Source organism: Mesoplodon bidens, assembly GCF_964165515.1.
Source record: "Mesoplodon bidens genome assembly, chromosome: X".
Classification (NCBI taxonomy): Eukaryota; Metazoa; Chordata; class Mammalia; order Artiodactyla; family Ziphiidae; genus Mesoplodon; species Mesoplodon bidens.
In genome coordinates, this window is record NC_138163.1 from 69,440,137 (window position 1) to 69,584,315 (window position 144,179).

Genomic DNA, 144,179 nt, shown 5'->3' on the forward strand with positions numbered 1-144,179 from the left:
TGGCTAGCCACCTTGATGATATTCTCTTCCTCTCCAGAATGGTGGTGGTGTGCTGGGTTCTATGGTATATATACACACTAGGAAGATGTCCCTTTGCTGAAGACACCCTCAGTGAGTATTCTAGAGTTCCGTGGTGCTGAAATATCTTGCAGGGAAAATCCTGGTGGTTAAGTAGGCCTTATGATTGTAATTTCAAGTAGTGATAAATATAAGGCTGAGCATATTTAATCTCATTATATCAGGTAAGGCACCTCTCAGGACTTGCAACTCCCTTAACACCTAGATATTAAAAAGGCAATCAAACTCAGTGTTTCCTAAGGCACAAATCAAGTCAGGGTACATTCCTTTGTAAAAATGTGAAACAATAAATATAAGTGCTAAAATGCAAAGCGTTTCTGGAATGGTTAGATTTTTCTTGACCAAATCTCCCATGTACAGACAGCAATTTAATCATTTAGACAAATCTTCCTCAATTTAAATTAGAAAGCCACACGAGGCCTGGAGGAAGATAAACAGGTCCACAAATTAGAGAGTGTTGTTTAGAAGGAAGCCTCATAGCAATCTCCCTTAACTGCAATTACTAGCTGGGTTTTGCAAAGAATGCAGATTTATTTGTGAAAACTAATGTGTCCTTAGGCTAATACCCCTTATTTTGGTCTGGGACTCTGGAATAATAATACTCATGCTTGTAATTACCTTTGCTAAGCTTAAGAACCATGGGAAAGCCACTTTCATGTGACGTTTGTGACCTTTTTTCTGCAGTAAGTTTTGGCATGGGCATGTCTTTGTTTGACTATTTACAGTTCAAGTGAATTTCCAAGACTGTGGATTTGGAAGCTCTAGCCCTGAAATTCCACATTCCTGCTCTTTCCAGACTTCCTTAGCCTACAGGGCAGCCTAGTAGCTATCTCCATAACAAAGCAGGGCCTCTCCCAGCAGGTAAACCTACGCAGTGATTCTGCCCCTCAGGGGCGTGGCAGTATTATTTCCTGGAGCAATCTCACGGGGTGGTTCCACTTTGCATTTGCACTCAACTACTTTGCTGCTTCCTCTGTAGCTGCCAGACCTGCTTCTGCTGTTGCTCAGGTAACTCCTCCCATCTCTCTCTGGCACCACTATAGGCAGAGGTGGTTGATAAAAGTCTTCTAACGTGTGCCTGCCTGCCTGCTTTCCTATCCCTTTCTTTCATGCTCTCTCTCTGTTTGTTCCTTAGGGAGAGCATCTGGGGAGTACCTTGCTGACCACTGAGAAGATGATGAGCTCAAACTATTGGAGTGAGATGAGCAGCAGCAGCTGTGGGACTCAGCAGTCCCCAGAAGTGCTGCAGTGCCAGCCCAAGCATTACCACTGCTACCATCAGTCAAGCCAAGCCCAGCAGCCTCCAGAAAAAAATGTAGTGTATGAGCGAGTGAGGACCTACAGTGGGCCCATGAACAAGGTGGTTGAGGCCTTGGACTCCATCGGCTCACAGGAAGTGTTCTCCCCTCTCAAAACTGCCTCCTCCTACCAAAGCTTTCTTTGGAGCGACCGTTCCCAGGTACCACAAAGACAGCTATGCCAGAAAGGGGAAATCTTTGTTGCCTTTGTTTGCTTTTGAACCTCATTTCTTTTCTTTCTGCTTCTCTGGCTCTGTTCTACAGGATATTATCTCTTGGATTGCAGCTCTATATGCAATGTACGGTCACCCAAATTCCATCTCTTGGCTGTTCTTTCATTTACTAGTTCTTGTAGCCATTTGTTTATCAGTTCCAGTGATTTTCATAATCTAACTAGAGCATAGGATGGTTCATTTTTTGTTGAATTAGATTGGAATATATGAACTGAGGTATTCTTTTGCTCCTACCACAAAGCAATCCTCAACTTGAATATCGTCATTTTTAGAAAATAGGTTCCCACTGATTCATTTCATATCAAAAGTAAACAGTATTTTTTTTGTATCAAATATGGTGGTGCAGGGACAATGGCATGTATGGAGTGACGAGCAATTATTTGTGTTTAGCAAATAGTATGCTACTCCAGGATAAGTGATAGGAACAATGTCTATTTGAATTGTCATATGTGTTTCATCTTTTGAAAATGATGCATTGGTTCTTGTACAGTCATGGTGGATAATTTATGAATATTAGTAGAATGAATATTGAAAGAGTGAATATAAGATTGAGGAAAGCAAGATGTAAGCAATTGTTACATGAAAGCTAAAAATGGTGTAAGTCTAAGACACCCTTTAAAATGAAACAAATTTGTTTTTAAAGGGGTTAGTTTAGCATCAGTATCTGTTAATAATCTTGCCAATGAATATGAAAAAAACACTGTAAGACAATATAAAATGAACAGCTCTATGTCTGTTTTCATCTTTGACTCTCTTTATATTAAATTTGCATGTCTTTAAACTTTCTGAAAACTTCCATCCAAACTGAAATTATGCTTCAAGATACAAGTAGTACTGTGAAAAGCTCAAAAAGCAACTATCAGGATGATATCTTATGTCGCATTGTTATGCTGATCTGGAATAATATGGATTATTTTTCCCCAAACAATAATTTTAATTAGGATATGAAGCAACATTTCTAAAGTATGTAATGAAACTATTTTAAAAATAAGTTTTTAAAGATATAGGTAACCCAACAACTACAAAGGCCACAATTTTCCTGTTTTATTTCACTCCTAGCTTAATTTGAGGGAAAAATATGAAGAAAAACCCAGTATTCACTGTCAGTAATTTCCTATTTGAGAAAAACTCCACCTGCATTGAAGTCAAAGGGAAGAAAAATAAAAGGTCAAGATGACTAGTTTGTGATAATAATAATGCAAATGTACATTCCAGTATTCAGTGATGTTAATGAACAACAAAGTGGGTGTCACCTATGTTCCTGAGTAACCCCAAAACAATGGGGAAGTTGAAACAACAGTTACCATTATCATATGAATGCTAAAATCACCCTATCTTGGGTAGTTATTTAAATACATTAACCTCTTTTCTTATCAACTTCCTAGTAAAAGAAAAATAAATAGATAAAAATTAAAAAAGCTGAAATTTGGCAAATTATAAACATTGACCACAGAACAAATTTTAGGGTCACACTTTATTGTATACTCCATAGTTCAACTTTCCTTTTTAATATTCCTGGGACCAGGCTGGTTGAGTTTTTTACGAGACTCACCTTTCTACTTGACATTTGCTAAGTGATCCTCACAAAACTAGCTCCGTCCTGAAATGTTGTTCCCCAAAGGAGTTTATAAAGAGCCTTAGGAACAGAAAGTGTGGCCGCAGAAACAGGGAAAAGAAATTGGAATGGAGGTTGTTGTGAAGTCTGAAGTGATTTATAATTGAAAAGAAAGAAAAGGGCTGGGTGAGGAAGAGAGAGGTGAACTTCTAGATATGTGGTAAAGAAAAAAAATAAGACTCTTCATTCTCTTAGTGAAATAAGAAAGAAAATTTGACTATAAAATTTCAAACTGAGTTCGATATCAAAGGGCATTCATAAATCCACTAAAAGATAATTTGGCAAGAAAGCTTTTAGATAGCTGCCACAAAGAATGTGACGAGGGAACTATTATTCCGTTATTTTATTTCTTCCTGTTTAGTGGCAGGATGGCATTGTATAAAGTAAGACCTAAAATTGATCTGAAATTACCTTTATGTTAACGAAGTGGGTAAGATGTGGTGGCAGCTTTATTATATATCATGCCAAGCACAAGCAAGCAGTACACATTACTTAAAACACTTTTTGTTTTATGCTTTAAAATTCTCTCCTTAATATGCCATGTTTCAATGACATTTTGAGTTGGTATATAGCAATTATTCTGATGCTAAAGTTTGTGACCTGGCAGCTAGGAAGATAAGTGTTATAATCAATTGTTGGTTATCATGAATTCAATTAAAATTTTACTTGAATTTTTTTTAGCATTTTTGTGTTTGGATGATAGTAAAAGAATTCCTAAGATTAAACAATCATATAATTGCCAGTAGTAAAATATGTTCCCTTTGAGAAACCAAAATTGATATCACTCTGCTTTGCTTCCTGAATCTTGATTTTCGCTTATGTAGTAGACATTTTAGGTTTAACCAAATGCTTTTTGCAGCACTTTAGTATTTTCTATTTCTGGCTTTTTGGCCCACATTTTTCCTTTCTTGTGCACTAAAGTAGTGTTTATAGACATAAACATATTTTAAATTTCTCCAGATATAATGTTGCTTTGCTTCTTGTCTAAAATTGATCGGATATATTTTATGATTCCCTCAGTTATTATTTTGTCTGACTGATAAAGTTTTTCTCAGAGAAAACTGACTATAGAAACCAGGTATGGTGAAATTGTCTAAATTGGTGGTAGAATTAAAATTACTAAGTTTATCCATATGAACAGGAAAAATCAAAAGCAGGTGTAATCAAGGTCATATGTGCATTTTAGAACTGAATATAGTCTTGTAAATAAATGGAATTCTAGAAACTACATAAAACTAAAGAAAACAAAAACCTTATGGCTCAACCTTTTAAAAGGCTTAAATATTAAACAACCATCGTTAACTCAGAATGAAACACTGCCTCAAATAAACAGCATTGATGCTAATATGTATTGGACATATGTATTTCTCTTCCATTAATTTTAGCTTTTTACGAAGTTCAAGATATTTTCCATGTATACAGAGGAGTTCTGTTGTGAGAGAGATAAATTGATCAAAATAAAATATTTTTAATACCAGTCATTCATTGAACACATATTTATTAAGTGCCTATTATGTAAGAAGCACCATGATTATCTGGATAAATACCATTTGCTTATCCAGGGAAAGTCCATATTGAGGACAGATATATATGACCTGGTCTGTAGGTGTCCTATATGTTTATATTTCATTTTAAAATATAATTTTGTGCTTTAGCCATCAATGTTTTATTGAATAAAATATTTTGGTGCAAGAAGGGATCTCTTAAAGATTGTGTTTTATGGATTACCATTTTTTTTTAATTTGAAACTTGCAACCAAATTTAGCTCCAGAAAGCAGCCCAGGGGAGAATGTGAGTGAGTTTATGAGTGGCCTCTGCTCTCAATAATTACCCAGCTTGGGCTTTTCTTTGTTTACATGACTTTTTTCCTTTTTCTTTGGTTACAGAGATAGTGGATAGTTCCCTTACTGTGCCAAGATTTCTATACACTATCAGAAAATTTTCCTGTTCTGTGGGGATGGGTGTGTTGCTTTGAAAAATTGTTGTTCAAAGGAGTGGTCAATAAAGTGAATGCTTATTCAGGGAAGTACATTGCCTGAGAAAGCAATGAGGTTATAGGATAAAGAGGCCCAGTTTTCAGCTTTGGTCATCCCTTTTGTGCTTACAATTAAATGAAGCTATAGAAATTGAGTGCAACTAATTGCTGGGTGAAAATACCCTTGCCAATTGTCTCTTGTTTAAAGGAGGTCTGATAAATTGCTAGGCCTGTTTTGAGTCAATGGCACTCACGAGCTATCATTGTGTGTGTGTGTGTGTGTGTGTGTGTGTGTGTGTGTGAGTGTGAGTGTGAGAGAGAGAGAGAGAAGGTGGTGGGGTCAAAGGGGAGGGAGGTGAACTTTTCCTTTAACTGTTGTGATCCAAATTTTATTTCTTGACAATTCTTGGTAAAATAACTGCAAGTTTCACATGCTCTTAAACCCTACTTAAAAGTGAAAACCTTTCTAAACAAGTATATTTGAGCTAACTTTTTCTTCACAACAACAGTTATCTTAATAGCCATCCTTATTTGGCTTCCAATGGAACATATGTACTTTCAGTTTTTAAAGACAAAAAGCATGCACTGCAAAGTGACTGTATACTTTATTTTCTCTCCTAATTGCCTTCAAGAAAGGAAATAATCCAGGAATGGGTCTCTTAAATGAGAGATTTTCCTTGGAGGAAAGGGATGAGTGGAAGGAGTTCTATACTATTACATTCTATTGCTTTCTTTACATGAGAACAGAATCACAGATTTTATCCTAAATTAAGGAAGTGTTTGTTTCACATAAACAGAGGTCATTATAATTTACATGTTTCTTCCTGTACAAAGTTCAGAACAGCATCTCAACAATAACCTAAGGCAAGTGTTTAACCATATTACTGTCTTTGACACGTTCTAACAAAAGCATCTCCCAAACTATTCCGAAAATTTATTTAAATGGCCTATTTAAATGGACGTTTGCCTTGGCAAATTCTGTCAGCATAAATGTCAGGTGGTTTTTAAAGATACTGCCTCTTTTGAAACTATTCAGCCTAGCCTTTTCCTAAGTCACTATTATTACTTTCAGTGATTCTCATAGTCATTAAAACTGACAGGAGCATATACAAGGCTCCCATGGTTTTCCTTCTTGGAACATTATATTATGTATTAGTTTTAAAGTAAAGTTTTAAAATTCAAATTAGACAACATGAAAGAGTGCCATGTTTATTTCAACAAGATTCCAAATATTTAAAGAACAAAGTCCTGTACTATGCATGTAATCTGTTCTATTACCTAATTCTCGTTCCCAGCAGTCTTGCTGTCTCTCCTTTACATATTGCACCAAGGTCTTGAACTCTTTGATCAGAGCTATCAATAGGAAAATGAAAGCCAATAGGTATTGACTGAAAATGTTCATATTACATAGAGCCTAAAGATCAGTCACAGAGAACACTGTATGGAGAAAATACCCATCCAAATGAATCTATGTGTAGTGTCCCAGGGAGAGCTACAAATAATAAATGTGCATTGATGAGGTAGACTTGGGGAGAACTGAACTATGAAACAATCAAGTGTAGTGGCTAATAGTGTAAGCTTAGATTTTAAACTTCTTTGGTTTAATTGCTGGTTCAGGGACTTGCTAGCTATATGCTTCAGTTGCCTCATCTATAAAATGGGGTGATAATAACACCTAAGTCATAGGATTGTTATTAGAGTCAAATGCGATAATATATGGTGAAAAATACACAGCACAGTGCCAGACACATAGTAAGTGTTAATGTTGTATTACCCAGAATAAATGACTTGATGTCTCATGACCTTATGTCCTCATTTGTAAAGTGGGGACAGTAATACCTTCCTTCAGAGTTGTAGTGAGTACTGAGATAACATGTGAAAGTGTCCAGCACAGAGTTAGTACTGGATAATTCTTCCTGTTTGTATTATTGATTTATAAAAATATAGCCAACAAAAACCATTAGCTGAACAAACTATGGTAATAAACTAAGTGAATAGACTATAAAGTAAGGGTTCCTTTGACACTGGGAAGATTAGGTAAACATATATTCTTGAAAGGCTTATTAGGGCTCTACTAGCTAAGAAAGACTAATGAGGAAAAGCATTAAAGCAATTTTCTAAAACATGATGTATGATCAAAAGACTGGAGCAGCAGGAATGTATTTATAATGTTTACTGGCATAAATATCCTTTAGAAAGAGTAATTTGGAAGTTCCCATGCTCTTAGAGTCTTTGAACTTGAACCTCAATATTTGAAATGAAGTTTTTTTAGTGTGTGTTTTTTTTCTTTTTCCTTTTTAAAATGTAGTGATGCTGACATTAAAGGTTGCTTGCAGTCTGCCCCTTACCTAATGCTTCCTCTAGAGCTACACTTCCAGTAGGGTAGTATGTGGTTATTTACATTTATATTTAAATTAATCCAAATCCAATAAAACTAATTATTCAGTTCCTCAGTTGCAATAGCCACATTTTAGGTGCTCAACAGCCACATGTGGCTAGTGACTACTGTACTGTACAGCACAGATACAGGGCATTTCCACCACTGCAGAGAGTTCTACTGGACACTACAGATCTATATATTCAAGCTACTCATTTAAGTATAGAACTACCTCTAAGATCATCACAATTCAAAGAAATTCATGGTGGTGCAAATGTGCGATCAAAGGACTGCCAAAGTACATGACCAGCTTTAACGGACACATAGAAATGAAACAAAAAATGAAGCCACAAACTTTCAAAGTATAAGTTTAGAATGACAATTTCAGTAGAAGAAGAATTAAATTAATAAAACTTTTTAAAAAGAGCTGAATGAAATATTTTTATGTATGTATGCAGATATAGTCATCCTTTGCTATCTGAGGAGGATTGGTACTTGGACCCCTGCTCCGGATACCAAAATCCACAGTTGCTCAAGTATCTTATATAACCTATGCATATCCTTCCCTGTATTTTAAATCATCTTTAGATTTGTAAATACAGTGTAAATACTATATAAATAGTTGCCCGAGCACACCAAATTCAAGTTTTGCTTTTTGAAACTTTCCAGATTTTTTTTTTATATTTTCAATCCTTCATTGGTTGAATTTGCAGATTCAGAACATGTGGATACGGATGGGTGACTGTATCTATCCTTTACATAATTTCTCCAGAATGTTACTTTTTGAAGGAGTAAATATTTAAATAGAGGAAAAAGATGAAATAACCCCCCTCAATCAAAATGCACCTTCCTTTCTTTTAGCACATGATCTGGGTTTCGTAGCCTCTCTGGAACTGCCTATGTCCCTTAAGCTACTGAATTAATTTTAAACTTTAGTAAGTAAAGTTCAAATATCATTCCCATTTTTACTGATGAGGTAACAAAGGCACAGGAGTGTTATGTAACTTGCTCAAGTTCATGCAGCTAGTATGTGGTAGAACGGGGGTTTAAATCTAAGCAGTCTAGTTCTAGGTCTATGCTTGTAACTACCATGCTATACTGGATATTCCTGATCTATACATTTGACTCTTATTTACGTCATACAGTCTCTGATATCTGATTCCTATACCCCAACTATGATTTAGGTTAAACCAAGGTATGAACAATTATCTCAAGTGATGTTGTAAAATTATCCCAGAAAAGTAGACTGATTTTAATCCACTCTGATCTTAAAATTTGTAATGCCACATGCACTTTATAAGAGGAGGAGGAGGAGAAAAAGGGAAAGAGAAGGGTGAGGAGGAGAAGGAGAAGGAGAAGGAAAAAGGTGGGGAGGAAGAGGAAGAGACAAGAGGGCTGCTACAACTTTCCCAAAGTAGATAATGACTTTAGTCATCGTGGGAAAAACAGCCTTGGATTGCATACTAAGCCTAAATCCACTAATTATAAACAAAATTATTTTTCAACAAAACTCTACCTAAAGAATGTTGCCAACAGGCAATATTTATGTATTTAGCAAATATGAGCCACAGGAGTAAACGACTCAATACTAGGCTGAATATGTGATCAGAAAAAGTAGGGCCTTCCTGCAAAATCAAAGGGCTTAAATGATATGAGAATTAAATAAAAATTCAATGTTTTATTGAGTTTAGAGTTCTGTATGTACACTCTGTAAATATATCATGCTGTCTACTTTAAAAACAAAACCTTATTGAATTTGTAGAAGTTTAAAATATTTAATCAGGGCTATTCTCTCACAAGGTCAGTTATGGGAGGATTTCTTGTTTTCAGGCACCAAAAATTTACTTTTGATAGTAGATAATAAAAAGAGTCAAATATCTAGCCTCCTATTATGAGAATTAGTCAAATCTAACAGTAGAATTTTGTTCCACAACTTGAAGAACAGAAAATATAATGAGGCAGGCTATAGGTGTGGGAAAGTATAGTGATTAAGGGCATGAGTTCTGGATTTAGTGATTAAGTAGCATCATGCTACTTGAGTTGGAATCCCAACACCTTAGTATTAGCTGTGTGATATTCAGCTAGCTACTTAACCTATCTTTGTCTAACTTTACTCATATGTAAAATGGGGTTATTATAGTAGTATCTTTCTGATGGCAGTTTTTCTGAATGTTAACTAAGATGATCTATGTAACATTTGGTATAGAAAGCTCTTAATAGGTGTTAGTTGTCATTATCATCTTAATCAAAGGAAAACAAGACTGACAAATTTGAAGGATTTGAAATTGTCTTTTCTGTATGGAAAAATAAGCTGGGAGTAACCTCTCATATTCACAGAATGTCGAAAATAGAATGGGGCTTAAAGATCCTCCAATCCACACTTACACATACCCACATCCAGTTTCTCACATGAGGAAACAAGCTCAGGAAGATTGCATGAGTTGTTCATTATCATAGCTGGCTGGTGGTATAGTGGTATAACTAGAAGTAGAACCTAGGGCTCTGGACTTCAAGCACAGGACTCTTTCCACTATATTATGATAGTCACCACCACCCCTTCCACAGCCTTCAATTATTTTGTTATAAGGAACATGGGGCTATGGCATAGAGGGCGTAAGTACAAAAGATGTAACTATTCATTAGATTTAATGATTTCAACATGAAGGGTTTAGGGAAGCTCTGTACAGATGAGTGACACTGAAAATTAAACATTGATGTAGGTTATCAAGAGATAGATTTAGATTTCTATTCCTGAGATGCCTTTAAAACTAAGACATCCTCTTCATTCATCCACTCATTCATTCACAAACATTTTTGATCACTTCTTGTAGAATAGGCAATGGCTACTTGTGGGATGACTTGCTGCAATCCTGCCTAGAGCTAGATGCCACTGAAAGTAACTTCCATCATCAAGACAATGTTCATTTTGGACCTTTACTCACACTACTTACCTAATTCCATAGACTTTCAGGGGAAAAGGGTTTTCTTTAGCAAGTTTTTCTGAAATTAACACACCTTATATTCAGATAAGTTTTTTCCCACCTTATGATAAGTCTAATACTGCTGCAATTTAAACTCATGCTGGTCACTGCCATATGTCTTAATCTCTTTGACCCATATTAAGCTACCACCTTAATATTTTACTTTTTGAAATCATTCCATTTGTCCTTCATTTTCATAAGGTTTGTATGGGAAAAGCCACATTTGCCTAGATCAATTCTAATAATGAAGGCTCAGAACAATTAAGAAAAGCATAATTTGTGGAATTAATGTACCAGCTTTCCAAATATAAGAAGATTGAATGATTTCTTCATTTTAGCACTAGACTAGTCTTTGTGCAAATATACCAATTTGCCTTTTGAATATCTGCTATCTTGGCATCTGAGTAAAGTAACTGCCTATCAATATATACCCTAAATATGTAAGATACATATACTCACACACATATATATATATTTGTGTATGTGTGTGTATTCCTACTTGGGTTAATTTCAGCAAGTTTATAAAACTCCTCAGTATACTCTTTCATACTAAAAGCTATTCCACATATCTAGTTAAGTTTCATTCTGTTTAATTTGCTGATGTCATCAGATTTGAATAGGGTAAAGGGAAGGGGAAAGAACTACCATCTATAGAATCAGGTACCAGGCAGTGTGCACTAACTATATTCTTAAAATAACCCTAGTATTACTAGCCACAGCCTAAAAAGGCTAAAAGTTTTCATAAAAGCATCTTTCACACATGAGTAATTTTACACTTTGCTGATGGATGTGGAATTGGCATAGCCATTTGAGAAATCAATTGGGCAGTATGTGTTAAAATGAATAATGCACATACTCTGTACCCTAGTAATTCCACTTTGTGGGATTCTAGAGGAATACTCACATTGCACAAGGATGCTGTTTGCATCATAGTGGAAACCTGGAAACAATTTAAAAAGATAGATAAGTAAACTATCATACAAACATTATGGAACACTATAATTTAAAATAATGTATTAAGACATTAATCTATAATATGAGATATTGTTAGGCTTACATTGCAGAATAATAAAAGCAGTAAATATTATTTATACATATATGTATAAATATGGGTAAGAGATTTGAATGAAGGGAGGATGGTTAAGGGAAGATCTTTGACTTTATAAATTTTTATGTTAGAGTGTATTCATGCACTATTGCATAACTAAAAAGCACCTGTTTTTTCTTTCTGAACTTATTCCTGTTGGATCTGTGGGCCAAATCCACTTGCACTTGGTTGTATTTGTAACCATTTTCCTAAACTGAAGTACACGTACCTTTTTGGTCTAAAGTCTTTAATTCTGTGCATTTGTCTGAGCAATTATCCTCAGCTACCAGCAGGAAATCTGGGAACCTATTCAAAGTCTGCCTAGAAACTTTAAGCTTGCAGTATTGCTGTTGATGTAACAGAGGGAGGAAGGACGAAAATGTTACAAGTTGAACCAAAAGGAAAACCACAGCGTGCAGAACATTCAGCAGTCTGAGTAAATGCACAGTCCTGTTTTAAGAACAGCACGTTACACCTACATTATAGCTATACTTCGGTATGAGTCTGTCAGTGTTTCCCTTGTATGTCTGTGATTCTGACTTTTAATACCTCCTTGATCTGAAGAAAGCATTATTTTTATCATTTTAGGAATATATCCTGGAGTTGTGTCAATTGGTTGTAAATTATAGTAATGTATGAAGAAATTGAGTAATGCTGTCAACTCTGTTCACACTGATAAAGTTATGCAATTTGCTGATCTAGGAAAAATGTAAAGAATTCCAGCATAATTGATAGAGTGAACATTTTATCTAAACATTATCAAAAATCATACTCTCATCTTTATGGGTCATTCTTTAACCTCAGAACCTACTCTTTGAAATTAAACTAGAAGCAGATCACACAAAGCATAAATAAAAATTAGCTTGAAGTAATCTAAGAACAGTAGTCTTAGTTGAGTTTTCACAGGTAGTTTCCTATATTGGTTTCAGATTTTTTTACATTTAATTTTTTTGTTTGTTAAACTTTAAATCTGGTTAATTGCAGACATACAATAACATCAGGGGATACATCAGCCGAGTTCTCAAAAAAGCAATAAAAGGGATGCAAACTAAAAGTGCAAGAAGTATGTGTTGTTATGAAAGCATTCTAGAAATTATTTTTCATTACATTACTTGCAATGCTGACAAAGGAATTGGTAATGTGCTCTTTGGAAAGATAGACATCATCTAAGAAAGCACTAAATAACGTTCTTATTTCTGACAAATTGGGTTATTATAAAAATAAAGGAAATTATAATACCTTAAGAACCTAAGACATTTAAATGACACTGCTCAGTAATAGTTTCTGAACCCCCTTTTGTTTCTATCAATAGGAACTTCATTCTCCAACTCTGAAAATATCTACTTGTGCCCCAAACACTCTACATATAACCCCAAATACTGAACAGGTAAAATAAGATATGGATTAGATTAGATTACTTGCTTTTTGTGTAAACCTTGCTTGTACGTTTAAGTGATCTTTAGTCCCTCATAAAGCTTTATACATTCACAAAAATTCAGGAACATAAAACTGGAAAGGAGAGCCTTAGATATGAAAGTCAGCTCAGCCCATTATAGGAAAGTGAAGCAAGTGCTGTGAATTGAGTTTTTTCAATTTCATTGTCTACTCAATCTGATTGCTTTTGTTTGAGTGCAGTTTATTTTTCACCAAGGATCTCTCACTGATTATGTATATTTTAAGGGTCCTTGATCTGAGCAGAAATGAAGTACCTAGATCTTGGATTGATTGAGGACATGGCTTTGTGAGTGATAATACTGTAGAGTTATATCCAGAGAGAATAACTTACAGGGTTAGAACTAGCCCTTCTCCAAGGTACATGATTTGAAAGACACACAAGGTCAAGTTCCCTTAACCTTTGTGAGCTAATAATCCCACTTTTAAGATTATTTTTGAGTGTACAGATTATATCTCCAAAAGGTACCTGTAATAATAATTAAATACCATATTAACAAATATGTGTTTAATGATCTAGTCCCACATATTAAAAAGTAAATTCTGAGTAAATAAACCATATGACATTCTAAGTTTGTTAGTACACAGGAGGGGAGTATAAAGGCTGCAGGATTTGGAGGATAGGAGGGAGAAAGACACTGTTCTGAGAAAACATGCCTGCCCAGACTGAAGTGTCATGATGTGAACTTGAATAGTGAAGGGACAAATGGACAAAAGCTGGTCTCGAGACCTGGGGTACAGTGAGGAAAAGGTGACATTATGCAGAACAAGTAAGATTATCAAAGAAAAGTTTGCCTACCATGTCCCAATTCAGCCTGGCCTAGAGCTAGTTGTTAGAGTCATGCATTTATTCAGTGAACATTTGCCGAGTGCCAAGTATGTACCAAATATTGCACAAAGGTGAATTGGAACCAATCATTACTCCCAAAGAACTCAGACTAACATGGGTCGCAGACCTAACAAAACATAAGACAGTGGAATAAAGTTTACAACTGAGTTAAAAGTGGAGCCCCACAGGATGGACCACCAAGATAGGATTAGCTCAGAAAAGTAAGTCTACTTAAATCACAGAGCTGTTCACTACACTCAAATCCAGTCATAAAATTGCATTTACTGTTACTTTTCATGATAAAGGGCTCTATAATTAAGTTTGCTGTAAATTTTACTTCTGACAAAAAATGTTTTTTTCTACAAAATTTGGAAATACAAAAGAACATAAAGAAGAAAATATAAAATTCACTCATGACCTGCTCCCTACCCAGATATAGTACTCTTAGCATTTTGTTGTGTTTTCTTCCATTCAAATAAAAAAATAAGGGCTTCCCTGGTGGCGCAGTGGTTGAGAATCTGCCTGCCAATGCAGGGGACACGGGTTCGAGCCCTGGTCTGGGAAGATCCCACATGCCACGGAGCAACTAGGCCCGTGAGCCACAACTACTGAGCCTGCGCGTCTGGAGCCTCTGCTCCGCAACAAGAGAGGCCGCGATAGTGAGAGGCCTGCGCACCGCGATGAAGAGTGGCCCCCACTTGCCGCAACTAGAGAAAGCCCTCGCACAGAAACGAAGACCCAACACAGCCAAAAATAAATTAATGAAAAAAAAATAAGATCATACCATGTATGCAGTTTTATATCTTCATTCTCACTTAATCTTACATAATATTATGAACTTTTTAATGTAAATTTGTATTATCAAGATCATTATTTCAATGGCTACATACTTCAGCTTATGAATGATTATTTAATCTTTCCCCTCTCTACAGGAAAATGCTCCTCCTACTGTGCCCTCATCAGCTTTATTATTTTAACATTTTCCCAGTTAAAATATGGTATTCTTTTGTTATGTTTATTTGATTCTTAGTTTGTTTGAATATTTTTTGTTGTTTGTTAATCATTTGCTTTTTTTCTTTTCTGCTTTCATACCGTTTGCTCATTTTTCTATTAGTGTGAAGATTTTTTTTTTCTCACAGAGGTATAAAAACTCTCTTTATATTAATGATTTTCCATTAAAAATTTACAAATTACTTTGTTCTGTTGTTTTGTCTCCCTTTTAACATTATTTATGGCCCTCACCTGCCACCACACTAAAGATTTAAATGTTTAAGTGTACACACACACAGTTTTCTCTTTGCATCTCCTTTCATTTGTAAAATATAGTATGTCCTTTCCAAACAGAAGATCTGATTAATAAATATTAAGCTATATTTTCTTCTAATCATGTGGGGGTGTTTACAATGAAACAAATATTTTGAAACTCTCATCAAATACAGTTTGGAATGTGTGATGAATTACTATGTGATGAATATAATAGAAACACCTAGAATGGTGCTGAGCCCATAAACACACTCTTTCATGTATGTTTTTCAGACTGAAATTAACAAAAACATAAATTCATATATCATCATTTATGTAAATGGTTTTTAAAATTTCACTCTGAAAATTGCTCCCTATTATTCTGGCTGAAAGGTCACTAAATAACTATGATTATATGCAGCTTTTATCTTTCCTTCACAGGAACTCCATTCTCCAACAGTGAAAGTCACTACATATCCTCAGACCACTATCAGGCAATATGTAGTGCAAAATCCTGAACAGGTAAGCTATATCATGCAAACTCTTGTCCCAACCTAGTAATTCCTCAGAAGTTGATAGCTTAAACAAGAAGGGTGAGTCAGCTACTAGATTGCTAAAATCAGATTGTTGGAGTTCTTCCAGTTATAAAGTTACTTTCTGATCATTAATATTAACAAAGTCATCTTTAGCTCCAGACAACCATGTGCCTCAGAGATGCAACAGTTCCAAGTAACATGGAAATTCTTGGCTTATAAAGTCTTTCTGCTTCTATAGCACCACCCTTTGTGCACTTTGAACCAAAGAAAAAGGGGACAAAGTTCTTTCACAGGCTTCATATAAAACTATCACCTGTTGCATCAGCGGTTGGAGTCTTTAGTTTATTTAGATTTGCCATTGAGATATGGGCTAGGAAGAAGAAAATGAAAAGTCAAAAGTTCAAAAGTGTCTCCATGCCTTTGTTTCCTATGGTGTATGAACTTTTGTGCCTAGAAATGAGGTCTTTTGAAAATTACATTATTATATTTTCTACAAAGATATTTAAACTTATATTATACAAACTAGGATATTATTCTCTGACTCATTTTGAGGAGAAAATTAAGAAAAATATTTTTCCCACAGTAATAAGCCTTCCTCAACACACACACACACACACACACACACACACACACAGCCTTACTTTAACTGCAACAGGAGGTTCTTCAATGGGGTTATAAGGACAAAAGTTTCACATATAGAAACAGTGTGCCCCGGATAGTAATACCACAATTCTTTGCTTTTCTCTTTATTTTATTTTTCTACTACTGCAGGAAACAGTTCTCCTCTCTCTCAAAAATAAAATTGATCATTTGCTTCAGCTGTGGAAAACAAAGTGTTAAATTAGGGTAACACACTTGGCACTAGTCTAGTTGAGTGGGAAGTATATATTAATACTATTCTTCTGCTTGTATCTATCTCCCATCTTTCTTCTTTCTTTATTCATTTAAAAATTATCATCTCATGTCTCTTTAGCTAGAGAGGCTGTTGGTTGTGCACATGTGCGTGTGTGAACCTATGAGCTTACAGGCTCTGTGTTGGAGGGGGTGATTGTTTTGGACATTTCCTTGAATTTTCATACATCTATGTAAAAATCAAGAGAGAATGTGATTATAGTAAAGCAGCTGCTTGCTCCTTTTGCAGAATCAAGTGTTTAAGCAACAAATCTGAAAAATGTGTGTGGGAGAAGGGAGACATGAGGAAGGCCTCAGAGATGAGACTGTGCCTCTTTCTAAACTTGGCCAATCACTTTATGCTTTCCCTTTTTTCCTCTCACTCTCTTTTTCTTCCTTTCACAAATAAACTGGGGAATATGCATACTTGAATGCATATTACACTTGCCATCCCTGGCTCTCAAAGAATTAGTTCTAGATAGCACTTTTTTTTTGATGTGAGAAGTGTTGTGTTTGCCTAAGATATATCTGTGGAGAGATTTTAAATATCGAATTATTTGAATTCCAGCCTTCTTTGCAAGTGATTCTTATGTGACTTTGGATGCATTCTTATTCTTTAGGTAATGAGGAAATGGAAGAATTAATACTTATTGGATATATACTCCATGCTAGACAATTTACATATTTTATCCCATTTAGTTCTAAAAAAGTGAGAAAACAGCAGCACAGAGAAGTTGTCATTTATTCAGTGAATATTTTTCCCACAGGTTTAATGGGTTTAATTAGCTTACCCTTTCAGTTCCTATTTGCAGCACCCAATATACTTTGAAATACCAGACAGACCCATCAGTGGCCAACAGTAAAGTTCAGACCTCCAGAGTTTAAAAGTTCAGGTTCTCTGAGCATTCTGTGTTGCAATGACACTTGTCCAAAATTGGTACCTCCCTATAGTTGGGAGCACATTAAATGTACCAGTGAAAAAAGCTTTTTCCCCTTCAAGGGGAAGAAAGAAAATCACTTCTCAAAACCCAGCAGATCTAGCTGTGAGGTCTTTCCTCCTATTCCATCTCTTCAGGCTTGTTTTCCTTGCAGTGGAGCAAGAGAACAAATGTAATCTGAGTTACAAGAAAAAAGACAGTGATGGCTATAAAGGGAGTGACCAGGAGCAGCAGAGCCTCCTTTACCTCCCACATCCAATATATGTACTTCACAGAAAAACAAAAATAACAAGTCCACAAAATACAACAGCTAGAATTACAAAAACCCATTCATCCAAGGGTGGTGGAAGGCAGGAAGGGGAAGTGGGAAGATAAATGGCACAGGGAGAAATTCAAATCAGTCCAGGCATGGGGGCTGGCAAATGCTAGAAAAGAACTGCAGAAAAACCTGTGGTCCTTTCAGACTCACCTGTGTTTAAAATCCATACTGATGTCAGGAAGATTCTGCCTTACCTGCACCAGAGACAAAAATCCCGATTCCTGAAAATGGAAGAAGATTAGGACGTGGAGATAACCTTCCACCCCACAAATACATCTACATGTGGAACAACCCTTACAGAACACCTACTGAATGCTGGCAGAAGACCTCAGACCTCCTAAAAGGCAAGAAACTCCCCACGTACCTGGGTAGGGCAAAAGAAAAAACAGAGACAAAACAATAGGGATGGGACCTGCACCTCTGGGAGGGAGATGTGAATGAGGAAAGGTTTCCACACACTAGGAAGCCCCTTTGTGGGTGCAAACAAGGTGGCGGAGGGGGGAAGCTTCAGAGTCAAGGAGGAGAGTGCAGCAACAGGGGTGCAGAGGGCAAAGCAGAGAGATCCCTGCACACAGAATCGGTGCCGACCAGGACTCAGCAGCCCGAGAGGCTTGTCTGCTCACCCACCGGGGCAGGCGGGGGCTGCGAGCTGAGGCTTGGGCTTCGGAGGTCAGATCTCAGGGAGAGGATGGGGGTTGGCTGCGTGAACACAGCCTGAAGGGTACTAGTGCGCCACAGCTAGCGTGGAGGGAGTCCGGGAAAAAGTCTGGAGCTGCCAAAGAGTCAAGACACTTTTTCTTGCCTCTTTGTTTCATGGTGGGCTAAGAGAGGGGATTCAGAGCACTGCTTAATTGAGCTCCAGAGACAGGCGCAAACTGCGGCTATCAGTGCAGACCACAGAGATGGACATGGGACGTTAAGGCTTCTGCTGCAGCCACCAAGAAGCCTGAGTGCAAGCACAGGTCACTATCCACACCTCCCCTCCCAGGAGCCTGTGCAGCCTGCCACTGCCAGGATCCGGTGATCGAGGGACAACTTCTCCGGGGAAACACGCGGCACACTTCAGGCTGTTGCAATGTCATGCTGGCCTCTGCCACCGCAGGCTTGCCCCACATTCTCATACCCCTCCCTTCCCCTGCTTGTAAGAGGCAGAGCCCCCGAGAGAGCTGCTCCTTTAACCCCGTCCTGTCTGAGCGAAGAATAAACACCCTCAGGCGACCTACATGCAGAGGCGGGGCCAAATCCAAAGCTGAACCCCAGGAGCTGTGAGAACAAAGAAGAGAAAGGGAAATCTCTCCCAGCAGCCTCAGGAGCAGGGAATTAAATCTCCACCAGCAATGTGATGTACCCTGCATCTGTGGAATACCTGAATAGATAAAGAATCATCACAAATTGAGGAGGTGGTGCAAAGATATGTATATATTTTTCCCCTTTTTCTCTTTTTGTGAGTGTGTATATGTATGCTTATGTGTGTGATTTTGTCTGTATAGCTTTGCTTTTACCATTTGTCCTAGGGTTCTGTCTGTCTGTATTTTTTTTATTTTATTTATTTATTTTTTATTTTTTTGCGGTACGCGGGCCTCTCACTGTAGTGGCCTCTCCCGTTGTGGAGCACAGGCTCCAGACGCGCAGGCCCAGGGGCCATGGCTCATGGGCCCAGCTGCTCTGCGGCATGTGGGATCCTCCCGGACCGGGGCACGAACCCGTGTCCCCTGCATCGGCAGACAGACCCTGAACCACTGCGCCACCAGGGAAGCCCTGTCTGTCTGTTTTTGTATTTCTTTTTTTTTTTAGTATAGTTTTTAGCACTTGTTATCATTGGTGGATTTGCTTTTTGGTTTGGTTGCTCTCTTCTTTCTTTTTTATTTACATTTTTTAAAATAATTATTTTTAATAACTTTTATTTTATTTCATTTTATTTTATTTTATCTTTTTCTTTCTTTCTTTCTTTTTTTCTCCCTTTAATTCTGAGCTGTGTGGATAACAGGCTATTGGTGCTCGGGCCAGTCGTCAGGGCTGTGCCTCTGAGGTGGAAGAGCCAAGTTCAGGATATTGGTCCACCAGATACCATCCAGCTCCACATATGTCAAATGGCGAATATCTCCCAGAGATCTCCACCTCAACATCAATACCCAACTCCACTCAATGACCAGCAAGCTACAGTGCTGGTCTCCTTATGCCAAACAACTAGCAAGACAGGAACACAACATCACCCATTAGCAGAGAGGGTGCCTAAAATCATAATAAGGTCAGAAACACCCCAAAACTCACCACCAGACATGAACCTATCCATCACAAAGAAAAGATCCAGCCTCATCCACCAGAACACAGGCACTAGTCCCCTCCACCAGGAAGCCTACACTACCCACTGAACCAACCTTAGCCACTTAGGGTAGACACCAAAAACAACGGGAACTATGAACCTGCAGCCAGCGAAAAGGAGACTCCAAACACAGTAAGTTAAGCAAAATGAGAAGACAGAGAGACACACAGCAGATGACGGAGCAAGGCAAAAACAAACCAGACCAAACAAATGGAGAGGAAATGGGCAGTCTACCTTAAAAAGAATTCAGAATAATGATAGTAAAGATGATCCAAAATCTTGGAAATAGAATGCAGAAATTACAAGAAACATTTAACAAGGATCTAGAAGAAATAAAGAGCAAACAAACAATGATGAACAACACAATAAATGAAACTAAAAAATCTCTAGAAGGGATCAATAGCAGAATAACTGAGGCAGAAGCAGGGATAGGTGACCTGGAATATAAAAGAGTGGAATTAAATACTGCAGAGCAGAACAAACAAAAAAGAATGAAAAAAAATTGAGGACAGACTCAGAGACTTCTGGGACACCATTAAACGTGCTAACATGAGAATTATAGGGGTCTCAGAAGAAGAAGAGAAAAAGAAAGGGACTGAGAAAATATTTGAAGAGATTATAGTTGAAAACTTACCTAATATGGGACAGGAAATAGTCAAGTCCACGAAGCACAGAGTCCCATGCAGGATAAATCCAAGGAGAAAGATGCTAAGACACATATTAATCAAATTATCAAAAACTAAATACAAAGAAAAAGTATTAAAAGCAGCAAGAGAAAAACAAATAACATACAAGGGAATCCCCATAAGGTTAACAGCTGATATTTCAGCAGAAATTTGGCAAGCTAGAAGGGAGTGGCAGGACATATTTAAAGTGAGGAAAGGGAAAAATGTACAACCAAGACTACTCTACCCAGCAGGATTTGGTTCAGATTTGAAGGAGAAATTAAAAACTTTAAAAAGCAAAAGCTAAGAGAATTCAGCACCACCAAACCAGTGTTACAAGAAATGCTAAATGAAATTTTCTAGGCAGGAAACACAAGAGAAGGAAAATATCTACAATAATAATCCCAAAACAATTAAGAAAATAGTAATAGGAACATACATATTGATAATTACCTTAAATGTAAATGGATTAAATGCTCTAACCAAAAGACATAGACAGGCTGAATGGATACAAAAACAAGAGCCGTATATATGCTGTGTACAAAAGACCCACTATAGACCTGGGAACGCATACAGACTGAAAATGAGGGGATAGAAAAAGATATTCCAAGCAAATTGAAATCAAAAGAAAGCTGGAGTAATAATTCTCATATCAGAAAAAATAGACTTTAAAACAAATACTATTACAAGACAGAAAGAAGGACACTACATAATGATCAAGGGATGAATGAAGAAGAAGATATAAGAATTGTAAATATTTATGTACCCAACATAGGAGCACCCCAATACATAAGGCAAATACTAACAGCCATAAAGGGGGAAATCGACAGTAACACAATTATAGTAGGGGACTTTAAACACCACTTTCACCAATGGACAGATTGTCCAAAATAAATATAATTAAGGAAACACAAGCTTTTTTTTTTAAAATATTTTCTTTTTTTTTTTTTTTGACAGTTTTGCGTTATTTATTTATTTATTTATGGCTGTGTTGGGTCTTCATTTCTGTGCGGGGGCTTTCTCTAGTTGTGGCAAGCGGGGGCCACTCTTCATCATGGTGCGCGGGCCTCCCACCATTGCAGCCTGTCCCACTGCGGAGCACAGGCTCCAGACGCACAGGCTCAGTAGCCGTGGCTCACGGGCCCAGCTGCTCCACAGCATGTGGGATCCTCCTGGACCAGGGCTCAAACCCGTGTCCCCTGCACTTACAGGCAGACCCTCAACCACTGCACCACCAGGGAAGCCCGGAAACACAAGCTTTAAATGATACATTAAACAATATGAACTTCATTAATTTATAGAATGTTCCATCCAAAAACCACAGAATACACTTTCTTCTCAAGTGCTCACGGAACATTCTCCAGGATAGATCATAACTTGGGTCACAAATGAAGCCTTGGTAAATTTAAGAAAATTGATACCGTTTCAAGTATCTTTTCTGAGCACAACACTATGAGACTAGATATCAGTTACAGGAAAAAGTCTGTAAAAAAATACAAACACATGGAGGCTAAACAATACACTACTAAATAAGCAAGAGATCACTGAAGAAATCAAACAGGAAATCAAAACATACCTATAAACATATGACAATGAAAACATGATGAGCCAAAACTTATGGGATGCAGCAAATGCAGTTATAAGAGGGAAGTTTTTAACATTACAATCCTGTCTTAAGAAACAATAAACATCCCAAATAAACAACATAAACTTACACCTAAAACAATTATAGAAAGAAGAAAAAAACTCCAAATTTAGCAGATGGGAATAAATCAAAACAACTGGTTCTTTGAGTAGATAACCAAAATTGATAAACTATTAGCCAGACTCATCAAGAAAAAAAGGGAGAAGACTCAATTCAATAGAATTAGAAATGAAAAAGGAGAAGTAACAACTGACATTGCAGAAATACAGAGGATCATGAAAGGTTACTACAAGCAACTGTATTCCAATGAAATGGACAACCAGGAAGAAATTGATAAATTCTTATAAAGATATAACCCTCCAAGACTGAACCAGGAAGAAATGGAAAATATGATCAGAGCAATCACAAGTAATAAAATTGAAACTGTGATTAAAAATCTTCCAATAAACAAAAGCCCAGGACCAGATGGCTTCACAGGCGAATTCTATGAAACATTTAGAGAAGAGCTAACACCTATACTTCTCAAACTCTTCCAAAATACAGCAGAGGGATGGACACTCCCAAACTCATTCTATGAGGCCACCATCACCCTGATACCAAAACCAGACAAATATGTCACAAAGAAAGAAAACTACAGGCCAATGTCACTGATGAATATAGATGCAAAAATCCTCAACAAAATACTAGTAAACAGAATCCAACAGCACTTTAAATGGATCATACACCACGATCATCATATGCCATGATGAAGTGGGGTTTATCCCAGGAATGCAAGGAATATCAATATATGCCAATCAATCAATGTGATACACCATATTAACAAATTGAAGGAGAAAAATCATCTGATCATCTCAATAGATGCAGAGAAAGCTTTTGACAAAATTCAACACCCCTTTATGATAAAAACCCTCCAGAAAGTAGGCATAGAGGGAACTTTCCTCAACATAATAAAGGCCATATATATGACAAACACACAGTCAACATCATCCTTAATGGTGAAAAACTGAAACCATTTCCACTAAGATCAGGAACAAGACAAGGTTGCCCACTCTGACTACTATTATTCAACATAGGTTTGGAAGTTTTAGCCACAGCAATCAGAGAAGAAAAAGAAATAAAAGTAATCCAAATCAGAAAAGAAGAAGTAAAGCTGGCACTGTTTGCAGAAGACATGGTACTATACATGGAGAATCCTAAAGATGCTACCAGGAAACTACTGCAATTGATCAATGAATTTGATAAAGTAGCAGGATAAAAAATTAATGCACAGAAATCTCTTGCATTCCTATACCTTAATGATGAAAAATCGGAAAGGGAAATTAAGAAAACACTCCCATTTACCACAGCAAGAAAAAGAATAAAGTATTTACGAATAAACCTACCTAAGGAGACAAAAGACCTGTATTCAGAAAGTAAGACACTGATGAAAGAAATTAAACACAATACAAGCAGATGGAGAGATATATCATTTTCTTGGATTGGAAGATTCAACATTGTGAAAATGACTCTACTACCCAAAGCAATCTACAGATTCAATGTCATCCCTATCAAGCTACCAATGGCATTTTTCACAGAACTAGAACAAAAATTTTCACAATTTGTATGGAAACACAAAAGACCCCGGATAGCCAAAGCAATCTTGAGAAAGAGAAAGGGAGCTGGAGGAATCAGGCTCCATGACCTCACACTATACTACAAAGCTACAGCAATGAAGACAGTATGGTACTGGCACAAAAACAGAAATATAGATCAATAGAACAGGATAGAAAGCCCAGAGATAAACCCATGCACATATGGTCACTTTATCTTTTTTTCTTTTTTTTTAAATAAATTTATTTTATTTTATTTATTTATTGTTTCTGGCTACGTTGAGTCTTCATTGCTGCACAGGTTTTCTCTAGTTGCAGCGAACAGGGGCTACTCTTCGTTGCAGTGGGCAGGCTTCTCATTGAGGTGGATTCTCTTGTGGAGCACAGGCCCTACAGCTTGCGGGCTTCAGTAGTTGTGGCACATGGGCTCAGTAGTTGTGGTTTGTGGGTTCTAGAGCGCATGCTCAGTAGTTGTGGTGCATGGGCTTAGTTGCTCCGTGACATGTCAGATCTTCCCGGACTAGGACTCAAACCCATGTCTCCTGCATTGGCAGGCAGATTCTCAACCACTGTGCAAACAGGGAAGCCTGGTCACCTTATCTTTGATAAAGGAGGCAAGAATATACAGTGGAGAAATGACAGCCTCTTCAATAAGTGGTGCTGGGAAAACTGGACAGGTACATGTAAAAGTATGAAATTAGAACACTCTGTAACACCATATACAAAAATAAACTCAAAATGGATTAAAGCCCGAAATGTAAGGTCAGACACTATCAAACTCTTAGAGGAAAACAGAGGCAGAACACTCTATGACATAAATCACAGCAAGATCCTTTTGGACCCACCTCCTAGAGAAATGGAAATAAAAACAAAAATAAACAAATGGGACCTAATGAAATTTAAAAGCTTTTGCACAGCAAAGGAAATCATAAACAAGACCAAAAGACAACCCTCAGAATGGGAGAAAATATTTGCAAATGAAGCAACTGACGAAGGATTAATCTCCAAAGTTTACAAGCAGCTCATGCAGCTCAATATCAAAAAAACAAACAACCCAATCCAAAAATGGGCAGAAGACCTAAATAGACATTTCTCCAAAGAAGATATACAGACTGCCAACAAACACATGAAAGAATGCTCAACATCATTAATCATTAGAGAAATGCAAATCAAAACTACAATGAGGTATCATCTCACACTGGTCAGAATGGCCATCATCAAAAAATCTGGAAACAATAAATGCTGGAGAGGTTGTGGAGAAAAGGAAACCCTCTTGCACTGTTGGTGGGAATGTAAATTGATACAGCCACTATGGAGAACAGTATGGAGGTTCCTTAAAACACTGAAAAAATAGAACTACCATATGACCCAGCAATCCCACTCCTGGGCGTATACCCTGAGAAAACCATAATTCAAAAAGAGTCATGTACCAAAATATTCATTGCAGCTCTATTTACAATAGGCAGGATATGGAAACAACCTAAGTGTCCATCAACAGATGAATGGATAAAGAAGATGTGGCACATATATACAATTAAATATTACTCAGCCATAAAAAGAAAGAAAATTAAGTTATTTGTAGTGAGGTGGGTGGACCTAGAGTCTGTCATACAGAGTGAAGTAAGTCAGAAAGATAAAACAAATACCGTATCCTAACACATATATATGGAATCAAGAAAAAAAAAAGAAAAATTGTCATGAAGAACTTAGGGGCAGGACAGGAATAAAGACTCAGACCTACTAGAGAATGGACTTGAGGCCTCAGGGAGGGGGAATGGTAAGCTGAGACAAAGAGAGTGGCATCGACTTATATATGTTACCAAATATAAAATAGATAGCTAGTGGTAAGCAGCCGCATAGCACAGGGAGATCAGCTTGGTGCTTTGTGACCATCTAGAGGGTTCAATATGGAGGGTGGGAGGGAGGGAGATGCAAGATGGAAGAGATATGGGGATATATGTATATGTATAGCTGAGTCACTTTGTTATAAAGCAGAATTTAACACCGCATTGTAAAGCAATTATAGTCCAATAAAGATGTTAATCAAAAAATTCCCGATTTCTCAGAAAGAGGAGAATATACACAGGGCCCTTGGCAGAGTTGGTGTTGCCTTCCCTGGTGGGGGAGGTGAACAAGGAAAAGAGCTGCCATGGTGCCCCTCTAATCCCTCTCATCCTCTCTTGAAAGCAGTTGACTCAGTGGCCTGCAGCAGCTTTCAGTTTGGCATAACATGGGTGAGGTGAGGGGAACTTCTCTGCAGAAGTTGAGCTACTCAGGGCAGACTGCAGGTAGACTGTCTTGTGGAAAAATCTGTTGCTTAAGAAAACCACCAAGGAGAAGAGGTGCAATTGGAAAGGCACTGATAATGAATAAAGGAAAGAGAACAGAGAAGAGGGAGGCACTGATAATGTAGGAGGACTGCATTGCTGTGAGGAAAGACAAGGACAATCCAAATGCAAAGTAGTAAGGCCAATTCTTTCTATGTTTGGCAACTGCTGTTGAATTTTAGTTCCTTTATTGAACCAACGATATTCAAAGCAGTATAGTGAGTAGAGAAGAGACATGTGTAGGAGACTAACCAGCTGACCAACAAGATGGATGGGGAAGAGACTCATAAACATCCCCTGGAGGAGCAAAAGAGCCTGCAGCAAAAGGTTGAAGAGCATGTCAGCAATTATTTTGCTGAAACTAATGAATGGGTGAGCCTTCATCCTTGATACCTTGCATGCCAGACCAGCTATATCCTGAAACCCGATTGCGTTCACAACTTTGCTAAGCACAAACAGGGGGAGCACCCAAAGAGCGCTGAAAATTGATGTGAGGAAGAATTCTAGCCACAACCAAACATCCCCAGAAAGTGATGGTTCACCAAAATTTGGCCCACTGCTGACTGAAGCACAGGAATAAACACTCAGTAAAACGAGGAGACAACCAGAATACTCCACCATTCCAAGTGCAGCACTGAAAAATTGTACTAACAATATGTGATTCACTGTCTTGCTTCCTGTCTATACTCTGGGCTTTCCTCTGGGCCAGGACACTGCTTGCCCTTCTCTGACACTGCTCCTCTCTCTTTTGTTGACTTTGACCATCTAGCTTTGAGATGGTACAAATCCCCCAGATGGAGTATTTGATTCCCCTAGCAAGGTACTGTAGAAAAGTTTTGACACTGTCTGCCATCTCTTCACTGCCCAAACTATCAACTACATAAAGGAGAGAGAAATATCCACAAATCTTTCACCATGAAGGACCCAGCAGCTTTGCCCCTCTGTGCCCGGCTGCCCACTACCACCTATCAGTGAATTTTTATTGAAGCTCCCACCTATTCAGTGAATTTTATCGATTGCCCACTATGAACCAAAAATTACCCCAAGAACTGGGATAGAGCAGTGAACAAAACAAGGTCCCAACCTCCTTGGAACTGAGTTCTTAACTGACCCCAAACCATTCGGTTATAAAACAGCAGAGTTGGAACTGAAATTGAACAGTGAAGATATGGGAGAGGAACATTTGTGAATTAAGGACGATTGATGACGTAGGTGAATTAGGATCCAGATAGACGCCCACATACCACTTCTCTCCCCCATCCTTGCCAGCTAGAATGTAATCACAAAAGCAGAGAACTCAGAAGTATGTATGCAAGTACATAACATATTTGTAACACTGAGCCTGCCTCATTATGGTTGTGTTCAACTGCAAAGAAGTAAATAGTTTCTCAGGGAGAAGATGCAGCAGAGGGTTAAAGAAAAATTCTCATTTTAACTTTAACAGTTTCAGCTTTTAACTTTTTACATTATTGAGGGATAAAACAAATTTCAATCCCCATGCTTTGTAAACAAAAAATAACTGGTTTTGCAGAGCAGCTTGAAAATCCTGTCCAGATACATTTTATTTGTCTAAGTATATGGCTGTTTGTTTGTTCTTTTAAATTCCTTCAGGAGAAGATTCTGGCTAAATTACAATATTTATAATAATCTGAGCCTCCTAAATGGCAACTTTATCCTCTTTCACCTTCCAGTTTGTCTAATCTTTACTTCTTCTCCCCGTAATTAAACTGATTTTAATCCACTTATCTCATGATATCCTTCTAACTCTGTTCAGCCTTTTTATTTTTGGTTGCTCCTGATCTTCCTTATTTTCCATTTATTGTCATTTTAGTCAAGGGATTTATGCATTCTGGTATATAACATGACTCAGAAATGGGGAAATATTTTTACTCCATCAGTAGATATAATCCAATTTATATTAATCATTTTCATTAATTTTCCACTCACAGACTCCTACTTTGGGAAGGGCACTCTACAGCCTTCAAATTGGAAAATAAAAGGGAAAAAGCCATGGTTCCCGAACCAAAGGAGCTTATAGTTCCTCTCAGGAAGTGGAATAAGATATGTCCACAAACAGCTATGTAAAATATATGGTGAGGTTTATGATAGATGCCATAAGAGAAATACAGATGAAGTCTTACTGAAGTTCAGAGGCTGGAGCTAACATATTTGTTTGGGAAATCAGGAAAGGATTTATTGTTGTATTTAAGGAAATATTACAATGAACATTGTTATTGGTACCATTTTACTAATGTGGAAACAAAAGCTTAAATAAGGGTGACTTGCTTAGGTCTTCTGACTAAATGTGTCACTCTCTATCTTTTCTGACAGTTATTCTGGGGGTAATTTTAACAAGTTTTGATAACCTATATTGGATTTTGGGTTAAAAGAAGAAAAGTCAAATATGACTTAAGCTTTTCAGTTTGAGATACTGGCATCACGGTAGCCCAATTAAAAGGAGTAAGAAGTAGGGGAGAGGAGAAGCTGGTTTGGGAAAGGGGAAGACTGTGAGATCTGTTTGAACCAGTAGCCTTTGAGACACGTGGCAGGGAAGATGCCCAACAGGCAGTTAAAAAGTGACTTGAGGAAGGTCACATTTGTGATAAGGATATAGGAGTTATTCCTCTTAAAGTTATCTTTGTAGCTGTGGGAATGAGTGAGATCACTGAGGGGTAATGGAAGGGCTTGAGGTCAGAAACTAAAATGCTTACTCTAAAGGAATAGAAGGAAGGAACCATTTTCACAGGTAGAGGAGTGGTCAGAGAGGGATGTGAACACAGACTAACTGAAGCAAATAGAGAAAGGGGGTGGTCAACCATCTCAAATGGCCAAAGGACCAAGGAGGATGAGGTTTGAAAATAGAGTTTGACCATTAAGAAAGAAATGTTGATGTTTGAGAGAGCAGTTGTGGTATACATATGGAGGCAAAATCCGGATGCAAAAAGTTAATGGGTGACTGCATCAAGAAGTGGAGGAAATAAGTGAGGATTACTCTCCTAAAAAGGATATTAGTCAAAGGAGGAGAGGTGGGATAGTAGCACAGAATCTTGGAGATCTGAGAGATTTATAGACAGAGGGAAATAACTAGTAGTAAGGAAAATTTAAGATGTAGCAGAGAAAGGGAAGAAAGGGGACACAATTCTGGAAGAGTCTAGAGTGGATAGGATTCCAGGTACAGACAGAGAAGTGACTTCCAGATAAAAGAAGAGTATGTTATTCCATAATGAGTGGAACGAGCAGAAACTGAAGAGATTTTTGAGGTGGGGAGGAAAATGGAGGAATCTCATTGGACAGATTATATTGGTTTTCTCAGTAAATAGAAGGTGAAAGAACAAACATGAGCATGGGGCTTTGAGGAAAAAAATAAGATTTGTAACCATAGTTATAGAGAACTTGGTGAATACAAGTATGAGCATGAAAGTCGGAGGGCCTCTTAAAGTTGGATAACTTGAATTCGTACTGAGGCACATCAGCAAATGTTTTTTTTTTTTTTTTTTTTTTTTGAGGTACACGGGCCTCTCACTGTTGTGGCCTCTCCTGTTGCGGAGCACAGGCTCCAGACGTGCAGGCTCAGCGGCCATGGCTCATGGGCCCAGCCACTCCACGGCATGTGGGATCCTCCTGGACCGGGGCACGAACCCGTGTCCCCTGCATCAGCAGGCAGGCTCTCAACCACTGTGCCACCAGGGAAGTCCAGCAAATCTTTTTTTAAAAAATGTTCTCCAACAAGGTTTCATGGCCTGGGAACAGTAAAGTGGATGCTGGGGATTATGTACTTTGTTAGATGTGAGAACTACTCCCAGAGGTTCTAAAAGTAACAATGAAATTATAAGATCAGCCATCTTTGAAAACACCTGTTAATTTTTAGAGTGGGTCTGGCACCAATTCCAATGTACAGGTAGAAAAATAAAATAAGCTACCAAATAGTGAAACTGTTTAGCACTCATTTGTTAGAAATCTAAACCTTTTGACTAATTTTGCTGACCTGTTTTATGCAGAGTGATCTATTCATATTAATATTGGGTTTTACTTTCTTATAGATTTGGGGAAAATAATAGTTCCCTAAATTTAGAAGTTTTTCTTTCAGTAGATCATTTAAAATAAGTCCAACACACAGTTTAGGGAGAATTGATACTCTTAGCATCTAAGTCCTTTTCCTTCTTAAGAAATAATAATGGTTCAGCATTTAGAGTGAATTTTAGTTCATAGAGAAGAAAATTTCATGCTTTTGTTATTTTTTTCCCCTATTAGAAGATGCTTATATCCTTATATAAAAGTTAATATTGTCCCTTCTCATCCAATCATCTGTTCATTCACTATGGGGTATTCAAGATGAATAAAACCCCTGCCCTCAACAAGCTTACTTTTGTGTATTTTTAAACTCGATATCCTAGAAAAGTTCTAACAAGATTCTCATAAATTATTTTAAAACCAGTATTGATTTTAAATATTATATTACTGTATTATTCAAAACCAATGCCTTTTATACATTAATATGACAGATTAAAGGTACTTTAACATACATATTTTGCTTGGCATAAAGTAACCTGCATTACTATCCTTATGATAAAGGAACTGAGCCTCAGAGAAGGTAAATGACTACCTAAGTTTCCACAGCATGTAGGTGATAGAGGCAGAACTGACTACAGATTTTATTAACCCAGAAATTTTTTCTATTATACATATTTCCACTAATTTTAGTAGTGAAATCCAAAAGATTCGTAGTAGTTCAAATCCAATCTACTTTGTAATTCTCACCTGTTGACCTCCCTGAAGCGTTTATACCTTCACTCACCTTCCTATTGCTTCTTAAAAAATTCTCTTCTCTTGACTGTATGACATTTTCCTCTTATGATTCTCATGTCTGAAGATTTGTATTTCTGTCTTTGATCTTCATTTGCCTTTTCAGCAATTGCATGGTTTTAACCAGAACTTCTAAGCATATGATTCTGAAATCTAGAATAGCCATGAAATCCCCACTTAGTTCCAGATGTGTTCTCAACTGTGTGCTGTAAAAGAGTTCTTTTGCTAGTTATTTGCAATAAGTTAATACATTTTTAAGGGATTACTATGCACTATATACTTTGCTAAGTGTTATGAGGAATAAAAACATGAATCTGACCTAGATTCTTACCAGGAACACAGAAAACTCCATGTGTCTCCACTTTTACTGTTTTAGTTTTTGAGCCCATTTACCATATAGTAGATTCCTCAGGCTCAAGATCTTGGAGTCTTCTTTGAAAATTGCTGTCTTGATGATTTAGGATAATTTTCTAACTGGTCTCCTCATCTGTATTCTTTCCATTCCCCAATTAATCTTCCTGAAGTAGACTTATGTTCAAATCACAGCCCCATTTAAAAGCATTCAAAGGCATCTCACTGCTTGCAGAACCAAGCTCCATCTGCCAAGTATGACCCCTACATATAACTTTACACTTTTCCAACCTTGGTGTCTTGACTTTTTTCCTTCACTTCAAATACCATTTTCTTTCACCCCCTTATATTTAAAGCCCACCTTTACCTTCTCTTAAATGCTACCTGATCCAAGTAACCTACCCAAGCACTGCCAATGGAACTCGGTTTTTCTTCTTCTGAATTCCATCCCATAAGTTATTTCTCTGTACTTTTTATTGGCCCTTGCCTCTTTCTCCCTTGTATTATAGGTATTTGTGTTCATATATCATCTAGACTAAGGATTAGCAAACTTTTCCTGTAAAGGGCAATATAGTAAATATTTTAGGCTTTGTTGGCCACATGGGGTCTTGGTCTTCTTTCTTTTTACTTATAGTCCTTTAGAAATATAGGATCTTGGTCTTCCTTCTTTTTACTTACAATCCTTTAAAAATATAAATACAATTCTTAGCTTGAGAACATTACAAGTATAGGCTGCTGGCTATAGTTTGAACCCTGATCAATATTCAATGCTCCTAGTAATAATCTAACTTTGATTCATGCCTTATAATACTTAGCAAAGTATACTGTGCATAGTAAGCTCTTAAACATGTGTTACATGAATGTAAACATTTGTTACATGTATTACCAAAGAGGCTTTTTTTTTACAAAAACAAACACAAAATAGTTTCTAGGGGAATTTTTAAATATATATCCATCTTTAGATTTGATAAGTCATCAGCTAGTCAAAATGAATCACTTATATGTTTGTTTTACCAAAGTATTCCAGGAATATTAAGTTAAAGCATGCTTTATCCAAACTTGAGTACAAGAAGTGTATACTTTGGGTTCAAAAGTGTCTTGCCTCCTCAAAAACAAGTGTTTTAGTCCAGTTGTTCTAACAGTTTTTACAATAGCAGACTACAAAAATGCTATCATATTTTGTTGGTTTTGAAATGGTCCTAAGCACATTAACTGGTAATAGGTTTAGCCAATCCCCTTCTCTACTGTTCCCTTGCATTACAAAAATAAATGAATGCAATTTTTGGTTTGTAACAAAATAACCCTCACTCCCCCTATACAAGTGAAAAGTCATATGAAAACCAAAATAAAGGAGAGGAGTATAGTACACAGTACGTTTATTTTGGACTCCTGATCTGATTCTTATTAGCCCTTCCTGGTTTCTTTCAGATCTTGGATATGTCATCACCCATTATTTCATTGGTGACAACTTCTAAGCACTTGTATAATCCTACATCAATTTAGTTGATCATATGGAGATACAGTGGCTCTTAAAGCCTCTACTCTTCTCAGTATCCAAAACATACTTTGTACTAAGAGCCTTAGCTTTGATTGTAATCACAAGTAGGAATTGTACACTTCAAGGGAACCCAAATTGAGTTCCAAGAAAAAAAATATTTAATACAGTTCTACCTACTTTATGGCTCAGTGGTGCTGAATTATGTTTATTTTGCATTTCTCTAATAATACTTTGACATAGAAAGTAACCTGCCAGTGAACCCAGTTTAGATGAGGTTGACCTCATGCCCGTCTACCTCAGAGGAAACTTATCTTGCCTTAGGAACAGAAAAAAAAATATTCCCCACTTTTTTCCAATTTCCCCAAAACACTGTTAGGCTTAGTAAAATGTAGTGGGAGATACAGTTTGTTCTGTTTGAGAAAATGGACTATTTTTATTACTATATCCTTATATCTCTCAGAAACTTATTGGGATGTCATTCCACTTTCCTCCTAAAGTCTGTCACTGCCTCAGAGTTTATTGGAGAATGCATATTTGCTTAAGTTCAGATTCCTCTGAAAAGGTAACTTTCAAAGCAAAACTGTCTTTATAGGAACCACTGTCGCCATTCCTAAGAGGAGGCCATTTCTTTCCAGGAAATAATGTTATTTATGAAAAAACCATAAGAAAAGTGGAGAAGCTAAATACGGATCAGGTAAGTGAAATTTGTTTTAAGGCTTATTTTATAAGTGTATACTTTTGAATTATGAATATCTTAATAGAGCTAAAATGGCCTTCAATTGTCAAGTGCCAGGCAAGCTCACTATGTCATAATGATACCTCATTATATCTACAGCCCTTTGTATCATCCTTAACGCTTTCATTTCCATTTCCTCATTTGAAGCATTATTGTCCCCATTTTACTGAAAGGGAAACTAAAATAAAAATATATCCAGTCACGGGAAAAATTAAGAATCTGAACTTAATATAGATATCTCAATGCTTTGTATGTTTCTTTTAAATGAGGCTCACAAAAATCATAATTTAAAACATTGCAATTTTACCTTAATTCATTTAATATGAAGTGAATTTTTAAATAACACTATGTATGAACAGATCTGTAAAATACTGAATACTGTAAAAGGTCTAGAAAGCTAAAGCTTGAAGTCAGTTTTTGAAATTCCATTAAGCTTAATTGAGAGACCAAGTACAGAATACAAAACTGCAGCAGAGTGATGGTAATTCCATGGCATCTAGAGCTCCTCTCTCCCCCTGCCCTTCCGTCCTTTAAGCAGAGTTGTTACTGTAACCAGCAGAGGTTTCACATTGATCTCCTCAGTGGGTACAAGCATTCCCAGCCCAGACAAATCCTGGGATTTGTCTCTTGAACTACGACAATGTATTAGTTTCTTAGGGCTGTGGTAACAAAGTACCACAATCTGGGTGGCTTGAAACAACAAAAATTTATTGTCCCACAGTTCTAGAGGCCAAGACTATGAAATTGCCATGTTTAAAGGGCCATACCCCCTCTAGAGCCTCTATAGAAGGAACTCTTCCCTGCCTATCTCCTAGTTTCTGGTGGCCTCAAGTGTTCCTCAGGTTGTAGGTGCATAATTTTAATTTTCCGTTGTCACATAACACCCTCCCTCTGTGTCTTCACATGGTCTTCCCTCTGTGCATGTTTGTCTCTGTGTCCAAATTTCCTCTTTTTATGAGGACACCAGTCATGTTTGATTAGGACCCATCCTAATGACCTCATTTTAACTTGATTACCTCTGTAAAGACCCTGTTTCCAAATAAGTTCACATTCCGAAGTACTGGGAGTTAGGACTTCAATGAATCTTTTTTGGGGAGGCACAATTCAACCCAAAACAGGCAGTTAAATATTATCAAATGAATTTTGATCACAAAATCATTTTTCTCATATACAACTGAAACATTAAAATATACTAAAGTCTCTTTTTTTCATTTTTCTTGGCATGAGAACATGTCTTATTTTTATGAGCATTTATGGGTAGTTGTTACCCAATTCATAGGAACTAATACATTATTACTCATTTGATACCCAATAAAAATGAAAAAGAGTAAACTCTCAGAATCATAAATATCCAAATCTTTAAGGTTCTAGTCTGCTTGGAAAACTGTATATAGTATGAAGGGTTTAGTATAGTACATATTAAATACATATTTTCCAAAAGAACTGCAGAATATTTCTGGACATTATGATACCAAACAGAAAAATTTCTCGAAATATTTTAGTTCTTCAAAAGGCATTTTCCTCAAGCTACCAGATTATAATATCTGTCCTTTATCTAACTGGACAGCCAAAACAATGTCTGACACACTTTAAATAGGAAGGAATGTTTGAGACACATCATTTTATGCTGCTTCCAACTTCTTGTTTCAAAGAGAATAAACAGCCTTTCTAAATCTTGGCCCTAGAAGAAAATATTGAATATCCTGTACATTATTATTGCTATGCATCTGGAACAATTAAAGAAGAATTCCTTTAAGAGAACATTGCTGCTACTTACTGTTAACTAGAATATTTACTTTTACATGTCCACTTTTCTTATTAATGACTTAAATGATTTGGGAGTTTTGGAACTGCCATGGGAGGCTGCCCAAGGTAAAAGGAACCATGCATACAACTGCTTTGACCTAGTTGAGTTTCCTCAGTGACAGAAATACGGTAGGATGAGCTGGATAAAGCCAGAGTCTGGATGAACCTGCTTAATGTCATATGAGACTAATCCAAATAGGACTAGCTCTTAGGAGATGGGACCTGTCCAAAAAAAGAGGAATTTATAGTAGAAGAGTGGTAAAGTGGTGTCAGTTGCAAGATAATTATCCAATTCATATAAATTGTACTCTGTGTATTTTTTTCTTGTGCAAAAAAGATAAGATATATGGTAAATCAGAAATGTTTGATCTTTTGTACATTAAAAACTCAGCTTGTGGTATGCTTCAAAAGTATGAGAAATGTATGAATATCTTGCTTTGGAACAATAATTTTAGTAGTCAGGTGTGAGGAATGGAAACTGAAAACCTGCTAAGACTTTAATGGTACAAATGAGTGGTTCAGATGCCAAATAGGCTCAGGAAAACCACAAGACATCCCAGATGGAGAGACTGTCAGCATTCTATTCAACTGATGTGTTAATAAAGAAAGATGATTGAGAAATGGGTTTTGTTTTATTTATTGTCCTTTCAAAGTTTTTCCTAATCTGCTTTTTAAGGGACATTTTTTTTTTCAGGAAGAATTCTACTTCAGTAGTGTACAAGCTCCCCACTGGTGAAAGCTTTCTCTGACTATCACTCTGACTTTATCCTAATCTAGTGTATGAAGGTATTTTGTAACATAAAGGAACAGATGATAAATTCACCCCCAAAATTTGTACAAAATGTACTGATAGTACACAGTCAGGCTTCTAAACTGTAGAGCTCTTACTTAGTGCTAGCATATTTATAAAGTAGGTCATATTTGAAGAGAGCCTAGAGAAAATCATTCTATGAACTGATTCTATGACCTTTATTATCTATATGTCTACCAAGGCAATGTCTACTTGTAAAATGTGTTTCTTTATATATATATATTTTTTTTTCTTTCAAAAAATTTTTGTATACATGAAAAGATATTTGTATACATGTACAAATTTCAAAGCATAAAAAGTATAAAAAGGTATAAAAAGAGTGTGAAAAGAGAATAAAAATGTATATAGTGAAAAAACAGCTTCTCTATCTTGATCCTCTTCTCCCTCAGTTCTCCCTCCCAGAGGCAGTCAGTCTTAAAATGTTTTTTGCTCTATGCATGCATTTAAAAGCAGCTGTATGTATTTGTAAATACACATGTATGTACATTAAAATATTATACAAAAGGAGCATACTATATTCATTCTTATGCAGCTTGCTTTCTTCATTTAATATAGCTTGTTCCATATTAAATATGGAACAATAAAAATTGTTCCATATGAATATTCCAAATTAAACAATAAAAATTGTTCCATATAAAACTTTTAAAATTTGAAGTGCCTTACTTTATTAATATGTCACCTTTCCAACAGTCAAAAGGAAATAGAGCATTGAATTTATACTTTCAAAGTTAATTGTATGTGCATGAATGTAGCATTATGATTCAAATAGAGTATTTTTTTCTTTGAAAACTGGCTTTCAGGTGCCTGCTTTCAAAGTAGAATAATAACAAAATAATATAGAAAATTCAAACATACCTGAAATCCCGCAAATGGAAATAACCAGATATCTGTTTTTATTCTGTGCTCTACACTTACCAGAAAAAAACATGGTAAATAAGCAAGCAGATAACAAAGATTTAGTTTGAAAAGAAGTTCCAAAATATTTTGAAGACAGTACCAATTCAGTTTAATGTTCTGACAGAACTCTGAGCAAGAAATCATGAGTTCCAGTACCAATTTTGCCATTAATTATTTGTGTCATTATAAGTAAATCATCTTACTTCTCTGGACCTCATGGTTATTTCTTTTTTCACCTGCAGAATTAACGGGGTGGATGATGATTAAGTTGATGATGATGATGACAATGATAATATATGATAATAATAATAATAAATGTTAATTACCCACCTACTTTGTACTAAGCACTTAACAAACATTAGTTAATTTACTCTTCATAGCAACCCAGTGAGGTACATACTATCTCCACTTTTACACATGAGGAAACTGAAGCTTATAAAGGTTGCATATACAGTTTCTCAAGATCACAGAGTAAGTGGTAGAATCAGAGTTAGAATCCATGTTTTCTGAATCTGAAGGCTCAGTCACTGTTTTCCAATCTTTTTTCTTAATTTATGCTTGATTTTCACAAGCATAAGAACTTCACCTGCCCCTGCTGTGTTTCTACTATGCTTCCTGACATTGAAAATCACTACATTATATTATTTTCTAATTTATATCCATCAGCATCTTCAGTATTATTATGTAATTAGATCCTGAAGTGCCTGTTGAATCATCAAAGAAATACTAATATTAATATTCATTATAGTTTTAGTGTTAAGTATAACTGTAATATTAATTTAATCAGAACATGCAATTCTCTGGCCAACTTAGGTAAGTATTTGGATGTTTACAGCCACCTGGTTAAATAAAAATAGGGTTCAATACAATTTTTCCCAATGGAATAATTGGAAAAAATAATATATCACTTATTAAAACTATAAATCCTAGGGCTTGAATTATCTTGTGAAAGATTAAAGTGGATTCAGTTGGCTTTTCTTTTATTAGTTATTTTTATTCTGAGTGACTGTTTTTGGCATGAGTATGTGTTTTAGGAATGCTATCCTCAGGTTCAGTGCCATCATCACATTGTCCAACAGCCCCACATCTTCCACTCTCTACACTGTCAACAATCCCACTGTAGCCAGCAAATCCAAACCATCACAGGAAGTGATTCAATTTCTACAAACACTGGAATTGAACTGTGTCAAAGTCACTCAAACCATACACATGAGCACATAAGATTAATGAGCTGATTCCTTGTAAAACTGAAATAATCTCTTAAACCCTGCTCACACCACTGTATAGGTACCCACATTAAATTTTCAGCAAAATATTGAGGAGTTATACCATGAAGATTTATGTTTTATTATGGCATTTTTATATATATTTATTTTTTTAACATCTTTATTGGAGTATAATTGCTCTACAATATAGTGTTAGTTTCTGCTGTATAAAAAGTGAATCAGCTATATGCATACATATATCCCCATACCCCCTCCTTCTTGCGTCTCCCTCCCACCCTCCTTTTCCCATGCCTCTAGGTGGTCACAAAGAACCGAGCTGATCTCCGTGTACCATGCAACTGCTTCCCACTAGTTATTTATTTTACATTTGGTAGTGTATATATGTCAGTGCTACTCTCTCACTTCATCCCAGCTTAACCTTCCCCCTCCCCGTGTCCTCAAGTCATTTTCTACGACTGTGTCTTTATTCCTGTCCTGCCCCTAGGTTCATCAGAGCCATTTTTTTTTCTTTTTTTGCGGTATGCGGGCCTCTCACTGCTGTGGCCTCTCCCGTTGCAGAGCACAGGCTCCGGACGCGCAGGCTCCGCAGCCATGGCTCACGGGCCCAGCCGCTTCGTGCCATGTGAGATCTTCCCGGCCCGGGACACGAACCTGTGTCCCCTGCATCGGCAGGCGGACTCTCAATCACTGCGCCACCAGGGAAGCCCCGCCATTTTTTTTTTTTTTTTTTAGATTCCATATATATGTGTTAACATACGGTATTTGATTTTCTCTTTCTGACTTACTTCACTCTGTATGAAAGACTCTAGGTCCATCCACCTCACTACAAATAACTCAATTTTGTTTCTTTTTATGGCTAATATTCCATTATATATATGTGCCATATCTTCATTATCCATTCATCTGTTGATGGACACTTAGGTTGCGTCCATGTCCTGGCTATTGTAAATAGTGCTGCAATGAACTTGTGGTACATGACTATTTTTGAATTATGGTTTTCTCAGGGTATATGTATTATGGCATTTTTAAAACAAAATTTTCCATCTCTTCTCAGAAGACAAAATAATTTAGGTTTATTAATACATTAAATCTATGAGGGGAGTTAAGAACTGATCAATGAACACCTAATTTCTAGCTGATCCTCAGTTCTAAAATGGGTCCAACAATTGTACAGCATTAAATATTTTCATGAAGTATGATATTTAAGTGAATAATGAATTGGAAGTGGTATTGTCTAAGATGATTGCAATGGTCACATTTCACAAGCTGGTAATTGCTTTTTATATATTTTCTTTGAAAATACGACATATTAACTCAAGTCAGAATAGGCGTACATTTTATTATTTGTTACATCAACAAAATAGAAACTAAAACTTAGTTGCTAAGAAGAAATATCTTGGGATGCAATCATCAGTGACTAATTTATGTTCTGAATACTTTAGAATCATGTAAACCTCTGTTATACATGTGTTAAAAGAAAAAATATTGTCTTGTATCTTGGAAAAACTAACAATTATAACTGGAACTGTGGGGAATAAGCCACTGTTCGTATTTTTTCATATTTTTTTTCTAATAATAGCTTGCTCAGATTGACCTCTTTCATAGGCCACTCCTACAGAAAGACAAAAGAAAAAGAATAAGAAAAAAATAGAGGGTGCCTGGCCACATAAGAATATGATTGTTTTATATTAAATATGAATGAGATTATTTCTAAGGACTGAAACTTGAAATATACACTTTGGCCATATTGGTAAAAAAGAACCACAAAAAATTTAATATCCACGTTTTTCTAATCTAAAAAAGCCTAAAATTATCATGTATGGAAATACTGGCCTTTAGAATTACTCTGAAACGTGGTCCAGATGGTGTTGAATTTCTTAAATTGAATGGATTAGTAATAACCATTAGAAAGACATTTTATTAGGTTAAATCATTTGAAATTGTCATTTTTATAGGTCAAAGTTGATCAAAGAACAACAGTTTCATACAGTTCAATCTAATACTTCGCTATGCTTCAGTTTCTTCATCATAAAATAAAGATTCATCATCCATTTCTTACAGGGTTATTGTAAGAATAAATTATGTCTTGTATGTTAAGCACTTAACCATTGTTGAGTGCTGATGGTAAGTACTTAAATGGTAATTACTAGTTTTTAGCAGTAATTATTATTTGTATGCATTAAACCTTCATGCTAGGTACTATGAAAAATACAAACATGGGTAAGACATTGTCACATTTCTCTTAGGTGCTTGTTGTCTAATAGGGGAAAGTGGCAAACACATAAAACATTATACAAAGCAAAGCATCTGTTATAAAAGAGGATCATGCAGTGTGCTTTGGGAACAGAAGAGAGAAGAAATTAATTTCAGCTGGGAGATCTAGGAAAGCTTTGTTGAGGAGGAAGAGATTGTCCTGGGTTTTGAAGAGTGAGCAGAATTTCCAAATGTGGTACTGTGTTGTGTGGCATGGACATCCTAAGAACAGGGAATCACATGAAAAAAAGTCATATATTTGGGAAAGTACACTTTGGGTTTCAGGAATAGTGGTTTGGTTTGTATGGCAAGGAAGACATGGGATGAAGAGTACTAGAGTGTAGGGTTAAAATTATACCTTAAGGCCAGATCATGAGGTCCTTCCCACTGCAGGATCTTAGCTCCCTGACCAGGGATTGAACCCAGGCCCTCGTCAGTGAAAGCACAGAGTCCTGACCACTGGACCACCAGGGAATTCCCGAACGTTAAGTTTAAAATTTTGAACTTTATTTGGCAGGCAATGGAGAATGACTGAAGGTTATTGAGTAGGAAAATATTGGTAAGTATGATTTAGGAGGTTAATTCTAGAAGCTTTGTACAAGATAGATTGAAATATTGATTAGTTTTCTTCACACAATGATCAGATGAAGAAGGTATCATTGTTGCCTTTATTGTTCAAGAGAAGGAAACTAAGGTTCAGAGAAGTTAGGTTACTTGTGAAGGCTTGCATAGCTAGCATGTGGTAGAGCCAGGATTCATACATAGGTAGCCTGACTCCAGAGCTTATTGAGCGTTCCCTCTGGAAGTTGAGTCAGTAATATGGAGAGTCCTTGGTCAATAATGTAAACATGAATAGGACAGTGGATTAATAGTCTGCCACTGGGGAGATATTCATGCTGTAACAGAAAGTGGACTAGCTTCAGGGTAGGAAGACCAGGGTTCCAGTCCCAGCTATGTCCCTTCCAAGCTTTGTGTTCTTAATAAATACTAAATCTCTCAGAAATATCCTTATCCGTAAATTTTGGTAGTGATGTCTACCTCACAGGGTTGATGTAAAGACTAAATGAAAATATATGTTTGACATGCTTTATAAACTCTAAAGCCTACAACATGAAAAAATGCCACAGAGAAGAATTTGCAGAGAGATTATTAAAAGCTAAATATTTCAGTAGTCAAAGTGTAAAACTTAAACTAGGATAATGACAGTAGGAATGGAGTGAGGGACAATTATCAGAGATGGGAAAAATATCATAGGATTAAGAATCTTGTACAGTGACAATGGTAATGTTATATCATTCCATTAGCTTAGTGCAACTAATAATATATTTGACCAGACCAGATATTGTGTTTAGAAAATAGGCAGAGGTGGGTAACTAATATATTACTTTCTATTTTATTATTCATCTTTTAGCTTGAGATTCCGACTTTTAACTTTGTTAAAGGCTGGAGGCTTTTTGTATAGATACTTTTCTTCTGGCTTTCCAGTATTTTATGTGGATAAAGTTGAAGTGCTTCTGAAAATGGAATAGTGCCCTGGGAAGCTTAGAGCTGGTAATTTCCACCTGTGTGGATTACATAGGATTGGATCCATTTCTGGTCAAAGTAAGGATGAGTTAACCTGATTGTGCAGATCCCATGGACAAAGCAGGGCAGAGAATGAGTTGGCTCACCGAGGCTCCTTGGTGTTTACATGTGTCTTCCCCATGAGTGGAAGAGTCTCTGAAGAGTAATAGAGCAGATGTCAGTTAGACTTCTTTAAAACTAAAGGATGACCCATTTTTAGTTTGTGTTTAGAGTTAAATTGCAATTCAGAGGTAGTATAATAAGGTAGAAAGAACACAGACTTTCAATTCAATTATCTGAGTTTATAAAACCTGATTCTGCTGAGTTGCATGATCCTAGGTAATTGACTTTAACTGGACTGCACCTCAGTTTCCCCATCTATAAATGTGGGGAAGAATCACACTTAATGTGCAGTGTATCTACAATGGATTAAATGAGGTAAAATATGTAAAGTATCCAGCTTAGTGCCAAGCACATACTAGGTACACAAATGAATGTTTGATTCTCTGCCTTTTCCTCCCCCAACCCCAGTCCCCAAATCTTTCAAAGCATCAAAATAAAATAATTGGTTTCCATTGTAATGATATTCTTTTTTTTTTTTAGTTTCTGCTTTATAACAATGTGAATCAGTCATACATATACATCTGTTCCCACATCCCTTCCCTCATGCATCTCCCTCCCTCCCACCCTCCCCATCCATGATATTCTTTTTAAGATTTATTTATTATTTATTTCCTTATTTATTTTTGGCTGCTTCGGGTCTTAGTTGAGGCATGTGGGATCGTTGGTTGTGGCAAGAGGGCTTCTCTCTAGTTGTGCTGTGTGGGTTTTCTCTTCTCTAGTTGTGGCACACAGGCTTTCTAGTTGAAGCATGCGAGGTCAGTAGTTGTGGTGCGCGGGCTTCAGTTTTCTCTGCATGTGGGATCTTATTTCCCTGACCAGGGATTGAACCCATGTCCCCTGCATTGTAAGGCAGATTTTTTACCACAGCACCACCAGGGAAGTTCCTGTAATGATATTTTTAAATGAAACTAAATCACCTTTAAAGTGCTTTCCAAGAAGCAAAAGGCATTAAAATATTTTTGAAAATTAGATGTCCAAAAACCTGGCTTCAAAATATTTTTAATAAAACTAACTTATGTATGTTTTCCATGTTTCTCCTTAGAAAGATCATTATTTTGGTTTCAAATTCGAAACAGCACCAATCACATTTCCTTCCCCGAGGACATTAAGAATAACATGCTGTGATCATTTTCCTGCCATTAGCAAGGCACAGATAATTCCACATACGTTAGTGACAGGGAAAAGCTCAGCTGGACTCGTTTTACAAGTTGTTATACAGGTGGTGTTTATAAGAAAGACTCAAATAATTATTTATGTTACATGTACAACTCTTTTGCACTTGGCTTGAGGCTTCCAAGAAAACTTTGAATCATGGGAAGATGTCAAGGGAAGAGGCCTGCTCACTTGGATAGTGCTATTGCCAATGGAAAATTCTCCAACATGTGATACCTTTCTTCTGTCATTTGAAAATTTAATTTTTGTCAACATCAAGACAGCACAGATCTTAGTGTCAGGTGCTTTTTCTGGCAAGTACCCAGGAAGCTTGTTACAATGTTTATTTAACATAAGTCATTCACTAATGATGGAAACTCTGGGCTGCTTAGCTTAATAAACTCAGCATTTCTGCCTGTTCCCTCACTCAGTCACATGTGACTCCAGTCCTTCTCCATCTTTTTTTTTTTTTTTTTTTTTTTTGCGGTACACGGACCTCTCACTGTTGTGGCCTCTCCTGTTGCAGAGCACAGGCTCCAGACGCGCAGGCTCAGAGGCCATGGCTCACGGGCCTAGCCGCTCCGCGGCATGTGGGATCTTTCTGGACCGGGACACAAACCCGTGTCCCCTGCATCGGCAGGCGGACTCTCAACCACTGTGCCACCAGGGAAGCCCCCTTCTCCATCTTTATTGCCTTCTCCATCCCCACTATTGAAAATGAGTGTCTTTTGTGCAAAACTCTGTTCTCTGCTAGCCTTTCCCCAAATTTAATTGATATCTGTTTTGGACCAGTTTTTTTCTCCAACACCACCCTTATCTGTCTCCTGCTACCTCCTGCTCTTGTGCTCTTTTGAACTCTTGTTCTGTGGCAAACAATAATTGTTATTTATTTACTCTTTTAAAAATAATTTTTATTTTTATTTTTTTAATCAAAGTAATGCATATAGATAGCTTAAAAGGTCAAATATTATTAAATGGCATAAAACAAATAGCAAGTTCCTGTCCCAGCCCTTTCCATGCATGCCTGATGCCCAGATGAAACCATTTTCTGTTTTTTTTTTATCACAAATAAGAACTTTTATTTGTCAACATTAAAAGTCTGATTTTCAAACAGATTCTTGGACTGGTGGCTCACATCCATTAGCTCTTTCAACTTTAGCACCTGTCTCATCCCCAGCAGTTTCTCCAGAACTACTACCTTCACCATGTAGCTCCATGAGTTTTCCCAATTCAAACTTGGGCTCTTCAGCATTTTTACTTTTCTAACAAAGACATCATGGAGTGGATAAATAGATTGGCAGGCTTCTTCTATGTCTTTTCCAGTGCTGTCTGGAATCAACTGATTGACCACCTCTTTCAAGTCATTTGTCTGCACCTCTTGGGTCATGATTTCCATCATCTTCTTGCAGATCTGGCGGACCTGCTGGTGCTGGGCATAAGAGGTATTCTGAATCTGATTGTTGCATTTTTTAGTGAAACCCACAGAGAATAGATGAAGCAAATAATCATCAGTAGTCTTGACATCAACGTGAGCTTCAGTCATGGTCTGCCATTTTTTTTACCATGGAGCACATTTTGTCATGGGTAAAATCCATGCCATGGAAATTAGTCAGGCAGTTTTTACTCTGAACATCCTCAGTAATAAGCTTGAATTTTCTAAATGCAACTTCATCATTCTGCAGATCAACAAGGCCCACTTCAAAAACATGACCCTTGAGGCCATCAGATGAGATTTTGGTTCCTTGAGTTCTTGTGACTACTGTTTTCCCAATATTTCTTATATTGAACATAGCTGGTGCTTTCACATCATACCAATCTTTCTTAGAAAATGGGTCAACGACTTTCTTCTTGGCTCCCTTTTTACCACCTTTTGTAAGGCACTTGTTCTTGCCGACCGCCATGGTGCTGCTCAGAGAGCCAAAAGGGCGGAAGTTAGAGGCAACTATTTTCAACTCTTAGCTTTTTTTCTTCTTGTCTGTACTTCCATATAGCTAAATAATATGGATATACTTATGCTGCTATTTTTTGATTTATCAACGTTGTATATTATCTGTTGATAATTCTGGTACATAAGGATTTAGTTCTATTAATTATCCACCTACCTGTTTACATCCTTTTCATCATCTCAGTATAGTTAAATCCCCATATTTAGGGCTAAATCATTATTCACTGTTTATATTATTATTGCTATGAAAGTATTATTTACTGCTGAACTAATTTGTGTACTATTTTGCTGCTTTTATTAGTACAACTATTATCTGCTGGTGTTAATAATTCCCTAAATGTTTTCATTTGTTTGGTTTTCTATGTATCTATTGCTAATTATTTTCTCAGTACATTTTTTTTTCTAGTATGCGGGCCTCTCACTGTTGTGGCCTCTCCCCTTATGGAGCACAGGCTCCGGACGCGCAGGCTCAGCGGCCATGGCTCACGGGCCCAGCCGTTCCACGGCATGTGGGATCTTCCCAGACCGGGGCATGAACCCGTGTCCCCTGCATCAGCAGGCGGACTCTCAACCACTGCGCCACCAGGGAAGCCCTCTCAGTACAATTTTATACAGTCAAGTGTTCTGTTTTTTGTTGATCAACCATTTCCTATACACCTCTCCTCTTGGCTCATATTATCACTACTACTGACCTTCTAGTGACTCTCATCATCCTTCAACAGTTTCACTGGCAGGCTTACAATCTTCTCCCCACTTTCCCCTGACCCCTGCCCTGGAATCATCTATGAGAACTTCTCCACTCAAATGAGAGATCTTTCTCATGCTCTGTCCTCATGGTTCTTCATCACCCTTAATATCTTCATTTCTACTACATCTTCATAGACTTTGGCCACTCCTTGAACCTCCACATCACTTGAAACTGTTTCATCTGGAATTCTGAATCTCTCTTTCTCTTATCATCACTTTCTTACTTCATCTCCTACTCCCTAATTCCCATTGAGCCTCGCCCTCAACAAGCTCTCTAACCCTCAGTTCCAAACCAGGCTGGTGTCCCCTAACAATGCTCTTGCTAGAAACCCTAAAATTGTTACCTTCTCTGATTAGTTCTCACTTTGCTAATCCCTTACTTTGGATAGACTGCCATTCACTTTCTCTGCACCTAGATTTTGACTTTGTGTGCTAGAGAAAGTACGAAAACTAGGCCAATTCAGTCTAGTACAGATTATCTCTGTCTTGCTGGATTCCTTCTGTTGCTAGACAGTCCTTTTAGTTAATTCTGATTGACTTGCCACCCCGGTCCTCAGTATATAATCTTTATTTTTCCCTCTTCATACTCCAGGTCCCATTGCTGTTCTCTTACTCTCTGCAGGTAGCCTTCCCTTCTACCAAGAATAGGCAGTGGAACTCAGACTTTATTGTGTACCAGAATCAGTTGGCTGACCTGCTTAAATAGAGATTGCTGGGACTTGATAGTCTGCATTTCCAAGTTCACTCGTTATCCTAATGCTGCTTGTTCCAGGGACCACAATTTGAGTTCATTATGCGAACTCCTTCAACACCCTACTTCATTGAAAAATTTCTCTGTACTTTCAGTGAACTTTTGATTCTTCTGATCTTTGAGAATTAATAATCTAACCTTGTCTTCAAGGTGACTCCATTAGCAACTCTACCAATCAAATGACTTATGATCTCAATCATTTTTGTTGCCTTCACTTGCAAAATCCCTGAAGGAGGAAGGCATACTCACTGCTGCCATTTCCTCGTTACCCACACATTCCTTAACACTTTGAAAACCAGATTCTATTTTCAACATTCTCCTGAAACTGCTTTTATTGACCTCTAAGTTGCAAATTCCACTTCCTTTTTTGCTTCATTTTCATCTTATTCCAGTTCGAATAAGATGGAATAGTTGATAATGTTGATCCATTGTATTCTTGATATTCTTTCTTTCCATTATACTGTACTGCTGCTTCTAATTCTCCTCAGGCTCCTCTTCCCTCTTTCATCAGATCTTCCCCAAAAACCCATCCTTGGCCTTCTTCTCCTTTCTCTACCCCTTCTCCTTTGACTATATGGTGTAAAAGCTTGACTTCTATGACCTTTACATGATCACCTTACATAGACAACTTCCCTCCGAAGCTCTAATCCTTTTTTTTTTTTTTTTTTTTTTTTTTTTTGTGGTACGCAGGCCTCTCACTGCTGTGGCCCCTCCCGCCTCAGAGCACAGGCTCCGGACGCGCAGGCCCAGAGGCCATGGCTCACGGGATCAGCTGCTCCACGGCAAGCGGGATCCTCCAGGACTGGGGCATGAACCCACGTCCCCTGCATCGGCAGGAGGACTCCCAACCACTGCGCCACCAGGGAAGCCCTAATCCATAATTTTTAATGGACCAGTTGATGTCTTTACTTGGCTGTTCCACAGTCACCTCCAACTGACCATATACCAGCTTTTCATTCTATGCCCTCCATTTCTATTAATGATATCTTCAGTGCCCTAATCACCAGACTTAAAATTTAGCATTACTTTTTACTTTCCCTCTCATTTGCCACCTCACACCTAATCAGTTGTCATAGTCTGAAGAATCTTCCTACATAAAACCACTCTCATATAGCTGAAAGTTGGATTTCCTTCCTATAACTCTTTTATCACTTTTGTTGTTGTTGTCATCACAGCTAAAGTTTATTACAGTAATATAGCCAGTGGGGGGCTGAACCCTGGGGAGGAGACACCCACTCCACAGGAGTCAGCAGTAGCTTTGGGGGCCCTCCCTGGCTGTGGGGAGGGTGCACCACACTGGCAGGGAATGGAGAGCAGAAGAAGGGCCCGTGGTTTCCTTTGCCCAGCAGCCTTGCTGCTCTACAGGGACTAATGTAGTACATAGAGCACATTTAAAATGGGGCCAGCATGGGAGATAAAACCATTATCCACCCTGTAATAAATAGTTTAAAAAAGTTACCCCTGTGTCGGACTGCCCAGGCAAGGCAGCACGTGCCCAGAATCGAGCCATGATGCATGAGGGTGTCCAGGGTCTCGACTTGCCTCCTGGGCGTGGTCTGGGGTCAGGGTGACTGTACCGGCCACCAGCCACTGCCAGTCCCCCTGGGTCCGCAGGCCAGTCCTTGGCCCCTCAGGCAGGCACTGGGTCAGTGGTCAGTGGTGGGTGGCCAGGCTTTCTCTAGGTCAACCTGCATGGCTTGTGGGAGCCACTCGCAGTACTCGGCCAGCAGGTATTTAGGGTTTTTTCTCCAAGCAGCTGCAAGGCGTCTCACAGTTGGCTTTCTCAGCAACAAGGGCTCTCAGGAGACTCTGCCCTGGGCTGCAGTCTAACCCACGTCTTCAGCATCGTGCTGAGGCGAGACAGCAAACAGCCCTTGTAGGAGACCAGCTTGTGGAAGACCTAGGGAGACACCACAGGACAGGGTGAAGGCTCCTGGGCTCACATCCCACCCATAGAAATATGGAATGTTTCACGAATTTGTGTGTCATCCTTGCGCAGGTGCCATGCTAATATTCTGTGTATTGTTCCAATTTTAGTGTATGTGCTGCCAAAGAGAAGAGAGCACTCTTTTACCATGTGATCTGTGCTTCTCTTCATAGCTCTTATGAACTGGGCAATCTATCATATAAAGTTATTTAGATACATATCTTAGCTCTTCTAAAAGACCATAAGGTCCTTGAGAGAGGAGGAGACAGTATCTTATGTCTTTTTTTCCCCCAGTAGCACTTAGAACTGTACCATATGGCAGTACTTAGTAGGTTCTCAATAAATGTGTGCTGAATGAATGAATGCATCATGCCACTGAGACCTTTTAAATCCTGCATGTGGCTTGGGGGTATAGATTTTAGCCTTTGTGTTAAGAAAAAGAAAGTTAGAATGTAAGATAAATTATCAATACACTGAAAGAGCTACTACATATGTGCAATGAGTTCCTCCACTGGCTTTGCTTACATAATAAAGAAGTGATTCCATTCCTTGAATAAACTACATACTAAGGAATGGCAGAATAGAGAAATGACAGAGAGGTGGAGAAGATAAAAAAGTAGCAACAAAGATGTTTCCAAGAAGTTATGCATTAAAAAATACATATTCATTTAAAATTAATTTCATTGGGATATATCTCCCGCTTCATTACAAAAAGTATTTAGAGTGGCTTAAAAGAACAAATAAGATGTAATAGAACAGAAAAAGAAATGTCAAGGACAGTGTAAATATAATGGGGCAATAACACCAGAAGGAAAATATAGTACACAGAAATGCAGGCTACAGAGTTCCATGTCATTAGTAAAAATGGGCTAAAAACTTGGCTCTGAGATTTCTGGAAACCACAAGGGGGGAAAAAACATGATCAGTGGCAAAATTCCCATTGTTCATGAGAAAAAGCTTCATAAGTTTTCAGTAGTCATGTGTGTTATAGGAAAATATATTTTATTTTCCAGTCAGAGAGAATAATTTAAGCAGTTACAAATTAGTCACCTGGATTCATTATAAAATGACAATCCAAACTACTTTTTTTTAGCTGTTAGAGGAGTGGAAGAATCATCTTAGTTTATAGTAAAATGTCAAAATCTATACATCATATACACCAAAAAGGGTGCAAGGACAGCATTGACTAGGTTTCGGATAAAGTCAATTTCAGCTGCTTTAAAAAAAATATATTTATTTATTTTTGGCTGCATTGGGTCTTCGTTGCTGCGCACGGGCTTTTCTCGAGTTGCGGTGAGCAGGGGCTACTCTTCGTTGTAGAGTGCAGGCTTCTCATTCTGGTGGCTTCTCTTGTTGTGGAGCCTGGGCTCTAGGCACATGAGCTTCAGTAGTTGTGGCACGTGGGCTCAGTAGTTGTGGCGCCCAGGCTTAGTTGCTCCAGGACATGTGGGATCTTCCCAGACCAGGGCTCGAACCTGTGCCTCCTGCATTGGCAAGTGAATTCCTAACCACTGCACCACTAGGGAAGCCCTTCAGTTACCTTGTTAAAGCACCTCTTCCAGCTAGTGCTTTTACATCTATTATAGTTAACATTTAGCCCAAATTGCATCCTTTATGACAACTACCTCATGCAACAAATGTTTACTGAGGATCTACTATACTCGGACACTATGGTATGTTCTGGAATTAAATAAATGTATAAAAAGAGTGTCTCTACTCTCTGGTAGCTGAGAGTCTTGTAGAAAATTTATAACCATCTTCCACTCCTTCTATCATTATTCAAATAGCCAATTGTCCATATGTGTTAAGTCAAATAAAACCATTATTTGTATGATGGTTTTTACATGACAGTTTCATAATTTACCTGCCCCCCATCCTAAGTAATACCTCCAGCAACTTTATAAAACAAGTTCTAAATTACCTGCATTTTACAGTTGACAAACCTGAGGTTCAGAGAGGTTAAGCAGTACATATACTTAGGCCACAACTAGGAAGTGGGAGCTCCACTTTTGGCTCCAATTTCCATTCTTTCTTCACTGCAACACTTTGCTGCCTAGAGTTACTCACAGAAAATTAAATTAGGTCTTTATTTCAAGTACAGGACTGTTTTTATGAGTCAAGTCTCCATTTTAGAATTATAATTATTGTACAGTACATTCCATTCAGTGACAACATTTATTGAAAATCTGTGTACCAGAAGATTTTGCTTCTTACAGGTACTGTATAATGCAACATTTCTTTACTAAAATATCTATGGAGATTAAAATAGCACTGAGGATTTTCAGAACCTAAAATTCTGATACTTTTTCTCCTAGGATTTCTTCTTGTGGTACAAAATAGGAAGATACCAATTATTGTTTTTTTTTTTTTTTTACCTTGTTAGCCAAATGACGTTGTACATAAAATGTATTTCATTTCACAGGGATTAATGCCAACTGGATTAACTATGGTTTCAATCTATCTGACAGCTATTAAATGTCCCAAATCAAAGCAAAATTAATGAAGCAGTAACCTTATTTATCTACAAGTGTCACCATATAAGGTTTGCAGGATAATAATCTATATGTTGTAAGCTTTCCTTAATAGTGATGTTTTCTGTTGTCAGGTAGCGAACATTTACTACCCAGGAGGGTCTAAACACAGAAGACCTTATTAGTTAACATGTCCATGACCTTTTAGAGGGTTAGGCATTTATGTATAATTGCTTTTATATAACATGTGATTTTAAGCACTTTAGAATCCACTAAGCAAATAGGTGAAAAATGCATACATAAGCCAGTTACAGAGTGGGGATAAATTTAATTAAGCCAGTACCCTCTACTACAAGATTGTGATTTGTGCCTTCATCACAGGCTATCCCTAGTCCTGAATAGCATTCTCAAAAATGTATGTCACTAAGCTTGAAGGGGACCAGGCAAGAAAATATAGAAAGCTCAGCTGAAATCTGCAACTATTGTGTGTCTACTATTGGTAGGACTCTATAATCACTACCACTGAATTTTGCAAACATGGTTGGTCAAAAGTATCATCTTTGAATATCAAAGTTTATATAATGTAGATACTAGCAAAAGAAATTCCACACCTGGAATCTCATAGACCACAAATAAGAAATAAAACTCCAGACTGGAAACAGGACAAGAACTTCCAAGGCAGTAGTGAGGTGAAGCCCATGGTTTTCCTTTACAAGGTACTTCCTTTCTATAGATTTTCTGAAAAATGACTGCTGATTTGCCTCTGGTTTCACACTTAAACATTGTTGCTTGCCTTGGGTTTGTGGCAGTAATTCTAATCAGAGGCTTTTACTAGCAATCAGACACAAAGAGTTGGACTGCTTAGCCATTATTAAGGTCAAATAGTGATCTGATTAAAGGTATTTGATGGATTCATGCTAAAGAATCTTTATTAATTTTTGTAATTTTTTGAGAAATATCACATTTTGTGTATCTGGGAACAACTATTCTTTAGCACAGTTTGTATTCCTGCCCTGTTTATATGTGAAAGCTAAGCTATTATCTTAGATTGACATTCAAGATAGCTCTCATTCATCAGGCAGAAATGCTGATGTGAGGTAATTTTATTTCAAGTATCCTATCAACTCAATATTGTCACAGAGAGAAAACCTCCATCAATTAGACCTACCATTATTCTGACTGAAAACATTCATGTTTCCTTGGGAGGCTCCCTATCTTGGCTTTTTCAAGTCAACAAGAACATGATTTTGAGCCAACTCTAAAAGAAATGCCAAATCACACCTACAATCAGTTCCAATAAAACTAAAATCTACCGACCTGTGGTTGAGTAATGAAAATATTGCTAACTGGCACATCATAGTTTATGGTTAGGAAATTTCATTTTATTGTTGAGTGTAGTCCTGTCAAAGACTTAACAGCAGAAGAGAATCTGATTTCTGTCTGTCCTCTCCCCTCCACACTTTTGAACCCAACTGGGTTTTGGTTTTTACTGTGTTACTCAAATGTTACTGTAACTTGTGGACTGTATAGAACTAAGGAGGAATATATACACAAAGGAGTGAAATTTTGCTTCTTACTATTCTACCTTGATGGCTGCTTGGTCAAAAGAACCCATTCTTCAATTTTAATGCTCTCACCTTTTCTCTAACTGATTAAAATTTATTAACTGAACTTCAGCCACATTTTGCATAGTTTCACAATAAGAAAATCAAACTCTTGACTGTTTCAACTCCTAGCCCAGCTAACCTCAAAAACAATGCAGTTAGGGGCAGTGTAATTCCTAAGTTGCTGAGAAAACAAACACAAGAGGTCTTCTGGGAGGCAATATTGTGTAGTGGTTACAAGAGAACGTTACCTCATTTAATCTTTATGTCAAGTTCATAGCACAATGGCTGGCACATAGTAAGAGCTAAATAAATATTAGTTATTGTTATCATTTCTCAAAATAAAATCACCTCCCTTTAATAACTTTTTTTTTCCTTTGGTAACTTTTAACACCTCTTTTTATCTATGAACACAGACACGAGGCTGATGCAAATCATTCCCCGTCCTGGACTCTGTGACTCTTTATTTGGGTGCCACATTGAAATCACAAGAGCAAGAGTTTTAGTAATGGCAAAAATTACTAATGTGGGCAAAGAATTGTATACCCAACATGTAAACTAGTGTACAGTGCAATGACAGGAGAATATTTGTGCAAAAATAAAAAAAAGAAATAAATACTTTAAGATAATTTGAAACTATAAAATTACTCTGTCAAATTAAACTGGAAGGAAAAAATAACTCCATGGTTTTCACAGCATTTTGAGGGCATTATAATTGGCTAAGAGAGAAAAATAGGCAAAATACTAAGTGTATCAAATTACTTGTGTGCAGATTCTAACAGGGAGCTCAGTACTTGAATGTCCTTGGTTAAAGAAATGCCCTTTTCTACTCGGGAAAGTTAATGGTTTTGGAAGGGACACATATAGAGAGGTGAGGCAGGAAGGCGTTATCTACCTGGCTAGCTATAGCAATGAGATAACCTGAGGATCAGTGGAATGACACTAACAGATGAATAAGCCATGTGATGATAATGAGCAATTCAGAGATTTTGATTTACTTGTTTTACTTTTCACTTAAGCATCTATATTCAAGAATTTTTACATAAATTATTCAAGTTTTGCATTCATTAGATCACTTAGACTTGAGTGAAATGAAACTGAAAATGTCATTACAATGTTGCTTTTCCTCTAAATTCCTCCCATATTGAAAAATGTATACATCAGCTACAAAGAAAATTTAGTGGCTTCATTTATGTGATGACTTTGTGATGAGTTACTTGTATTAATAGGTTATTTCACTTTTTTCATTTCACAGCAAAATATCTGTGAACTTAATATTGTTTATAATTGTGATTGATATTTTCTTCAGGTGATAATTCAGGATGATGGCCCTGAAAAATTGGACCCCAAATATTTTGGAGAGTTGCTTGCTGATCTAAGCCGTAAAAATACGAATCTATATCACTGCTTATTAGAACATTTGCAGAGAATTGGAGGAAGGTACTGTAAATATATCATTTGCTTGGTGTTGTAGCTTTCAAACATTTTACAATACCCTGATATTTTTTAATAGACTTTATTTTTTAGAGCAATTTTAGGTTCACAGAAAAACTTGAGTACTTTTAATGGGGAAACAGGCAACTGTATGAGCAGATCTGAGGAAATATCTCATTTTAAGAGTTAATGTACTTAATGAAAATCATTGAAGATATCTTACCAGCTATTTTGGGGTCAGTGAAGAATAATGTGGACCTTCTTTTCTAATGTACTTTGATGAAAAATGCAACACTTAGGCAAGGAGCTCAAAAAATGTGTGGCATACTATGACTTGTTTTAAGATATTACACTGATGATATAAGGTACAATCCCATTGCCAACACACTACTGTTTATCTTCCATTGATGTGTGCTCAACATATGAAGACCAGAGTTTAATATGCATTTAGGGTTATATATTATTATAAATGTTTGTCATTTTAATATTATATATTACATATAATATATGAAATATACATTATACAAATATCTATTTATAAGTTAATGTAAATATGTATATTATACAATAATATTATATAATAATATATAATACATATTTAAATATATAAACATAAACAATTTATCAACTGTTCATGTGTAGATAAGAACACATTATGTCATGAAATGAATTTCATAACCTATACTCCAAAAGTTGCCTTCTACTACATAGTCACATCATATATGTGGTCATCTGTCAGGCAAAATTTAGGAAAGCTCCATAAACTCAGAAGAATCTGGAGGATAAAGAAAAGTCAGTAGAGACTTCACCAACTAGATTCTTCTACTTCTCAGAGATCTTTAATCTCTTCTCTCTTTTCTCTCTGCTTATTACAATTCTGTTTATTAGCTCCCTCCTCTCCAACTTTTCTTGCTTTCTTATTCATGATTGCAACCATTCTCTTACCATCACCCTCAACTGCTTTGCCTCTTTATCATATTGTCTCTGCCACTTAGCAAAATCCCAACTTTGGATTAGTCTAGCTCTCTGCTTTATCTATTGTTTTCTTTTTTTTTCTCTATCCAATACTCACTGTCCACTACCCCTAGAATTCAGACACTACCCCCTGAGGGCTGTTTCATTTACCCTAGTTTCCTTGGTGCCTAGTGTGGTGACTGATTTAGTGTGGTGCTTAATAAATATTTGTTGAATGAATGAATGAATGCCTTCTTTATGCTACATCCATGCAGTTGAGCACAGTTAGAGAAAAGCACAGTCATTTATTTGAATTGGGGTCATTATTAACGCATGGTTTCCATCTTCAGCTAGGCCTTCATCAGTGTTTTATACTAATCAATATCCTCTCCCCTTATCCAAACAACTATTTCACACATTCATTCATTTGCATAAGGTCACTACCTTAAAATATTTCCCCTCATTCTGAGTACACTATTATGTATTGAGTGTCCAATATTGTGCCAGACACTCGGCTAAGTGCTTTTTAAATATTATCTAATTTGCACAGTAACCATAGAAAGTTTCAAATGGACACCCAAAGAGAATAAGTTATTAAGATCACATAGCTACTAAGTGCTTGAGATGGATTCAAACATTTTTGAGTACTCTTATACCTATAAACTATGACTTAGCTTTTCTGCAAAGCCTTCTCTAGATACTATTTTGTCTAGACGTTCCTCTTCTGTGCATTAATCATGTCTTGTGAATATTTCTGTTAAAGTATCACATGGTAAAATCAAGAGCATATAGAGACATATATTCTTAAGTACCCTGATTGTAGATGCAGGGTTCATACCCTGGGTTCATGTCCCAGCTTTTGTTACATACTAGATGTGTAATATCAGACAAACTGTTTAACCTCTCTGTACCTCAGTTTCTTCATCTGTGAAATAGGGATTATAATAATACTTATTTCATAGATTTGTTATAAACAATAAATGATTTATTTAAGACGTACTTACAAGCAGCAGGAGCATCATGTGAGAACTTGGAAACAGACCTGTAGAATCAAAAACTCTGGGGTAAGGCCAAGCAGCAAGCCCTCTGGAGGATTCTGATACGTACTAAAGTATGAGAACCACTGACCTAAGGCCACAAAAGTGGCAAATCTGAGACTAGAACCTATGGGAGAACCTTTTTACCTTAGGCAAATCACTTAACCTTTCATACTAGATATGTGTCTCTAAATTATTTAACATATTGCAGACACATTAAAGAAATAATCAATTTTTGAAGCATCAAATTTGAAAAGATTAGAGGACTTAGAACAATTTTACATTGCTCAAATTTTGCCTTAGATCACTTATGTTTGTGTCACGTACAGGACAAGATAATATTTGTGTTTGGATTGCTCAAATCCAGTTCAGAGCACATGGCCTTGACAAAGTCGCTACTCAATAAAGGTTTATAGAATGAGAGTTAAATATATTCCAAATGTATTAGTCTCATACTAATTAGAAGTAGACAAAGTAATTGAGCAAGGGAAGTTAAATTGTTTTATAATGATCAGTCAGGTAGAGATGTAATCTGGGTTTTTGAAATAACTTCCTGTCAATGAGGGTTTTGATAAATGTATATGGGTGACTTAAATGTGTAATTAAGCACTGCAAAACCTTGAGTTTAATTTCTAGAGTAGCTAAAAATACTAAAGAGAAAATAGAAAGCTGGGGTCTCCACATTAGTAAACACTCCAGAGTGGAGAGGGTCTCATAAAATTTTGGTGCTTAAGAGTTTTTCTTTGTCAGAAGGTTGTCAGTTTCTTTCTCTTCATTCCTCTCCTCCTTTATTTCTTCTTTTGTTTTTTCCTTATTACATTCCTTCCTTCCTCGGAGGTGAGATGACATAGTGAGTGCCTCTCTTTTTTTTTTTCTGCCCACTGTAATTCTAGCCACCATCACCTTGTACTGAATGGAGATGTAATCCACACTGGCCTTTCCACCTCCCGCCTCTGCTCTCTTTGTTTCCACTCTTTCTCTCTCTCCCTCCCACCCCTTTGTCTCCACTTTTCTTCTCTTTCTAAATTGCAATTCAGCAATGAGTAGACTGGAGGGTCAGAATTAAGAAAGGTTGTCTTATGAAACCATTTTGGTTACATTTGTAAATTCCAGTATTAAGTGCTGTTGATTGGTCCTTGTTTGTTTCTTTGTCTTGTTTTCTTATTTGTAGAAAGAAGTAAGTGGCTAGGGACATGTGTACTAGGTTGGCATTAGAATTGGGATTTTAAACATAAAAGGTCTATTAATACTGTGATAATAATTCCAGTTAACAGTAATGCAAGACTACTATAACTGCATTGTGAGTCATATTTTAACTTATTTTAGCTTCCAATATATGCATGCAGTTACTTCAGTAACACACTAAAAAAGTAGAAGATACTTCATTTATTTTTCGCTAAGGCCTCCCCAAAATTTCTATTTTGGGCAACCCAGGAAATACCACATACATACATACAGACAATTGCACATATGCAGTCATGCCTCAGGAAATGAAATCTTCAGTTCTCATTCTCCACATTAGCTTGTGTATTTTTATAAATGCATGCAAGAGGTTTTGCACAGTGAGTGAACCACTTATCTCTGTAAGCAATATATTACTCATAAGCACTTACTTAGAAGGTAAAGGTAGGAGCTAACATACTAGCTTATATCTCTAAAATACTTTTCTGTTGTACCTGACGATATGGCAGTCATATATCTATGATTTCCTAAGATAGTCTTACTTTAAAATACTTTGTCTTGCTGTCAGAACATGTGTACAGTTTTTTGTTTGTTTGTTTGAAAAGTATGTTCACCGTATGTATTTTGGGCCCAATTTTTCCACGAAGTGCAGAGAGAACAAGTAGGCAAAAATAAAGCCCTATCTGTTGCCACTGGCAACGCTAGAACTGTATCCTTCCCAGCTTTCACCATTCCCCAAAGGAGCCAGTGCCGGACTGGTATAACCACTAACAATTCGCTTGCAGCATTTGTCTACCTAACATGGCTTCACAAAGGGCCTTCCAACCCTCATGGACAAATCTTCATTATTTTAAAAATTAATTAATTTATTTATTTATGGCTGTGTTGGGTCTTCATTTCTGTGTGAGGGCTTTCTCTAGTTGTGGCAAGCGGGAGCCACTCTTCATCGCCGTGCGCGGGCCTCTCACTATTGCGGCCTCTCTTGTTGCGGAGCACAAGCTCCAGATGCACAGGCTCAGTAATTGTGGCTCACGGGCCCAGTTGCTCTGCGGCATGTGGTATCCTCCCACACCAGGGCTCGAACCCGTGTCCCCTGCATTGGCAGGCAGATTCTCAACCACTGCACTACCAGGGAAGCCCCCAGACCTTCATTTTGATGCTGGAAATTCTACTATCCCACTAGAATTTTGGTCATGTTGCTTAAGGCTATGTCCCTATGTAAACATTCCAATATCCTTGTAAGCTTTGTCACTGCTATACATACTGTAGTGTAGATTGAATGATTAGTGTAGATTACTCAGTCTTGCAAGTTTTGGTTTTGACTAAAAGTGTATGGATAACTTAAAGACACTGTAGGGAGAAGCTGGAATCAGCACTGAAAGGGAGCAATGCAAGGAGAAAACTGAGGTGGAAATAGAAAATGACTTATTGTTATTTGTTCACTCAGATAGTATTTCTTGCCAAACTGAAGACTTCTACTTCTAGTCACAAATAAACTGGTGTTAATGAATGGTACTAATTCTGCATATTATATAGGTTTGTTATTTGGATGTTGTTCATTTTTAATAGATTAGCTAATTCCAGGAAAATTAACTTTATTTTTGTCTAGTCCCATTTTAGTTAGCTTTAAATTTTTCATTAGGATTATAAATTTCATTTGGATATGTTATATATCAAAAAGTAAGATAAAAGATTTAGAACACTAACATTTATATATGATCAATGTATATATTTTCCTAAGGTTGTCTGTTTTTTTTTTTTTCATTCTTGCAGCAAACAGGACTTTGAGTCTATAGATGAGGTAAGTGCAAAAAGAGTTGAAAATCAAATATAGTTGATAACAAAGCAGATAACAAAGCAGATACTTGCATTAATAATATTGTTTTTAGTTTGGTATTTTTATTAGACTGGAAACAGTTTAGTGAAAGAAATAATGATCCATTTGCCTTTAAAATGATATAACCATTTATATCTTTGTAATGGCTTTAAAGGTGATAATTGTAAAAGTAATAATCATTCACCCAAAAAATGTTTTATCAGCTGTCACCTTATGATTTAACTTGTCTTTGCTTATGGGAACATTTAAAAGTTCATTGACTACATACTCTCTGTTTTACAAAACTGAAATCTATGTTAACTAATTACATAGCAAATTTAGTTTTAATGTATTTCGAAAACTTGTATGTCCCATGCCAAATAGCCAGCAACTTGAAGTAAATATTTTCAAGTATCAGTTCTAAATATTATGTATATACATTTTCGTAATAGTTACTTTTAATGGAATAAGTCATCAAATAGAGAAAGAACTGATTTCAAAGTAACAATCACAATGGCTTCTTTTGTGTTAATTTTCATCTTTATTTCCAATGTATTGACATACTTCATTTGTTACAATAATTCAGTAAGCCCTAAATTGTCTTTGTGAAGTATTGACTTCAATTCAGCTTCTCACTTAAAATTTGTTGAAGCTTCTTAATGTTGCTGTGGCAACATCATAATCTTTCAAAAGTCACCACAGCTCTATGCAAATTCGAAGTAAACCTTTAATTTTATTTTATTTACTCAAATTTTCATTATTTAAAAAATCAGCCTTTAAAGTGTCATATCTACCACCCAACTAAACTTCCAGTTGTTAAAAAATACATGGAAATAAAGTGGTAATGGGATTTAAGTGACCACCCTTTTGTTTTTAAGTTGCTCTTTTTAAAAAATAGAAATGGGACATCTGATTGATTGCCCCAAACTTCTCCCTAAACTTCCTGGAATTCAGGGTTCTTTCCATGGTGTATGTAGTATAATGAATTTTTTAAAAAGTAAGAACTGATAATGCCAGAAGTAAAGTTTGTGGCAACTATTACCCAGAAAGTGAAGTAATCTTCTGTCCATAAAAATATGTCCCTCTCTACAAAAGTCTGCTGACCCTCTGATTAAAACACTAACATGTATCTGTTGAAGGATAAGCCTCTCTTTTCTTACAGTCAGAAGACATTGAATCGTTGATTCCTAAAGGATTGTCAGAATTTACAAAACAGCAAATTCGCTATATTCTGCAGGTGAGATGGGGTCAAGAGTGGCTGTGAAGGCAACACTAACAAACCGCTAGCCTAGGATGTTTCCTTTAATTAAGGACAGAAAATCCCAAATAAACTTCCTATTTCACAAGAGTTGATTGCATTTTGATTAAACAAGGGTTGCATTATAGTTTGGTCAGACTATCAAACACTAGTATTGAATGACTAGCATTCAGGAAATCATTATAGAAATATTCCAGGCTGTGGAAAGCCCTTATTCTCTCCTCACTGCTGTAGCACAACCTGACTCTAACTTATAGGATTTGCCCTCCTCTTCTCCATTCTACTTTCTATACCTCCCTACCCTACCCCTGGCAGATGGAAAGGCCAATGACTTGATTTTCCTGAATTGTGGAATGCTAGAGACTACTGCAGCAGTAAATTCCCCTACACTGAAGGGAGAGACAGACCAAGACAGATCAAGATAGGTGCTAAAGAAATAAGGCTAAAATGAAGAGTACATGTGTTTGCAAGAACGGATTCTAAAGATAATCTAGTTTTGTCTAGTGAGGCAAATTTCTAAGTTTGATATTTGGTATCAAATCTTTGTTGATCATCCAGATAGTGGACCTGACATCTTATCTGTGGAGCTTAAATGAAATATTTTTAGTGGCACACAGTCTGTATTATAAAGAGACAGTGTTATGGGGAACACATATGCTCTGCAGAACCTGAATCTTGGATACATCCTTGATATTATTTCTGGTGGCAGGATGTACATCCAAAGTGCATTCAAGGCCTATTTCCTCGAAAAACTCTGAGAATGTTTGCGTCTAAGTTCCTGAGAAATATTAGTCTGTAGTTTTCTTGTATTTGCTTTGATTTTGGTGTCAGGATAATCTAGCATCATGAAATAAATTGTCAAATATCTCTTCCTTTTCTGTTTTCTGGAAGAAACCGTATAGGCATGGTGTTAACTCTTCTTTAAACATTTGGTATAACCCTTCAGTGAAAATATCTGGGCAAGGATATATATTTTTCAGGAGTTTAAAATAATTCTAAATTCAATTCCTTAGTAGTTACAGGTGTAGTCAAATGATCTGTTTCATATTGGGTGAGTTGTGGTAACTTGTGTTTTTCAAGGAAGTAGTCAATTTCAACTAAACTGTCAAATTTATATGTGCATAATTATTCACAGTATTCCCTTATTATCCTTTTGATGTCTGTGGGGTTTGTATTACTCTTCCCTATTTAACGCCTGACACTAGTGATTTGTGTCTTCTTTCTTTTTTTATTGTCAGTTTTGTTGGAGGTTTATCAATTTTATTGACTTTTTTCAAAGAACTATATTTTAGCTTTATTGATCTCTATTGTTTTACTGTTTACACTTCCATTGATTTTTTTTCTCTTCTGTATTATTTGCTTCATTTGCTTGCTTTTGGTTTATTTTGCTCTTCTTTGTCTAGTTTCTTGATATAGAAAGTTAGATTATTGATTTCACACCTTTTCTAATGTAAGCATTTAGTGCTATAAATATCCTCTCAGCATGGCTTTAGTTGTGTCCCACAAGTTATGATATGTATTTTCATTTTCTTTCAGTTTTATATATTTTTTATCTCCCTTTAGACTTCTGCTTTGACTGGTGGATTATTTAGAAGTGTATTGTTTACTTTCCAAGTGTTTAGAGATTTTCCTATTGTCTTTCTGTTATTCATTTCTAGTTTGATTCCACTGTGGCCAGAAAATATACTCCGTATGAGATCAATTTTTTTGAAATGGTTAAGTTTTATAGTCAAGGATATGGTCTACTTTGGTATATGTTCCATGGGTATATGAAAGGAATCTGCATTTGTTGTTGGATGAAGTATTCTATAAATGCTGATTAGATCCTTTGGTTGATGGTATTGTTGAATTATTGTATTATGTATTCTTGCTCATTTTCTGCTAAGCAGTACTATCAGTTGCCGAGAGAGGGGTATAAAAGTCTTCAGTTATATCTGTGGGTTTGTCTATTTCTCCTTTCAGTTCTATCAGTTTTTGTTTGATACACTTTGTAGCTCTGTTTGGTGCATAAACACTCAGGATTGCTATGTCTTCTTGGTGGACTGACTCTTAGTATGTAATGTCCCTCTGTGTCCCTGGTAATTTTCTTTGCTCTGAAGTCATTTTTATCTAATATCAATAGCACTCCTTTCTTTTGATTAAAGTTTGCATGGTATATCTTTTTTCCCAACTTTTAAATTTCATTATGTATATTTTAATTTTCATTATCTTTGAAATGAATTTCTTATAGAAAACACATAGTGAGGTCATGTTTTTTCTTATCACTCTGTCAATCTGTCTTTTAACTGGTGTATTTAGACCAAGTTGTAATTATTGATATGTTAGGGCTAGATCTGCCATTGTGTTTTCTGTTTGTTCTGTTTTCTGTTTGTCTGTTTTCTTTGTCTTGCTTTCATGTGGATTACTTGAATGTGTTTTAGAATTCCTTTTTGATTTACCTCTACTGCTTCTGAGTGTATCATGTAGTATAGCTTTTTTAGGGGTTGCTCTAAGTATTACATTATATACCCGTAACTTATCCCCGTGTATTGGTGTCAACGTTTTATCAGTTTCAGTGAACTGTAGAAAATTTTGCTTCTTTTATCTTTCTTTAACCTCCACATTTATAATTTTTTAAAAATATTTCCTCTACAGGCATTGAGAGCCACATCAGACAGTGTTATATATATTGCTTCAATCTTCAAATATAATTTAGAAAATGCAAAAGCAGAAGGAAAGCCCACTGTATTTACCTATATTTTTGCTTGCTGTGTTACTTCTTCCTTCTTGATATTCCAAATTCCTTCTTTTATCATGTTCTTTTTCTTCAGAGAACTTCCTTCAGCCATTTTTTTAAGGGTAGGTCTGCTAGTGAAAAATTATTTTTCTTTACCTCTGAAAATGTGATTTCCCCTTCATTCCTAAAGGTTGTTTTCATCACATACAGAATTTGTAGTTGACAATTCTTTTCGTTCATCACTTTAAAAATGTATGCCACTTCCTTCTGGCTTCTATGATTTTTCATGAGAAATCAGCTGTCATTTGAATTGCAATTCCCAATAGTTAAGGTTTCTCTTGCTGCTTTTAAGATTGTAAATTTATCTTCAGTTTTAAGAAGTTTACCTCATATGTCCAGGCATGGATTTCTTTGGGTCTATCCTGCTTAGGGTTTGCTCAACTTCTTAAATCTGTCTATGTTTTTTTGCTAATTTGGGGAAGTTTTCAGCCATTATTTCTTCATATACTTTTTCAGCTCCCCCCTCTTTCTTTTTTCCTTCTAGGATTCTGATGACATGAATGTTAGATATATGTCATACTCCCATTGGACACTGAGGCTCTGTTCAATTTTCTTCCAACCTATTTTCTCTCTGATGTTCAGAACTCAGTATTTTCTATTGTTCTGTCTTCAAGTTCACTGATTATTTGCTCTATGCTTTCCTTTCTGCTTTTTAGTCCATCCACTGAGGTTTTTGTTTTTGTTTTTTAGTTATTGAGTTTTCAGTTCTAAAATTTTCATTTAGTTACTCTTTATAGCTTCTGTTTGTTTTCTGAGATTTTCTGCTTTGTTGCTGAGATTTTCTATTTTTTATTTGTTTTAAATCTTTGCAACTTCTTGTTGAAATTTTTTTTAATTTGGTGTGGGTTTTTATTTGTTTGTTTGTTTGTTTGTTTGTGGTGCTCGGGCCTCTCACTGTTGTGGCCTCTCCCATTGTGGAGCACAGGCTCCGGACGTGCAGGCTCAGCGACCATGGCTCAGGGGCCCAGCTGATCCACAGCACGTGGGATCTTCCCAGACCGGGGCACAAACCCGTGTCCCCTGCATCAGCAGGCGGACTCTCAACCACTGAGCCACCAGCGAAGCCCTAATTTGCTGTGTTTTTTTAATTAATTTTTATTAGAGTATCATTGCTTTACAATGTTGTGTTAGTTTCTTGCTGTACAACAAAGTGAATCAGTCTTACATACACATATATCCCTTCTTTTTAGATTTCCTTCCCATTTAGGTCACCACAGAGTACTGATTAGAGTTCCCTGTGCTACACAGTAGGTTCTCATTTGTTATATATTTTACACATAGTAGTGTATTTATGTCAGTCCCAATCTCTCAGTTCATCACACCCCTCCCTTCCCCTCTTGGTAACCATAAGTTTGTTCTCTACATCTGTGACTCTATTTCTGCTTTGCAAATAAGTTCTTCTCTACCATTTTTCTAGATTCCACATATAAGTGATATTATGTGATATTTGTTTTTTCTCTTTCTGACTTACTTCACTCTGTAGACTGTTTCTAGATCCATCCACGTCTCTGCGAATGACACTATTTTGTTCCTTTTTATGACTGAGTAATATTCCATTGTATATATGTGCCACATCTTCTTTATCCATTCCTCTGTTGATGGACATTTAGGTCACTTTGAAACCTTTTTAAAATGACTGCTTTAAAATCCTTGTCAGATAATTCTAACTTTTCTGATATCTTGATGTTGGCATGTATTAACCCGTTTTTCTTATCAAGTTGAGACTTCCTGGTTCTTAGAATAGTTATTTTTTTAAATTGAAACTTGTGAGTTTTGGGTCCTGTGTTCTGACTTTGCATCTTATTCACATCTTCTGTTTTACCAGGCCTCCTTTGATACTGAGCAACAGGGGAAGTAGGGGCATGACCTATTACTGCCAGGTGGGGGTGGAAGTCCAGGTTCCTCATTCTGCCTCTGTAGACACAGGTTGGGGGAGTAGCTCTTTGTTCTTCCTTGGCAGGTGTAGGAAGTGTGGCTCTCTACTAGGCTCCCACTGAAAACATCCTGGTTTGGATGGGGAGGTGTGTTGTGTTACTGTTCCCTCGTTGGCCTCTACTGACACTGCAAGGTGAGTGGCCTCATTTCTGTTGGGCAATGATGAAAGTCTTGACACTTCACTAAGAATTCTGTGACATCACACAAGCAGGGAGGTTGAGAGAGAGAGTCTATGTTCCCTTCTTGGCTTTTGTTGGTTTGGGTGGGCATAGAATAGAGTTGCAGATATTTTTCTGTGGTGTTTGGCTGGAGTAGACTGGTTATTATCTAAATGCTATCTGCCTTTCTAGGCTGCCCTTTTCATGGTACTTTGGGTAGAGAGAGCAGGCTTTTCTAGGGACTTTTTTGTCTGTACCCACTGGTGTTTCTGTGTTACTGGTTTGCCCAATGCCACTCATATATGAAGCAAGAAGAAAACCCAGGAAATCACTTCTGTATTATTCCTTAGCTCCCAATGTTTTCAACCAGACTTCAACTTTCAGAGTGTTTTTATGTTCATTTTATACATAAAGTGCAGGGTTTTGGGTTAGACTTAGCAGGAAAAATAGAGAAAAGTATTTCTGCTCCATCTTTTCAGAAACAGAAGTTGTCTGTTTTTAAAACCACTTTTCTGTGATGAAATGAGTTTAATCTAGTTAAAGGGTTTTTCTCCCTCTTTAAAATTTGAGATATTTCTATACTTCAAGGTTAAACTTAATTTTTATTAGATTCTTCTCAACTCAGGCAAAATCCATGCATTTGGCAACACACTTAGGGAGATGCAATTTATTGCTTGAAGGTTGACTGTCTCATCTTTTCTAATCTTTAAATAGAGAAGAAAAGTAAATTTGAGAATTTGCTGATACATTCTATTGTGAGAAAGACGATACTTTATCATGGAAAAAATAAGAAACCCTTCTTTTGATAGCATAGCTATGATCTCTTCAGGGATATTGCTTGGATTACTAATGCATGTTATTGACCAAATGCCCTGCATCACTATTATAATATTGCCATATCAAAAATGACACTGTTAATAAGTTTGCTTGTAGGAATAGAAAAATAAGATTATTATTACTTATATTGCCTATTTTTAAATGCTAGTAAAAATGCACCATCAATCATTCTCTTCCTCCAGATGAGGGATATGTCTGATAAATCACTCCGGCTAGTGCTGTCCACATTCAGCAACATACGGGAGGAGCTTGGACATCTTCAGAATGACTTGACAGTAACATTTATTTTGATTTTTCTTTCCAAATCTTTTCTAGTTCCTAGCTTCATAACATAGAAATCAAAGCATTCAGTATACCTTTTTAAAATTTAATACAACACAACAACGTTGTGCTCACCCAGATATAGTTATTTTCCTGAAACAGTTAATTGGGGTTGGGAGAGAGGGGTAAAGAGTTAGCCAATATGAAAATGAAAGAAAGTTGGGTGCACACTTATTACTTAGTTTACTGCTAAGGTAATTTAATTCTTAAAGCTGGGGAGTAATTTGTAAAATTACAATAATCTGAATCTGATTCATAATTTCCCCTTTTCTATAATAATAAATAATACTTTGAATTTCTTTGAATACTTGAAAACTTCTTTCTCCAAGAACTTAACATTTTCTATTTTCTATTTTAATTGGTGTTCTTCATGACATCAGCTAGATACGTTCAGAATACTTTCCATACAATGAATAACTCCTTGAGGACTTTGGAGTGGGTTTTCTTGTTTCTGGTTTCTGATGAACACATTTAGACTCTTAATTTGAAAATTCACCACCTGCTGGGATTAACAAGAGTCTTTGTAGTTTGAAGAAAAACATTAAAATAGTTCAAAAGGTTCTGCTTCATTGTACTTATAATTAGTCAATTCATCAAAATGTCCATTGATGTGGGTTTTTAAATTTTCAATCCTTTGTATCCCATAGTTTGATTAACTTTTAAGAATTCTGTTTTATTAAACAACTACAAATGAAACAAGTGCTTATTTAAACCTTCCAAAGTAAACAGGTCTTTGTATTACATAACTGCTGACAGGATTCTGTAATTCTGAGTCATAAGTAATTTTGCTTCTAGTCACTGGAAAATGACAAGATAAGACTTGAGAAAGACTTGGCATTCAAAGAAACTCAAATAAAAGAGTATGAAGAACTCTTAGCATCAACGAGAGCAAATAATCACCAGCAGCAGGTAAGTTGACATTTTCTTTGATAATAAATCTGATAGTTTTTCATATGCACAATTACTAGCACATTGGAGGTATGAGATATAATCCAGACAATTAAAATATGATGGAACAATTTGTTCATATGGGAATTGAGTTGCTTTAGGTATTTCCAATTACTGAAGCCCTCCCAGAAAAATAGATAACACTAAGTATTTTAGATATAAAGTATATACTATCCACAATTATCTGTTTTGTTGGGTGACAAAAATTGTATAAATATTGAAAATCTAAGTTCACTCATTCATTTAATCTACTAATGTGTCAATAAAAAAGTTTTTGTAGATCTTAACACATGTTTGTGCAATGAATTACTGAATGAATGAACTCTAGAAGATTTCTCTAGATACCTGAGCAGAGAGGATTCTTAGGAAATCATAATGAGTCTCTGAGGCCAGTCCATTCCTAAAATTCACTCCCATGACAGTCCCAAATTTTAGTTGAGTTTTCATTTGTCACATAATTAGGCATATTGTCATTTTGGTGCCTACTAGAAGGCAGGTTATGGTATTGTCAAAAAGCAGCAAGAGTCAGATTGCTAGATTGGTACATTGAAAATTCATCTAATCTTGATTCCTTCTCACTCAAGATAGGCAAGTGAGGGTAATGTCTTTCATAGATGATTTAACTTACCTTTTTTTTTTTTTTTTTTTTTTTTGCGGTACGCGGGCCTCTCACTGTTGTGGCCTCTCCTGTTGCGGAGCACAGGCTCCGGACGTGCAGGCTCAGCGGCCATGGCTCACAGGCCCAGCTGCTCTGTGGCATGTGGGATCTTCCTGGACTGGGGCACGAACCCGTGTCCCCTGCATCGGCAGGCGGACTCTCAACCACTGTGCCACTAGGGAAGCCCTTAACTTACCTTTTAAGTTTAAATATATTGGAAAACTGGGCATGGAAAAATATCAATATTTGCTTTGTTTCATTGAATTAATCAACTAAAAGCACTCTCTCCCAAAAAGTAGAATCCATTTGTTTTATTTACTGTGTCTTCTTTACAGAAAGGACTTCAAGACTCAACCTCAAAATGCCAAGCATTGGAAGAAAACAATCTTTCTCTTCGGCATACACTATCAGACATAGAATATAAACTAAAAGAACTGGAATACTGTAAGCGTAATTTAGAGCAAGATAATAAAAATCTTAGAGTGCAGGTATTCAAATTTTGTTTTAAATGTATGTTATGCTTTAGTTATATGGTTGTAATCCTAGCATTGGCTATATATATATATATCCAATTCATCTCGAGAAAATATGTAGACTGCTTTCTGATGATCTCACATGCAGTTAGGTCTTAACTCACTGCCATTTGAGCTGTATAATGCAGTTCCTAAAACTCACTCTCATTATTTCAATGTCTTGTTTAATCAAGTGGTTTTCATCTATTAATGTCTTGTAATTTAATATGTATTTCCTTCATAACAGTTTAACTACAGAAATTTATTTTGTCTTGTGTAGGTTTTGGAGACTTGCACAGGCCCGATGCTGCAGGCTAAAATGGATGAGATTGGCAACCATTACATGGAGATGGTAAAAAACTTAAGAATGGAGAAAGATAGAGAGATCTGCAAACTAAGGGTATGTAGATCCTACACTGCATAAATACACTGTTCAGAACAAACTTTCTAATAAGATGATAGTCTCAAGTTTAATGCTACAAAGAAAAATCAACCAAAGGTAGAGTTTTAGGAGTATACCATAGACCATTTCTTTAAATACATATCACTATGTAGGGAATATTGTTAAATTGTCTTGTAATTTAGCTTCATCTTTTCTAGGAAAGCAAAAGAAGACCTTAAGTTCAGGGTTGTTGATTTTTAGTTTCTTTTTATTTATTTATTTACTTTTGGTGACAGGGGAACACTTTATGATCTTGCCTAAAGCCTGCTCTATGCAGCCAAGCAACTTTCAAGTTTATCCAGTGAAGCCACATTTGACTTCATAAATATCCTCACCTGATTTTGAAGGATGATAGCTAGCAAGAGTTTTGTCAAGTACATGGATAAAAACTGTTGAATTATATACCTGTAATTGGCATCAAAATTAAGGTGATATTTGTGAGAATAAATATACATTGCCTTATTTTGTCATTCTAGGTCAAATTGACTAACCCTTAATTTACTGATTCCTAATTGTAGTTATATAAATTCAAATATTTTAATAGAAATACTGACCACAGTGTTTTCTCTCCAAATATAATGTACAGTCTTTACAAAAATTCAAAATGAAACAAAATAGAATTTGTTCAAAACTCTGCTGATTTTTCTTGCAGATGTCCTCCACTGTTTTCTTTTCCATCTGAACGTTACTAATAACACTTTAACCTAAACAGCCATCTGTGTACACATAATGCAGTAAAAAGGGAAATGGACAGGATTTGCAGTCAGAATACTTGTCATGGAGTTGCAGCTATGTTTCTTACTAGCTGCTGTGCCTTTGTGTCTCTGGATCTCACTTACTTGTTTTGTAAATAAAGATTATAATAATACTTATCTCAGAGGACTGCTATGAGGACTGAGATGAGTCATGCAGGAGGAATATGTTGTGAACTGCAAATTATGATATAATACTTGTTATTGAGTTTTCCTTAATTAGTATTTGAAGAAATATAAAGTACCTGTTTTCTTAGCATTATTTTCATTCTTGTTGCCTAGGACTTTTACTTAAGTAATGCCTAAGCCTAAATAGTAAAGTCACCTTTTAAAAATGAGAAATTTCTTGGACTTCCCTGGTGGTCCAGTGATAAAGAATCCACCTTACAATGCAGGGGACTCGGGTTAGATCCCTGGTCAGGGAACTAAGATCCCACATACCATGGGGCAACTAGAGCCCACGTGCCACAACTACTGAGCTCGTGCACCTCAACTAGAGAGCCCACGTTGTCACAAACTACAGGGTCCATGTGCTCTGGAACCTGCGTGCCACAACTAGGGAAGAGAAAACCCACATGCCACAATTAGATAGAAGCCTCAATGAAGATCCCATGTACTGCAACTAAGATCCGACACACCCAAAAATAAAAAAAAATAAAACATAAACAATAAATCTTAAAAAAAATGAGAAATTCCTAATTGGCATTTCAGTTCACATATTACATTCATAAAGCTCTTTAAATGTTTATAACTATTGGTATTTTGGTCTTCATTTCATAACTAGCTGTATGACTTTATGTCACTTAACCTCTCTGGAACTCAGTTACCCATTTTGTTAAATGAGAATTATAATAATTCTTAGTTCTTTTTAAATCCTTAGACTCAATTAAATCAGTGCCAAAAAGATGTTTCAAGAAGAGAAGGAAGTTGCAGTGACTTCCAATTCAAGATTCATGAACTGACAAGCTTGCTGGAAGAGAAGGATTCCCTTATAAAGCGTCAATCGGAGGTAACAGAGAAGGGGTCAAACCATACAACAACAAGGAGACAAACCATACAACTCAGCCCTGTAGGATAAATACTTCCCACAAACTATACATGTTTCTATACATGTTTCCAAGACTTACTTTATTCATAAAGTAGAATGTGAGTGCCTACGAGAAGTAGAACACTCACATTTCAGGAGAAATAATTCAAATGAAAGCTAGAATTGAAGCAAAAAATATGTGCTATTATGCCTTTAATAATTTTAAAACACTGATTTTCTACCTCATTAGCAGTCAAACTCCCAATAGGGCTGTGAGCTGCTTCAGCAAGGGACTGTGTTATATTCCTTTCTATGTCTGTAGCATGTAGCCCAAGATCTGTCATAAAATAGGTAGTGAAGGAAGAAACTACGCAAATGGTGGCTAATGTTGTATTGCTGTTATTGAGCAAATGGTACTTGTAGTAATGTTCAGTGATAGATTTTCTGTTAGGAAACAATATCTACTTCCATATTGAAATTTCATACATTTCTGCTATAGCTACACATCTAAATCTTTTTGGAACAAAAATTTTCACATCTTCATCTTGAGAATCATGCCCATTCTATCTTATGTTATCCCTTAAGTATAGAACCAGTTAGTGGATTCCTGCAGAGACTTATAATGTAACTGATTAGGTACCATTAAGCAAGACTATATGGAATTCAACAAGTGGGATTGGAACATTCTTACCTCAAGGCTAAAAAGGAAGGGGAAAAAGTAATTATTCTTAGTAACCTTGTTAAATGATCAAACATACCTCTTACCTCATGTTTCTATGGTTTTCAAATGATTATATTGTCTTTTATTTGTAAGGAACTCTGGAAGTTGAGACAAGAAATATATTCATCTCATAACCAACCCTCCAGTGATGGAAGGACAACAGTTACCACTAGAAAGTAATGTATTTTTAATGAAATTTGGATATGACTTTGGTTATGATATAATCCAAATCATCGCATGTTTAACTGATATATATGCCCCTAGACAGAGTTTGGTGTTTTCTGCTGGCCAATAATTCTACTGAAGAATGAATGTTCACAAAAAGACATAGCTATTATGGTCAATAAAATTCAAGAGCACACTTTTACTGTATTTACAATAGAGTAAATACAATGAAAGTGAAAAGCAAATAATTGTTTAACCAACCATATTAGTCAGGACTCTTTCAGTTGCATATGCCAGAAACCCAACTTAAACTGGGATTTAGTTAATTCATATAATTGGGATTGCTTGGTGTCCAGATGGATTTGTGTGATCAAAATATGTCTTCAGAAATCTGTCTATCTTTTGGCTCTGCTCTTTCCTGCATAGATGTCATTCTTAGGCAGGGTCTCTCCTCATGTTAGCAGTACGACCATAGCTTACATCTCAACAATTTAGCAAAACCAAATAGAAAGTGACTCTTTATGAATAGTTTCAGCAAAAGTCTATTTTGGATATTTCATATAAAAGGAATAATCAAAATGTGGTCTTTAGTGACTGAATTCTTTCACTTTGCATGTTTTCAAGATTCATCCATGTTTTAGCATGTGTCAATATTTCATTGATTTTTGTTACTAAATAATAGTCCAGTTATGGATGTATAACCTTTTATTTATCCATTCATCAACTGATGGACATTTTTCAATTTTGAAAAATGCTACTGTAAATATCTGGGTACAAATCTGTGTGGACATATGTGTTCATTTCTTTGAGTATATAAAGAAGAGTAGAATTGCTGAGCACATGGTAACTCTGTTTAACTTTTTGAAGAACTGCTAAACTTTTCCAAAACAGCTGCACCATTTTACATTCCCACCAGTGATGTAAGAGGATTCCAATTTCTCTCCATCCTCCCAAACATTTGTTATTGTCCATCTGTTGGATTGTAGCCATTCTAAGGGGTGGGAAGTGTTATTTCATTGCACTCTTGATTTGTAGTTCTCCAATAATTAGTGTTGCATAGTATTTTTTCATGTGCTTATTGGCCATTTCTATATCTTCTTGAAGAAATGACTAAAGTCTTTCTTCATTTATAAATTGTATTATTTGCTATTTTATTGTTGAATTGCAAGAGATATTTATATATTCTGGATACAAGTTCCTTATCAGAGATATGATTTGCAAACATTTTCTTCCATTCCATGGATTGTCTTTTCACTATCTTGATTGTATCATTTGCAGCACAAGTTTTTAATTTTGAGAAAGTCCAATACATCTATTTTTTCTTTACTTGTGATTTTGGTATCATATGTAAGAAACCATTGACTAATACAAGGTCTTTAATATTTACACCCACATTGTCTTCTAAAGAGTTTTATATTTGTATCTATTACATTTAGATTTAGGATCCATTTGAGTTAATTTTTTATATGTTGTTAATTAGGTATCCAAGTTCATTCTTGTGCATGGGGATATCCAGTTGTCCCATACTCATTTATGGAATATGCTATCCTTTCCCCCATTAAATTGACTTGGCATCCTTGTCAATCAAGCTACCATAAATGTAAGGGCAAATATGTAGACTCTCAGTTTTATTCCATTAATCTATTTATCTGTCTTTATGCTAGTACCACACTGTCTTGATTATTATAGCATTTTAGTTAAGTTGTGAAATCAGGAGTGTGAGTCTTTAAACTTTTCTTTTCAAGAAAGTTTTAGCTGTTTGTGGTCTTTTGCTTTTCCATATGAGATTTAGGTTAAGCTTGTTGATTTCTGTTAAAAAAAGATCCCACTGGAATTTTTACAGAAAATTCATTGAATATGTAGGACACTTTAGGTATTATTGCCATGTAAACAAAACTGTCTTCTGGTCAATAATCATGGGATCCTTTTCAATTTATATCCTCTTTAATTTCTTTTTCAAAAAATTTTATTGGAGTATAGTTGATTTACAATGTTGTGTTAACATTCAGGTGTACAGCAAAGTGAATCAATTATACATATACATATATCCACTCTTTGTTTAGATTAATTTCCCATACAGAACAGTACAGAGTACTTAGTAGATTTCCCTGTGCTATACAGCACGTCCTTATTAGTTATCTATTTTATATATAGTAGTGTGTTTATGTCAATCCCAACCTCCCAATTTATCCCTCCCCCACTTATCCCCTTGTAACCATGTTTGTTTTCTACATATGTGACTCTACTTCTGTTTTCTAAATAAGTTCATTTATACCCTTTTTTTTTTTTAGATTTCACACATAAGCAATATCATATGGTATTTGTCTTTCTGTGTCTGACTTACTTTACTCACTATGACAATCTCTAGGTCCATCCATGTTGCCACAAATGTCATTATTTTGTTATTTTATGCAATAGTCCATTGTATATATCTACTGCATCTTCTTTATCCATTCCTCTTTTGATGAACCTTTAGGTTGCTTCCATGTCCCAGCTACTGTAAATAGTGATGCAGTGAACACTGTTCTGCATGTATCTTTTTGAATTATGGTTTTCTCCAGAAATATGCCCAGGAGTTGGGTTGCTGGGTAATATGGTAGTTCTATTTTTAGTTTTTTAAGGAACCTCCATACTGGTCTCCATAGTGGCTGTACCAATTGACATTCCCACCAACAGTGTAGGAGGGTTTCCCTTTATCCATACCCTCTCCAGGATTTATTGTTTGTAATTTTTTTAATGATAGCCATTTTGACTGGTGTGAGGTGAAACCTCATTGTAGTTTTGATTTGCATTTTTCTAATAATTAGCAATGTTAAGCATCTTTACATGTGCTTTTTGTCCACCTGTATGTCTTCTTTGGAGAAAAGTCTATTTAGATTTTCAGCCCATTTTTTGATTGTTTTTTTGATATTGAGGTTCATTAACTGTTTGTATAGTTTGGAGATTAATCCCTTGTGGGTTGCTTCATTTGGAAATATTTTCTCCCACTCTGAGGATTCTCTTTTTGTTTTGTTTATGGCTTCCTTCATTGTGCAAAAGTTTTTAAGTTTAATTAGATCCCATTTGTTTATTTTTGTTTTTATTTTCACTTTCACTATGCTAGGAGGTGGATCAAAAAACAGTTTTCTGTGCTTTATATCAAAGAGTGTTCTACCTATGTTTTATTCTAAGAGTTTGATAGTTTCTGGCCTTACATTTACGTCTTTAACCCATTTTGAGTTTATTTTTGAGTATGGTGTTAGGGAGTGTCATAACTTCATTATTTTACATGTAGCTCTCCAGTTTTCCCAGCACCACTTTTTGAAGAGATTGTTTTTTCTCCATTGTATATTCTTGCCTCTTTAGTCATAGATTACGTGACCATAGGTGCGTGGGTTTATCTCTGGGCTTTCTATCCTGTTCCATTGATCTATATTTCTATTTTGTGCCAGTACCATACTGTCTTGATGACTGTAGCTTTGTAGTATAGTCTAAAGTCAGGGAGCCTGATTCCTCCAGCTCCATTTTTCTGTCTCAGGATTCCTGTGACTATTCATGGCCTTTTCTGTTTCCATACAAATTGTAAAATATTTTGTTCTACTTCTGTGAAAAATGCCATTGGTAATTTGTTAAGGATTGCATTGAATCTGTAGATTGCTTTGGGTAGTATAGTCATTTTTTCAATATTGATTCTTCCAATCTAAGACTATGGTATATCTCTTCATCTGTTTGTGTCATCTTTGATTTAGTTCAGCGACATCTTGTAGTTTTCTGCGTATAGGTCTTTGCCTCCTTTGGTAGGTTTATTCCTAGGTATTTTATTCTTCATGATGTGATGGTAAATGGGATTGTTTCCTTAATTTCTCTTTCTGGTCTTTCATTGTTAGTGTATAGGAATGCAAGTGATTTCTGTGTATTAATTTTGTATCCTGCAACTTTACCAAATTCACTGATTAGCTTTATTAGTTTAATGGTAGAATCTTTAGGATATTCTATGTATATATCATGTCATCTGCAAACAGTGACAGCTTTACTTCTTTTCTGATATGGATTCTTTTCATTTCTTTTTTCTTCTGTGATTGCTGTGGCTGAAACTTCCAAAACTATGTTGAATAACAGTGGTGAGAGTGGGAAACCCTGTCTTGTTCCTGATCTTAGTGGAAATGGTTTGTTTTTCACTATTGAGAATGATGTTGCCTGTGGGTTTGTCGTACATGGCCTTTATTATGGTGAGGTAAGTTCCCTCTATGCCTACTTTCTGGATATTTTTTTATCATAAATGGGTGTTGAATTTTGTCAAAAGCTTCTCCTGTATCTATTGAGATTATCATATGGATTTTATCCTTCAATTTGTTAATATGGTGTACCACATTGATTGATTTTCCTCTATTGAAGAATCCTTGCATTCCTGGGATAAACCTCACTTGATCATGGTGTATGATCCTTTTAACGTGCTGTTGGATTCTGTTTGCCAGTATTTTGTTAGGATTTTTGCATCATGTTCATCACTAATATTAGCCTGTAGTTTTCTTTCTTTGTGACATCTTTGTCTGGTTTTGGTATCAGGGTGATGGTGGCCCTGTAGAATGAGTTTGGGTCTGGTCCTCCCTTTGATATATTTTGGAAGAGTTTAAGAAGGATAGGTGTTAGCTCTTCGGTAAATGTTTGATAGAATTCGCCTGTGAAGCCATCTGGTCCTGGGCTTCTGTTTTTTGGAAGATTTTTTTTTCTTTTTTTTTCTCTTTTTTTTTTTTTTTTTTTTTTTTTGTGGTACACAGGCCTCTCACTGTTGTGGCCTCTCCCGTTGCAGAGCACAGGCTCTGGACGTGCAGGCTCAGCAGCCATGGCTCATGGGCCCAGCCATTCCGTGGCATGTGGGGTCTTCCTGGACGGGGACATGAACCCGTGTCCCTGCATCGGCAGGCAGACTCCCAACCACTGCGCCACCAGGGAAGCCCTGTTGGAAGATTTTGAATCACAGTTTCAACTTCAGTGCTTGTGCTTGGTCTGTTTATATTTTCTGTTTCTTCCTGGTTCAATCTTGGAAGGTTGTGCTTTTCTAAGAATTTGTCCGTTTCTTCCAGGTTGTCCATTTTATTGGCATACAGTTGCTTGTAGTAATCTCTTATGATTCTTTGTATTTCTGCAATGTCAGTCATTACTTCTTTTTCATTTCTAATTCTGTTGATTTGAGTCTTCTACTTTTTTTCTTCATGAGTCCAGCTAATGGTTTATCAATTTTGTTTATCTTCTCATACAAGCAGCTTTTAGTTTTATTGATCTTTGCTTTCGTTTCCTTCATTTCTTTTTTATTTATTTCTGATCTGATCTTTATGATTTCTTTCCTTCTGCTAACTGTGGGTTTTTTTTTTGTCGTTGTTCTTCTTTCTCTAATTGCTTTAGGTGTAAGGTTAGGTTGTTTATTTGAGGTTTTTCTTGTTTCTTGAGGTAGGATTTTATTACTATAAACTTCCCTTTTAGAAGTGCTTTTGCTGCATCCCATGGGTTTTGGGTAATCATGTTTTCATTGTCATTTGTTGTTAGGTATTTTTTGATTTCCTCTTTGATTTCTTCAGTGATCCCTTGGTTATTTAGTAGTGTATTGTTTAGCCTCCATGTATTGGTATTTTTTACAGACTTTTTTTCCTGTAATTGACATCTAGTCCCATAGTGTTGTGGTCAGAAAAGATGTATGATACAATTTCAATTGTCTTAAATTTACCAAGGCTTGATTTGTGACCCAAGGTATGGCTTATCCTGCAGAATGTTCCATGATCACTTGAGAAGAAAGTGTATTCTGTTGTTTTTGGAGAGAATGTCCTATAAATATCCATTAAGTCCATCTTGTTTAACGTATCATTTAAAGCTTGTGTTTCCTTAGTTATTTTCATTTTGGATGATCTGTCCATTGGTGAAAATGGGGTGTTAATGTCTCCTACTATTATTGTGTTACTGTCGATTTCCCCTCTTATGGCTGTTAGCATTTGCCTTAAGTGTTGAGGTGCTCCTAAGTTGGGTGCATAAAGATTTACAATTGTTATATCTTCTTCTTGGATTGATCCCTTGATCATTATGTAGTGTCTTCCTTTTCTCTTATAACAGTCTTTATTTTAAAGTCTATTATGTCTGATATGAGAGCTGCTACTCCAGCTTTCTTTTGATTTCCATTTGCATGGAATATCTTTTTCCATCCCCTCACTTTCTGTCTGTATGTTTCCCTAGGTCTGAAGTGGGTCTCTTGTAGACAGTATATATATGGGTCTTGTTTTATTATCCATTCCACCAGTCTATGTCTTTTGGTTGGAGCATTTAATCCATTTACATTTAAGTTAGTTATCGATATGTATGTTCCTATTCCCATTTTCTAAATTGTTTTAGGTTTGTTATTGTAGGTCTTTCCCTTCTCTTGTGTTTCCTGCCTAGAGAAGTTCCTTTAGCGTTTGCTGTAAAGCTGGTTTTGTGCTGCTGAATTCTCTTAGCTTTTTCTTGTCTCTGAAGGTTTTAATTTCTCTTTTGAATCTGAATGAGATCTTTGGTGGATCGAGTAATCTTGGTTGTAGATTTTTCCCTTTCATCACTTAAATATGTCCTTCCACTCCCTTCTGAATTGTAGAGTTTCTGCTAAAAGATCAGCTGTTAGCCTTATGGGGATCCCCTTGTATGTTATTTGTTGTTTTTCCTTTGCTGCATTTCATATTTTTTCTTTGTATTTAATTTTTGATAGTTTGATTAATATGTGTCTTGGCGTGTTTCTCCTTGGATTTATTCTGTATGGGACTCTCTGTGCTTCCTGGACTTGATTGATTATTTCCTTTCCCATATTAGGGAAGTTTTCAACTATAATCTCTTCCAATATTTTCTCAGTCCCTTTCTTTTTCTCTTCTTCTTCTGCGACCCCTATAATTCACATATTGGTGTGTTTAATGTCCCTGAGGTCTCTGAGACTGTCCTCTATTCTTTTCATTCTTTTTTCTTCATTCTGCTCTGTGGTAGTTATTTCCACTATTTTATCTTCCAGGTCACTTATCCAATCTTCTGCCTCAGTTATTCTGATGTTGATTCCTTCTAGAGAATTTTTAATTTCATTTATTGTGTTGTTCATCATTGTTCTTTTTTGCTCTTTCATTCTTCTAGGTCCTTGTTGAATGTTTCTTGTATTTTATCCATTTTACTTGCAAGATTTTGGATCATCTTTACTATCATTACTCTGAATTCTTTTTCAAGTAGACTGCCTATTTCCTCTTCATTTGTTTGGTCTGGTGGGTTTTACCTTGATCTTTCATCTGCTTTGTGTTTCTCTGTCTTCTCATTTTGCTTAACTTAATGTGTTTGGGGTTTCCTTTTCACAGGCTGCAGGTTCATTGTTCCCGTTGTTTTTGGTGTCTGCCCCCAGTGGGTAAGGTTGGTTCAGTGGGTTGTGTAGGCTTCCTGGTGGAGGGGACTGGTGCCTGTGTTCTAGTGGCTGAGACTAGATCTTTTCTTTCCGGTGGGCAGGACTATGTCCAGTGGTGTGTTTTGGGGTGTGTGTGAACTTATTATGATTTTAGGCTGCCTCTCTGCTAGTGGGTGGTGTTGTGTTCCTGTCTTACTGGTTGGCATAGGGTGTTTAGCACTGGAACTTCCTGGTCATTGAGTGAAACTTTGTCTTAGCATTGAGAAGGAGATTGCTGGGAGAACTCTTGCTGATTGATATTATGAGGGGCTGTTAGGTCTCTGGTGGACCATTGTCCTGAATTCGGCTCTCCCAACTCAGAAGCTCAGGCCTGACACCTGTCCAGAGAACCAAGATCCTGTCAGCCACACAGCTCAGAAGAAAAGTGAGAAAAGAAAAAAGAAAGAAAAAAAATAAAGTTATTAAAATTAAAAATTAAAAAAATATATATTATAATAAAGTAATTAATAAAAAAAGGAAGACAGCAACTAAACCTATAAACTAATCCATCAATGATAAGAAGTGCTAGAAACTATACTAAAAAGACTGGACAGAGAGAACCGTAGGACAAATGGTAAAAGCAAACCTATACAGACAAAATCACACAAAGTAGCATATACATACACACTCACAAAAACGGAAAAAGGAAAAAAAATATATATATATATGGAAGAGAGAAACCAAATCAATAAACGAATCTACCAATGATAATAAGCTCTAAATACTAAATTAAGATAAACATAATACTAGAAACAAATTAGTAGCAGAAAGCAAACCCCAATTCTATAGTTGCTCCCAAAGTCCACTACCTCAAGCTTGGGATGATTCATTGTCTATTCAGGTGTTCCACAGATGCAGTGTACATCAAATTGATTGTGGAGATTTAATCCACTGCTCCTGAGGCTGCTGGGAGAAATTTCCCTTTCTCTTCTTTGTTCACACAGATCCTGGGATTCTGCTTTGGATTTGGCCCTGCCTCTGCATGTAGGTCACCCTCTGGCATCTGTTCTTCGCCCAGGCAGGAGGGGGTTAAAAGATCAGCTGATTAGGGGGCTCTGGCTCACTCAGGCCGGGGGACGGGAGGGGTACAGAATGCAGGGCTAGCCTGTGGCAGCAGAGGCCAGCAGTGACGTTGCCACAGCCTGAGGTGTGCTGTGTGTTCTCTTGAGGAAGTTGTCCCTGGATCACAGGACCCTGGCAGTTGTGGGCTGCACAGGCTCCTGGGATGGGTGGTGTGGATAGTGACCTGTGCTTGCACACAGGATTCTTGGTGGCTGCAGCAGCAGTGTTAGCGTTTCATGCCCGTCTGTGATGTACACGCTGATAGCTGTGGCTCACACCAGTCTCTGAAGCTCGTTTAGGCAGTGCTCTGAATCCTCTCTCCTCACACAGCCTTTTGGGAAGTCTGAGGTCTCCTGCCAGTATTCAGTAGGTGTTGTGTAGGAGTTGTTCCACGTGTAGATGTTTTTTTTTTTTTTCTCCTTGATACACAGGCCTCTCACTGTTGTGGCCTCTCCCTTTGCGGAGCACAGGCTCCGGACTCACAGGCTCAGCGGCCATGGCTCATGGGCCCAGCTGCTCCACGGCATGTGGGATCCTCCCAGACTGGGGCACGAACCCATGTCCCCTGCATCGGCAGGTGGACTCTCAACCACTGCTCCACCAGGGAAGCCCTGTAGATGTATTTTTGTTGTATTTGTGGGGAGGAAGGTGTTCTCCACGTCTTATTCCTCTGCCCTCTTAAAGGTCCTCCGCCTCTAGTGTATTTTTATTTTCATTATTGTGTTGTTCATCTCTGTTTGTTCTTTAGTTTTTCTAGGTGTTTGTTAAACTTTTCTTGTATCTTCTCGATCCATGCCTCCATTCTTTTTCTGTGATCTTGGATCATCTTTACTATCATTACTCTGAATATTTTTTAAGACATTACTTATCTCCTCTTCATCTAGTTGTTCTTGTAGGTTTTCTTCTTGCTCCTTTGCCTGCAACATATTTCTTTGTCATCTCATTTCGTCACACTTACTGTGTTTGTGGTCTCCTTTCCACAGCCTGCAGGAATTTACTTCCTTTTGCTTCTGTTGTCTGCTGCCTGGTGGGTGAGGTTGGTCCTTTGGCTTGTTCTGTTATCCCATTGGTAAGGTGTTTGGTTTGTGTTGTGGTGATCAGAGCCTGCCCTGGATATTGAGAGGACCTCCCCTTTGCTCCCAGTGGCTGTGTGGGGTTTTCTCCCTATTTGTTGGAGTAGAGGTCCCTAGATCTTTTTCTTGGCTGTGATTCTGATCTGCAGTGTGGTGTGAGGTACATGGGATTGGAGGACACCCACTGGGAGAGGAGCCAATGAGTGTTCCTCCTCTGGAGGTGTTCACTGTGTATGTGCTCTGTTGTGTCCCCTTTCATCCATTGTGTGGACTCAGAAAGTACACTGTTGTTGGCACTGCTTTTGGTCCCACCTTAACTGTGGGTATGCCAGCAATTGGCCCTGGTGACTCTCGGGCATTATTTTCACCCAGTCACTGGCACAGATCCACTGAGGTCAGTTCCTAGGACTGCAGTATTCATTCACCTGGACCTGCCATGGTAGCTATGGAGGCTGCTCAGACTCTGGTGTGGCGCATTCCCTGTGTGTACATGCCCACAAATCCCACAGCTGCTAATGCCATATCTATCCGAGTACAGGAGTTCTTGTTGTCCTTTTGGATGTTTCACAGGTGCTGAATTTAGGAAGCCATCAGCAGAAGTGTAACTCCACAGTTCGTTCAGCTCCGAGGAGAGATTTCAGCTCTTCATCCTTAGTCACACAGCCCCTGGCTCTCAGTGGTAGTTTCAGCCCCTACTCTGGGTGGATTTCCTAGTGGTGGGAGCTATCCCTCTCCTTCTGGGACAGTGGGGCAGGCCCGGGCACCCACTGTCAGATTTCCCTGTAGCGAGAGCTATCCACGTGCTCCCTGGATAGTGGGGCAGGTCCTGGCACCCGCTGATGGATTTCCTAGTAGTGAGAGGTTTCTGTGTGCTCCTGGGACAGCAGGTCAAGTCCTAGCACACACTGACAGGTCCCAGCACCCACTGGTGGACTTTCTTGTAGTGAGAGCTATCGGGGCACTTCTGAGACAGTCAGTTGGGTTCCAGTGTCTGCCCATGTGTCTGGAAGAGGTGGCCAGTGCCTGCCTCTGGAGACCAAGATGGAGGTGGTGACTCACACCCACCCTGAGAACTCCACTAGGCAGTGTCCTGTTGACTGGGAGCACTCAGGGAAAGAAGCTTGTGGTCCCATCTCTCTCCTCATGCACCTCCCAATAATGGTGACTTGTTTCTCTGGTGGGCCAAGGCTTCATGGTATACCTTCAGTTGCCACTGCCTGACCTTTTCAGGCTGCTTCCACACTTAACCCTGGTCCCCTCCCTGGGACCGAACTTCGGAGTCTGAGCTTCAGGACTCAACTACCACCCTCACCAACAGAGGAGTGTCTCAGGTTGGGGAGTGCAGGGTGGCAGTGCCAGCCCTCTGTGCAGGTTACTCTCCATTATGCCTTACACGAACTGGTTGCTGCTCTCCCCTCTTAGGCTCCGAAGCTCCCCCTTCATCCAGTCTGATCTCTCCACTGTTGAGCAGACTTTCCAAGGTGTGGGAATCTTTCTTCTTTCCCAGATCCCTCCCTGTCCTGATTCCTTTCCCCCCGCTTTTGTCTTATCAGGTTATGTGGAGGTTTTCTTGTCTTTTCAGAAGTTTGACGTCTTCTGTCAGCTCTGTTTTGTAATTTGTGTTTCTCTAGGAATTGGTGCATGTCATCTAAGTTATCAAGTATTTTTGGCATAAAATTGTCATAATACTCCTTTATTATGTTTTCAAGACAAAGGATCTCCTTTAAAATTTTAAAATTGAGATATAATAAACTTATAACATTATTTTAGTTTTGGATGTACAAAATGATGATTCACTATGTGTATACTGTTAAATGATCACCACAAGAAGTCTAGTTAACACCCGTCACCATCAATAGTTACAAATTTTTTCTTGTGATGAGAACATTTTAAGATTTAATCTTTTAACAACTTTCAGTTGTCCAGTACAGTATTATTAACTATAGTCACCACACTGTTCATTACATCCCCAGGACTTATTTATTTTATAACTGGAAGTTTGTACTTTTGACCACTTTCACCCATTTTGCCCACTCCCACCCCCCACCTCTAGCAACCACCAATATATTCTCTTTATCTATGAGTTCATTTGTTTTAGACTCCATGTATAAGTGAGATAATATGATATTTGTCTTTCTCTCTCTGACTTATTTCACTTTGCTTAATGCCCTCAAGGTCCGTCCATGCTGTCATAAATGGTAGGATTTCCTTCATTTTTGGCTGAATAATATTCTAGTGTGGGGCAAGGTGGTGGTGGGATGAATTGGGAGATTAGGATTGACATATATACACTAATATGTAAAAAATAGATAACTAACAAGAACCTGCTGTATTAAAAAAATAAACAAAACTTAAAAAAAACTAAAAAAAGTATTCCAGTGTGTGTGTAAATATATATATATACATATATTATACATTTATTATATATATATAATATTTTATTTATCCATTCTCATATTGATGGACACTTACATTGATTCCATGTCTTGACTATTTTAAATAATGCCACAGTGAATATGAGGGTGTAGATATATTATAGTGTTTTCATTTCCTCTTGATAAATACCCAGAAGTGACATTGCTGGATCATATGCTAGTTCTATTTTTGATGTTTTAAGGAATCTCCATACTGTTTTTCATAGTGGCTGCACCAGTTTGCATTCCCACCAACAGTGCACAAGGGTTCCCTTTTCTCCACATCTTGCCAACACTTGCTATTTCTTGTCTTATTGATAATAGCCATTCTAAGACATGTGTGAGGTGATAGCTCCTCTTTCTTAATATCTGTAAATTGTGTGCTGTTTCTTTGCTAACTAGGCTGCTTAGAACTACATCAAGTTTAGTGATATTCTTAAATTTTTTCCTTATTGTTTTTATCTATTTTATTTGCTTATTGGGTATATTACTTTTTTATGATTGGTATAAGTTTTAAAGTATCCCTTTTTTATCTTATCACAGTCTATCATCAAATAATATACCTCATCACATGTAGCATACAAACTTTATGGTAGTATACTTCCATTTCCCCTTCATGATTTTTTGTTATTTTTTTTCATTTATATGTACTTTTTTTTTAGTCCAAATTTCTTTATTGAGGTATAGTTGATCTACAATATTAAATAAATTTTAAGTACACTATGCAGTGATTCACAATTTTAAAGGTTATATTCTATTTTTAGTTATTATAAAGTATTGGCTATATTCCCTGTTTTGTACAAAATATCCTTAGATCTTATTTCATTTTATTTTTTAACATCTTTACTGGAGTATAATTGCTTTACAATGGGGTGTTAGTTTCTGCTGTATAACAAAGTGAATAAGCTATACATAAACATATATCTCTATATCTCCTCCCTCTTGCATCTCCCTCCCATCCTCCCTATCCCACCCCTCTAGGTGGATACAAAGCACCGAGCTGATCTCCCTGTGCTATGCGGCTGCTTCCCACTAGCTATCTATTTTACATTTGGTAGAGTATATATGTCCATGCCACTCTCTCACTTCGTCCCAGCTGACCCTTCCCCCACCTCGTGTTCTCAAGTCCATTCTCTATGTCTGCATCTTTATTTCTGTCCTGCTCCTAGGTTCTTCAGTACAATTTTTTTTTTAGGTTCCATATATATGTGTTAGCATACAGTATTTGTTTTCCTCTTTCTGACTTACTTCACTCTGTATGACAAACTCTGCATCCATCCACCTCACTACAAATAACTCAATCTTGTTTCTTTTTATGGCTGAGTAATATTCCATTATATATATGTGCCACATCTTCTTTATCCATTCATCTGTCAATGGACTTAGGTTGCTTCCATGTCCTGGCTATTGTAAACAGAGTTGCAATGAACATTTTGGTACATGACTCTTTTTGAATTATGGTGTTCTTGGTGTATATGCCGAGTAGTGGTATTGCTGGTTCGTATGGTAGCTCTATTTTTAGTTTTTAAGGAACCTCCATAATTTTCTTTATGGTGGCTGTATCAATTTACATTCCCACCAACAGTGCAAGAGTGTTCCCTTTTCTCCACACCCTCTCCAGCATTTATTGTTTGTAGATATTTTGATGATGGCCATTCTGACTGGTGTGCGGTGATACCTCATTGTAGTTTTGATTTGCATTTCTCAGATGATTAGTGATGTTGAGCATCCTTTCATGTGTTTGTTGGCAATCTGTATATCTTCTTTGGAGAAATGTCAATTTAGGTCTTCTGCCCATTTTTGGATTAGCTTGTTTGTTTTTTTGATATTGAGCTGCATGAGCTGCTCTTACATATTGGAGATTAATCCTTTATCAGTTGCTTCATTAGCAAATATTTTCTCCCTTTATGAGGGCTGTCTTTTCATCTTGTTTATGTTTTCCTTTGCTGTTCAAAAGCTTTTAAGTTTCATTAGGTCCCATTTGTTTATTTTTGTCTTTATTTCCATTACTCTAGGTGGTCGGTCAAAAAGGATCTTGCTGTGATGTATGTCACAGAGTGTTCTGCCTATGTTTTCCTCTAAGAGTTTGATACTGTCTGGCCTTACCTTTAGGTATTTAATCCATTTTGATTTTATTTTTGTGTATGGTGTTAGGGAGTGTTCTAATTTCATTCTTTTACATGTAGCTGTCCAGTTTTCCCAGCACCACTTTTTGAAGAGGCTGTCTTTTCTCCATTGTATATTCTTGCCTCCTTTATCAATGATAAGTTGGCCACATATGTGTGGGTTCATCTCTGGGCTTTCTATCCTGTTCCACTGATGTATATTTCTGTTTTTGTGCCAGTACCATACTGTCTTGATGACTGTAGCTTTGTAGTATAGTCTGAAGTCAGGGAGCCTGATTCCTCCAGCTCCGTTTTTCTGTCTCAAGATTCCTTTGGCTATTTGGATGTTTTGTGTTTCCATACAAATTGTGAAATATTTTGTCCTAGTTCTGTGAAAAATGCCATTGGTAGTTTATCTCACTACTAAGGCAATAGTCTTTTGTACTATTTGCCTGATGCCCTCTGGTATTAGGAAGTCTTTCCACTCTGGTTAGTGGAACACAGACTGGAGTTCCCTTTACTATGTGAACTCCATGAATTTGAAGACTGCACTTTTTCAATGCTTCTTTCCCTAACCTCAGTAGCTTTTTCACAAGCCTACACTGATCAGTGCTCACCCAAGGACTTGTGGTGGAACTGTCTACAGATCCCGTGACCTCTCTCCAGCTATGTAACTCTTTCCTGTCTGGTATTCTGCTCCACAAATTCTGACTCCAGGCAGTGAGCTAGACACTTGCAGGGCTCATGTCATTTGTTTCCCTTCTCTGGGATCACTGTCTTGTGCAGCCAGTGGTCCATTATTGCAAAAGAAGCAAAAGTACTTCCCTCTTACTCTCTTGAAAATAGCAGTAGTAAGTCTTTGTACCACTGAGAGGAGATTTTCTTTTTAGAAAGAGTTAAAAGTCATTCAAAGCCAAATTAATTAAATAAGGAGGATCAAACTAGGAGTGACTAAAAAGTAATGAGAGTTATTTTCTTGTCCAACTTGTAAACTAACTTTTTTTTTCTGTATAGGTACAGGTCACAGTATCCAATCCTAGGCCTCCTGTATGATGACTATGAATATATACCACCAGATAGTGACACACAGACTACTGTGATCGAGAAAACAGAAGACAAATGGACTTGTGTAAGTTCACTTGGGCATTTCTCGAGTATATAATTAGGGAGAAAAAATCCTAAGGCCATTGTGTTGTGTTAGCAGAGTTTCTCAACCTCAGCACTATTAACATTTTGGGCTGGATAATTTGATGTGGGCGGACTGCCCTGCACATTGTAGGACATTCTAAAATGATGTAGAATCTCACTTTTAACACTATGAAAATGACAGCCTTTGTCTTGTTATGTTAAAAACTTCTTAGGTACTGAAAGCAGGTAAAACTAATCTATGGTTATTAAAGTCAGGAAGTGGTTGGTTATCCTCGAGGTCAGGTACTGATTGGAAGGAAACAAAAGGAGGACTACTGGGGTACTAATAATATGCTGTTTCTTGATCTGAGTGATAGTTGCATATACACGTTCAGTTTGGGAAAATTCATTTAGTTGTACACCTATATGTGCACTTTTCTTATGTTTATTATACTTCAATAAAAGTCTTAAAATGCTTAAGTATATCATGATGAGCAATAGATAAATATATCTCAATCAATTATTCTGTAGAACCTCTTGAGAAAATTTTTAAATGTAGATTTAACATTAATAAAATACTGCAGATATATAACTAATAAATTACTACAGATGTAGTTAATAAAATTAAATATCTGTTAAATAACTCACTTTAAAAAGTTATCTTTTGGTTGAACAAGCTCAAATACTTGAAAAAACCAAAAAATTCAGAAAGTTGATAGCTCTGAAGCACTTCTCTGACTACAATAAAGCCATCAATCTTGTATATATGATTATCTATCATCAGTGAAAGCAACCAACACTTAGTAACCCTAAAATAAAAATTTAAGCTTTGAAATATATTGTGCTTCTTAGGTCATTAATTAATTAAGAATTATTTATTACTAATTATTAATTGGTAAAGGGTACTTGGTGGCCCAAGAATCAGTTGAACAACAAGAGAAAGTCAGCATAGGATTTAAAATTTGTCACTCAAAGTTTACTTGATTCTGAAATTTAATACTGAAAAGCAATTGCTGCTACTAACCACATGTGTCTCAGAGGTGGCATCAATGTGAAGACCTACCAAATAAAGGGTCTACAGAATAATAGTCATTACTTCTCCTTTCATTAAAAGCATATAGCAATGAACATCAAACTCAATATCTGAAGGGACTAGATACTAATAGCAAATTCAAAATATATTTAAGTAAATTCACAGATGTTAGATTTGTACTTATTAACAGAGACTTTTGGACATATTTAACCTCTAACTATGACACCAAGGAGTAAATCTACTCACATCTCCCTCCCTTGTGCTTAAAATCATTTGAAACATAAACTTTGGCTAAAGTCAGACAAACCATTGTTTCATTGAATATGCGTATAAAAGTGCCCAAACAGTGCCATACATTTCCCTTGGTATAATTCATGTCAACTTAAATCATTTTTACAACTGTGTGCATACAATTACAATGTTTAAAATTAATTATAAGCTCTTCTAAACTGACTTTTTCTTTTCTTTTCTAGCCGTGAATGAATCTCCAACTCAAAGGAATTATTTTTGTCTTCATTAGTACTTTGTTATTTTTCCATAGCTAAAGCCAATCAATATTTTGAACTAAGCTACTACTCAGCAAGTCTAATGGAATTAATTAGATATACAGATGAGAGTTTCTCCAACCATTTATAAGGGATGAATCCTTTCCATCATATTTTTGTATTCAGTATAGCAACACACCACTTTTTTAAAAAACATCTTTATTGGAGTATAATTGCTTTACAAGGGACAACACACCACTTTTAAAACTCAATTACAGGCACTGCAGGACTTAATCCACATTTTTCAATAGGGTGCTTCCTAGACACCGAATTAACTTTGTTGGGGTAGAGATTTTACAAGTTATTCCATTAGAAGATTTTTCTATGATATTAGATGTGCAATTTAGCTACAAGAGTAAATACTATGTTTTAACAACAACAACAACAAGCAATACTACTGAATTAAAAAAAACAGTTTAGTGCATGGTATATACAGCATATATTTGCTTTTCTCATATTAGACCTTGTGATTAAAAGAGGTGATTTATTACATGCTATTTATACCTCGTAGAGACAGAACTAAATCAAAGGTGATGATTAATTTCATTTATCAGGGAAGTGGGAAGTATATTTTTTAAAATACCTAAATCCACTAAATTGTACATTATGCTATTATGGTTCTAAGTACACATCAGTAGCTTGGCAACTCTGTTCTTTTGAGGCATATCATCCCCAAATGAGCCCACCCATTTCCTTAAAAACCTGTAACAGTGGGCTTCCCTGGTGGTGCAGTTGTTGAGACTCCGCCTGCCGATGCAGGGGACACGGGTTCGTGCCCCAGTCCGGGAAGATCCCACATGCTGTGGAGCGGCTGAGCCCGTGAGCCATGGCCGTTGAGCCTACACATCCAGAGCCTGTGCTCCGCAACAGGAGAGGCCACAGCAGTGATAGGCCCACATACCGAAAAAAAACCCCAAAAAACAAAAACCTGTAACACTATTATTGTAGTAGCAGGTGGAAGGAAAGTGGGCTTTTTTTAATAGCAGTAGACAAAACAACATTGAAATACTGTGTAAAAGCTTAGGGAATAAAAATAGCAAAAACAAATACTTGATATGTGTATTCTACTTGGGAGAGACTTTATAGTAGAATATTTAATGTACTTAGAAGTTGGTTGATTAATTGGGTTCTAATGACCTTACTAAAAGTGAACTAAATTATTTTCAAAATACATTAGTAGATAAGAATGAAATTTTAAAATGTCAAGCCCTTTGGTTAAAGTTAAGAATTAGCAAAAATTAAAATGTTTGCATTTGACAAAGTATAGATTAAGGTAACAAATAAATTTGGGTTTACATGTGAATGAGATTTTGCACTGAAATGTCTCTGCAAGTAACTATATAGAATTCTGTCATTCTTTATAATTATATTCTAATAATTATCCATTATACTAAGAAACTGTTAAGATAGCAACATATAAGGCACTACATGAAATCAAACCACAAATGAAGAGAGAAATGCTTTTAATACTTATATAAATATCCAAATAAATCTTTATATGAAGTTAAAAGCCTTATTTTATTTTCTTAATACCTCGACGAAAATGTTAAGCTTGGGGACATCCCAGCGGTACAGTGGTTAAGACTCTGCCCTTCCACTGCAGGGGGCAAAAGTTTGATCCCTGGTCGGGGAACTAATATCCCGCATGCCATGTAGTGTGGCAAAAAACAGAAAATATATTAAAAAATATTAAATATTAAGCTCTATAATGTGGATTGATACAATTCCAGTCTTATTAGTTATTTTGTGATAGAAAATGTTAATATTCTTTATGAGCTATGTAGTCCTTACATTTTTTCCCTTGGTGTAGGAACAACAGGGTAATTTCTCCTCTGCTAACTACTCATATGTGTAACTGTAATTATGCCATGTTATCTACCCACTGTATATAAGTGGAAGTTTTTAGTAGCTTGATAGAAACGTGCCATCATAACTGTCTGAAAATTAGAACAAGTGTGATTTTTCTAAAATACTCTTAAATAAAAATAACAGTGTCCAAAATTTGGGATAGTTAAGAAGTCAGCACTTCATTGGCTCACTTGATCCATGCATAGTGAGAAATGGGGGTCATAACAAGGTGCTTATTATACTTAACAAAGTTAAATGTATGTATTTCTTTTCCAATTTTTGATTAAGTTCAATAGAAATAGTAGTGATTTTTTCCTCTCACAAGTTTTGCACAACTTATCTCTGAAAACTGCAAAGATATTGTCAGATGAGGAATGCCTGTTTATCTAATTTCTATTCCCAGCATATTTTGCTTTAGATTTTGAATAAAATGGAGACTGTGCAATGACATGCAAAGTAATTTGTTTAAGTGTGTAAATAAAATATATATCTGTATGGTCTTTGTGGAAGTCCTAGTAGGAAACATGCGGAATGTAGTTTTAGCTTAGCTGTATACTTTTGTCAGGAAGTTATTATCATGTGAATGTTTATGTTAGAGCTAACAAGCACCACTATAAAAATAATCCTGATGTGGACTACTAGAGACCACAGTTTAACATAGTTGGACCTCTGGTTGATGCAGCTTTCTGCTTTAAATGAGAATTTCTTTGCTTACAAACCTAGTCTTCTAAGTTCTGTAATTCACTAAGTTCATAACTAGATGCCATAAAGCATTCTTCCTATCTTTGTAATGGTGCTTTAACTGTTATACTTTGTTTTTACACAAACAGTACAAAAGGAAAAAAATAAAGCTCAAAAAATTGCATGTCACCACCCAATTTAGATCACTTTAACAAAAAGCCATTGTCACTTCTTTCCTGTTATAATCTACAAAGATAACATGTAGACATAATTCCCTCAAAAGTAAATAATAAGCCATGAAAAGACTTCCCTACGAGGTTTCTCTCTCCCACCACACACCATTACTGAATTTATTGGATTTCCATAGGACTTTTTTGTCCAATAAAAAAATACAACGTATTTCAAGCCCATCCTAGGATAAATAAAATATATTTTTTTAAAAACAAAGAATGGAATAAACAACTACATCTGTCTTATAAAACCATTAATCTTTAGTGACAAAATAAGACATACTGCTTTTGAGTCTACAAAGGAAGACTGGAATCGTTGTATGACATAATTATAATACATGATGGCCAGGCAGTCTTGGTAATCTTGGATTGGTCTCTTGTAGATGAGATGTTAAGTCCAGTTCTTAAACTCTGTTTTCCTTCAAAAATTCTTAAAAATCTGTCTGGGATTTACTTCAAATTAAGCCAGTGAGAGAAGGGAGTATCAAAATAAACCAATGAGAGGCAGGTTGGTGAAACCAGGAGCGAGGAAGAGTAAAAATGAAACAAAATTGGCCATGAAGTGATGATTGCTGAAGCTGGGTAATGGCTATATGGGGGTTCATTATATTGTATGTGGTTGAATTTTTTTTTACAATAAAAGTTATCTGTCATACTACATCTATCATACATATCTTTAAGGGAAGGCCAAGGTTCAAACTGGTGGTTGTCCTGTATGAGACGTGAATTGGAGAGGCCTACCTGAATAATTCTAAATATTTTCCTCTCCGTCATGGTATAGGCCACTTAGAAGTGACAATCAGACAAATCCATCTCCACATAATGACCCTAATGACACTTAACTGTCCTGTAAAAGTGCCTTTTTTTCCCTTTTGTTTGTAACATGGGCTGAATTCTTATGTGTTCTATCTTGGCTGTTTTCTAGGTCCAATTTATAAGAAAGAAAATCCATTTGCTTTTCTCCAGCACCACTGTAAGCACGAACAACTGGAATAACCTCTCCACATGGCTGCCTGCTTCCTTTGGGCCCTGTACAATACATTCCTCACACAGCCTCTACAGTGATCTTCAAAACGTAAATCACATCATATCACTCCTTTCCTTAAAACCCTCCAATGACTTCCCATTTAAAATTCTCACAGGTGTCATCCCTTATCAGTCTCCCTTCACCATGATCCAGCCAAAGCTGGTACCATCTCAGGTTGTTCGCATTTGCATGTGTGTTTCTCTGCCTTGAATGCTCTTGAACTTGCACAAGGTTTTCATGACTGGTTCTTTCCTGCCACTCATGTCTCAGCTCAAATGCCAAGTCCTCAGTATGGATCTCCTCTATCTACTCACCCATAGATATTTGTTTAAGCAAAGTTGGCAAAGTGTACGGGAATTACACTAGGGGCTTTTTCTAACACCTTACTATTTCTATGGTGGTAACACATTGGGGGCTTGCTAGAAATGCAGAATTGTAGGCCCCGGCCTACACCTATGGAATTAGAATATATATTCTAACAAGATCTCTAGATGAACTCTATAGAATTAAAGCTTAAAGGACCAGTCTAACATGTAATGGCTAATCGATTCTTTTTCTCTTAGTGATCATTAAAGAATAGCCCAATTGACAGAGTCTTAGCAATAGCGCTATATATTATATCCAGGTACATGGATCCTACTGAATGCTGACTAGTTTGAATACAGCACGTTATTTTTATGCTCACTTGCAGAAATCTTTCCCAAATACTTGATTTAATACTTTTCCTTTTGAATGTATATTGGTCTATTGGGAATATAATTAGATTCATTTTTCAGGATTGTGTTACTTAAGCAGGTTAAGAATTTTTAGTTTTCTCTGTAATACTAAGTCTCAAGTCTTAAGATGGGCAACTTTAAAGCATTCCATAACGGTTTTAGCAAAAACACAAAATTTTGAGGAATAATCATGCCATAGTCATCATAATTGTTTAAATTCCTAGCTCATGCTGTTAATGCACAAAATTCTACAAGACGCTAAACTGAAGACAAAATTGCCTAAGAGCAATTTTAAGTGAAGTCTTTTAATGAGGGACACTGCAACACAACTTTAAATAAACTCACAAAACCCTGAAGTGCAATAAATGCTTTTTATTGTATGCTCATTTCAATGAGTAACATTTAGAAATAATAATCCCACGTAACAGTGACAATCTTATTTTACAGCGTATACATCATTTACAATCACATGACACAATTTTAGATTTCCAAATTTAATATTCTGAAGTTAAGAAAGATAAAAAAAAATATTCTCAAGGAACTGATTCTTATCTGGTGCAAAAACAGAAAGGTGAACATTATTTAAAACACAAAGCCACAATATAGCATGAAGTAAAATTACATTTTAATTATGTTTAACAGCTGAGTGTAAACATGAAGCAACTAAAACTTAAAAGTACACATCATATGCATTACATTTATGAACAGGATTTTCATTAAATTTCCCTAAACCTGCTTTTTATTTTAAGCGCCATGTTGATTTGCAGCATGCTAACATAAAGCATTGTTAAAGGGATGCATATTTTAAATTTATACACTGTAAACTGAATATCCACCTCCAAGCTCTATTGGCAGCATAGTGTTTTGTTAAATACCGCATAAATACTGCCTCATATTGAAAATGCATGTTAATAATATGGTATATAGATTTTAAAAATCAAAATTTTCAATAATGGCATAAAATTGCACCTTTAAACATTAGAGCAAGTAAGACTAGAACAATCATACTTGCTATGACTGTCCTAAAAAAAACCTCTAAACATAATATTTAAGAAAACTGTGTTCTCTCAATTTAATCTTTAGATCATTAAGAAATATAGTGCTAATTTTGCAACATTACTGTTGCATCCATTTTAGAAAGCCACATTTGACTCAAATATACTTCTGTCATATATGCCACACTTAACAACAATCAACTTGAACATCAAAAAAAGGGGAACTTTAATCTTTAGACTTCAGTACAGAATGCTATATTTTAAACATCCTATCCTGTGTTAAAATCTTAGCAGCTCTGAAATTCTTTTAAATAGTATTGAATTAATCTAACCTGTTTTCCAGTGAAATTTCTATTGATGAATACACAAAACTTTTGCCATTTCTGGAATTCAATTTCCAGGTACCATATAAAGGCTCAATGACTAAGTGACTAATGGATGACTGCATTTTATTTTCCCCACTCCATTTCTAAAACGGCATAAAAGTGACACTTGCTTGAGATAGCAAAGCATTGCTAAACTCCTCAATTAGATATGATCTTTTCAGAAACATCTGTCTCTAGTATGACCAGCCAAATAAAGTGGTTGCCTTTGCTCTTCCCCTCTGTAGCTGAATTATGATTATAATACTATTAAATAGAAAATAAGGTTTTCTGCAACCATTCTATGGTGCTCCTTAAATTCTTTAACTAATTTCAAAGGGCTATGAGATCCCCTCTCAATTCAAATATCTTAACATCTTTAATAAAAAGAATGTAAATTTACGATTTAATATCAAGCTTTGTAACCAGGTGAAACAGTTCATGAAATTATCTTCCCATGTAGCATGTCATATTTTCTAAATAGCTTCTTTCTTTATATTGATCTTATTACATAAGAGCCTCCTTGTGGTGCCTCATAATATGCTGATTTTTTTCTGATGGTCTTCGGAATCCCTTCTTGCAGAATTCACACCTGTGTGGATAGTCTTTTGTATGTATTGATATCACATGTCGTTTAAAGCCAGATGCATCTGTAGTGCTGTATTCACAATACTCACATTGGTAAATCTTCCTTCCAGTGTGAGTCTTCATATGCTTTTTGAGCTCATTTTGTTGTCTGAACCCTCTTTTGCACCTTTTACACTTCAATGACTGATCCTTAGTATGAACTGAAAGGATATGACCACTAAGAATAAATGGATCTGATGTTTTAAAGTCACAGTGCCTACACTGATGAATCTTCCTACCCTTATGGATATCACTATGCTTTTTGAGCTCAGAAGGACGATGGAAACCTTTATCACAGACCTCACATTTGTGAGGAAAATCCTTAGTGTGGACAGATATGATGTGCCGCTTAAGGTCACTTGAGTTGGTGCTCTTATGGTCACAATGAGGACACTGGTGTGTCTTATGTCCTTGAAACAAATCCAGATGGCGTTGAAGTTCCCTCTCATCACCAAATGCTTGGGGACAATGCTCACATTTATATGGCAAATTGTTACCATGCTTAGACTTAATGTGAGTTTTCAAATTTGATTGATCTGCACACCTGAAGACACAATACTGACATTGATATGGCTTCTCACCAGTATGGGTTCTCATATGCTTCTTGAGTTCAGAAGGATGTCGAAAGCCCTTCCCACACTCAACACAAACATGAGGAAAGTTCTTGCTGTGAACAGCCAGTAAATGTCGGTTTAACAGTCCTTGTTCTGCAGTTTCATAGTCGCAGTATTTGCACTTGTGCATCTTCGGCTCCTTGTCTCTTAATATAAGTTTATTTGAACTCAATGGACTAGCCTCTCTGTATCTTCGTGTGTATTCCGTAAATTCATGGGTTTTGTCAACTTTGTTTATAAGCTTATGGCTTTCTAAGTGGTTATGGAAACTCACTTTCTTGTTAGTTGTAAAGTCACAATCTGTACACTGATATTTTTTTCTCATCAAATGATCAGGATGATTCTTCATGTGTCTTTTCAAGAATCCCCTGGATTTAAACTTTTTTGTGCAAATATGGCAAGGGTATACCGTCAGGGGCTGTCCATCAGGGCCTATTATAACAGCTAGATTAAAAAACAAACAAACAAACAGTGAATTTGTGAAATTTGGCCAGACTGTTTTAAACAGTTTTACCACAAAGGCAGCAAAATTAGCTGACATTCACAATGTGAGAACTATACTAGTAGAATAAAATCCCATAAGATAAAATGCACATTGAAAGCAATTTATAATAAAGTAGCTCACTAAAAAGTAATGAGCAGCACTCTACTATAGACTATTCACCTGCCAAAATGCTATATCACATGCTCTTTGTAAACTAGAAATAGGCACCCTTTATTGTTAAACCAACCTGAAAATTCTCTTTAAAAACATCATTTGGGTAAAAAGCAAACAAGCACAGTTTTATTAAGTACCAGTAGAACATTTAAAAAAACCCAACTATTTAGATCAAACACAAGTAGGTACATGGGAGTAGGACTAACTACACTACAAACAACTGGCATATTCTTGGGTTACAAAAAATACTACTGCATTTCAAGTAATTATAATATTCATCGAGTAATGTATTAGTATTTTACCTGTTTGCCACTGCCTCATTTCTCCCCGTCTCCTCTTCTTAGCTTTTTGTTTAAGTACTTTATTTGTATTAATGTTATCACAAATTTGAAGGTATTGTGCTGCTGTACTACTTCTGTTTTCTAAGGTTGAGTCCAAAGTATTTCCTGGAAAAAAAATCGATACACCATTAAACTTACATATATTTATACTTTTTTGGTTTTGGTTAGATGAATTAGAGAAGACATGGCATTCAGTTGCCATTGCAGTACTAAATTTCACAAAGTACACTCATCTTCTCCTTCTCTCTCTTTTATACTCTTACACACATATGTGTATATGCAAATACTTTAAATACGATACCATGTGAAAGTAACTTTAAAATATCCCAATTTATTTATCCTAAAGGAACAAACTGACAAGGTGAATGAAACATAAGAAACTGAATTTTATGACCCTAAACAAAATCTTGACATCAGATCAATTTCTCATTGATGAAGGCTGATGAAATTAAAGAGATTTAGCAAAGAAATTTACACATGTCAGTTATCCAATACAATCATGGTAACTGTAATACATGACAAACAACAGATTTCTTGTATTTATGCTTTAGAATAGTTTACTTAATGTAAAAAGTATTAAGATTGATTTTTTTAAGTGTTAAGATAAATGTGGCAGGAAATCTACTGCAATTTCAGTGGAATCAGTGTATATGGAATAAAGTACTTAATAAAATCTCAGTTCTCACAGTCTCTCGTGTTATGCAATTTAGTTTAAAAATGTAGCCCTAAGAAACTGTTTAGCTTAAATGCTATGATATATATGCCTCTCATTAATTCCCCTGAAATCTACAGTTAGAGAGTCAAATACCTCCTAAAGATAGAAACAAAATAGACACTTTATCATAAGAAAAAGTCTCCTTGTGTAAGAAAATAAAAAGAACTATCAACCATGGAATAAATAACACTATATGAAGTGTATTAAAACTAAAAAAAAAAAATTTACACTGACACATGAGCTTTATGTAACAGCTATATAAATCTACTGGTTGCCATAGAAATTTAAAAAAGAGTTCCATCCCAAGGAAGACATTAACGAGTGGTTGATATCATGGGCAACTTTTACTTTCATGTCAGAATAATTTCTATTTTATAATTTTTTTTCCATAGTAACTTTTTTATGGCCCATGTAGTAAGTGGCCTGATATTTGTATCTTGAGGTAAATCTATTTTTTTAATTTTTATTTTTTGGCCATGCCGTGTGGCAAATGGGATCTTAGTTCCCCAACCAGGGATCAAGCCTGTGCCCCCTGCAGTGGAAGGGCAGAGTCTTAACCACTGGACCACCAGGGAAATCCCGAGGTGAATCTAAAATGAACTGCATTCACAGAATAACACACGCTATGTCTCTATATAATTTAATCAGTTTCCCAAAGAGGTAAACTCTTCTAACTAACTAGATATGACCAGGCAAGTAGGAGTCTAACAAATGGGTCTGTACACACAAACTAAGAACTCTGTATCTACCAAGCAGTACACAAAACCAGCTACTTAACTTACATCTCACATATAATGCTCTCTCACCTGATGACTGACAATCTTCATACCTTCGAGAAACTCTTCTTTCATCTCCTTAAAAAAAAAGACTAATTAAAAACTGATAGACTGAGTATAATGATTACTAGTAGATCACATCTTAATCTACAAAATCTTACTTTGATCACCGTTCCTTGGATTAAACTTTTTTGTTGTTGTTGAGTTCTTCCACTCCCATAGATTAGATAATATCACACACTGAAAATAAGGGCTGCTGTCAGCATCCTTCAAACTACTAACATCTAGGACAACCCTACTTTTCAAATAAAACCTGGGTAGATATTTCTGCAGAATACCCTCAAAATTGAAGATGCTCAATAAATGACTGTTGAATGAATGAAACTTTGGAAAAACCAAGTAAAGATAAATTAATGCATTTGAACAACAAAATTTTTCAAAGTAAAAAGTATACCTGGACCATCTTGTAAATTGAGTAAGAATGAGATAAAATAGATAGGGAAAAAATAACTTGATAAATTTACCTTTCATTATGTACTTCCTAGAAGAGCACACCTGGATTTCTGTTCCTTTTCAAAACCCCAATATCTTATTATTTGTGGTGTTAAAACATAAAATAAGTTTTTCCAAAAGGGGAAGGATCAATTTTCAAAGGATATTCCTATTTTAGGAAAATAAAACTTTTTATGGCACTCACTTATACATGTAGGATTTAAAATAAATCCTACTGAAAAACAAAATGCATTAAGCAAGGTTCATTGTAAATAACACAAGATATGTGGTACAAAAATTATGTAAGTAACTAGAGATGAATCAGTCCACAGCAAAACATTTTATAGTATTAGCCAACTCATGGGGGGCATTAGCACAGCATATTTAATGACCTAAAGACTGATCAAATAGATATGTTATGTACTTATCAGGTGAAAAAATGCCAGTGTCCTACCATATGTCGCAGCCCAGACAACAGGGACAATTGTTTTATTAACATCAGAGTCCTCAAGCTGAGTCTCAGGGAGAGAAGTTCCTTCCTCTTCCCCTACAATGACTTCCATGTAAACTTCATCTGCTATTTCAGCGCAACCTAAATTTTAGAAATAATTGCTTGTTTATAACCCCAAGTATTTAATAGATGGGTAAAAATTTCCAAACGATTATCTTTCAACTTTCAAGATTTCAATTTGGTTAATTTAAAAATTACATTAGGCACTTTGCAGGCTGGTGCCACTAGGAGACAGTAATTTATCAAAGTTCTTATCCTCCTCTTAAAACCTAGTCCTACGAAAATGACTTTTAGATTATATAAAATGTGCGCTTGAAATATATTGACTGATTTCACAGTCCATTGGGCATTAGGAATTCATAAGAAGAGCTGTATTCCATAATTCTGCCTGATAGTTCTTCAGAACTCAGAAGGCATTTCCCATAGAATCAGTACTAGAAAGTGGTCCATGCTATTCCACATGTAAATTAAATGCAGTACTGTACATGCAATGAAAAATTGTCAAAAATACTAGTAATTGAAAAATAATTAACAATGAAAGTAAAACCATAATGTATGGTTATAATATAAAATGCTGGTGGCTCAAGGCTATGTGGACACCCATTAAGAGGCAGGATTTTAAGAGACCCTACTGAAGACAAAAGCGTTAAGTGAGACATTTAAAAAAACATAGTATTAGTGTAAAAGAATTTAAACCTAGAAGGTCAGTAGGTATATTTTATGTGGAATAATCCATTTGGATTTAACATGTTAAGTAGAAAATTGGCTTGAATTTACGCTTTTCCTTTGATTCACATACTGGGATTTTCTACTATTTTTTTTTTCTTTTTTTTGGCCGCACCATGAGATGTGGCATGCGGAACTTCCCCAACCAGGGCTCGAACCCACACCCCCTGCAGTGGACGCATGGAGTCTTAACCACTGGACCACTAGGGAAGTCCCTACTCACTACTGAAAAATGTGGGAAAAAAGTATCTCTCTTCTCCTAGGTTTCCCTTCTTTCAATTAACCAGAAGGAAACATTGGTCTAAGTTTTGCACATCCCTATGGAATTCTGGCATCAGCTAACCTAACCTTCAGCCTCCTGACCAATGAGTAAAAAAGAAAAGAAAGAATCTAGAGACCAAATAGAAATTAATTATTTTTCTCTCTAACCAAATCCTCTAGACGCATTTGTTTTGACATTTTCAGCTGTGGTATATTATTCATGTTTGTTTGGGATTGGAATTCAGCTCCCTATGACTTCTAGGGGAGGAAATCTGAAGAGTGGGGATCATAGTGTAGTATAGGTAAAGCTAACTATTGTCAAGGTAATGCACTGAAGTGGAGGCTCTTGCTCTTCTAGGGCAAAGCAAAGTAGTTTTTGTCTCAGCATGGCAAGAAGACAGAAAAAGCCTGAGGGAAGGGCTGCATTCCTACACTGAGGTGAGGAGAAAGTAGGAAGGAAGTAAAACGTCTTCATAAGGAAATGTGTACCATGGCAGGAAAGGAAATGTGAGGAGCTTTTTACACCCTGTGGTACTCAGCCGCAAGAAACCTTAAACAGCAACTACTTGGAGACCATCAACGGCATAATAAGTAAAAATCCTGGTGGCTTGACTTGGAAGAATACTTACTCAGCTAATCTCTCAGTGGCAGAAGGAAAACAACCAGCTAGCCCTTCTACTGCTAAATTCAGAGAAAGTTCAACAGTGCTCACTGCCATGTACAAAGATCACTGACAGCAGAGTTAGGCAGACATGAGTTCAAATCCTATCTTCCTCGTTTAATACTGGAATGACCTTGGGCAACTGCTTAATTTCCTTGAGCACTTTCTCCTTCCATAAAACAGGGCTAATACCACCTACCTCAGAGATGAATTATGAGAATTAAATGAGATAATATATATGCAACATATTCAATAACACACACAAAGTAGATTCTCAGTAATTCCCTATATATTTGTAGGCTCTCCTAAAGTCAGGAACCATATTTTGCTGATATCTGTATCCCTAGTATCTCAGACACAGTATTTTATGTTTGCTCATTTGAACAATACATGCATGCACGGATAGTCAAAAGACGCTTTTCCTTTAAATTAATTATAGCAAAGGTTCAGACTTATTTTATTGAACTTTGTTCCTATGCAGTGCTTGAATATGAGATTTTTTTTAAGAATGCATGATGACTACTGATATGTCACTACAGTGCCTTTTTTTCTTACTGATATCATCTTCTTCTTGAGAAGAATCTTTAACTGCCATGTAAACCATCTTCTCCCGCTGCATTCGGCTCTGGTCAAGCACTCCAGCTACAGAATGCCCATTGGTGTACTCACTCTCTGTGACAATTTCCGTTCCACCTTAAAAGTTAAAACATGTATCAAAATCAGTAAGTATCAGGGAATAATTCCCTAAATTAATAAGAAGGATACATAAAAATATTTTCCTTTAGAAAAATATTCCCCCTCAAATATTCCAACATAAATTTCTAAGTGTGAAGAGAATTTTCTTATAAATTGCACTTTAAATTTTCAGTCATCACTAAGAAATAACAACAAATGTTAACACTTACATTACACTTGTATATGCCAAGCACTATTTAAGTTTTTTACATGTATTTACCCATTTAAGCCTCACAATAGTATTATAAGGTAGTTACTACCATTATGGCCATTTTATGGATGAGGAAACTGAGGCAGAAGAAGGTTAAGTAATTCACCAAAGGTCACTCAGCTAAATGGAAGAACTAGGATTAAAATCCAAAGCACCCTGCCTCTAGCCTTCCCTTAAATACTCATAATTTCTTACTCTAAACCAAATCCCCTCCACTCATATGTTTTGAAATTTCAACTGGAATCTTCTACTCAAGTTTAAAAATATTTAAGATGACTTATTCTCTATCCCTGTTTTATATTTATGTATAATTTTTAAATATTCCATCCCCAAAGAAACCTTTTATAAGAGTTGCACTTTGAAGGCAATATTAGAACTTAATCTCCAGAAAAGAGAAGTTCTAATTTCTAACCATTATAGCAATAAATTAAAATTATTATTTGTACCTATTTCAACGTCATCTTCAGCCTCAGCTTTAAATATATACACTTTTATTACTTCTGAACCAAATCCATCTTCTTTAACATCTTCTTGTGAACCATCACTACTGATTTTTAATGGTGTGCTCCCCATATGCTCTAATTTTTCCCCAACATCATCCACTGTAAAATATAAACGGGAAACTGTTTCAGTCAAAAAGTACCATTGACATTTAGTGGGTGTTAAGTGTTAGTGCAATATGAAATAATGTGTTAACCACCTACCCACTATATTCAATTAATGACCTATTATGCAACCATTAAAAGTGGTATATTTCATGAAAAAAGTATACAAGACAGATATACTACATGATCATAATTATATAAAAGACATAATCACAGATTTCAATTTATGTATATGAAATACTCTTAACCATACAGCTTTAATTAAAGTGGTTTGGGAAGATTAAATAATCTTCCATTATGTTCAACATTTTAAGCTAAATCCTAACACCAAAATTAATAACAAAAATTAGAACATAAAATATATAGTACTCATGAAATAAGCTGACAAACAATTCCCAAATTAAATAGCAGTATATCTAAAACCAATTAACATATGAAATCTAGTATTTTAAAAAAGAGAAAACAGAAAACACCTGATTTTATAAAAAGGGCTTTTCAGAAAGCATAAAAATAAAATCTTAGTAAATACTTTTAACTCCTGTTGAGTCAATGGAAGGCTACTTAAAATCAGAAATTTTGTATACTTCCAGGTTTACCATTGTATGATTTGCTTCAAATCATATATAAAATAAAGCAACAATGATTACTTACATTTTAAGTAGATTTAAAAATTTGATTCTTTAAGAATATCATTTAGTTTCAAGTGAATACTGTGCATAAACTATGCAATGAATACATTATATTCATAAAGTTTGCTCTTTGGACATAAATATTAAACAATATACGCCCCCAAAGATTATATGCCTACCATTTTTTATTTCAATGCTTGTCCTGTCCCCATAAAAACTGAAATGTAACCCTGACTGAAAATCTGCTCCTCCCTACTATATGTATCATAGTATCATATATGAAACAAAATCATGAAGCCTTGACTATAGCTAAACAACTCCAGAGCTACTGAAAACAGAATAAAGTGACATTAAAAAGTTTTTTAACTCAGTACTCTTAAAATAGGAATTTCAGTAAGATCTAAATGGGTCAAAGTCTAGATTTTCTCTACCTCAGTTTCAAATTTGATACATGCAAATTCAAAAATATTCCTTTGGCCTTTCAAAATGGTGAAAACACATTTCAGAAATTCTTCTTACAATGTAAAACTACTTTAACTTTGTGATTAAATATAAATGATTCCACACTCTTTAAGAATTCAAATAGTTTATTGTCTATGAAAGAGAGTACCTAAATGATCAAAATAAACAGAAAAAAAATTTTTCATTCCATCATAAACCCTAATTTTGTTAGTACTTTTTTGGCAAATATTTTTTTCACATTGGGACAGATTAAAATGAAAGAAAAAAAGATGAGGAGGAATCTGATATTACTGGTTTTTAACAGCCTCTCTTTTAAAATACGTTGAATAAAACAATGAGATCATTAAAAAAAATTAAGAGGCAAGTTAAGTCTTCAGAAAAAAAGTACTTTCTCATTCTTGGAAATAAAGATATAGGATATAAAACACTCAAAAAGTGTCCAAAATATGAATTTCTTAGGTTGGACTAACAGTAAATTAATGAAAAAAATACTGTCATCTGATAAATACTACTTTATTACACTTCAATGGTTTAAAGTAATCAGAGTTCCTCCTGGGATAAACTGAATTAAAACTGTAATTCACAAAACTAAAGCTCATGAAATGAAATAGACATTTGTTTGGTAATTTCTCAAAAGTTTTGTACCATAATTTTTGCTTTAAGTATTGAAATTACTGGTGCTATTCTGATTCCACTTATACCTTTCCTCGAGGTCCACAGTTTAACGTATCCATTATTTTCTACTTAATTAGATTCCTCAGAATGAACAATTTTGAAATGCATTGAGTAATTAAACTTGATCTGTATTTTAAGTTCATAGAAGATGATAAAGTTATTAAATATGTTAGTGTACAGTTTTAAGAGATAAACCATCAACTTCACCAAGATTTATTCTATATCCTTTGTTATAGAAAGTACAAAGTTAACAAAGATTTAACAGGCAATCAACAGATTTTAGAAATAGATCCTCAACGACTCTTCTTTACACAGATAATACTCAAAATACCCCAAATTCAAGCTTAACCTTTTGTTATAAGGCTTACAACATTCAAGTCCCACGGTGTTGTTTCCCAACCCACATGACATCCTAGCCAGTAATAAGTGGGTAATATTATATACAACGCAGAATTCTACTGGTGCTAAATATAACATTAAAACAGTAAGGTGCAGGGGGTGGGATGAATTGGGAGATTGGGATTGACATATATACACTACTATGTATAAAATAGATAACTAATGAGAACCTACTGTATAGCACAGGGAACTCTACTCAGTGCTCTGTGGTGACCTAAATGGGAAGGAAATCTAAAAAAGAGGGGATATAGGTATACATATAACTGATTCACTCTACTGTATAACAGAAACTAACACAACATTGTAAAGCAACTATACTCCAATAAAAAATTTTAAAAAAACCCCAAAAAACAGTAAGGTGCATTATTTGCCCACCCTACAAAGTTTGCTATCATTCAATATTCTTCTATAGCCCATTGGTACAATTTGATTAAAATTTCATTTTAGCAAAATCTACAGTATAATATTCCTTTTAGAAACTAAGTAGGCGTTTTACCGTACCCCTTTCATGTTACATCTACCAAAATTATATGGTGAATATGACATCAGTATAGACTACAGCTGACCCTTGAACAATGCAGGGCTTAGGGGCACTGACTCTTCACATAGTCGAAAATCCATGTATACCTTTACAGTTGCCCCTCTGTATTCATAGTTCCACATCTGCGGACTGAATTAACCTCAGATTATGTAATACTGTATTATATATTTATTGAAAAATATCTTCGTATTAGTGGACCCACACAGTTCAAACCTGTGTTGTTCAAGGGTCAACTCTATATTGATGTACCACAGGGATGGGGTGAGGCAATGTGTAATGGATCCATATTATGCAATGATGAAACAAACAAAAATTAGTAATATTTAAATTACAAAGGTGTTCCACTCCCAGGTGTATATATCCAAGACATCTGAAAACCTATGTGCACAAAAACTTGTACATGAATGTTCAGAGCAGCATTATTCATAACAGCCAAAAAGTGGAAACAACCTAAATGTCCATCGACTGATGAACTGATAAATAAACTGTATATCCATATAATGAAATATTACTCATTAATAAAAAGGAATGAAGGACTGATGCATGCTACAACATGGATGATCCTTGAAAGCATTATACTAAGAGAAAAAAGCCAGACACAAAAGGCCATATATTATATGATTCCATTTACATGAAATGTTGACAACCGGCAAATCTATAGAGAAAGAATTTGGATTAGTGGTTGCCTGAGGGGTGAGTGGAGTGTCAGGTTTGATTGCTCAAGGGTATGGGGGTTTCTTTTGGGGGGAATAAAAAATTCTAGAATTGAGTATGGTGATGGTGATACAATTCTGTGAATATATGAAAAACCACTGAATTGCACACCTTTAATGAGTGAATTGTATGGCATGTGAATTATATCTCAATAAAGATATTATACTAAAAAAAATACGAAGGTGTTAACTTTTCTCTTTTACCCCTGAAATTGGTGAAGTTTCATGGCCTTTCCCATAATGACCCTACCAATATATTTTGCTTTATACAAAATTATTTTCCTGGAAGAAATAAAAATTGATTTTATAGGTAAAAAAATAATTTGAATGCATTATATAGGTTCATTATTTAAAGGAACCTCCCTTCCCTGGTGAAGCTTTTCATTAAGAAAATCATCACCCATAAATGTTTTGAGGGTGTTAGGTATTTTTAAAGAAAAGCACACCTGGGATAACTTTAGACAGATACAATTATCCTATATTAATTTCCAAGTTACTTAGCACAGGTGGAAGGGCCTAACCAACTGCTAAGATAAAGAAATTGTGACATTTGGTCTGAAAGTGGAAAAAACTCAGATGCACCTCAGAGACTGAGAGAAGACAAACTCCCTACCACAAAAACTCAGCTGCTGATAAGATTTCCTTACAGGAATAGTTAGGGATTTAGGAATAAGATAACAGTCCGTTTTAAGTCCTCAATTTTATCCCTTGAGTAGTTTGAAGATATCTTGGGAAAAAAAAAACAGAGGACTTTTAAAATTACCATTGAGACATTTCAAGGCAATTTATTTTCTAACTCCTGAAAGATTCAATGGTCAACAGAAACCAAGAGGTAAAAAAATGAATTAAAGATTAAGCGATGAAGAAAAAAAAAGGAAAAACTAAATAAAATAAAATAAATGAAAATGGTTAAAAAGAGTAACTAGTCCCAATTTGAATATTCTAACCATTATAAAAAGTTAGGGAACTGGGTGGCAAGAGAATGAATGATATAAAAATATTTAATTTTTGTATATTTTCTAAAATAAAAAATTATTTAAGTTTTAAAGGGATTTTTTTCTATAAAAGAATGCCTTCAAATTTTATAAAGAATAGACCCACTTCTTCCTCATGCTCCATCAATAACTTATCATGAGATTTTTATTATTGTTGCTGTTCAGGCAAACTTACCACTTAAAATGAGAATAAGATATTTCTATCTTCCTCATTCAGATAGAATGTCTTAAGGACATCGTAAAGCAGTCTGAAATAAATATTTTAAAGTATTTTTGCATAGACTATACAGACACATATATAGACAACAGAAAACAAACACAGGCAGAACTGTAGGACACAATCTGAGTTGATTATTTACTTTTCAAGTATTTAATTCAAAAAAACTAATCACACATTTCTTAACATACTATGCTTAAACTCTTAAGCAAAACTGAACTGACAACTCCAGTACCTGTCATATTAAAAAGAAAGCAGTGGTTGCATGAAATAAACTTCCCATTTTGAAATATATATATTTACCATTAAAATATTGTGTCACTTAATGTACTTTTTGAACCTTCCAAATCTGTGTTTTTGTTCTAAGATATTAATAAATTGCATTATTTTACTCCATGGGTATAATTTTTCATAAATTAAAAACATGAACAAATTCAAAAAAGCATCTCAACAACACAGCTTTGAAAAAAAAATATTTTTCAAAAAGATCAATCCCATGACTTTTATTGAATAGATCCCCATCCCAGAAAACCTGTCCGTGTTATACATAAATCAGTTTCTACCAAGTTATTATGGACTTTAAGTTTCACTTACAAGATATCATTAAGTAGTCTTCAGAAGTGCTCTTGACATCATCATCATCGTCTTCATCATCATCATCATCATCATCATCTTCAGTTTTAATAGTAACTGTAGAACCAGGAACACTGCCAGCTGCTTGAATCACAGTTTCTGTATCTGAATTAGTTACAAGAACCTCCTCTGATACCATTGTGGGAGAGTCAACTCCTGAAACACAATCTTGGACCACATGTTCTAAGTGTCCATCAGGACCAGTAACAAGGTCAGCCACAAAAACCTGCTCAGGAACTCTAACAGTTTCTGTAATTAGCTCAGACGTCAAGATGTGATCACCATCATCTTCCTCTAAATCTTCTTCAATAGCAACATCAGCCTCAAGTACGGCTTCAGGAACAATTACACCTTCTGTTACTACATCAGTCTCGGTGATGATATCAGGCCCATGGACAACTTCAGCTGCGAGGCCATGATCAAGAGTTATCCCATCATCTGTGACAACATCAGAAACTAACACAGCCTCAGGAACTGAAACAACAATATGGTCTCCATCGATATGTGCAGTACCAGCCATTCCAGCGACTACAATGCAAACAATTATCCAAAAAAAGTAATTTTATTAATTAAAAGTACTGTATGTATATATCAGATGACATAAAATAGTTTTTAAATATGAAACAGTTCTGGGCAAACTATCATTTTAAAGAACCACTGACAATTTAACTGTAATAAAAATGATCACCAACCAGAAACTGGGGTGGAGGTGGGTGAAAACGATGTTAGTAAAATCTAAATTAAGACCTTAAAAATAATGTACTTTATTTTCAAGTAAAAAAAAAAAGGTACAATGAGATATCACTACACACCAATTAGAATAACTAAAATAAAGAAACAATAACACCACAGGTTGGTGAGGATGCAGAGAAACTGGATCTTTCATACGTGATGGTAGCAGCCACTCTGGAAAATAATTTGCCCAGTTTCTTATAAAAAACATGCACTTACCAATACAACCTAACAATTGTACTCTGTGGCATTTCTCCCACAGATATTAAAATATGTTTACACAAAAAGCTGTACATAAATATCCATAACAGTGCATACTAGCTGTTATTCCTAGTAGCCAAAATCAAAAACAAAAATACAACAACTCAAATGTCCTTTAGCAGGTAAATGGTTGGTTAAGCCAACTCTGGCACATCCTTACTATGGAATACTACTCAGCAATAAAGAAAGGGACAAACTATTGTTACATTCAACAAGCTGAATCAACTGCTAGAAAATTATGCTGCATGAAAAAAGTCAATTACCAAAGGTTACTGTACTGTATAATGTATAAATGGAATCTTTTATATAACATTCTCAAAATTCTAAAACTATAGAGCTGGAGAACAGATTAGCAGTTGCCAAGGGTGGGGGTGTGTGTGACTATTTTGGCATAGCATATATATGGTGATGGAACCATTCTGTATCTTCATTGTGGTGGTGTCTACATAAATCTATATATGAAATAAAACTGCATAGAACTATATACTCTCACACACACAAATGGTGAAAACTGAATGAGATCTGTAGTCCCATTAACAGTAATGTACCAATGTTAATTTCCTGCTTTTGATACTGTACTACAGTTATTATAAAGATGTCACCATTGGAGGAAGATGAGTAAAGGCTATACAGGACCCTATATACTATTTTTTCTACTTCCTGTGAGTCTAGCATTTCAAAAGATTAAAATTAAAATAAAAAGGACACACAAACATGAAAGGTTGCTAATATGTTAAATTGAGTTAATAAAATATGACAAGCTTAATACATTAGAAAATATGTATTATAAACATAAAAGTCCCTGAACTTCTTTATTTTACAAGAATTACTATATTCAAAAATGGAAAGCATCCTTTAACATCTGATTTGAGGAGAAAAAAAACTCATTTTCGACAAAGATTTGGTTCATTTAAAAAACATATATACAAACTCTAAATTGCATTAAATTCTACATTAGTAAATCTGCAGGGATAAAGTTTTAAATAACGTTTTTCTTGAGCAGCACGGTAAACACCAACTCCTACCCCCCTTGTAAATACTGTAAGAGTGTAAAATTCCTTCATGAGTAATTCTGTTACATTCTCTCTGAGGTGGTATAGTAAACAAATTAACAGAGTTTGTGGACCAGGTTACAACAAAATTACCTACATGAAATAATCCAGTACAAAGCCTTTTCTACATAATGATCACTTTCTATATAGTAATACCTGAAAGAGTACCATTTGTTATACACTGTTCACTATTATTAACCAATTCATTATGGAAGTTTGTTAGCAAGTTAGGATGGAGACCAGTAAACACTACTAATACCCTAACACATCAAAAAATAAGGTGAGAAGGGAAAAGCTGCCTTTCAGGATTCTCTTCCTTTCAACCCTTCTGTAGCCTTCTCACTATTCTCAAACCCTCACCTAAACCACCATATTACCCAAAAGGACACTGCCTCAACCTTGAAAATCTGGTAGACAAAGGGAGTATGTATAGAACAAGTACTTTCTATTCACTTATTAGTCCACTGGCCATTTTTGGAGACAGGGAGAAGGTGAGGGTTCAAATTTAGTATTCAACCAGACTGGAAATGTGGTTTTTAGCAGGGAAAAATTAAATGTTAACTCTATAAAATTCACAGTATTGCAATTCTATGTATATGAACAATGAAATTAGTATTTTATAAAATCTTTTCATAAGTTAGACTTAAAATATGGGAAATCCCATTTATTTTATTTGCTGGAGAGTAGTTTGGTTCCTGCGAGTAGACACTAGGGAAGGATGGAAGGATAGAATAATGCTAGTGTTGGTTTGGGTTCAGATTAACCTGTTTGGGAGGATTCTAAGAAGAAGGAAAAAGTGTTTTTCAGTTTACCTAGTCTTAACACTAGCAGGAACTTACAGGTCAAAATAAATCAGATCTAAACCAAAAAAATCCAAACATCCTTGTTTGCCCTGAACTAAATAATTTAAGGATCTTAGACCAAGAATTGATGGGTTCCTCACAGGGTACTGGCAGATTACTCAGACCAAGATCCAAGATGTCTTTTATTAAATTTTGCTCTTTCCTCTTATCAACTCATCTGTTAGATTTCACTGAATTTCTGAACAAAGTCACTTATTTTAGCTATACTCTAGCTATATTTATTCAGTACTATGCAACAAGCAACCTAATACTTTTATATATATTATATCATTTAAGCCTCAGAACTGTGTAATAAGGTGAGTGTTATTATCCCCATTTTAAATATGAACAAACTACGGTTTAGAGAGATTAAATAACCTAGCCCAGACAGGAATAAAGACGCAGACCTACTAGAGAATGGACTTGAGGATATGGGGAGGGGGAAGGGTAAGCTGTGACAAAGTGAGAGAGTGGCATGGACATATATACACTACCAAACGTAAAATAGATAGCTAGTGGGAAGCAGCCACATAGCAAAGACAGGGAGATCAGCTCAGTGCTTCGTGACCACCTAGAGGGGTGGGATAGGGAGGGTGGGAGTGAGGGAGACGCAAGAGGGAAGAGATATAGAGGTATATGTATATGTATAACTGATTCACTTTGTTATAAAGCAGAAACTAACACACCATTGTAAAGCAATTATACTCCAATAAAGATGTTAAAAAATAATAAATAAATAAATAAATAAATAAATAAATAAATAAATAAATAAATAAATAACCTGGCCCAAGGTTCAAGCTGAGAACTGAACTCATTGTTTTACTCCAGACTGGCTTTTTTTTTAAACTTTCCTGAATGAGGAGAATAGAATTTACTTATTCTAGAGACTATTTTTTAAGGAATTTATAGGGCTAATCAAGTGAGTGACTACTAAAGGAAGAGTTTGAAAGAGAAAGAATAAGAAGACCTACCATAGAGTCACTCATTTAAAATTTAAGGCATTTAGTAAGCAGCATTAAAGGGCATTAGACTTTATCTCACTAGGTAGCAAATTATAAATGATATGAAGACATTTTAAAACGTGTGAAATCAATTAGATAACCAGATAACAGTAAGAAACAAGTCATTATTTCAAGCATTTCCCTTTTTACTAAAGTTATTTAATTTAAATGTGAATACCTGGACTTTCACCAGAAGGACAGCATAAAATTTGGTATTTGTTGGGTCCGTCTTGGGCCACCATCTAAGGTTTTTTGCTACTTAAGTCCCAAAGCAATATGGACTTTTTTCAGCAATAAAATCTTGAACAAAAGTTAAATTCAATGGCACAGATTCCAAGGGCAACTATTACACTGAGACACGCACAAGTTATTACGTAAAGCATACTATTGTAAAATTTAAACTCTAAAGTATCCTTCAAAAGAAACTGGTCCAATAAATTTCTGAATTAAATTAATAGTTCAGATTCTTTTTTTTTACATCTTTATTGGAGTATAATTGCTTTACAATGGTGTGTTAGTTTCTGCTTTATAACAAAGTGAATCAGTTATACACATACATATGTTTCCATACCTCTTCCCTCTTGCATCGCCTTCCCTCCCACACTCCCTATCCCACCCCTCTAGGTGGTCACAAAGCACTGAGCTGATCTCCCTGTGCTATGTGGCTGCTTCCCACTAGCTATCTATCTTACGTTTGGTAGTGTATATATGTCCATGCCACTCTCTCACTTTGTCACAGCTTACCCTTCCCCCTCCCCATATCCTCAAGACCATTCTCTAGTAGGTCTGTGTCTTTATTCCCGTCTTACCCCTAAGTCCTTCATGACATTTTTTTTTCTTAGATTCCATACATATGTGTTAGCATATGGTATTTGTCTTTCTCTTTCTGACTTACTTCACTCTGTATGACAGACTCTAGGTCCATCCACCTCATTACAAATAGCTCAATTTCGTTTCTTTTTATGGCTGAGTAATATTCCATTGTATATATTTGCCACATCATCTTTATACATTCATCTGATGATGGACACTTAGGTTGTTTCCATCTCCTGGCTATTGTAAATAGAGCTGCAATGAACATTTTGGTACATGACTCTTTTTGAATTATGGTTTTCTCAGGGTATATGCCCAGTAGTGGGATTGCTGGGTCATATGGTAGTTCTATTTGTAGTTTTTGAAGGAACCTCCATACTGTTCTCCATAGTGGCTGTACCAATTCACATTCCCACCAGCAGTGCAAGAGTGTTCCCTTTTCTCCACACCCTGTCCAGCATTTATTGTCTCTAAATTCTTAATATAGTAGCCATTTCATACTAACCAAAAACCTTACGGAATTTAGAGATCCTGAACCACACAGTGTGTTTACTTGACTAGCTCTACCTATGTATGCTAAATTCTTATATTTCACAAGTATAATTAATTTATGGCATTGCAGATATCTCTGTTTTGATGTTAGCAAAAATTTAAAGAGAATGTATCTAATTTCTAATCAATTTTTAGAATTTGGAAAGCTTAGTATTAGATATAATAAGGGATTAATTAAACCTCAAGACATTGAGGTGGAAGAGCAGAAAGAAAGGTAAGAGGAACACCAAGCAAATATTCACCAATAGACATTTGGGGAATGACAGCATCAATCAGACAGCACCAATCAGACATTTTTTTTTTCACTCTTTGAAACGAATTATGTTTTACTTGCTAATGGGCAACTTCTTCAGGAGTGAGGGGGGTTCTGGCACTTTACCAGACGCTATAGGGTAGGTAATATTTTGTATTAAATGGAGAAAATACTGCCTTTCTTCCATTTAAAAATATCTTATTTTAAAAAATTAAAGTTGAAATTTCAACCAAAACTTAATTTATCACACTGAATTTCAAGTGTTCTAGAATTTGAAAAACTATCTCTAGCAAAGAATTCACAAAATTCTTTGTGAAATCTCTTATGCTTCAGCCTTTTGTCCTTCTTCTAGAGTTTATTCCTATACTTTTTTTTCACATAAAATCACTTCTAAGTCATCCATAATCAACACAACTCACTTCTGACTCTTTCAGCAGAATAAATCCATAATTCCTTTCTATTTCATCAACTACACAGTCATCTCGATTCCCACCATATTAAATTTTAATCTATGCATTGCACCTTTACAATCAGACAGAAATGTCAAGGAATCAGAGAACTGGGGAGGACATTAAATGTTTTCTAGTCCAACCCCTTCATAAAAGTGAAATATGTAATTTGCCCATTTACACAAATAATTTAATAGGACTGCTAAGACTAGAATCTAGTTCTTCTGGCTCTCATTACTGTGGGCTTTACAACAGGAGACAAAATAACATATTCAACCATATTATCTGAAAACAGTAGGAGCATTTTCTTAATTGAGTAAAGTATCACTTGTTGTAACCCCCCTTTCCTAATTTCTTCTTTAACAATTCCACAGTATCTCATGTTTCTGTTTACTTTTTGTCCCAATTTACCATTTATCTTTTCTACTCTCACTCTGATCTTTTCTTTGATTCTTACCACCCTATCCCCGCCTCTTACACTTCAGATACCTCTCTCTTCTATCATTCAGACTAAACCTGTCCAAATTCAGTTTCTTTGTTGACTGTCAAGCAAGTCTTATCATCTTCATCAAAATGACTACTGTTAAGAGGCTACTGAAAAACTTGGCTACAAAAGTAGGGATTTTTTTTTCAAAAAAAAAAAAGAAAAAGGTAATGCTATTAGTTACAACTTTCTGAGGATATGGCATCAGAATATAATTAATCACCTAGTACAAGATATTCCTCTATCATATATAAGCATCTAACTAACTTCTTTGAAATGACTGAAGTACTTCCTTTTCCAGCTTTATTAAATATGCAACTTAAAATGTATTTTATATTTTAATATTTCCTACACATGAGAATTGATGCAGGTATTTATGCAAACTGAGTTTTTCATTCCCAATGACATATTACTGCTATATTCCAAGTTTCCTTACCTCAACCTTCCCACAAAATTATAAGAATGATTTTATCTAGAGTACTGACACATAGCTTTATTTTAAGAAAATAAGCTCTACAAATGTATTTTCCTGGCAAAAGAACAAGTTTTCATTGTAATTTCTCCTCTTCCCCAATACAGTTTTGATATTAGTATGTTCTGACTTTTAAAAAAGAAAGAAAAAATATAACAAAGAAAATGCTTTACCAAAATCTTGCATAATCATGGTATGTGCCATTCTAGGGTCTGATGTGTGCAATCCAAGACTTCCACCACCTGAATCCATACTTAGCACAGTTCATTCACAAATCTCTGTAAAATAAATGGTTTTTAAAATAGTTTAAATACATTTAGGCCAAAGTTAGTTGCTTTGAGAAAATAATGCAATTGAAAATGTGCCTCTCAACCAGGTGTGCAAATCTCATTACAAAGGAAAACAAAACAAACAAACAAAAACCTTGATTAGATGCTTTACGTGACAACCATAAATAAAAGAAGGATCAAATGGAAGTAAACCAAAGATAATGGAGAATAAGCACAGTAAGGGTGATGAGCCATAGGGAAGTGAAAGAAGCAAGCAAAAGAACAAAATTGTAGCACTGAGTTTCCACTTAAAATATAGGTTATTAAATAAGAAGAAAAAAGAGAACAAGATGACAACAGACAATAGTTGGGATATTTATACATTACTAGAGGACTCAGGTGTCTAGTATTAGTGAATTTCATCCAGTGGCTCTCATCCATTTCTTCCAGACCCAGCTCAGCTCTGCAGCGTAGTTCTGCAGATAAACGTGTGTTTCACCTCTGGCTCCCGGGGTTCTACTTATAATGTAAAATGTTCTATCCCAGTTTCCCTGGAGTTCTTTGAGCCAGTAAGGACGTCTGGCCTTATTCTACTATATTCTCTTGTCTCACAGTTTTGAGGACTCATGAAACATGACTGCTTCCTAAATATAGTGGAGATAAGATCAATCACATACATACATTTAGTAAATTGGTTCTTTCAGAATATCTTTTACTTGTAATTGTATGACTAATTTTTTTCATTAATGATTAATAAAGTCACACTAGCCTCATGCTAGTTTTGAAAGCAAGGGCTCAACCTATTTCATTTCAAATGACTTATCCTATATTTAAGATCACCAGATCATATGGAACCTAAAGTCAGGTTCTGCAACTCAACGTATTTCTTACAACTACATGTATACTTCGCTTTCAAACATAAGATTCTAAGTAAATCAACCAAAAAGTCTGTCAATTTTATAAAACATTTCCTCATTTTTAGTTAGGAATGTTTAATAAATTGGGCTATACCACACAAAAGATGAGGATGCATCATTAAGTTTTAGAAACTTTTAGAAAGCTGCCATGTAAGACAACTTAATCTATCCTTAAGTACCAGAAATCACTAAGATTTTTTCCCTTGTCTCAAAATTTGATAGGTGTAAAAGAGGCAGGAAAGTCTCACAGAGTAATCTTTATTAACATTTGAGTCATGTATATCAAAATCTTACAGCAGTAGGTTACTTTTCTGTATATTAAAATGATTCAAACAAAATTACTTCATGTGTGAGCAAAATTACAAATTTTTAGAAACTCTTATCTATATTTCGCTATCTTTTTTCAAATATCACATTATTTTCTGCCTTCAAAATGAAGTCAAGAGGGGCCAAGAGAGTTCACAATAAGCTACCCGGGGCTTCAGAGAGATAAATTAAAATGCCATAAGGACTTATTTTTAACATTTAAAACAGTGTACTATTTCAAATTTAATTAGAGTAATTGCTTTCTTTATCACATAACTAATAGAACAATTACAGATGTCGTTAAAATGTTTTAAACACTTAATTTTGTTTAATTATTAAAGATAAAACATTAAGTAATTTGTTAATCACCTTAATATGAGTATCCTGAAGAAACTGTTGATTTTCTTACATATTGTAAAATAAAATCTGCAGCACTTTCTTTTTGTTATTCTTCCTTCTGAACTATGTTACTTTCTTTGGAAAAACGTTCTTTTTACCTATTGTAAAAATACATTCATAATTAGATATTTTAAAACATTTTAAACCAAATCTCTTACACAACTTAAGACTTTTTCTTTACACTTTAATGCGCAGGGTGAGATTAGAAAGGGTTCATATGCTCAAAACTGCTAATCTAAAAAGCAACCGAAGGAATTGCAACAGAAACAACTACCTAAAATGACATAAGCAACGTTATTTCACTTAGAATTCGACCACCTGATTAAACCAAAATCTTCCCTAAAGCATATTTTAATAATCACTAGCAATACCTCATTTTGGAAAGTGAAAGAGAACCAACCAAGGGCAAGCGTTACCCTTGCCAAATTCATACAGAAAAATCTGCACTAGTGCTCAATGAAGTGTAAAAATTTTAACACACAGTGCAACTATTACGGGAAGTATCACACTGTAAGAATACCAAATAAATAAATTGGAGCACCTTTTTCCCATATAGGAAGTTTCAATAAGATCAATAATGAATGAGGTATGAGAACAGCAGTGTGTTAACGATTCAACAGCAAATAGGTAGCTAGGCTTCTCAGTCTTCTCAAGAGTGTATCTCCCACCCTTATTGAATGGAGGTAACCACCAAGTACTCTTCAAGTAAACATCTTTCCATAAATATGTGGGGAGCAGAAATTCACAAAACAAAAATCAAAACAAGACAAACCCCCCCACACACATTTTACTCTCATTCGTCTCCTCTTCTCCTCTAAACATAGTTCACTCAGGACCTAGCTTCTCAATAATGTAAATAGGGTGAAGAACAGGAGAGAAATCCTAAGGCGGCAGAGCAAGAGAATGTGAAAGTAGTATTAGCAGAGATAGGAGACAAAGGAGCCCTGGCAAGTAGCAGTATTGCAGCTTTGGACGCAACCCTCTTCCCGCAGAAGTCTCCCTTTCCCATGATCATGCCAAGTTTCAATCATTTTGAGCAGAATGCACACATGTGCCCTCCCATATATTACCCATCTGCCTGGATCTTCAACCAAACAAGAGAACCTTCGCAGTGGAAAGTCAAGAGAGCGAAGAGACAAGAATACCCTTTCCCCTCCTCCCGCACTTGGTGCAGCGGTCGCCACCGCTGCTACCCACGCCGTGCTGCCCAACCCCTCCTCCTCCTCCTGCTACCTCTGCCCCGCTACACGGGAGACGGCGGCTGGGAACCAAAATGGTGGTGTTTTAACGGAGGCGACAGTTGCCGCACACGGCCCCCCACCCCCACCCCAGGCTCTGACGGCTCCCTAGCCCCTAAAATGCCCGATTCAGTGCCACCTTCTCGCAAACGCCGCCATCCCTCGCGCGTTCCAAGGTTACCATCCGCGGCAGGCGGGGGGCGGGGGCGAGGTAGGGGCAGTGCAACCTAGAGGAATATTGCGGGGGGGGGGTCGCCGAGAGAAAATGCCAGGGGGCCGCCGCATTCTTCACTTCACTGTTTTGTTTTCCGCCATTTTCCCGTCACCCTAAACCACCGACGGCCTCCACGACGGCTCTCGCCCCCGGGGGCTCTGGCCTTGGGGATGAACGTATCGGCTGAGGGGGAAGTAATTCTCTCAATTCCTCCAGCCACCCGCTGCTGCTGAGGAGAAACACTGTCTGTCCGAGGGGGAGGGAACGCTTAGGGACTAGACGCCACTTCCATTGTTCCCTTCGTCCTACACTACACGCTGGGTGGGAGCCTCTCCTCAACTCACTCTAACGACACTGAGCGCAGCGGACCCGAGTCCCTCTACTTTCTCCTCAGGAGTCTCCTTACCTGCAGCCGCCACCGCCAGTTGGCTTCTGACCGCGCTCCGGATTTCTGCGGGGGGCGGCAGCTGTGGATCCGTAAGCTCCTCACATTCGGGTTTCCGAGGTTCCGCAGCTCGAGCCAATCACAAGCTACTCTGCGTCTGGGAGGCGCGCCGCCTAGTCCTCCTTTATATCGCGGCTGACTTGCTGAGGTTGCATTACGTCACGCTCCCCTTGCTGCAGGGTAGGGGGCCGAGGGGGAGCGCGCACGCGCGCGCGGTCGATCCAGAAGCCCGCGCTGGGTTTCTGCCCGGAGACCCCGCGGACTTGCAAGCCGGGGCTGTGCTACTGGCCGAGACCCAGTGCGCAAGCCTCGATCTTGGCGCGACCCTGAGGAGTTTCCGTGGGAAGATTTTCTGTTTTCCAGGTTTCTCAAAGGAGAGGAAGAGGGGGAGGGGGAGAATTAATATCTGAATGGCCACTCACTGAACCTCTCATAGATGTTGGATGCCATTAAGAAAAAATTGGCCCTACCCTCGAGGATTTGACCAATTAGGCTGACCAGAGTGATAAGAGGTTTACCTCCCCCAAATGAAACCCTTGTGTGTTTTGCAGTTTCCCTCCTTCATTTCTTTTATATTTCCTAATGGTAGACATTTCGATGAAGAAAGTAAAGTGAAGAAAAGCATAGAAGGGAAAGGTGGACAAAGGACCTAAATGAAGTGAATATTAAATATATTGAATGTGTCACTTTCAGCTTGTGTCTGGACAAAATGGGAGAACAGTGAGAAATTCAGTGGTGAAGGGTGGGAAAAAGAGTGATGCAATGTGACTAAAAGGTTGCATTTGCAAAGGGCCTTATGTTCTGGAAATTTAGCTTTAGTACTATGAACATTTGGAATGAATAGCAGAGTTTAAGGAGGGAAAGGGTACGATCCTTAAAAAAAAGAAAAAGAAAAAGTAACATTACCTTTGCCTAAATAATTTGAATATTTTACAAATAAAACGTTATTTTTCTCCATCAGCTAGATAATTTCTCCATGTCTGTATAACCTAATATACCACTAAAGGTTTTGAGAAAAGTAAAAGAGACACGGTGTGAAAGCCCTGGCACAGTATCTGGCTTATAGAAGACCGGGAGTCTGCAAACTGTCTATGTACAGAGCCAAGTAGTAAATATTTTAGGCTTTGAGGGCTATAGGGTCTCTGTCACAACTATTCAATCTGCAGCTGTGGCCCCAGTGCAGACATAAACAGTATGTACACAAATGAGCATGGCTGTGCTCCGTAGAACTTTATTTATGGACACTGACATTTGAATTTTGTCATTTTAAAGTGTCTTGAAAAATTATTTTTCTTTGAATGTTTAAAAACTATTTAAAATGTAAAAAACATTCTTAGTCTCAGGCCATTAAAAATACAGGCAGCCATCCAGATTTGGCCTGTGCACCATAGTTTGCTGACCCCTGTAGGTATTATTTGTTTACACTTTTATTTTCCCTCCTAGATGAAGAAAGGTATTTTTATGAGTATATTCCCATCCATGCAGTTTTTCTACATTGCATACCCTGGCAAATACTATTTGAAAGGTCTTCTCCCAGTGACAATTCCAATAGGAGACATGGAAAAATCTGAGAAAGATGTGGGGTTTCTACATTAAAAACTTTTGTGAACAGTACATTGTGGTAGATAATTTTTAAAACATGAAGATCATCCTTGCTCTCCTCTCTTTCTCCAAACATCTCTTCCATCAAAATGTCCTGAGACTTCTACTTCCTTAATATCTGTGGAATTCATCCAATTTTTTCCATTCCTAATATCATTACCCTGTTTGGGTTCACATCCCTTCTTACCTGGATTACTGCAACACCTTCCTAACTTGTTCATCTATCTGGTCCATTTGCCAACAAATCCTGAAATAAAAAATCACCAGATCAGAAAAATATCTCAAATCAAGCTTCCTGACTTCAATTTCATTTCAGTTGAGGCCCTCAGCAAATAGGTCTGTGCAATAGCCTCCTAACTCATTTCTCGGCTACAAGTCTCTCTTTACTCCACTTGATATCTTTTACTGTGTAGAGTCTACACCACCACAAAGATCACGTTGCATAACAAAACAAACAAAACTGATATCTCATTCCCCTGCTTAAACATTACTGTCAACTCCCACTGGAAGTCAAGGATGATATTCAGGAAAGGAGAGAAGGAGACTTGTAGGACTCCCAGCTGGACAACCATGTGGAACGATCCAACATACATCTTTTAGATATTTGGTCAATATTTATTTGAAGGGTAAATTAAATACTATGTTAAGGATGGCTGTTTGTGCTATTATTTTAAATAGTAAGTGTTGCTTTTATAGTCATGCTTCAGCGGTTTGCAGTTTCACATTAGCCCCAAGACCAATATTAGTTAGGTGCTATAAACTCTTTGTAGTTTGTAGTTGCTTTGTTTTGTAGCTTGCTCACTTCACTCCCTCTACTTCTCTTGGTAGTCTTGGCTAACTAATAGTGTTTTGTTATGGTACATTTAGAAACCACATGTTGCTGTCTCTCCTTCCTCATGTACTTCCAAAGTCACAGTTTGTCATCAGATACATTCCCTTTAACTTCAACCTGTTCTCTGAAAACTCTTAGACTTCTTTCTTTAATCAGCACCTGGCCATCTCCCAAGGAAATAATCTAAAATAAATTAACATAAGCATATTCAGAATCATCAGGAAGACTGCTTTGTAACTGAACACTGTCATACATTATCAACACTCACATTTATTTTTGTATTTACAAGCACATCAACACCAGAGAGTACCACTTAAATTATTTTGGGTTGATATGAAATGAAGGAGTCAGACTTTGTAAATTGTATGGTCCGGTCATATACCAGGTGTGCTGTACATAGTACAATTTCTTGGTAGCTGGAATAAAGTGGTGGGGCAAGTGACTCATCCCATAGTATACAATAAGATAAGCTATGTTCAATATGCTATTGTGGAGCCATATTCATGTTATGAAATGTAATTTACTTTCAGCAAAACAATATAATGCATAGCATTAATGCTGTTAATTTATTAGTTTTGTTGTTTATTGCTTTGGTTTTCTAATTGTATAAGCACCGTAAGCCTACGATATTTATTTATACATAGCTCTACAGTGATTTATGTTTAAGTAATATTATAATAAAGCTAGCTTAAATCAACATTGACTACAAATATTTTTCCTTTAGTCTATGATAAAAATATACAAAATGATGCACAAAAAGTTCTCTAAATACTATTCCACAGAAAAAGTATGAGGACTTACTGGGGGTAATAGCTAATTCTAGGTTTGAGATAGGAAATAAACAAGATGAAATTGTGTTATATTGTGTCAATGAGCAAGACAACCATCAAAGACAGTGGGATCATGTCAAAAGTACACAAGAGCAAGAGGGGCTGGAAAAAGTTGCTGCTGAAGGCTGCCTGGCTTTAGGTAGACCAGCTTTAACTACATGTTGAAAATTTTATCTCATAAAACAAAAAACTTGGTCGGAGGGGTCTAAGGGCAGACTCTGGGAGGGCAAAAGCAAAGAGTACATCCCAGAAATTCTGATGCCAGGGTCCTTGTCCCCAAGGTAAGCCACAGCGACCCCCTGCCTCTGCAGGAGACCCTCCAACACTAGCAGCTGTGCGGCTGACAAAGTCTTGGTGCTCTGGCCAGGTGTCAGGCCTGTGCCTCTGAGGTGGGAGAACCGAGTTCAGGACACTGGTCCACCAGAGACCTCCCAGTTCCACATAATATCAAATGGGGAGCTTTCCAAGAGACCTCCATCTCGACACTAAGACCCAGCTCCACTCAGTGACCAGCAAGCTACAGTGCTGGACACCTTATGCCAAACAACTAGCAAGACAGGAACACAACTTCACTCATTAGCAGAGAGGCTGCCTAAAATCATAATAAGGTAACAGACACCCCATACCACAGGATGTGGTCCTGCCCACCAGAAACACAAGATCCAACCTCATCTCCCAAAACACAGGCACTAGTCCCATCCACCAGAAAGCCTACACAACCCACTGAACAAACCTTAGCCACTGGGGGCAGACATCAAAAACCACAGGAACGACGAGCCTGCAGCATGCAAAAAGGAGACCCCAAACCAGTAAGTTAAGCAAAATGAGAAGACAGAGAAAAACACAGCAGATGAAGGAGCAAGGTAAAAACCCACCAGACCAAACAAATGAAAAGGAAATAGGCAGTCTACCTGAAAAAGAATTCAGAGTAATGATAGGAAAGATGATCCAAAATCTTGTGAATACAATGGAGAAAATACAAGAAACATTTAACAAGGACCTAGAAGAATTAAAGAGCAAACAAACAATGATGAAGAACACAATAAATGAAATTCAAAATTCTCTGGAAGGAATCAATAGCACAATAACTGAGGCAGAAGAATGGGTAAGTAACCTGAAAGATAAAATAGTGGAAATAACCACCACAGAGCAGAATAAAGAAAAAAGAATGAAAAGAATTGAGGACCATCTCAGACTTCTGGGACAACATTAAGCACACCAACATGAGAATTATAGGGATCCGAGAAGAAGAGAGAAAGGAAGGGACTAGGAAATATTTGAAGAGATTATAGTTGAAAACCTCCCTAATATGGGAAAGGAAATAGTCAAGTCCAGGAAGCACAGAGAGTCCCATACAGGATAAATCCAAGGAGAAACACGACAAGACACATATTAATCACACTATCAAAAATTAAATACAAAGAAAAAATATTAAAAGCACCAAGGGAAGAGCAACAAATAACATACAAGGGCATCCCCATAAGGTTAACAGCTGATCTTTCATCAGAAACTCTGCAAGCAAGAAGGGAGTGGCAGGACATATTTAAAGTGATGAAAGGGAAAAATCTACAACCAAGATTACTCTACCCAGAAAGGATCTCATTCAGATTCGACGGAGAAATCAAAACATTTACAGACAAGCAAAAGCTAAGAGAATTCAGCACCACCAAACCAGAGTTACAAGAAATGTTAAAGGAACTTCTCTAGGCAGGAAATCCAAGAGGAGGAAAAGATCTACAATAACAAACCCAAAACAATTTAGAAAATGGTAATAGGAACATACAAATCGATAACTAACTTAAATGTAAGTGGATTAAATGCTCCAACCAAAAGACATGGACTGGCTGAATGGATACAAAAACAAGACCTGAATATATGTTGTCTACAAGAGACCCACTTCAGACCTAGGGACACATACAGACTGAAAGTGAGGGGATGGAAAAAGATATTCTATGCAAATGGAAACCAAAAGAAAGCTGGAGTAGCAATTATCATATCAGACAACGTAGACTTTAAAATAAAGATTATTACAAGAGACAAAGAAGGACACTTCATAATCATCAAGGGATCAACCCAAGAAGACGGTATAACAATTGTAAATGTTTATGCATCCAACATAGGAGCACCTCAATACTTAAGGAAAATGCTAACAGCCATAATAGGGGAAATTGACAGTAACACAACCATAGTAGGGAACTTTAACACCCCACTTTCACCAATGGACAGGTCATCCAAAGTGAAAATAAATAAGGAAACACAAGATTTAAATGATACATTCCACAAGATGGACTTAATTGATATTTATCAGACACTCCACCCAAAGACAACAGAATAAACTTTCTTCTCAAGAGCCCATGGCACAATTTCCAGGATAGATCATATCTTGGGTCACAAATCAAACCGTGGTAAATTTAAGAAAATTGAAATTGCATCAAGGATCTTTTCCAACCACAATCATGTGAGACTAGTTATCAAAAACAGGAAAAAATATCTGTAAAAAATAAAAATACGTGGAGGCTAAACAGTACACTACTAAATAACCAAGAGGTCACTGAAGAAATGAAAGAGGAAATAAAAAATATACCTACAAATAAATGACAATGAAAACACGACAACCCCAAACCTATGGGATGCAGCAAAAGCATTTCTAAGAGGGAAGTTTATAGCAATAAAATCCTACCTCAAGACACAATAAGCATCTCAAATAAACAACCTAATCTTACACCTAAACAACCTAATCTCTAAGGCAATTAGAGAAAGTAGAACAAAAAACCCCCAAAGTTAGCAGAAGGAAAGAAATAAAAACATTCAGATCAGAAATAAAAGAAAAAGAAATGAAGGAAACAAGAGCAAAGATCAATAAAACTAAAAGCTGGTTCTTTGAGATAAAAAAAAAAATGATAAACTATTAGCAAGACTCAACAAGAAAAAAAGGGAGAAGACTCAAATCAATAGAGTTAGAAGTGAAAAAGGAGAAGTAAAAACTGACACTTCAGAAATACAAAGCATCATGGGAGATTACTACAAGCAACTATATGCCAGTAAAATGGACGACCTGGAAGAAATGGACAAATTCTTAGAAATGCACAACCTTCCGAGACTAACCGGGAAGAAAGAGAAAATATAAACACACCAACCACAAGCGCTGAAATTGGGACTGTGATTAAAAATCTTCCAACAAACAGAAGCCCAGGACCAGATGGCTTCACAGGCGAAGTGTATCAAACATTTAGAGAAGAGCTAACACCTATCCTTCTCAAACTCTTCCAAAATATAGCAGAGGGAGGAACACTCCCAAACTCATTCTATGAGGCCACCATCACCCTGATACCAAAACAAGGCAAAGATGTCACAAAGAAAGAAAACCATAGGCCAACATCACTGAGGAACACAGATGCAAAACTCCTCAACAAAATACTAGCAAACAGAATCCAACAGCACATTAAAAGGATCATACACCATGATCAAGTGTGGTCTGTCCCAGGAATGCAAGGATTCTTCAATATATGCAAATCAAGCAATGTGATACACCATATTAACAAGTTGAAGGAGAAAAACCACATGATCATCTCAATACATGTAGAAAAAGCTTTTGACAAACTTCAACACCATTTATGATAAAACCTTCCAGAAAGTAGGCACAGAGGGAACTTACCTCAAAATAATAAAGGCCATATATGACAAACCCACAGCCAACATCATTCTCAATGTTGAAAAACTGAAACCATTTTCCCTAAGATCAGGGACAAGACAAGGTTTTCCATTCTCACCACTCTTATTCAACCTAGTTTTGGAAGTTTTAGCCACAACAATCAGAGAATAAAAAGAAATAAAAGGAATCCAAATCGGAAAAGATGTAAAGCTGTCACTGTTTGCAGATGACACAATACTATACATAGTGAATCCTAAAGATTCTACCGGAAAACTACTAGAGCCAATCAGTGAATTTCGTAAAGTAACAGGACACAAAATTAATGCACAGAAATCTCTTGCATTCCTTTACACTAATGATGAAAAATATGAAAGTGAAATTAAGAAAACACTCCTATTTACCATTGCAAGTAATAGAAGAAAATATCTACGAATAAACCTACCTAAGGAGACAAAAGACCTGTATGCAGAAAATTATAAGACACTGATGAAAGAAATTAAAGGTGATCCAAATAGATGGAGAGGTGTACCATGTTCTTGGATTGGAAGAACCAACATTTTGTAAATGACTATACTACCCAAAGCAATCTACAGATTCAGTGCAATCCCTAGCAAACTACCAATGGCATTTTCCACAGAACTAGAACAAAAAAATTCATAATTTGTATGGAAACACAAAAGACCCCGAATAGCCAAAGCAATATTGAGAAAGAAAAAATGGAGCTGGAGGAATCAGGCTTCTGGTCTTCAGAATATATACAAAGGTACAGTCATCAAGGCAGTATGGTACTGGCACAAAAACAGAAATATAGGTCAATGGAACAGGATAGAAAGCCTGGTGATAAACCCACGCAAAATGGTCACCTTATTTTTGATAAAGGGGGCAAGAATATACACTGGAGAAAAGACAGCCTCTTCAATAAGTGGTGCTGGGACAACTGGACAGCTACATGTAAAATAATGAAATTAGAACATTCCCTAATACCATATATAAAAATAAACTCAAAATGGATTAAAGACCTAAGTGTAAGGACAGACACTATCAAACTCTTAGAGGAAAACATAGGCAGAACACTCTATGACATACATCACAGCAAGATCTTTTTTGACCCACCTCCTAGGGAAATGGGAATAAAAACTAAAATAAACAAATGGGACCTATTGAAACTTAAAAGCTTTTGCACAGCAGAGGGAAACATAAACAAGACGAAAAGACAGCCCTCAGAATGGGAGAAAATATTTTAAATGAAGCAACTGACAAGGCTTAATCTCCAAAATTTACAAGCAGCTCATGCAACTCAATATCAAGAAAACAGAAAACCCAATCCAAAAATGGGCAGAAGACCTAAATAGACATTTCTCCAATGAAGATATACAGATTGCCAACAAACACATGAAAGGATGCTCAACGTCACTAATCATTTGAGAAATGCAAATCAAAACTACAATGAGTTTTCACCTTACACCCGTCAGAATGGCCATCCTAAAAATTTCTTCAAACAATAAATGATGGAGAGGGTGTGGAGAAAAGGGAACCCTTTTGCACTGTTTTTGGGAATGTAAATTGATACAGCCACTATGGAAAACAGTATGAATGTTCCTGAAAAAACTAAAAATAAAGCTACCATACAACCCAGCAATCCCATTACTGGGCATATACCCAGAGAAAACCATAATTCAAAAAGAGTCATGTACCACAATGTTCATTGCAACTATTTACAATAGCCGGGACATGGAAGCAACCTAAGTGTCCATCGACAGATGAATGGATAAAGAAGGTGTGGCACATGTATACAATGGAATATTACTCAGCCATAAAAAGAAAGGAAATTGAGTTGTCTGTAGTGAGGAGGATGGACCTAGAGTCTGTCATACAGAGTGAAGTAACTCAGAAAGAGAAAAACAAATACCATATGCTAACACATATATATGGAATCTAAAAAAAGAAAATTGTTCTGAAGAACCTACGGGCAGGACAGGAATAAAGACGCAGAGGTGGAGAATGGACTTGTGCACTCGGGGAAGGGAAGGGTAAGCTGGGAAGAAGTGAGAGAGTGTCATGGACATATATACACTATCAAATATAAAATAGCTATTGGGAAGCAAACACATAGCACAGGGTGATCAGCTCTGTGCTTTGTGATCACCTAGAGGGGTGGGATAGAGAGGGTGGGAGGCAGGTGCAAGAGGGAGGTGATATGGGGATATATGTATACATAAAGCTGATTCACTTTGTTACACAGCAGAAACTAACACACCATTATAAAGCAATTATACTTCAATAAAGATTTTTTAAAAAATACACAGGAGCGTCAAGAAATAATAGTAACTGCATGATTACTAAGTGATTGAAACACATTGAAAATGTAAAAAATCATGAGTTTATTAAGGATACTGGAGGAGAAATAGAGATCTCCCCCTTATGCCCACCAAAGATAAATTTCATTGCATACCATCTGAACTAAATAGAACATCATCTCCTTTCTCTGACAATTAACAAGTAAAAGAAAATAACTCAGTATTTTATTCTGCTTTTCCTGTACACACAATTTCAGTACAACCAAATAACTCTAGGTTGATGAGGGAAAGTTCTTTTCTTCACAAGATATATAATAACTATGAAATAAACATGGAAATAAATATAGAAATTCACCATTTTACAACCTTTAATGAAATAACAGATCCAGGCAGTAATAATCAGTGGGTGGAACATTAGATGAAGTTCTGATGGAAAACTTTATAAAGGAGTTCAGGCTGTCATCACCTGGACCCTCTAATCAGTTTCTCCCCATTCTCGCTGGCATTTGGTGTTATCACTATTTTTTATTTCAGCTGGTCTATTAGATGTGTAGTGATATCTCATTGCAGTGTTAATTTGCATTTGTCTGGTAACTAATATTGTTAAACATCTTTCGTCTCCTCATTTGTCATAATCTCTTTGGTGAAGTGTCTTTTCAAGTTTTTTGCCCATCTTTTAATGTGGTTGTTTCCTTATTGCTGAGTTTCATAGTTTTAAATATATATATTGTGGAAACAAGTCCTTTATCAGATTTATGAATTGCAGATATTTTCTCTCCATTGTCACCTGGTCTTTTCGTTTTCTCTCAGTGTCTTTGGCAGAGCAAAAGTTCTTAAGTTTGATGAAGTCCAATTTATCAACTTTTTCTTGTATAGATTGCACTTTGGTGTGAATTCTAAGAATTAATTTCCTAGTTTCAGCTCACAAGCATGTTCTCCTATGTGTTTTCCCAGAAGTTTTATTTTTTGGGCCTTACATTTATATCTATGATCTTTTTTGGGTTAGTTTTTGCATAAAGTGTGATATTTAAGTTGTGGTTCATTTTTACATATATCGATGAGTAAAGATTCCAACAACATTTGTTAAAAAGTCTATCCTTTCTCCAAAGAGATTTTACACATTTGTAAAAAAATCAAATGACCATATTTATGTAGGTATATAGCTGTCCTATTTATAAGGTTCCATATATCTGTGTTTATCTATCCCTTCACAACACAGACCTGATTACTTTAGCTTTTTTAGTATGTCCTAAAGTTGGGTAGTGTAATTTTTCCAGCTTTTTCTTTTTCAAAATGGTATTAGCTATTCTCCTTTATTTTAATATCACCATGTCTATATCTATAAAAAAAAACCCTGCTGGGATTTTGATTGATATTTGTGAATCTGTAGATCTCTGAGGAAAATAGACATCTTTGTTTTGTCGATTCTTCTAATTCATATAACACAGTATGTTCGTTTCTTTAGATCTTCTTGGGTTATTTCATCAGTGTTTTGTATTTTTCAGAATTCAGCTTCTGTACATGTTTTGTTAGATATACACTTAAGTATTTCATTTTGGGGGAACTGTTGTTTCTTTTTAAAATTTGGTTTCCAATTGTTAGTTTTGTTTAGCTTTAAGCACTTTGATTATAATGTGACTGGACTTGGATTTCTTTGGGTTTGTCCTGTTTGGGGTCCACTCAACTTTGGGACATTTTCAGCCATTATTTCTTTGAATACTCTTTCAGCACCATCACCTTTTTCTAGTCCTTTGAGACTTGGATTATATAAAGTTTAGACACTTTGTTGTTGTCCCACAGGTTCCTAAGGCTTTGTTCATTTTTTTCAATCTTTTTTTTCTTTTTGTTGTTAAGACTGGATAATTTCTACTGGTCTAACATCAAGTTCACTGACTCCTTTCCCTGTCATCTCTATTCTGCTATTGAATCCAGAAACTGAGTTTTTCGTGGGTTTGTAATTGTTTTGGTTATTGTATTCTTTAGTTCTAAAATTTCCATTTGGTTCTCCTTTGTATATTCTATTTATTTAATGATACTTTATTTTAATATTTGATTCAGGAGTGTTATGATTGTTTATTTGAACATTTTTGTCAAAGACGCTTTCAAGTCCTTGTTAGATAATTCCAACATCTTCTTCATCTCATCATTAGCACATGTTGATTGTCTTTTCCCAGGTACATTGAGATTTTCATGGATCTTCATATGCTGAATACTTTGGTTTGTGTCCTGTACATTTTGAGTAATACATTGAGACTCTGAGTCTTGTTTATATCTTATGGAGTATGTTGACATTTTTGTTTTAACAAAGACTGGTTTTGGTTAGGTCAATGAAGAATGAAGAAAATGAGAAAGAGAAAAAAATGGTGTTTTACCTTACTCTCTTTGAGCTTTAGGAATTCTCTTTTTCTCTCTCAAGCTAGAGCTAGTGGATTTCTCATGGCTCTCTATCTCTGCACTCCCAGTTCTCACTTTTGGGTTTCAAGTTATATCAATTTCAGGCCAGCGAATACTGGAGGGGGTAAAAAAGTGTAAACTTAATCACTGGTTCACTGGTACATTGATTTCTGATTTTCTTCCCTGATCCTCCTGTTGTTGTTTACTTTTCAGAGTTCTCAAACAGCTTTCTGTGCAGTCTGTCCACGTTTTATATTTTAATTCAGTAGGAGATAAAGGGAAGCATGTGTTTACTCTATCTTACCTGGAAGCAGAAACTTGAAAGTAAACTTTTCAATTGTTTGAAATTTATTCAAAAATAATTTTTAAAAATTTTACCAAAAATGCAGGAATGGTCAACTGTATCAATATCAAATGTTCTTGACAGACACTTTGAGTATGATAACAGCTAATATTTGATGATTGGATTGAGCAATATGAGAGTTATTGGTGATCTTCACCAAACGTCTTTTGGAGAGTGGTGAGAACAAAAGCCTAGTTAGAATGGGTTCAAGAGAGAATTAGATAAGAAAAAGTAAGTATAATGACTAAGGACAACTCTTGGATTACTAACTTAAGGCTTTATCAACCTGAGGCATAGAGGCTTAGTATTAGTCATTCATTCAGTCAAGCAGTTATTCACGCATTCATTCACCTATTTATTCAATAAAGATTTAGTACCAGGCACTTCTAGACACCGGCAATAGAGATATGAACAAGACAGTCTCTGCCTTCATGGAGCTTACATGCTTCTAAAGATCTAATATTTAAGCCAAAGAAGAAGTGAACTCATATGAACCACTTACCACTTTAGAGACTAAGGACAAAATTTTAAAACTCTGTGTCTCATTTGTAAACTGCAGATTTAAACAGTACTTTACCTCATACGGTTGTGAGAATTGATGTGAGAACTGAAAGAGGGAATCCTTATAAATGCAGTCCAATGCTTGGTACACAGTAAAAGCTCAATAAATACTACTGTTTTTTATTAACCTTGTTATCATCTTTACTAACAGAACAATTTGAATATGTCCCTTTCCTACATTCTCTGGGAATCTGAAATGATTTATTCAAGGCTAAATATCTGTGAGTGGCCATACACTTGCTTAAACTTTGTCTTTGTGCTTTAGAATAGTCCAGTGGTATTCTGGTAAACAGGCTGAGGGAAGATGGGAACATTGAATTATAGTATTTCTTGATTTCCGTGGTGTAAATACTCCCACCATGGGTAATTTTAAACTACTAATGTGACATTATTGAATGCGGCCTCGAGAGAGATGTACTAAAAATGGCTTTAGTGAGTCAATACATATAGCTCTAGCACATCATTGAAATACTCCTGTGATTTCCTGAATATCTATATAGGAATCCATCTCACTTCAAACCAGGTAAAACTTAGGCAACTTGTAACCACTGAATTACTATTTTCCATAATGTTACCACCACTTTGGAAAACACTTTGGCAGTATCTACTAAAGCTGAACATATGCATACCCTGATACCTTACAATTCCCCTCCTAGGTATATACCCATCAAAAATGCATACATAAGGACAACAATAACAACAAAAATATGTCCAAGAACATTTATAGCAGCATTATTCTAAATAGCCAATAACTGGAAACAAACCAAATGTCATCAAGTCATTCACTCATTCAGTCATTCATATTCTTTGAGTGCCTGATATGTGCCAGGCCCTTATCTAGTGTGTCTTTGCCTTTTGGAGCTTACATTCTAGTTGAGGGATACAGATAGTAAACAAAACAAACTAACAAACAAATACACACAAATTGTGAAAGCTTCTATGAAGGAAAAGGAGTGAGTATTCAGGTAAATAAAGCTTCTCTGAGAAAGTGATATTTAGGCTGAAACTTAAAGTTTGAGAACAGTTTAGTCAGAAGGAGAGTTGGAGAAAGAGCAACACCCAGAGAGAACTGCATATGTGAAGGCCTTGAGACCAGAAAAATCTTTATGCACTTAAGAAATTGAAAGAAGACCAACATGGCTGGATCATGGTAGGTGAGGGGGAGAGCAATGCAAGATGAATTTGAAAGCATGCAGATCTCAGATCATTCAGGGCCCCGTAATTAGTTTGTATTTTATTTTATTCACAATGACAAGTCATTGAAAGAACCTAGTGATTCAACTTTCTAAGTATTTTTTATATTCTCCATCCATATTCCAGGTTGCCATCATCCCTCACCTGGGTTACTGCAATAATTTCCTAACACGTCTGCCCCCTTCCTTTAGTTTATCCTTTTCATGTCCATAAAAGAGATCTTTTAAAAATGCAAATCTGGGCTTCCCTGGTGACGTAGTGGTTGAGAGTCCGCCTGCCGATGCAGGGAACACGGGTTTGTGCCCCGGTCCGGGAAGATCCCACATGCCGCGGAGCGGCTAGGCCCGTGAGCCATGGCCGCGCGTCCGGGGCCTGTGTTCCATAAGGGGAGAGGCCACAACAGTGAGAGGCCGCGTACTGCAAAAAAAAAAAAAAAAAAAAAAAGCAAATCTAATCACTCTGCTATCCTATTTAAATCTTTCAATGATTCCCACTTATTCTACAATATGAATTTCAACTCCTTAACCAGGCCTATAAAACTTAGTGCAAGACCACATCATGACTGTCATGAGCCCTAGGCGCTTCTGCCTTCCTCCATAAGAATATACTAAAAATTATATTTTTTGACTGAGTTGTTATAAAGACTAATATAATTCAGGCTGGATTCATTATTGTATGTTCATTATTATTCCTCTTTTTCTTCTGATTTTAAAATAAGGTTAAAACATTTTCACAACCTTTATAGGTATCATGGGCCCTAGGCATGGTGCCTATTTTACTTAATGAGTATGTCACCCCTGTTAGTGTGATATAGCACCATCATAACTCTCTATATTCATTCATTGATTAATTCAAAAAAATTTATTGAGTACCTACTGTATGCCAGACACTGTTCTAGGTACTGGGAGTACATCAGTTAACAAAAAAGACAAAAAGCCATGACTTCATATTGCTTTCATTCTATTGCGGAGGGAGAGGGACAAAAGGTGAACAAATGACTAAATAAAATGAGTAGTGTGATAAGCAGTGATGAAACAGGGAACAAGGATGATGGTTCTGGGGAAGGCCTGAAATTTAAAATAGGATATTCAGGGGAAACCTTACTGAGAATACATTATTTATGAAAACACCTGAAAGAGATGAGGGAGTGAGCTAGGTGGCTATCTGGGATAAAAACATTCCAAGTGATGGAACAGCAAATGTAAATGTCCTGAGACAGGGATTTGGCTAGTGTATCACTGAATAACTAGGAAGCCAGTGTGGTTGGAGTAAGAGAGAGAAAAATGGATCAGATCATGGGCCTTTTATCATTATAGCTTTGACTTTTTCTCTGAGGGAAATGGGAACCTAACAGAGGGTTTTGACTGTGGAAGTGACATGATTTAACATATGGTTTATCATCCTGGCTGTTGTGTTGAGAGTAGACTATAACATGCAAAGGATGAAGTAAGGAAACCATTTAGGAAGGAATTACAAAAATCCAGATGAGAGATAATGATGGCTTTGACCATAGTGGTAGCAGTGTGTGGTGAGAAATTGTCAAATTCTAGATATATTTTTATTTTTATTTTATTTTTATTATTATTATTTCTTTTGCGGTACGTGGGCCTCTCACTGTTGTGGCTTCTCCCATTGCGGAGCACAGGCTCCGGATGCTCAGGCTCAGCGGCCATGGCTCACGGGCCCAGCTGCTCCGCGGCATATGGGATCCTCCCAGACCAGGGCACGAACCTGTATCCCCTGCATCGGTAGGCGGACTCTCAACCACTGCGCCACCAGGGAGGCCCTAGATATATTTTTAAAGTAAACCTAATATGTTTCACTGATAGGTTGGGTATGGGGCTAAGAGAAAGATAAAAGTCAAGGAAGACTGCAAAGTTTTCAGCCTGAATAACTGAAAGGATGGAGTTGCTACCAAGTGAAGTGGAGACATCGATAGAAGGGAAGAATGCTTTTAGGGAGTTCAGTTGTAGACTGGTTAAGTTTGTGATGCCTGTTAAATATCCAAATGTAGTGTGGATTTTAGGGGAAAAGTCCAGGACAGAAATATAAAATTTAGAGATGATCAAGAAAGAGTATAGATACAAAAGAGAAGGAATGAAATCTAGAGAAGTGAATTGTTTAGAAATCAGAAAAGTGAGAATTAACCAGCAAAGGAGACTGAGAAGGAGAGAGGAGCAAGGAAGGAGAAAACCAGTAGAGTATGTTGTTTTGGCTGCTAGGTGAAGAAACTGTTTTGAGAAGGGAGCGATAAACTGCATCAAATACTACTGAGAGTTCAAGTAAGGTGGGGACTGAGAATTGACCACTGGATTTAACAACATTGGGATTATTGGTGGCTTTCACAAGAGAAGTTCCAGTGGAGTGGTAAGAGTAAAAGCCTGGTTAGAATGGATTCCAGAGAGAATAGGATAGGAGGAGTTGGAAACTATGAATGTAGAAAACTCTTTTGAGGGGTTTTACTCTAAATGTGGCAGAAAAATGTGGCAATAGCTGGAGGGGTATGCAGGGTGCCTAAAGAGGACTTTTTTCTTTAATGTAAGAAATTATAGCATGTTTATATGCTGATTGGGGCTGATCCAGCAGGGAGGGGAAATTAATAATGCAGGTGAGATAAAGGAGAATTACTGGAATGACATCTTTGAATAGCTGAGAGGGATGGGTCCTTTGTACACTTTGAATAGTGTACAAATGAAGTGGTCTGCCTTACCATGGGGTGTGGATAATGACAAGAGGGAAGCAGAATATGTGTGTACTGTTGCTAGTAAGTCAGCAGGAAGTTCTCTTCTGATTGCTTGTGGAAGATCTCTCTTTTAAAATATTCTTCATTTTGGAAAAGTTCAAACATATACTGAAGTAAAGAGAATGGGATAATGAAACTCTTGTTGTCATCACCCAGATTTAGCAACTGTCTCTTCATCACCTATCTTGCTTTTCCTGTAGGCCCACCTACACTCTCTCCCTTCCCCAGATTACTTTGAAGGAAATCCCATATGGCATATTATTACCATAAATGTTTCCATAGTAAGTACCATAAGAACCTTAAATATTTATGATTTATGAACCATAAATATTTTATTATATGTCTCTAAAAGACAATTCTTTTAAAACTTTAACCACATTACCACAATTAAAAGATTAATGATAATTCCTTAGTAGCATTAAATATCTATTCAGTGGTCAAAATACCCCAAATGACCTTTAGCAATGTTTTCTTGAAACAGAATCCAAACAAGCTCCATGAAATGCAATTGGCCAATGTGTGTCTTAAGTCCCTTTTAATCTATAGATTTTCTTTCCATCTATTTCCCTTGATTTGCTTGTTGAAAAACTGAATTATTTGTTTTACAGAATCTCCCACAGTCTAGATTTTTCTGTTTGCGTCCTCATGGTGACTTTTAACATGTCTTTCCGTTCTCTGTGATTTGCATTCTAGAGGCTTAATGAGATATGGGTTCAAGTTTTTGCAAGAATATTTCATAGATGGCATTGTATACTACCATCAGGAGGCATATAATGTCCAGATGTCTCTCTTGTTAAGAAGTTAGCAGCAATTGATGATTTTTGCTTAGATCTATGAATTCATTAGGGGTTGCTGGAATTAGCTGGAATATTTCTAAAATAAGAAACTTCCCCTCATTCCTGATAAGGTTACACTAGTACACAGTTGGAAGTTTTATTTTGATTGATTCAATTTCCTCAGTGAAATAGGAAGGGATGTCATCAACTAGAGTGAGGAGAGAGAGGAGATACTGGAGATTTGATGAGGAGAATGTATTAAATAGACATCTAGGAGAGTGGGAACAAGATTGGTCTAAGGAAACTTAATATGATTGCCAGGTAATACTAAGAGCACAGATGAGGTTCATGATCAAGAATTTGACATAAGACCAGTAAGTGTAGTTGTGTGCTTTTCTCAAGCAAACTGCAGCTGCACAGGTGCAGGTAAAAGTAGGTAAAGAACTGGATTTAACCAGGATTGGGTTTTGGAAGATGAGTACAAGCAAGGAAAAGACAAGAATATTGAGGATATGTGCAAGGGAATGATTATAATGATGAACCATGGAATTTGAATTAGGTAAAGGGGGAAGTGAGGGCATGAGAATGATGAGGAACAGTGAAAAGCTGATAGGGTCAAAGGAGTGCATATCCTATAATGGCTGAATAATTAAAGAAGTCAAGAAGCTAAAAAAAAAGAGTGTTCTATAGGGATAGACAGTTTTGATCATATAATGTAAGGCTAAAAATTGAGTTATGAAGAGGGTAATGAATGACTAGGGCTAGGGAAAGACTACAGAAGTAAGTGGCTGAGGTGGAGTGAGGGACAAGATCACTGGAAGAGAGGAGATCAAGGAAAAAGAGGCCAAATGATTAGAAAATTCATTAATATAGATATTGACATCATTAAGTATAATGATGGCTAGTGGGCCAGAAACTAAACTCCTCAAGGGATGAGTGGTATAACTCAATAAGGAAGGGTAGTAAAATATAAGCTCCATATAGGCAGGGATTTTTCTCTATATTTTTTATCACTGTATCCTCAGGTCTTAGGATAATACCTGGCATATAGTAGGGTGTTCAATAAGTTATTATATGAATTAATAAGTGAATGAATGAATGACTTGAAATTCAAAGCTGAAGAGTGTTTAGGGAAGAGAGAGAGAATAAATGAGTTGTAAGTAGAACATTTAACCCACCTCTAGGACCATTGATTTGAAGGGTATGGGAAAGGAAACAGCTGCCACTTAATAGGACTTGAGGGGAAGAAATGTCTTCATGGGAGAGGCAGAGTTCCTAGATGAAGAAGGTGAAAGGAATGTTCAGAAAAGAGGTTAAGGATGTAGGGAATTTTTCTGGTGAAAGATTGTAAGTTCCAGTAGACATTGTAGAAGAAATTCAGGAGGGTGAGAAGAGTGGGGGAAAAGGACCAAAAGAGAATTTGTGAAGTTGTATGCAGATTAGGGATTTGGGATTTCTGGACTTCTTTAGGTGACTGAAGTAAGCAGAGATAAAGGGTGAAGTGAGATGATTCTAATGATTTCAAAGCAGATAGTGGTTGTGAGGCTGTGAGTGTTGGGAGTGATGGAGAGTGAGATGGGGATCCTGCAAGGAATACAGAGAGATATGAGGCCTATTCTTCATTTATGTAATGAAAAGGTGGAGACCAGGGAAGGAGGTATGTCTTTCTCCTAACTCTTGGAGAACAAGGAATGCTAGGGTTCTCTTTCAATTCTTATGTATCATAGTGTTGAATTCCAGGGATTCCTTTTGACTACTACCAAAGGTGAACATTTCAGGAAAAGTGATATCTCATGCATAAGCTCTTTATGCTTCACCCATACTTCACTTACTTGCAGCTCACTCAGTCTGACATGCTGTCTCAGGTTTCTTTGTCTTCTAGTCTCTCTTCCTGGATTATCCCCTATATACATTCCCCATCTACCTGGAGTGCTCCTACTCATTTTTCAAGACTCAGTTGAGGCATCTATTTCAATACAAAGTCTTCCCTTTTCCTCACATCCAAGGCAGATTTAAGTACTTTCTCCTGTTGTATTCCTTAGCACTCTATAAATATACCATCATGACATTAACTTTCTTTTTTATTAGGATAGTGTAGATTCACATGTAGTTGTAAGACATAACACATAAATAATCAATATACCCTTTACCCAGTTTTCCCCAATGGTAACATCTTGCAAAACTATAGTACAATATAGCAACCAGGACACTGACATTAGTAGAGTTCATCAATCTTATTCAGATTTCCCCAGTTTTATTTGTATTCATGTGTGTGTGTGTGTGTGTGTGTGTGTGTGTGTGAATTTAGTTCTATGCACTGTTATCATATGTGTAGGTTCCTGTATCCACCACCACAGTCAGGGTACAGAATAATTCCTTCACCCCAAGGATCCCTCTTGTTGTTCTTTTATAACCACAGAAAACTCTATTCTACCTCCTGCAACCCAACCCTGGACAACCATGAACATACTCTCTATTTCTAAAATGTAGTCATTTCAAAAATGTTATAAAAATGTAATCATATAGTTTGGAAAATTTTGGGATTTGCATTTTTCACACATAATTCTTTGGGGATTCATCCAGGTTGTTGCATGTATCAGTAGCTCATTCTTTTTATTGCTAAACAGTAGTACATCATATGGATGTATCATGGTTTATCCATTCACCAATTGAAGGACATTTAGCTTCCCCCCCCCCCAGTTTTGGCTACTACAAATAAAGCTTCTATTCATGTATAGGTTTTGTGTGAAAATAAGTTTTCCTTTCTCTTGGATAAATACTCATGTGTGGAATTGCTAGTTGTAGTGGAAGGACAAGTGAAGTCCATCTCCTCTTATCAGGAAGGCAAAAACTTTCCCAGAACCCTATCCCCATCATACTCCCCCTTCAATTTCATTGGTCAGAAATAGCTGCAAGGGATGCTGGAAAAAACAGGGGCAAACTTAGATGACCCAAAGAAAACTGGGATTCTGTTAGCAAAGATGAAGGGGATACTGGTTATAAAATTAAAAATGCCTGCTAAAAAGTCAATGTTTGAGTACAAAAGAAACTGAATAGGAGAATGTGTATCATAGTAGTTATAGTGGGCTAAGTGACTCCCCCAAAACTATGTCCCTAACCCCTGGAACCTGTGAACATTACTTAAATATCAAAATATGTGATTAAGTTAAGGATCTTTCTTGTCTGTTAAGAGACAGAAGAGGAGACAGAGAGATACACAGAGGAGAAGGTGATGTGAAGACTGAAGTGGAGATCGGCATGATGTGGTCACAAGCCAACAAAGCCATCAGAAGCTGGAAGAGGTAGGGAATGGATACTTCCCTAGAACTTCTGGTGGGAGAGCAACAGTGCTGACACTTTGAATTCAGGGTTTTATATTCCAGATCTGTGAGAGAATAAATACCTACTGTTTTAAGTTGCCAAATTTGTGGTAATTTGTTATAGCAGCCACAAGAAACTAATACAGTAGTTAAGAGCACCGACATTAGAGTTACACCTGTGTTCAAAGCCTTCCTTAGCTACTTAGGACTATGACATTGGAGAAGTGACTTAAATTTTCTATGTTTAAGTTTCCCCATTAATGAAGTGGTGACATAACATAAAAACATTGAGTGCTGTGGCTGACACACAGTAAGCACTTATTAGCTTTTAGCCATTAGTGTTATTCAGAGAGGTGGACCTACAGAGGAAAGCAAGAAAAACACTCGCATTCGTATATAATCCACCAATCTCAATATCTCTCTCTCTTCCAGTGTTATCATTTGCATAAAGAATGCTTCAGGGTTTTCAAGATGACAGAGGAGTAGGAGGGCATGGAGTTCATCTCTCTCCACAAATGCATCAAGAATACATCTACAGATGGAACAATTCTCACAGAACACCAGCTGAACACTAGCAGAAGACCTTGGACACCGGAAAGGACAATAAAGATCCCCACATAACAGAGTAGGATGAAAGAAAGAAGGGAGAAAGAAGAGGAGAGGAAGCAGGAATGGACCTGCAGAACTGGGGGGTGAGCTGAAGCAGAGGAGAGGTTCCCGCATTCAGGGAAACCCCATCACCAACAGGGAAATCAGTTGGGACAGAAGGGAAGCATCTGAGGCTGTCAGAGGAGGGTAAAATGACCTGTCTGTGGCAGACAGGACAGAGTGAGAACTACATAGACAGTCCATGCCACGGCTCTGTGTGCCTCAGACTGGGACATGTATCCAATGGTGTGCATGTCCACTGCTGGCTGAGAGCTGTAGTGTGGGGATTGGAGAGCAAACCTAGGGGGAGAACTTCTGTTGGCTGTGAGGAGACAGACTGAAGGGACCGGGGGAGGAAATCTGCAACAAGGAATGCTTGTGGAGGAAACCCGGTCTGCCATGGAAGCAAGGTGTCACTGTTGAGTGACGCACAGGGCGTGGAGCCATCATTGCAGCCTCTCTCTCAGCACGTGCTGGCTCCTGCCCCCTGAGGCACCAGGAAAGGGCCCCAACAGGGCTGGCCCTTTCACGCCTGCCACCAGGCACTAAGAAAGACTCCCACTAGGGCTGGATCACTCGTTCCCGTGGCCGTTGGCTTACCCATGCCCCTGTCACCACTGAGGCTCCTGCGACCCAGGAAGCCATGCCACCTCCATGACCTGTCCTCACTGGGACCCACCTGAGTGCTCTAGGCCAGGCTCGGGAGCAGACTCCTGTGGATGGCAGAGGTGGGGCTAAAACCACAGCTGAGCCACAGTGGCGGGGTGACTAAAAAAGAGTAATGAAAATCTTTCTCTCAGCTGCACAAACCACAGATTAAATGCCCGAGATCTGCTTGATAGACCCTGCATCTATGGAATACCTGAATGGAAGAGTGTTCCCACAAATGAAACCAGTCTAGCTCTGGCAGCTGTGGACTTTGGGGGCAAGCACACATAAGAGTTGGGCCAGATCAGAGTCTGAGCTGTCCCCAGAGGGCCCACAGCAGAACCAGAGACCAACCTAGAGGCATTGGAGGGCCTCCTGGGGAGGCAGAGGTGGGCTGTGGCTCACAACAGGGGCAAGGACAGTGACAGCTGAGACCCCCAGGGAAATACTATTATTACTATTATTTTTATTATGTTTTGATTCATTTAGCTGTTGGTATTGTTTTGTTTTCTTAAATTATTTTTGTTTTTAATTTTTATTTTTATTTAGTTTTTCTGGGTTTTTTTTGGTTTGTTCGTTTTTTTTCTCTTGTAAATTAAAAAAAATTAATATATTTTTATTGTTTTATATTTCTATTTTTACTTTGCTTTTTCATTCTGTTTTTTTTCCTATTTTCTTTTCTTTGTTCTGTTTTGTTTTTCTTTTATTAAATCGTTTTTCTTTGTTTTGTTTTCTTTGCTTTATTCTTCAGTTTGCATTCCACTTTAGTTTTGTTGTTTCCTTTGTGTTTTTGTTAGTTTTGTTTTTAATTGTTTGATTTCGTTTTGGGGTTCTTTTGTTTGTCTGGTTGCTCTTTTGTATTTTGTTTACTTTGCTTTTGGTTTTTTTTCCTTTTTTTGGTGTTTGTGTGTGTTCCTTTGCTCTTGTTTGTTTGCTTTTGCTTTTACCATTTGTCTGGGGTTTTGTTTGTTTTTTTTATTGCTGTTTGTTTGCTTCTGCCTTTGCTATTTGTCTTCAATTTTGTTTCTCTGTTTGCTTTCATTTGTTTTCTACCCCCCCACACAATTTTTTTCCATTTATTGCCATGATGTGCAGCTTGCAGGGTCTTGGTTCCCCAGCCTGGTGTTGAGCCTGAACTTCTGGGGTGGGGGTGCAAAGTCCAGTATGCTGGATCACCAGAGAATTTCTGGCCCCAGGGAATATTAATCAGAGAGAGCTCTCCCAGAGGTCTCCATCTCCAATCCAAGACCTGGCTCCACCCAACTGCCTGCAGTTCCAGTACTGGACACCTCATGACAAACAACAAGCAAGACAGGAACACAAAACCACCCATCAGCAGACAGGCTGCCTAAAGTCGTACCAAACTCCCAGACACTCCAAAACACACCACCAGACATGACCCTACCCATCAGAGGGACAAGATCCAACTCCACCCACCAAAGTTCAGGCAACAGTCCCTCCCACCAGGAAGCCTACACAAGCCAGTGGACCAACCTCACCCACTGGGGGCAAACACTAGAAGTGAGGGGAGTTATGACCCTGCAGCCTGTGGAAAGGAGAACTTGAACACAGCAAGTTAGAGAAAATTAGAAGACAGAGAAATATGTTGCAGATGAAGGAGCAAGGTAAAACCCCACAAAACCAAATAAATGAAAAGGAAATAGGCAATCTACCTGAAAAAGAATTCAGAATAATTATAATAAAGATGACGCCAAATCTCTGAACTAGAATGGAGGCACAGATTGAGAAAATGCAAGAAATGCTTAACAAGGACCTAGAAGAACTAAAGAACAAATGAACAGTGATGAACAACACAATAACTGAAATTAAAGGCACACTAGAAGTAATCAAAAGCAGAATAACTGAGGCAGAAGAATGGATAAGCCACCTGGAAGATAGAATGGTGGAAATAACTGCAATGGAACATAAGAAAGAAAAAAGAATGAAAAGAAATGAGGACAGTCTCAGAGACATCTGGGACAATATTAAATGTACCAGCATTCAAATTATAGGGGTCCCAGAAGAAGAAGAGAAAGAGAAAGGGCCTGAGAAAATATTTCAAGAGATGAGAGTAGAATACTTCCCTTACCTGGGAAAATAATAGTCAATCAAGTCTAGGAAGGGCAGAGAGTCCTATACCACATAAACCCAGAAGAAACATGACAAGACATATATTAATCAAACAAAAAAATTAAACACAAAGAAAAAATATTAAAAGCAGCAAGGGAAAAGAAACAAGTAACATACAAGAGAATCCCCATAAGGTTATCAGCTGATTTTTCAGCACAATCTCTGCAGGTCAGAAGGAAGGGGCAAGATATATTAAAAGTGATGAAAGGGAAAAACCTACAACCAAGATTACTCTACAAGCAAGGGTCTCATTCAGATTTGATAGCAAAATCAAGAGCTTTCCAGACAAGCAAAATCTAAGAGAATTCAGCACCACCAATCCAGCTTTACAACAAATGCTGAAGGAACTTCTGTAGACAGGAAACACAGGAGAAGAAAAACACCTACAAGAACAAACACACAACAGTTAAGAAAATGGCAATAGAAGCATACATATCAATAATTAGCCTAAATGTAAATGGATTAAGTGCTCCAGACAAAAGATACAGACTGGCTGAATGGATACAAAAACAAGTATGGTATATATGCTGTCTACAAGAGACCCACTTCAGACCTAAGGACACATACAGACTGAAAGTGAGGGGATGGAAAAAGATATTCCATGCAAATGGAAATCAAAAGAAAACAGGAGTAGCAATTCTTATATCAGAGAAAATAGACTTTAAAATAAAGACTATTACAAGAGACAAAGAAGGACACTACATAATGTTCAAGGGACCAATCCAAGAAGAAGATATAACAATTGTAAATATTTATGCACCCAACATAGAAGCAGCTCAATACATAAGGCAAATACTAACAGCCATAAAAGGGGAAATCAACAGTAACACAATAATAGAGGGGACTTTAACATCCTACTTACACAAATGGACTGGTCATCCAGACAAGAAATTAGTAAGGAAACAAGGCTTAAATGACACATTAGACAACATAGACTTAACTGATGTTTACAAGATATTCCATCCAAAAGTAGCAGAATACACTTTCTTCTCAAGTGCACATGGAACATTCTTCAGGATTGATCACATCTTGGGTCTCAAATCAAACCTTGGTAAATTTAAGAAAATTGAAACCGTATCAAGCATCTTTCCTGTCCACAACACTATGAAATTAGAAATCAATTACAGGAAAAAAAAACTGTAAAAAGACACAAAACTTGAAGGCTAAACAATATGCTATTAAATAACCAAGAAATCACTGAAGAAATCAAAGGGGAATTCAAAAAATACCTAGAAACAAATCACAATGAAAACATGATGACACAAAACCTATGGGATGCAGCAAAAGCAGTACTAAGTGGGAAGATTATAGCAATAAAATCATACTTCAAGAAACAAGAACAACCTCAAATGAACAACATAACCTTACACCTAAAGTAACCAGAGAAAGGAGAACAAAAAAACCCCAAAGTTAGTGGAAGGAAAGAAATCATCAGACAAAGATATCACAAAAAAGAAAATTACACGCCAATAACACTGATGAACATAGATGCAAAAATCCTCAACAAAATACTAGCAAACTGAATCCAACAACACATCAAAAGGGTCATACACCATGATCAAATGGGATTTATCCCAGGGATGCAAGGATTCTTCAACATACACCAAAAAATCAATGTGATACACCATATTAAAATTTGAAGGATAAAAACCATATGAAATACTCAATAGATGCAGAAAAAGCTTT

At 36.5% G+C, this 144,179-nt stretch overlaps 2 protein-coding genes and 2 pseudogenes across 10 annotated transcripts; 1 reads left to right on the forward strand and 3 right to left on the reverse strand.

The window, feature by feature from the left end:
* The first annotated feature begins 1,061 nt into the window (after nt 1–1,061).
* Nucleotides 1,062–88,792, forward strand: POF1B (POF1B actin binding protein). The gene is made up of 17 exons (XM_081223204.1): nt 1,062–1,086; nt 1,214–1,537; nt 12,957–13,031; nt 15,609–15,689; nt 33,645–33,746; nt 38,337–38,519; nt 54,374–54,504; nt 59,445–59,472; nt 60,650–60,724; nt 66,634–66,726; nt 67,568–67,681; nt 68,714–68,866; nt 69,171–69,290; nt 70,965–71,093; nt 71,926–72,008; nt 87,077–87,191; nt 88,697–88,792. The coding sequence occupies exons 2-17, from the start codon at nt 1,253–1,255 to the stop codon at nt 88,700–88,702; spliced, it is 1,773 nt and encodes a 590-aa protein (XP_081079330.1). The 5' UTR covers nt 1,062–1,086; nt 1,214–1,252; the 3' UTR covers nt 88,703–88,792.
* LOC308609537 (etoposide-induced protein 2.4 homolog) lies at nt 26,073–27,253 on the reverse strand (annotated as a pseudogene). Its single transcript has one exon. The product of its transcript is annotated as an etoposide-induced protein 2.4 homolog (transcript).
* LOC308609538 (small ribosomal subunit protein eS1-like) lies at nt 44,726–45,562 on the reverse strand (annotated as a pseudogene). The gene has a single exon. The product of its transcript is annotated as a small ribosomal subunit protein eS1-like (transcript).
* A 4,835-nt stretch (nt 88,793–93,627) lies between the features above and the next one.
* ZNF711 (zinc finger protein 711) lies at nt 93,628–118,603 on the reverse strand. Of its 7 annotated transcripts, XM_081222291.1 has the most exons (11): nt 118,485–118,603; nt 116,597–116,724; nt 115,392–115,648; nt 114,909–115,013; nt 107,786–108,352; nt 102,402–102,557; nt 101,565–101,702; nt 99,305–99,442; nt 98,389–98,436; nt 96,829–96,972; nt 93,628–96,312 (listed from the first exon to the last, which is right to left on the reverse strand). In XM_081222291.1, the coding sequence occupies exons 4-11, from the start codon at nt 114,985–114,987 to the stop codon at nt 95,135–95,137; spliced, it is 2,448 nt and encodes an 815-aa protein (XP_081078417.1). In that variant the 5' UTR covers nt 114,988–115,013; nt 115,392–115,648; nt 116,597–116,724; nt 118,485–118,603; the 3' UTR covers nt 93,628–95,134. The 7 variants fall into 7 exon arrangements, with proteins under 7 accessions (XP_081078417.1, XP_081078413.1, XP_081078416.1 ...); XM_081222287.1 differs by lacking the exon at nt 99,305–99,442 and having other exon boundaries at nt 98,389–98,433; nt 115,392–115,480; XM_081222290.1 differs by lacking the exon at nt 99,305–99,442 and having other exon boundaries at nt 101,679–101,702.
* Nucleotides 118,604–144,179: the final 25,576 nt, after the last annotated feature.

Coding starts and splice junctions, on each gene's coding strand:
- ZNF711 (XM_081222291.1), bottom strand. CDS start 114,987: ATGGATTCAGGTGGTGGAAGTCTTGGATTGCACACATCAGACCCTAGA. Junction 108,353..114,908: donor CATGATTATGCAAGATTTTG/GTAAAGCATTTT, acceptor TTTGCATTGTAG/TCGCTGGAATGGCTGGTACT. Junction 102,558..107,785: donor AGACTACTTAATGATATCTT/GTAAGTGAAACT, acceptor TATATTTTACAG/TGGATGATGTTGGGGAAAAA.
- POF1B (XM_081223204.1), top strand. CDS start 1,253: ATGATGAGCTCAAACTATTGGAGTGAGATGAGCAGCAGCAGCTGTGGG. Junction 60,725..66,633: donor AAATTCGCTATATTCTGCAG/GTGAGATGGGGT, acceptor CTCTTCCTCCAG/ATGAGGGATATGTCTGATAA. Junction 68,867..69,170: donor ATAAAAATCTTAGAGTGCAG/GTATTCAAATTT, acceptor TGTCTTGTGTAG/GTTTTGGAGACTTGCACAGG.